At 38.3% G+C, this 144,179-nt stretch overlaps 2 protein-coding genes and 1 pseudogene across 4 annotated transcripts; 2 read left to right on the top strand and 1 right to left on the bottom strand.

Moving 5' to 3' along the window:
* Nucleotides 1–2,956: 2,956 nt before the first annotated feature.
* On the top strand, nt 2,957–10,998 carry LOC306854251 (T-box transcription factor TBX2b-like). 2 transcript variants are annotated; one of them, XM_079392109.1, is made up of 7 exons: nt 2,957–3,753; nt 4,546–4,813; nt 6,228–6,374; nt 7,412–7,488; nt 7,652–7,809; nt 8,371–8,978; nt 9,541–10,998. In XM_079392109.1, the coding sequence occupies exons 1-7, from the start codon at nt 3,392–3,394 to the stop codon at nt 9,973–9,975; spliced, it is 2,055 nt and encodes a 684-aa protein (XP_079248235.1). In that variant the 5' UTR covers nt 2,957–3,391; the 3' UTR covers nt 9,976–10,998. The 2 variants fall into 2 exon arrangements, with proteins under 2 accessions (XP_079248235.1, XP_079248236.1); XM_079392110.1 differs by lacking the exon at nt 2,957–3,753 and adding an exon at nt 4,314–4,429.
* Nucleotides 10,999–30,378: 19,380 nt separating this feature from the next.
* Nucleotides 30,379–50,208, top strand: LOC306854037 (T-box transcription factor TBX4-like). The gene is made up of 9 exons (XM_079391822.1): nt 30,379–30,718; nt 33,955–34,100; nt 34,296–34,390; nt 38,991–39,110; nt 40,940–41,087; nt 46,148–46,300; nt 46,405–46,493; nt 46,594–46,829; nt 47,622–50,208. The coding sequence occupies exons 2-9, from the start codon at nt 33,957–33,959 to the stop codon at nt 48,266–48,268; spliced, it is 1,632 nt and encodes a 543-aa protein (XP_079247948.1). The 5' UTR covers nt 30,379–30,718; nt 33,955–33,956; the 3' UTR covers nt 48,269–50,208.
* Nucleotides 50,209–72,546: 22,338 nt separating this feature from the next.
* On the bottom strand, nt 72,547–112,739 carry LOC306853810 (Fanconi anemia group J protein homolog; annotated as a pseudogene). Its single transcript has 18 exons — nt 112,360–112,739; nt 105,352–105,654; nt 99,075–99,291; nt 98,756–98,784; nt 98,472–98,604; nt 98,222–98,376; nt 97,473–97,641; nt 97,193–97,366; nt 96,970–97,055; nt 88,478–88,637; nt 88,273–88,394; nt 77,945–78,056; nt 77,078–77,149; nt 76,547–76,787; nt 75,344–75,350; nt 74,955–75,055; nt 74,663–74,857; nt 72,547–72,636 (listed from the first exon to the last, which is right to left on the bottom strand). The product of its transcript is annotated as a Fanconi anemia group J protein homolog (transcript).
* Nucleotides 112,740–144,179: the final 31,440 nt, after the last annotated feature.

Below are 144,179 nucleotides of genomic sequence, written 5' to 3'. Positions count from 1 at the left end.
TTAGATGTGTACTGCAGGAAAAATAAATCTGGAGTAATTGCAGAGACTTTGTTGATGTGATTACTTCCTTAAGTATATACATAGAAAACCATTACCATTCCCATGTGTGGTTAATCTCTTCCCAATCCAAATCACTCTATGTCGAAGTTTTAGCCCAGAGATCAAACGAGACTATTGATTAGTCCTGTTTCTACAACGTGCTGCAGGTAACACTTTACATACAAAAGTGTGTATATTTTTCATAAAAGATCTTTAATATTTACACCAAATGCACTATAGGCCTGTTGAATAAAGGTGAAAACGGTATTTTCAGTGTCAGGAAAAAAGTTGAATCACTAAACCAGGAAGTACACTGATCATAAATGGGCAGTTTCTCCTCTAGAATGTGATTTTAGGTTAAACTAACATATTACCAAGCTTTTCTTTTCTTTTTTTTTTTTGGTTTGTCAAAATTATGTTCGTATAATTAATTAGTCTTAATTTAAAGTTAACATTTTATATTCTAAATGACTATAAAACTCTGTATAGGAGAGTTATGTGCTTATTTTACTCTCATCAGACATTTTAGATAATGTATTTTAGCATGCTCTTAATTTTAGCTTTAAATAATGAAGATTTTATATCAGGAGACACTACTTACTTTCTTGTTTGCCATTTCGTTTGGCTATAATTAAATATTCTTCATCATAAAAGCAAAAAAACGTTTTATTGTTATATTATCATACAATGCATTTTGAACATATTTCATTCGTAATAGCATTGATTTATTTTAATTCTGTATTGTGTTTATTTGGTATTATTTTAACGACTTTTAAAATAAAATCGTATCCTATTTAAATAATTAGCATACCTGTCTGGTAAAGGCGTGCATATCCGCATATCCCATATTTTAGTGTCAGTTTCAGTCCCGCTTTAGCTCTGTGTCTGTTCACTCGTGGCTTCGGCAACAAGTGTCTGCCTACTTTGTCTCTGCTTTCTCCGTTCACTGCGCGGATTTAGATATTCTTATGTAGTGTTATGGTGTGAATGTGTAATTTAACTTGTCAACAGACAGTCATGAATTTGCTAAACAAGTTATCATGTTATCCTTGATTAATATTTAATGTTGTTCAATTCGAAAACGCGCAATAAAATGATTTTTACAAAGGCTGTTTTAATGACATTATGACTTGAGCGGCAATCCGTAATGCTCTCAAATGAATATGCTCTCGAAACCATTTTATGTCCAATTCAGTACATATCACAAATCGTGTAACTAAATACAAAAAGCCTATAGACTATTAAACGTCTTCATTGCCGTTTTAAAGAACAGCAGCAAAGTAATCATGCTTCTGGCCAGCTGTTGACATAAAATAAATACACTCATTTTTTACTTTGTAAATTTTCAAGGTTTTATAAGCAATATTTAATCACTCTATCAGGTCCTCTCTGGCACAGTAAGGGTTAAACATAGAGCCTGTCATCATGTTCTGCTGATTTGTATCGAAGTGTAAAAGTGACAACATTCCGCAACCGGTTGAATTCGTCCGCGCAAAAACATTGATGCGTTTTGGAAATATTGGAACTATTCAGTGCGACATCTGATCGAAAAGTATACACTGAAATACTAACTTATAAAGATCACACAAGTCATTTGGAGACAAAGAATGCAAGCGTAAATGCTAAAGGGATTGGAGTGCACTGTTAGAGGATTTTGGAGTAAATATGAACTGACAAGAGACGGTTCTTACTGCTGAACTTCAGCCGACTGGCGCCAAGCGGCTATCTAACAAACCCAATCCAAGTAAATCTAGAGTCCACGAGTGGATTTCTTAAAGGTATAGACTACACTTATGGCTCGACCCACTGCTAAAACTACAGATCAAAAATAGATGGTGAACAATTAGTGGCGTGGCACTTAAACCTAAATGCATTGAGATGTAGCCTATGTTATTTTTTGAGAATAGAACGGAGCGTTTACTTTTATGCGCTCACCTGAACATTCAGCGTTAGGATCAATACAATACATGTAAATTCATGAATGCAATACGTTTACATTCCCTAAACAGTTGTCTTTGTATATTGCGACATAAATGGAGTAAATAAAAAAGTAACATTAAAAGTTAACCGCAGATGCCTGTTAAGAGTTAACAGTTATAGTAATGCAGCACTCACCAAATATTTCTTTACATTGGTCTTTAGATTCCATCAACTCTCTTCCTCTTTCTTCAGTAGGTATAGAGCATGGCTGTGCGCTTTGAATGACCCGGGGCAGAATTTAAAGTACCAATGTCCCATTATTAGCTGCTGTTCCTCACATGAAGTCTGTCGCGACACACGCAGGAAGCACGGAAATAGTTGTTCACAGAGTGAAAGGTTGAATTCAATTCATACGCACAACAAGGTCCTTTAGCTGTGAGTATACAGTGCTATATTATGAACAAAATACTCGTACGCGTCACTTTGACATGTACAGCGAAAAAATAAAACGTCATTTGGTGTGTTCCTTATATTTTTATTGACTATTGCGAATAGTTATTCTCAATGTATAATGTTTTAAAATGTGCTACCAATAATATCTTGCGCTAATTAATCATAACAATATGCACTTTTTGTTAATTTACACGTCAGTAATCTTAATTCCTAGTTTTCAATGTATCGGAGAGTGAGTTTGTTCCTCGAATAAGGAGGCATCGTAATTATAAAGCGTAAGTCGACCGAGGTGCAGTCACCACCGGCTAAGCACTGAGGGCTGACCCGGTGCTTGGCTTGGAGACGGGGGTGGGATTTCCCGATCTTTTCTGTCATTGGTTAATATTTTATTCTGTTGACATGTTTTCTTACTGCTAATGCTTCCGACACCTTCTTGTCCACCCCCTCTCCTTGAGCCTGGCCGGAGCTGTCAAAACCACGCCTATGGAGGCCCACAATTGGTCCAGAAAGCGTAAAATCAGCAATCAAGGGGGCTTGGTTCATTAGTGCTGGGATCAGAGCAGGAAGGGCATGTGAGATAGTTACAGTTGTACAGTGGACAGGGTAAGATCTAACCATTTCAACTCCGTGTCTGCGTAGAATGACTGCGCTTGAATGGACATCCGCATCGAAAGAGTAATCTTTTTATGAGAGCAACTGTTGGAGAACAGGAATCCCCAAATCTGCCTTCAAAGCGTCGTTGCGCTCACTTTGACTGATATTATTACGGGGACTTCGTGGAAACTAGCAGCTACGGGAGTTAAAGTGGAAGATCCTTAGCACTGTCTTTGCTCGCCTTTTCGCGATTCACATTTTGCCAAAATTACCTTACTGCGCTTTTCCTCCTCGTAGTGAGACAATCTATCGTCTGGATACGCGCTGTTTTTGCCAGAGAACACCACTAAACATATTTTTTCCACTACGATTGTTGGATGCACCGATGAGAGATCCAGTTTTTACAGGGACTGCGATGGCTTACCACCCTTTCCACGCTCACCGGGCAACCGACTTTCCCATGTCAGCTTTTCTCGCGGCTGCGCAACCCTCCTTCTTCCCGGCGCTGACCTTGCCTCCCGGGGCTCTCACAAAGCCGATCCCGGACCATACCCTCTCCGGAGCCGCGGAGGCTGGGCTCCATTCGGCTCTGAGTCACCATCATCATGCAGCTCATCTTCGCAGTCTTAAGAGCCTGGAGCCAGAGGAAGAGGTTGAAGACGATCCAAAAGTCACACTGGAAGCGAAGGATCTATGGGACCAGTTCCACAAAATAGGAACAGAAATGGTTATTACGAAATCTGGCAGGTGAGTTCACGGTTGCTCTATTTTTAGTCTTTTGTTTCAGTGTTTATACGAGGGATTGCTATGATGCACTCAGCTTGTCACATATATTCCACAATAAATTCGCCGTCTGTTGCACGGACGTTTCGGTCGACGGCTGTGTAGTACAGCAGGCCCAGTAAATTCATTACTAAATCTCTGTCTTTTGCACGTCGCTATCGTAAGCCATTTCCCCTTTATTTCCCTATTAATGTCTTGCGCCCTGAACTGGCTGACCTAATTATTGTCAAAGAGACTGTAGAAATGAATGTCTTACTGTCAGAGCATGTGTACCGAACGATTCATCTGCTCATTTGACTTATGAAAACGAAATGGGGAAAGTACAAGCTATGCGTATTCTGTGGCTAGCAAAAGGAAAATAGCTGAGGCTTTTTGTTGCTTATATCAATACCAACAAATATTGACTTTCAAGGCACGGTGTGGCACAGTTAAATCGTGCTTTCATTTATTTCGCAAAGAGCAATGTTTCTCTCGGTCTGCTTATGCACTGAGGTGACAATAAACTATTTTATGTAAATAACCTGCCACATTCATGGATGATATGTCTTGCGGCGAGCTAAATTATCTGCAGCCAAGTGAAATGTTAAAATTGGTTGAACGTATTTTTAGTGCGGTTGTTTTTTTAATAAATCTAGCTAAGGTAAACAAAACGTTTAAATATTATTTGGTTATGTTGTTAAAACGTTAAGCTTGCATCTGCCCACATTTGCAAAGAAAAAATATTTTGATTTATGTACATATTTCCTTTTTCTTCAGGAGAATGTTTCCACCTTTTAAAGTCCGCATCAATGGACTCGATAAAAAAGCCAAGTATATTCTATTAATGGATATTGTGGCTGCCGACGACTGCCGCTACAAGTTCCATAACTCTCGCTGGATGGTCGCAGGGAAGGCCGACCCGGAGATGCCAAAGCGAATGTATATACATCCGGATAGCCCAGCTACTGGGGAACAATGGATGGCTAAGCCTGTTGCTTTTCATAAACTGAAGCTAACCAACAACATTTCGGACAAACACGGATTTGTAAGTAACCCATTTAAAATATATATATATATACATGTTTTGTGTGTTGCATGTAGGCCTGTTGTAATTGTGTGTTGCTGTGTAATATATAAATATAAACTTACTGCCATCTGTGGGCTGTAATGCTTACGCTCGCAATGATTGGGCATGCTTACAATTTCGCTGTTTATTCCTGGGCGAAGAGAATTATAGATGTTCTGAAATATATTTTAGCTTAATTAATTTCTTCAGCCAATATACAATTCTTTACTGTCGCTACATTCATTTCTTTCTTTGTTTCGGCAAGCTTATAAACCAGATATGACGTATTAACTAAATTATATTCGTTATGAATAATGATGACATTGACAGCTTGGTTATGTAATGTAAATACATTCTTAAAAATAAAAGCTCTTCACAGCGATGCCACAGAAGAACCATTTTTGGTTCCACAAAGAACCATTCAGTCAAAGGTTCTTTAAATAACCATCTCTTCCTTACCTTTTTATAATCTGAAGAACCTTCTTTCACCATAAATAACCTTTTGTGAAACAGAAAGGTTCTTCAGATGTTCAAGGTTCTTTATGGAACCTTTTAGACAAAAAGGTTCTTCTATGGCATCGTGAAGTACCTTTATTTTTAAGAGTGTACTTCATCGTGAGTTTTTTCTTGGCCACTGTTACTTCTATTGTTTATGATAACAATATAACTTGCTATAACTTTTATGAGGGGGTGGGTGGAAGTGACAAAAAATGAGGTCAAAGGAACCGGAGAGACATTGAATCACGCTACAGTAAATGAGTTTACAAATAGCAACAGTGAAAGTGTAATTTGGGCTGTTTTGAGTAAGCGCAGCAACACATTGCACAGGTAGAGCGACCTGTGCAGTCTCTAATAATTCAGTGAATAATGTTGAGACGGATGCAACGATGCTGACCAATACTCTGTACATGAGCATGCAGTCAAATATAGTGTGTGACCTGCTCCCTTACGCGACTTGCAAACAAATCGACTGGAAACAAATGAAACATTTACATGCATGGCACAACCATTTTATATTTGTACAGTCAAACAGAAAACCTATGCATATATTTTTTTGTGTGTGTGTTGATCATCGCATATTGTTGTCGTAAGGCTCCCTTAAACTGTACAATTAATAAACTATTATTTTTGATGTACCTATTTCAGATTTCATTTGTGTTATAATGATAGCATCACCAAATAACTCATGTTGCATGTTCGCGTGACTGTTTTCTGTCTACCTGCCACTGGCACAGGCCTGTTGTTATGCGATATAACCCAAGAACAATATTTCTACTATAACTACATATATTATGCGGTATTTATTGTCTAAAACGATTTTAAAGACTAATGACTTGAATGGATAATTATTTTGACAAGCACTAATGTTTTCCATTCCTCTCCTTCTCATTAGACCATCCTGAATTCAATGCACAAATACCAGCCCAGGTTCCATATTGTGAGAGCCAACGATATTCTGAAGCTTCCGTACAGCACTTTCAGGACATATGTTTTTCCTGAGACCGATTTTATTGCTGTCACAGCTTATCAAAACGACAAGGTATGTAGGCTACTCATATGTTAATGAATTAAAGCAACCGTGCTGTGGACCTTATAGATGTGCACTATACAATATATGTTCGCATTTTTGCTTTTGTTCTGTGATGCGTTTTGCATGCTCTGCATTTGATCAGATTTATAGTTTATGCTCACTTAACAAGAGGAGTATTTATAAAAGTAGTAGGCCTATTTTAAATATGTGGATCCAAAAGTGTATCTTTAGAGCATTTCAAATTCCTCGTGTCCAGTGCTACTTCAAGCTACTGCTCATGTTAATTGTAGTCTGTGTCCGAGGGGCCTAGTGAGCTTGTCGGTATCGTAAAGTTTATGACATAGAGTCACAATCGATTAGCAGGCACTTAAGCTCGCCGGTTTGTCCGGGAGCTACACACTCTAAGGCTCAGCAATCAAAGCGTGTCAGTTGCTAAACGCAAAAAGCAGAGGCCATCTAGCTTAGCTATCTATGAACTTTAAGGCCTTGGTTTTTCCTGAATTTATAGCCCACAGCGTCCAAATCACTTGGGCACAACGAAAATCGTTCTGTTACATCGCTCTGTATTTTCATGGAACTTGTAAAAACTGGCTATGATTCAAACCACACTATTAATTATTGATAGCAGGTCGGCGTCACTCCTCTAGTTCGCCTCTCTTGTTCTGTAGAGAATACCAATTTGACAAATGGAAAATGTTTACTCGTGGAATATTCTCAGAGGGGTCGTGATTTGATCTTTTTCATTAAACATTTTTAATAATTAAATTATCACTCTAAAGTAGTCTGTGTAGCGTGTTTAACGGTGTTGGGATAATAACTGATTATCACACTACTTATAAGGGTTTGCTTTTTATGCATTTAAATCTGAATATTTTACTTGTAAATTATGCATTCGTGCAGCATAACATTGATAACAATACCACTACTACGATTAATAATATTTTAATACTAATACACTGCTGCTAATTGTTTTAACAATGTACAAACAAATTACGAATAATATAATATACGCATCCTTTTCTTTTTCTTTTTTGCTTTGCATTCAGATAACACAGTTGAAGATTGACAATAACCCCTTTGCCAAAGGCTTCAGAGACACAGGGAATGGAAGAAGGGAAAAAAGGTAGGTTTTGAAAGCTTTATAGTTCACATGCATTACGCAATGTAAAATGGCCGAAGAAACCGGATTCAAAGTCTAGCAAAATGTTTAGATTTCAACAGGTTTATTTATTATTTATTTTACTGTGTGATATTTCCTTTTTTCACTTTTTTTTTTTTTTTTAAAGGAAACAACTGACCCTTCCATCATTACGCATGTATGAGGATCAATGTAAAGTGGACCGTGATGGCGCGGACTCTGATGCTTCCTCAAGCGAACCCACAACCGGCAGAGATGCTGGTCATTCACCTGGACCGGTTTCCAGCCCACTTAGGAGCAGCAGAGGTAGGTCTAAATCTATGAATAAATAATATTGCTATGCTTCACGATCACTGAGAGGAAACATGCCTAAGTGTCATATCATTTACAAGCCGCTGTATTATGCCTTAGCGTTTTAAAGACTACTTTAATAATTGACAAAGTCATTTTAATAAAGCATTTATCATGAAACAAATGTGCTGATAAAACAGTTTCTCAAACAAGGTATAAGATGAATCAGACTGTAGCAACACATAAGGCCTAGATTATAGCCCTGAATTACGATTTCGTTAGATTCACATTACTGGATGTAGAAAACCGAACATTTTTAAATTGGATAATTATTTCTATTTTATCGCAATAATTTTCAGTTTTCTCATAGTTAGCATTTTTTTTTTTGCAATACATATTATTATAAAGTAGCCTATTATAAAGTGTACAAAAATGTCGTCGGCTTGTCAAACGTTATGAAATTTACGATTGGAATTAGGCGACTCTAAAATGGTTAGATCTATGTAATAGGCCACTGTATAATTTTTTTTGTTTGTTTTGAACATGTGGATAAAAAAGTATTTTGTCCCACCACAGACGAGAAAACATGCACTGACAGTGAGCACGAATTGGACCACCAAGATGAGCAGTGTGGTGGCTCCAGCAGTCCTGGACCTGAGCCTCCATCTCCATTCAGATCGAGATGTGAGGACAGGGGGCGGGAGAGGCCTCTTCTGGAGAAGAAAGACGATTATCCGGACTCCCGAAAATCAAGCGATTCCACATTTAGCATAAGAAACTTGCAGAAAGACAAACTAGAGAACAGGCCAAGGAAAGACACAGACTTGTCAAAGAAGTACACGGAAAACGGTGGTCTTAGCGGCAGTAAAGACAGCTTCTCTCCTCTAATGGTACAGACAGAGAGTCCTTCACATTTTGGGGCAGGGCACCTTCAGAGTTTGGCGCTTTCTGGCCTACACAGTCAACAATTCTTTAACCCACTAAACACCGGACAACCTCTATTATTCCACCCCGGACAATTTGCAATGGCACCTGGAGCGTTTTCAGCCATGGGCATGGGACATCTATTGGCTTCAGTATCAGGAGCTGGTGGTCTGGATAATGGAAGCCTGTCGGCCCAGGGAACTGGGAGCACCCCGAGTCCTTTTCCCTTTCATCTATCTCAACACATGCTTGCCTCTCAGGTAAGGGAACTCTCGCCATTAATATTTTAATCTAGGCCTATGCCATCATACGCCCTGCTATGCTATGGGTTACGTTGATATGGTTTTTGCAGAGATGCTTTTGATTTTGCTTGCAAGTAAATCGCAATAATGGCTGTCGAACTTTTTTTTGCATTACTTACACAGAACTATAAATCTATAAACTGATTACAAAACTTTAGCTATTGAATAAAGTCAGATAGATTTTAAAATATCTCAAAGTGCTCTTGCAAACGCGTAGCCTATATTTCTTGAAAAAAATTATTCGCGATAAAGGTGACGTAGATTGATTAGCACGTATTTTCGTTACATCTTTGTGTTTTTCAGTTTCACAATCATCAATCATTTCTTGTTCTCTATGTATGCGACCTAAAAGTCCATAAATACGCCCGCCAATGAAATCAGATAGACTGCGAACAGGTGGCACTAGTTAATCTACGCAAATACTGGCTCTTTGAAAATTCGCCATGTAGCAGATCCTCACCTTTCAAACTGTTGCATGTTCGGTGTGCTAAAAGTCGCTAACTAATGTCTCTTATTACAGGGCATTCCGATGGCAACCTTCGGTGGACTTTTTCCGTACCCCTACACCTACATGGCCGCGGCAGCTGCAGCGGCTTCCGCCCTTCCCGCGAACAGCAACACGGCCTCCTCGCTCTCAAGGAACCCGTTCTTGAGCAGCTCCAGTCGCCCTCGACTGCGATTCAACCCTTACCAGCTCCCCGTGTCGATCCCTCAAAGCACAAACCTGCTCACCACCGGATTGCCAAGCGGCCTAAACCCCTCATCCGAATCGTCTAAATGCGGTAGCAGGGAAGCGAGTCCTGCGCCTGATCACAAATCGGGGGCGAGTCAGAGAAACGGCTCACCGAAAACAACAATGAAGGAATCCATGAATGAACTTCAGAACATCCAGAGACTAGTGAGCGGCCTAGAGAGTCAGCGGGAGACTTCCTCACCTAGGGATTCGCCCAAGTGATCAAGCATCCCCAAACCTATCCAGGGCATGACTTGAATTGCCAGAGGATTTTATTTAGTGGTTCTCTGCGAAACATTTCATTACGTACTGTTGGATGCGCATGCATACTGCGCATGGATGACTGGAGTGGGAAAAAAGCAAACAGCAATCAACAAGTAAAAATTAGTAAAAGAAAACGTTGGACTTGCTCTTGGTGGTGGAGATCTGCGTAGGAAGCGCTGCGAAGACAATCTATGCCTAATTGACTCTATAGAACATGCTGACAAGACCACATCAATCAATTTGAAGAAAAAAAAAAGAAAAGAAAAGAAAGAAAAAAGGAATTTACAAATAAAATACTTTTTGCGTAATGTCAGTAGGATCACTGCTGGTTGCTATATCTAAATGGTGATTCACATAAACCTGTAGACTGAAAACATCCAAGCTACATCCAAAAAGGAAAATAAAAAAAGAAGAAAAAATAAAAAGGATATTTCAAAAGGGATTGCCATGACAGTTGTACCTGAACTATTTAATGTAATTATTAATAAAATAAACCTAATTCTGTAAATAAGCTACAAGGACCTAAGAATATGCAAATTGGTATTAATTTATTCAAAGCTGTACATTTGCGTGTACATAATATTTAGAGTTTAACTCGTTGCATTTTCCCCCTCCATTTTTTCACTATATGGCTGTTGTAAATGAAAGCTATAGCGTTTGTTGTTTGGAGACAGAAGGTGTTCCTATCTGTGATGCGTTGCTGTTTAATCTGCCTGTGACACGTAATGAACGCGTGTGCCATCATTGCATTGTAGCAGTCGCTGTAAAAACACTTATCATGCTGCGGGACTCACAAGGATTGAGAAGCCTCAGGTTAATGTACTCCAACAGAAGAGACCCACATTCCTCTTCTTGAGCTGAGTTTCTAAAGAAATATATGAACGTGTCCCGTTGTGCTGGCTGTCCGGATTTTTCTGTTGTTGTTGTTGGATTCTTTCACAATTTCAATTAAAAAAAATCAACGTGTTTAAATATTTTTACATTTATGGCACTGTGTTATCTCAATGATAAACTGCACACTTACTAATGACATCATACATGAATTAAGTAGGCTATAGTTTATGAGGAGTTATAACAGGTCACTGAAAATGTTTTTAGAACAACGACAAAATGATAAAAAAAATACAATTCCTATGAAGAAGAAAAAAATAGCAGTATTTGGAAAACTGCAACATACAAGCAGAAAACAAGTGCTGGCCAGTTTGTTTTAAATTGAGGCAAAATAGGTCACTATTTGTGATTACTGGTCACATGTAATAATAATAAACGTCATGCTTTGTAAGAAATAATATGTGGAAATTATTACGTAGAAATACTTACAAATTCATCGTGGTTTAAAGGGGTTTTCAAAAATGTAGCATAGCAGCCTAGCCAAAGCAAAAGCTACTGCGCCCTCTGTCGTAGACTCATGTCCCGGATTATTTCACCCCTCATCAACATCAGTGGGATTTTAAAATACCTACCGCTACAACAGTAGTTGTTTTATTAGGCCTTTATGGGCCCCTGCAAACGATTTTGTTTTAGGGTTTTGTTTATTATTATTATTATTAACATGAAAAATAGTATAGGCTACTAATAGGCCTACAACTGCAACACATAGGCTAGCCTACAGACCTAAAATATTACGATAGCATATTAAGAGCAATAGCAGCACAATGCTCTATAGTGTAGGCTACTATAATAATAATATTATTAATAATAAACTAAAAGTACATTTTAGGACAAAGTTGTGAAACCAGAGCTTTGCGCAGTTAGCCAAACTATTGTAAACAAAACGCAAACGCATTTTTTTGTGATATATTTATTATATGTAAATCCATAACCATGTTAAATAATGACATTGATAGGGTTTATTTATTTTCTGTCAGGTGATGACCCATAAAAAAAGTGCTGAAGTGGCTACTGTTGCTATGGTTATGGTAACTTATTACTCACAATCTCATTTATAAAGGCTAATTTAACTAATAGTAATAATAGACTAATCATAATAATAGATAATATTAATAAATACACTACATCATTGTACAAAGACCAGAGGTCTAAATTGGAACCTTTTATCGTTTCCAGCGTTTCCTGCGGAGTACAATGCAACCTATTGTGTTGTTTTAAGCCTATTTATAGTCGTATAACTGCGATGCACGAGCATTTATAGACAAAGCTTGACTCGGAAGCAGAACTACCCTCGACTCTCCCCACCTCCTTTCCTTCATTCTCTTTCAGCGACCCAGATTTGTTGTGCGCTTTTTTGGCACCGACCATTAACGGTTCGAGCGCGCCCAGAACGTCGTCTATGCTGTGGAGCCGTAATGAGTTGATAAGAAATATTAGGGGGAAACTACTCTCATGTTATAGTGAAAGGGTTAAGTGCTGCGGATAGGAGGTTAGGGAGGATGAGAGTTTGGACGCCCAGCCACTTTTGCAGCAGACAGCCCTTTGTCCAGCAACCGGCGCCTGTCGCCTGCCTGCCGGCCATGCAGCTTCCCCACACCCGCGTACAAAGGGACAGATCCCGAGAGTTACAGCTCCTAATTAGAGATCCCCCCTTGTTTCACTTCTTTTCTTTCTCGTGCTATAACCACAAGCCCTCGTTTCCATTAAGGGGCCATTGTTAAACGCTGTTATATCCAATTAACAGACCGAACAACGCAAGCTAACTCTTTGTCAAAACTAATCAGTCAATGACCAATCAATACACTGCGATGACAAGCAATTACTGTTCTGGTACTCGACAAAAACCAGCCAAGTGTTTACATATTTAGCTTTAAGTCACCCAAATCAGAAAGTGAGAAGGACCGAATCTTAAGCACACAGGCCGAAAGTGACATTAAAGCCTATTACTAGTTGTTTCTGTTATATTAAGGAAAAAACAGACAAAAGGACCATTGACAACGTCGGGTTTCTCGCAGTCGTCTGGGTGAGTTTTTATCTGATCTGCAGAAGCTGAAACTGAACACTGAGAAGCTTGAAAATCAATGAAGGCACTGAGGGGTTGAGGCGACTTGTTGCTGATATCATTCAATTCTATGGGCTCCAGAAATACCATGAGCATAAAAAAAGAGCAAGAAAGACCCTTCGGGCTTATTGCTATATAAAATAATAACAGTAGCCTACTGTATCAAAATTTTAGCTCACATGCACTTGATCAATCTCTATTGGTTTATATGAATGTTTTGAAGAACATGCAGTCTGTCACACTTGTGCACAGGTTTATGTTAGTGTAAATGCTAATATTTGACTGTTAAAACACCTTTCTACACCTAAAATGACAGTTTGAAATTAATCACATAATTAATATACAGTATGCCAATAATAAAGGTGAGCAAGCACGTCACCTAACATTGATTTTAAACACGAAAGGTCACACTGGGATACATTCAGGCAATGTTCAACTATATAATGAATGTGGATTTTAACTTAAAGGAAAAGTATTTTCATAAATGCCAGGCCAGGGCAAAATGTCACACATATTTTAAATATTTAAATTTGTACAGTTTATTAAGTACAACATTTGCTAGCCAAAACAATGGTTCAATATTTCTTTTACATTTGTTGCTGGATTGTTTCACTTTCAATGAAAAGCCTGCTGTTTAACGATGCCATCTTACCCCGTAGAGTGACAACACTATCTGTATGTTCAATGAAATTTACTTTTTTGTTTTCTAGGCAATAACAGTGAAAATGTAAACAAGCATTACTGTAGCCATGACGAGAAGTGGCTTTCAAAAAAAAAAAAATGACCCTGATAAAATATTGAATGCAGTAAAAATGTGACAGCTAGCACCGGTCCTGACAAGCTATAATGTTTTCTTCTTTCTCTGAACGTGGGTGGTGAGGAGCAGTTGGTTTCATAATGTATCAGGTAAGACAAAGTGATTTGATGGATTTTTTAAATATTAGTGTTCAAGACAAACATGTAATTCTCATCACACCTCCTTGTTGAAGCGTTCAAGCTTGAGTGAAGCTGTCAGAATGTGTGTAGATCCTGGGGAGGAGCCTCATTCTCACACAGGTTGTGTATTTAGAAAGGCTGATGCTGAGTTTCTCTGTTCTCATGTATTCTTTCAGTGCATTTCAAAGGCATTCACGCACAAATCACTTTTTGATCAATCAGAATAAATAAAATCTGAACAAGGGATCCATCGCCACCTTCTGGACATATTAATGAATATAAGCAATTGATAACATTAAATGTCTACGTTTATGTTATTGGTGCATGCAATTCATAATAAAAGTTAGAGATTATCACAAATTTAGTGGAAATTAAAAGGGCAGGTAGCTGAGAATACATTATGTACAACAAGAAACAATACACAAACACAAACCACAAAAGGCCTTCCTCTGTATCCAGTGGGTTGTCACAATGTAGAAAAAAAAATCAGCTCACCATTTATGCAGTACATGAAATCACCACGAGACGTCGCAATAACATTCTACCTTTTCCTTCATTTTTGTGCAAATCAAACAATTCTGCCTCATAATAATTTGATTTACCAACCCTAACCTGAAACGATTGTAAATACTTCCGAAAGCACTCAAAATTCACTCATCTAATGGTACAAAACCCAAGTTCATGACTGCTTAAAAGAAAAGATGCACACTAATGAGTGAACTCCACCTGAGAAGCATTCAAACATCAAAAAATAAGATTTTTAGAAGGAATCAACATCACATTTAGCTTCTTAGTTTAATTTATGCTATAACATATTCACCACAAGACAGAAATAGGACCAACTGATATTATTTAAAAAAAATACACACTGCAAAAAATAAAAATAAAGACTTTTCTGTTGAATATCTCAGTGCTGTTCCAGGTAACAGAAAGAGGTAAATGAATATCACCAGAGCAGCTCCGGCAACAGGCGTCTCCAGAATCCCACCACAATAGATGAAGTTAAAGAGGGATTTGTATGTCTGACCCATACTTGCCAGCTCAAGTCCTGCTACAGAGATGAACACAAGAGATTACTACCCAGCAAACACGTGAATGTGGGGCCCACATGGGTTTCAGGGGTACAGAGTGGGCATGGGCTCAAGATGGGCATTTTATCTGGGGCCCACTTGGGTGACACAGCTAGGACCCACATGGGTGAACCCAGGTGGGCTCCCCATGTGGTTCCCAGATGGGTAATTAATGGGAAATGTGTGCATGGGCTCAAAATGGGCTACACATATTTGTTTTATCAAATATACAAGTGCAAACATAATTAATCCCATATAGTGTTGAAGTTTCACGTTAATTTTTATTGTCACGACTGAAAAAAAAGTAGGAAGAAAACAGAACTGCAACTACACCCAATGTCGTCAGTACAACAGTGACACTTATTGGCAAATTACTATATTACAACACTCCCACTTCATTTTCCAATAGCATTAAGCAATGTTATGATAAACTATTTTACTTTTAACAAAAAAAAAAAAAAAAAAAAAAAAAACTTTTTATTTTTACCGTGTTAACAGATTTTGTATCATAACACATTTAACACTAAACACGGTCTAGTCTATTTACTGTTACACTAGACTGAATTAAATGAAACAAAGTCCAATCTTACTCCTAAGATACTCAAACTTCTGTTTTGCTAATGGCTTGGTCAAGATATCTGCCTTCATGTAATCTGTAGGGCAGTATTGCAGTTGGATTTGTCCATTCTGCACACACATGAATGTAATGATACCGAATGTCTATGTGCTTTGTTCGTGAATGGTCAGCTGGATTCTTTGCGATTGCAATAGCTCCTTGGTTGTCCTCCAGAATCATCACAGGTGTAACATCCATTCCAAGATCACTCAGTAGTCTTCTAAGCCAGGCACATTCCTGAGCTGCTTGACTAAGTGCAACGTACTCAGCTTCCGCTGTCGAAAGAGCAACAGTTGACTGTTTCTTGCTGAGCCAGCTCACCTCATCCAGCTCCTCCACCCAGTAAGAACAAATTGCCAGTTGTCGAGCGACGATCGTCCTGGTCACCAGCGTCTGAGTATCCGATCAAAGTCCCAGAATCCGACTGCTCATACTTAAGAGCAAGATTCAGGATACCCTTCAAGTACCACAGAATTCTCTTCACCGCCGTCAGATGTGCAGCACTTGGATTTGCGTTGAACTTTGATACAGCACTCACTGCTTGTGCTATGTCAGGTCGTGTGGCCATTGCAGCATACAGTAGGCTTCCTACCATGGACTTGTAAGTACTTGAGTTTACAGACTTGCTTACACCGTCATTCTTTTTTAGCTTCACATTTGCAACAGTTGGAGTTGCAACAGGATTGGCATCATGCATGCCATATTTTTGAAGAATGGCTTCGATGTAATGCTTCTGATGAAGAAACACACAGTTTTTCTCCTTCTCTTGGATAACAGAGATACCCAAGATATAGGACAGCTCTCCCATGTCCTTCATCTTGTAGCACTTCTTTAGAGCAAGTTTCAGCTCTTTCATGCTTTCCATCGACTCTTGTGATCAGGATCAGATCATCAACATATCCAGCCAATATCTCCAGCTCCTGCTGAGAACTCACGAACACACATGGGTCTGATGTACTCTGTTTGAAGCCAATGTTCTTCATGAACTCTGAAAGTTTTGCTCCAGCAGCGAGGGGACTGCTTCAGCCCGTATATTGACTTTTTCAGTTTGCATACCAAATGTTCCTCCCCTGGTTTGACAAATCCCTCTGGTTGCTCCATGTAGATGTATTCATCCAGGTGTCCATTTAGAAATGCAGTTACTACATCCATCTGATGCACATGTAGATTATTCTGGATGGCGAATGACAGCAACATACGAATTGAGCTAAATCTTACCACAGGTGAAAAAGTTTCATCGTAGTCAGCACCATCCTTCTGTGAGTATCCCTTAGCGACGAGTCTGCACTTGTATCTCTCCACTCGTCCGTCACTCTGACGCTTAACTTTGAACACCCATCTTGATCCTATGGCCTTCCGATCCTTTGGTAGTTCCACTAAATCCCATGTCTCCTTTTCCAGGAGTGACTCATATTCCAAGTCAACCGCATCCTGCCATTCCTTTGCATTGGGACTCATCATTGCCTCCTTCAGAGTGCCTGGTTCTGCAACATGACAGACTAGCATAATGATCAACAGTCACTAGGTCGCCAAACTCATCATATCCATACCTCTTGGGTGGTTTTCTGATTCTGCCGCCGTCTTTAGCAGTTTCATCGACAGTAACATCAACTGATGTTTTCTCATCTGTTTTCATGATAACTTCGTTCTCCGAGCAAGAAATGTCCACTTCTTGATTCAAGTCAAAGTCTGACTCATTGAAGATCACATCCCGACAAATTAGAATCCTTCTTTTTTCTTCATCAAACAAGTGGTAGCCCTTTGCATTATTGGCATATTCCACGAAACAGCGCTTCACAGCTTTCTTGTCCAGTTTTCTTCTTTCTGCATCTGGAACATGTGCATAAGCTATACAACCAAACACTTTCATGTGACTCACATTTGGCTGTTTGTCGCACCATTTCTGGTAGGGCGTCTCTTGTTTCAGAACAGACGTGGGCAGCCTGTTCTGTATGTAAACAGCTGTCGCTACAGCCTCCACCCAGTACGTCTTTGGCAATTTAGCATGAGAGAGCATGGTTCTTGCTGCTTCAATTAATGTCCTATTCTTTCTTTCTGCAACACCATTTTGCTGAGGTGTGTGAGGTACAGTTGTCTCATGATGGATACCTTGAGCCTTCAAGTATTCTTGAAATTCTTTGGAAGTGTATTCCCCACCATTGTCTGTTCTTAGTCTTGTCACTTTCTGTCCGCATTCATTGGAGAATGTTTTCTCAAACTCCTTGAATTTGCAAAGGACTTCACCCTTCTGCTTCATAAAGTATACTTTGCAACATCTAGAATAGTCATCAATAAACGTCACAAAATACTTGGATCCACCTATAGATTCAGTCTGCATGGGACCACAGACGTCACTATGGACCAACTGCAGTTTGCGCTTGGAACAGATTTCTCCCACTGGCTTATGAGACAACTTTCCTTCCACGCAGGCTTCACAGAAGGGAACTTCTTTCTCTGCAGGAAGGTCCACTCCATTCACCAGATTTTTAAGTTCCTTCAACTTGGTGGTGTGTCCCAGTCGTTGGTGCCTCCATTTCCTTGGAGATCTCCATTTTTGCTACAGATGTAACAGTGAGACTTTTTGAACTGCACCGTATTTCCTCTTCTGACAGCAGCTCCCACTGAGAAGAGATTCACGGATAACTTGGGAACATACAGAACATCATACATTCTGACATTTTTTTACATCACTGACCTCGAATGTCATTCTCAGTTTAACGTTACCAAAACCTAGGGCATCAACCACTCTGCCATCACAGAGCTTCGCAGACTGTGGTTTTGGAAATTGCTGGTAGTTTTGGAGGATTTCTTCATGACATGTCATATGCTTTGAGGCTCCAGAGTCGATCAACCACTTGTTTTGTTGCACCATTTTATCCTGGTTCGCCTCTTTAAAAGCGATAAAAGCACTCTCAAACGAGTCTTCTGCTCCTTCACATGTTACATTTTTGGTCTTGTGGGTTTTATTCCTTTTTTTACTTGGACAGTCACGCTTGATATGTCCCTCTTTCCCACACTTATAACATCTCCATGAGCTGCATCTGTCAGCTTTCACTGCCTTAGAGTTGGATTACATATCACCGCGAACTTGCGTTGACATCGCTGATGCGCCACCGGATGCAGTACTACTGGACATACCACTGCCATAGTTACCATCAGCAGACTCTAGCTTTTGTTCTTCATTTATTAATGCTTGCTGAACAAATTGCAGTGTTAAATTGTCCAACTTAGTTTCCAGTGCAGTGACAATTGTAGCATAGCTTGATGGCAAACTACCCAGCAGTGTTACAATTTGATCCTCCTCATCAATTACAGCACCTATTGCTCCTAGCTGGTCAGTTAGTTCTTTCATTCATTTCAAATGTTCAGTTAGGCTTTCTCCTTCCTTCATTTCACACCTGGAGTATTTTTTCCTCAGAAGTAACTTGTTTGCAAGAGTGTCTCTCTTTAAATGTCCTTTCAGCGTGTCCCACGCTTCTTTAGGGGTCTTACAGCTTGTTATCAGATACAATTGTCCTTTTGCTAAAATTCAGCCACTTGAATTGTGCTGACACGCAAGTTTCTCACGAGATCCCATCCCCCACGACATCAAACTACCGCGAGAGGCAGCCCTGCCTTTTTTGCTTCTTTTTTTACAGTCTATGGCCTCGAGCTGCACGCAGGGTGGATCCCGCGAGATCTCAATCAACATTTCCCATCCCACACGCGGCACACGCTGCATCGCGCCGGCGCCATTACTACTCACTAATTTTCTGGAGAAGACGTTTGCCTTCAGTGTATCCAAGGTAAGAATTTCAATTTTTAAAACTGAAAATGTAATGATATTGTTTACCAACCATAATGTTAACCGAGACATAGTTTGGATTTTTGTCTCGTTATATTTTAGACTCAGGTCGCGCCATATTTTTCCTCTTATTTCTGGCGCCAATGCCTAAACAATAATGCTGTATGTTTTGGTGTTTCCTACGCCCTCTAAAAGTAAAAGACACTAAAAAAGCTCATACTTAAACTGCAAAGTGTGTGCTCACGATACAGGAAGATTACAATGATGAGGTCAAATGGGTAAAATAACAGAGAAGCTGTAAATAAGGTATGCTAGCCTGGGACAGATCTCGATTTGAAGAGTAAACAATAAGACTGTTGTACGTTTAAAAATACATAAAATACAATATTACAACAATATTTAACATGTATCATGCAAACAGGAGTTTCTGCCTTATATAAATCTGCATTCGGGAGTTATTACAAATCATACAAATTGCCTAAATTAGAATTTAATGCTTTTTTTTTTTTAAGTAATAAGCATTTTTCTTACAGAAAGTAATTGGACTGTCTCGGATGTTGATGCAGTGGAGCAGAAATTGGCAGACCCCACCTTCCAGAAACAAGAGATATATTCTAACATGACCATTTAGCAGGTTCACAGGGCTGAACGGTAACGGTTTTGCACTTACAGTTCTGTGCAGAAGTCTAGGCCACCATTTTGTGTATTTCTGTTTTTTAATACTGCCTATAAATTTCCTGTATTTTTTGGTTGTATTCTAATAAAATGGTATAGTCATTATACCATTTATAAAACAACAAATATAATGGTGGCCTAAACATTTTCACAGGCCTGTAGCTTTTCTGCTACAGAGGCAGAATGTTTTTGTACCACAGGCAACACAATTGTAGTACAAGTGTAAAATATCTGTTACAGAGGCAACTGCATAGGAATTATAGGAGTGTTCCATATGAATTGTGAGTAATATGTATATATATATATATGTATGGACTCGTTGCACACAGTAGATTACAACTTCCAGTGTAAATTAGCAGTGCACCATCGATTAACCTATGGCTGCACGATTTGGGGGGAAATGTAATTGCAATTATTCGGGTTAATTATTTTGTGTTGTCTCCCATAATAATGATAATCTTGTTTTCCGTTAGGTTGCTGTGTTGGCAGAAATTGGAGGGAGTACTGTGGACGAAGCCACAAGAAATAGAATAATGATGGCCTTCCTTTTGGACCACCCCTTATCAAGAGAGTTCAATTTTGTTGGCCGGCATGGAAAGCGAGAGTTTCGGGGGCTCAAACTGCTTGAGGTTGTATAAGGTATGTTTACTTGCTGTTGGATTATTTATAAGATTCATGTGCAAACAGAGGTTATTTCGGTAGAGTTGAGTTTGTTCTTCATAAATCAGTGGAATCAAATGAGTTTGATTGTATGCAAATAATTATCCATACTTGGACTAACAATACCCCAAATTATGAGAATATGGACCAGCTGTACTGCTTATTTTAGTGATAAGTAACTGTTCATTTTTGGTGTAGTGATCACAAAACTCAGTTTATAATAAATAATAAAATTCAAACTTTATTAAAGACAAGTACACTCTTAAAAAATGCTGGGTTAAATACAACCCAGTGATTGGGTTTAGACCCAGCAGTTGGGTTACTGCTCAGAAGGTTGGGTTAAACAACCCAGCATGTGTTCTGTCCAATATTTACCCAGCACCTGGTTGTATTTAACCCAGCATTTGTTTTAGAGTGTACATTAATACAAGTGAAGTGATACTAAAATAAGAATAAATGAAGACATCAAATGCAAAAACCGTCTGACATTTTCTTCTAAAAACATCTTTAATCAGGCTCTTATGTTTGTTCAATTATTTCACTGTAATGGCAATGAAAACGACCTATATTTGCCTGATAAAAATTATAATTGTTTAAAAGAATTTCAGATGGACAGATTTTTACATTTGTGATTAAATGAGTCATTTAATGTTTATGTGAACTATGCCTTTAAATGTTGCCATGTGCCCTTGTTTACACAGAAATAATTTGTTTATGATAGAATATTATATCCGATACCATTATATTTCCTGAAAAAAAAGTGGCGATGACTAAAAATGGAGATGACTGCTTTATTTATTGCAAGGGCTTAAATATGGAATTTAATCTAACTTTGCTCTGTGTTTTACAGGAAGCTTGAAAAAAATCTCTTACCAAGCAAATTACCAGAAAAGAGGCAGAAAAGTCAGTGTCAGAGTGATTAATCGTCTTAAGATATTCTTGATTTTTAAATGGAAATATAATCTTTAAAAAGACAAGAAACATCTGTTTTAACTGAAAAAGTGGCACAGTGGTTGATTATTTGTTGTCTTTTCAAAGGGCCGTTGTGAGAGCGAGGAGTGAGGAGCTGCACTGTTGGTTTGTTTGTTTGTGAAATGCATTTTAGAGTTTTTTTCAGATATGAATATACAAACGATACAAGTTATGCCAAATGTTTGTCAGGAGCTTCACTTTAACTTTAAGATACTTATGTTTTGTAAAGTTGTAAATATACAAGTTTTAATGGTCCTGTTCAAATTATTCCAACGAAACCATGGTTAAAGCATTCAGAATAAAAGTTTTATCGTTTTTCAGCAAGCTTAAAAATAACTTTTTATTTATTTTTTAATAGATGCTTGTTTTATAAAGTTATAAATGTACAAGTTATGATAGTTTAAATTATTCTCAATAAACTTTGCTTAAAAGCATGAACTACTGTACTGGTTTCTGTTTATTGAATACCTTTAGCATTTTAGTGGATTTAATGTAATGTTTGTGTTTAGCGGTTTACTGTAAAATAAGGTAACCCAAGCAGACAAATGTTAGCCCGTGTGAATACCTGTTATGCCCCATAAGAGACCTACATAAGACCTAGCTGCGTCCCATCACTAACCCATGTAGGCAGACTCATGTAGGCACCAAATGGGAGCTACCTGGTTAACCCATATGGGCCCTATATGGAGCCCATCAAGGGCCCATCATCAGCGCATCTGGGATATCCCATGTAGGGCCACCATGGAAACTGAGGACAAAATTAGCTGGGTCCCAGTTGGTTAGCCCAGGTGGACCCCAGATATCGGCCCAGTTGCTATGGGCCCCACATGGATGTGTTGGCTGGGTAAAGACTAACAGTTGATCATGATGAACGAAGCGTCAGGCCAGGGAGGGTCTGAGACTAAACTAGTCAGCCCTTCTGAAAACATACAATTCTCTCACACTTAAGAGGGTACAGTGTATGCAGACATAGCCTAAAGCGATTGGGTAGTTTCTGGTGTGTTTTATTAGCTTGCTAATTTTTAAGTTTTGAACTGATTAAAAAACACCACAAACATTTAAACTTTTTTTTTTTTCTGGGTCAGAGCTGATAATGCCTTTGACATGTGCATAGAGAAAATCTGCCAGGTTCATTAGTGCTGGTGCAAAATCTGGGAGGTCAATGTCAAGGGTCATTTTAAGTTTTTTTTGTTTTTTTTAGGATTATATCCTCTGATATGACTGTTTGAAAATGATATTATGAACCTTAAGGGTAAGGCAGAGTCTATGCCAGCATGCCCTGACAGGATTCATCTGAAGAACAGAGATAGCAAATATATTAGCACACATCATAATAAATGTTATCATTTAAAGTGTCTAAAGTAAATTATTTAAGGCTAATAATCCTTATTACTACTAACTTGACTAAATTAAGCTGTCATGTTGGCTAAAACATGAATATATGAATATAGTATTTTTTGTAGTTAATTAATATTACTCAGTACTTAAATGTATAATTGCATCGTACAAGGACAGTTTAAAATAAAGTGTAACCATTTTAATTTTTTTCTCTCTTTGCTTTAAGGTCCTGCATTAATAATTTAAATGAAAATGACTTAACCTGCCTAGATTTTCACAAGCTTTGTCTTTTTTTACTTAATTACACCAGGAACCACAATAAAACATGTTTCTTTTAAATTATAACCTCTTTAATCAATCTTGTAAAGCTCCAGTGATGTTTGGGATACTGAAACACAATATAAAGACCACATATATCTATTAGCTAATGCAGCTGAAGTACCATTAAACTTAGTCCCGTGCCCTGTGTCACATGGTCAGAGGTCAGAGAGCAGTGGTGACCGGTGATTAGCATGAAGTATGAGTGCCCATGAGCCATGAGATGTCTAATAACCTAAGTGATAAAGACACTAAATAACTAAGCAACCGATTTGCAATGACAAACATAATAAACAGCTGAAATCAGACTGCTGAAGGCCACACTTTTGAACTGCAGCTTTTTATTGCAACACTAATACATGCATATATGCATGCATTTACATATCTGTTGAGTTTTTAATAAGATTTTTATATAAACTGTTCTTTGAGTTAAAAGTTTGTGTTTATTATAGATAATTAGCATTTGTGCAATACAATAAAATCATACATTTGAAAGAACTCTTGTTCATTTTATAAGGATGTTAATGCTGCAGTTTTAGTCATATTGTGAGGCTAACAGATGATTCAACTATTTTCAGTGAAACTACAGGAAACATATGACCCATGACGCCGCACATGTTGATTCTTTAGAATGATGCCCTTCCCAACTTTCCCTATTCATCATTTCCACTTTGCAAATCAATACTGCAGCAATACACAAATGTTTGTTGTTTGAAAGCAACGGTGCTTATGGGCCATGCGCAGGTTTTTCCTTGAGGCTGTATTCAAATTCTGAGGCAGAAGATAAATTACTCTGTCTGTAGCTGACAGGTGCTGAAACATTTGAGAACGACACCTGTGCAAGTCACACGAGGACTGTAAGGACTCTAAGCAGAAATGAGTTGGGAGTTGAAGGGAGAATGGAAAGTATATTTTATAAATTGATCTATTGTTGTGCGGTAACATGTTTGCATTTGGACAGCAGCTTCACAAAAACACTGAACAGAATGAATGGTTTTAAAATGTTTAAAGTGCTATAATTGTCTTCTAGATGAATGCAATGCTAACACAAAAAAGTGTAATTGTGAACTGTGGCCACGAAATGCAAGTTCATGCATTTGGTTTTCCTATAAAGTTGTACTGCTCTTCTCCCCGTAACCATCTGTGCTACATCATATTGCAAACATGAGATCATCGCACTGTGAGATCTATCAATGTACAGATAGGTAGTGCCTGTGACCACTGAGTTTGACATGGGTGTGAGGCTAAATAAACCAGTTTTTACAAAGATTTAGACTACAGCACCTTCACTCGATGACAGCCTTGGGTCAATGTTTTGCTAGCTTTCAACTCAAACAAATCCTGTGTATAAACGGTCCATTTTTGAGGATGAAATGCTGAAATGTGATTGTGTATGAGCACAGTTACAGTACATGGCCCAAAGTGGTCGTTTGGTCATTTCCCGCCTATTTTCTTATACTTCTCGGGTTAAAAAGTCACAAATAACACTACTTGTGTCATAGCGCAAAAGGTTTTTCTTACTTTAAAAAAACGTTTACTTGCATTTGGGGCAAAATTGATAAATTGAATGATAAAGTTAGTAACGGAACACGTGTCGTAAATTAAGCTTGACCATTTAGGCTATAAGACTTTCCTTCTTGTTCCTGCATGATAACTTTTACAGTTCTCGAGTTATAACTTTTAACAGCTTAATAAGATAAAAAAGAACTGTGACCTGAACATTTTCAAATGTTTTCAATCACATAAAATACCACAACCACACTGTGTTTTGAACCCTGTTTCTCCAGCTTAATCAGACACAGTCTCTTTTCCTTAATTGGACATTCAGTATTTCTTGGTGTGTTGAAAAAAAGACCTGTTCAAGAAATGTTCAGGACTATATAAATATATTTGTAGGCCATACTTTTGTGTCAAAGGCAAAACCAAACCATCTTAGATGGTTTATCCCACTGATCAGTGCTGCATTAGTCCAACGACAGAGAGGCAATTTATCTAGTCCTCTATAACCGAACAGCCTGAATAGAGCAAGCATAGGACGCACATGACTGCCATATTAATATTTCATGACAGTTGATGTCATGAATAGTAACAAGCTGTATACATAAAATACACTGAATTTAATTATCTTAATGATATAATCCTAATGTTTATTTTAAATCGAGTAAAAATCAGAAATGAAAATAAAGCGTAACGTTTTCAAGAGTCAACGCCATCCAAAACTACAGTGAAGTATTGTATATATTTACATACCAAAGGCTTATAACACTGAGTAATTCTACTATTGATATATCAGTGATATATCAAAGTTCAGATGGTTCACATCACTGTGCAGGCCATGAGAGAATTAATAAACATTTGATAATAGCGGGCAAAACTCATCGGCTTACATTAAATAATGATAAGATTAATCCTTCCCAGTTAAACAACCAAATTAGAACACTAGATATTTTTACTCATATTTAAATACGTAAGCTAATTAAATTAATTGTGATAAGATGGAAACTAGCCAAAGAAAGGATTTCAGATATAAAAATGCTAATTCAAAGCATATGCACTCTTAGAAAAAAAAGGTACAAAGTTGTCCCTATGGCTGTACCCTATAAGTGGCCCTAGATGGTAATTATCCTCAGAATTGTATCGTATAGGTACATATTACTACTTTAAATGTACATATTAGTACCGAAAATGTACATATAAGTACCTTTTGAAAAGGTACTACCCCAGTGACAGCTTTTGTACCTTTTTTTCTGAGAATGTGGCTATTAAATCTAAACATTGAAAAAAATTAAATCACTTACAAAAGCCTGTAAACATTTTTGTTTTCATATTACTTTTTGAAAGAAGCATGCCCTGACAAACAGCATAAAACAACAACAACAACAAAAAAACATGTTTTTGCATGCACCTAGCCTGCCAAACTGTGAAAATCTTCCTAAGCGTTCACTGTTCTACACACAGGAAGGGTGCTTATGGGAAGAGGGCTAATGGTGGAAGAAAAGACACAGCATACATGCTAAACATTCTGACTGCACACAGAAATCTGAGCTAATGACTATGGCAGTATGGGGTTATGCTGGTTCCAGGGTGGCGGGTCGGTCGGATGTTTTACTATGAAGCCAGTGTGATGTCACTGCTCTGTACTGACTATCTGCCGCCGGGCACAGACAATGTCCTAGTGTAAAGCCAACTGCACATAATGCTCTTCTGAGAAATACAGCAAGCCGAGAAGAGATGAGAGCATCCTCACCCGATAGGTTCATGCCAAAGACTGTTACCGCAGTATAAACCAGTTAAGTAGTGTGAAAAGACTGGATCTGTGCAGGATAAACAGAAATATTTGAGACCATAATGCACAGTATTGAATGAAGATTTCAGGTATGAGAAGGGAAAAGAGAGACAAATGTAGGACGAGGGGATTTTCTGGCCCCCCCATCAGTCTCTTTACTCTTTGTTGTTTATTAGCAGAGACCCCTCTTGCCCATGACCAATTATACAGGCAAATGTTTTTCTAAGGAAAAAGAGCCTGCACTCCCATACACATTAATCACTCACAGGGATACTGACTCAACTGACAGAAATACAGCAGGATTCTTAAAATCAGATTTAAAAATCTTTAGTCAAGCCACTTTTATATTAAGAGTTGTGTAAATAAAAAAAGAACAGGAAAAAAACAAGATTACAAATAAAACACCTTTTTACAGTAAAAATAGCTTTAATAGATATAATAGAATTATGCAATTTATTACTTACAATATCAACATTTAATTTAAAAACAAAATTGAATTCATATGTTTATAATATAAATGTAATATATATTTTACAATAATAATTTTATTTTAAGATATTATTAGGGGACCATCAAGGTTTAATACAGACTATAAATAAAAACAGTCCATTATAACCTCATGATAGTATTACTCTTCACTTCTTCTAAATGACAAAACCCAACAAGATAAATCACGGTATAGGTATTAATCATTTTTGCCAGTTTAAACCTGAAATTAATTAGTCACACAAAATTTCATAGCTTTTTATGGTGAATATTCAACCATCGACGCTAAATTCGATTAAACATGTTAACATTCTAATTTTTAAGAACTGTATTAGTAATCTGTAAAGCCCCAAAGAAAAAAAAATACATATATTGTAAAACGACGCCGAATTATTTACAATGTAGGCCTACTTCAATAATCAATATTTCAGCGTGACATTTTGAATGATCATAGCATTTGTATTATTAAATGAGATGACTGATTTATTATATAGGCTACTATCTATTTGATGTTTCTGTCCGTAATAGGTGTTGTTAACGGTAAACATTTTTCACGAGGCAGAGTAGCTAAACGAAAAACTAGCGGTCTGACGGTAAAGCTGTAAGTTTTGAGAGCATCGCTCAGTGTCCATTCGGTAACACCCTGCTCTCAGAACAGAAACTAACCCTACTGCTGTTCCTAATTTCAAGACCACGTGACGGTGGGAGTGAGTGAAGTTTAAATTCCCTTTCAGAAAGGCAGCTCAATTCATCCCCTATAAAAATCATCCCTTTTATAGCGACATCTTATATAGCACGCTAAGGTATAACTTGCCTACTTGAGGATCCCCAAGAAAGCGCCCATCTTGAGCGAGTCTCACCCTGAGGTTCACACACACACAGATCAGTGAGGTGGAGGTAAGACCAATTATTTTCAATCACGTGTGATATCGGTAGCTAATGCACTGGGGTTTAAACAAATAAATACTGCCAAAAATTACTATTCCTCATGAGAATATGTTTGTGCTTCCAGCATATAGGCCTATGACGTTTTAGATGGGTTTTATGTAGTTGTGAAATAAAACAAGTATTTATTTTCTTCTAATCTGTGGCAGGATGTCAGTAGAGTCATTAGACCAGCACAGTTACGAAACAATTTCAAGAATTAAATGTTTTGAGATTTAACTAAATAATTAATGACCTATATGCACCTATTGGCCATATTTAATTATTATTTCAAACAAACGTTACGCCTTTTAAACTGTAGACTATATATTCTACTTCAACATAGAAGTCTATTTATTGAAGTCTGATGGGACAAATAAAGCAGGCGGGCCTTCACGTGAATATAATCCGATATTTTGACATTTGGTAAACGTGATTTGTTGCGGATTACATTGCAAGATGGCTGGACAAAGATCGTTTTAGAGCAATATTTTATGAAAAAGTGATTGAAGAGACATTGTATTTGACAGCAAACACAAGTACAGTGGAAAAATAGCAAAAATATCGACAATAAATTAAAGTATAAATACCCTACATTATAGTCCGTTCTATTATAATTATGTTTTAATATTATTTTTATTTATACATTTATTATTTTATTATATGTCTGTTTTAAAGGATTAAATAAAAGGTTTAGAAATTAAGCGAACGTACAAACGAATCGACCGAACGTGTAACAACCTTATTTAAGTGTCAGTCAAGTTTTTATTTTTTAATTAAAAACGTAGGCCTATATACTTAATCACGCATGTAGCAAAAGTTTCAGCCTTTAAGAGGATAGACTGTAGGCTACAGATTAGTATTTTAAAAATCAAACCACATTATACAGACGAAAGAACATAATAATATTGTCCTGTGTCGTCCGGAATTGCTCTCAATAAGAGGGTAAAACAAATAAAACTAACCTATATCATTCCACCCATGCCTGAGGCCTGTCTCCTAACACAGAAACCCGTCTTGCATTATTCCTGCGTTTATTTCTGCATGACCTGTTTAAAATACATTGGCGAGATTGACAAACGGGTTTGAGAAGGACATATTCTGACTGTTGCCATTCATTTGGTCATGTCACCAGAAGGCTCCCACGGCCCTCGAACTTCTCCAGGTGATTTATTGATCTTTCAGCCTCTTGCTTCGACCCATTTACTCTAAAACCGCAACCATATTTCATTGGAAATGCTTGGACCTCAGTAGATTTTAAATTCGAACATGCGAGCGTATAAATGCGGAACAAATATGCAAAAATGATATCATTTTAAACTGTGAAAATGATAGAAAGCTCATAACATGCAAAAATGACAATGTTACACAGACATGGCTACCGTTCAAGCTGTTTGTGCCCTATGAATGGGTGATTCTTCAATTAGAGGCACTTTTGGCTAAAATAAAATCTTAAGTAACGAAACATCTTCAAACTCTTTCGTCTTTGTTAAAACATTTATCAGATCCTTTTTAAAGATCTGATGATAAGCTTGATCAGCCTTTGGGGGGATTTTAGTATAATGTGTGATCATTGGTATAATGGCATAATGTGTTATGTGTGATGGTAATGATGTGTGATAATGGCATTTTGACAGAAAAAGCCTTGGAATTGATAAATGACAAAAACAAAATGACAGAAAAAGTACTTGCTAAAACTCAATTAAAATGAACTCAGACTATTAAATAATGACTGGTATGTAATTGATAATGACAAAAATAAAGCTGCTTTTATCATGACCCGAAATCTTTAAATTAAAATCTTCAAATTGTCACTTTGTAGTTCTCTTTTGTAATTCTCATTTTCATTAAAAGGCAAATGTCACGGAAATTAGTTTTTTTTCACTCAAGTGTTGTCTAAAATGTTTGGCAATGAGAGCAGACATACTTTGATACATACTTTATATATGACTATATATTTAAAACAAGACAAATTCTATATTTGAAATATTTGTAATGGGGAGGTCTGGGTGGGGAACTAGTGGAAAAGACAGAAAAAAATAACAGTTCAACATTTAAAAATCAAAACAAACAAACAACAACAAAATATATTTTTCTTCAAAATCGTCTTAGGGGACAGGAAACAATTTCCCCTATGCCAAGCAAAAATCAACATTAATGTATTTTGAATATCTGCATTTTATACTATTGATGCGGGGGAGAGAATAAGGAGACGAGGCTACAAGTCATGTTTTACTATGAATAGACTTGCTTTCCTCATGAGAGGACCGTTCGTGAGTGAACCCTGCGCATCGGGATGTGTCGGGTTTGGTGTTATTGAGAGCAACGTCAGCGATGAGGCGCGGGGGGAAGGAGGGAAGGAGTGAATGAGCCAACATATTCACCCCAGTGCTTTAACAATTCAAGCTGTTCCGCGGATACTTTGTGTTTCCAAGAAAACATCACGTAGTGACCATTTGCCTCTGAGACGGGCACTCACCGGTGTTACCACGAGGCTCGCGGCAGACTCTGGGGAAGAGACAGCTCTGTCTGCTCATGATCAGAGACAGGGGATGCTGAGCTGCTACTAGTGCACTGGACTCAACGCCACACCGGGACGTAACTTCCTGCTGTAATGTCGCAGTGGACAAATTATTGCGGTTTGGAATGATATGGAGGATTTCAGAACATAATATTTTATGAGGTAATATTACATTTGTTCTCAGTAGGTCACATCATGCTGCTCTGAAATCCTTGTGCCGGACTGAACTCTCACTTATGTGTGCATGGAGGGCGGTAATGCGATTAGACGCAGTTGATCTATCCTTCTTTATCAAATTAAGTGACCAACGAGAAGGCGTCACTCTTTCATAAATAAAACCCTGGCTTGGGCTTTTCTTTAACAATATCCAAATATCGTCTTAGCATATGATGTAGTAAACAACGCTTACATAAAACAATAACTGTGTAGCCATTCTATTGTTTTTATTATGATTCCTAAAAAAAGACTATAGTCTTGTACAACCCTTACTTCTTTTGCAGTAGCCTATTTAATTCTGCGTAGAAATGTGATCGTTTACAACACCTTATGTTTTTGCATGCAATATTGCGTGTAAATGTGATACATAACAAAAGAAAGCATTGCGGCCTGTATGTGCGTTCTCGCTTAATATTTGAAATGAATTGTTGGGTGCACATTGTTTATATGCATAGCTACACATCAGATAATAATTTGATGATCTTGGTGTCAATCCCTGATCCATCCTTTTACCGCGTGAGATGGAGTAAACCTAAGGCCTCAAAGCATCAGTTTAATTCATTCGGATGGCACAGTGCTTGATAAACAATTGGCAATTATCGCTAGATTATTTAGACGCTAATAAAAAAATACACTGATTATAAATAAAGACTGGCGTGAATGCAAAAGAACAAATATATTCACATACGTATATCGCATAACTGCTCATTTTAAACTAGAATATTGTTCATTTATTTTTTAAATCAAACAAATAATAATGTTTTTCCTATTTAATTCTAGGTAGGTGAAATACTGAAATGTCGGAATAAATTAACCAAGAAACACACGTATTTGCACACAAACTAAATAATTAAATGAATAAACAACAACATCTATTAATAATAAATGTTACTATTAGTTGCACTCTTTTATATCAAAACGAAGACGCAATGCACAACTAAAACAGTTATACCACAGACAGATATCAAGATCTTAAACTGTTAATCTTTTCCCCCACACTAATTCTTGAACATAATCCAAAAACAATCAAAAGAAAGCTACAATATGTATTCAACTGAATAATTTGTGTTATAATAGAACCCAATTACAATATTGTATTTTTCAGAGTTCAAATTCAATTTAATTTACATGGTTAGAGGGCACCTGAAGGGGGCCGATCCATTTCCAACATTTTTCATGTTCTCACTGTGATTATGTCAAAATGGCAGTGACAAAATTTGTGCAGTCATAGGATAACAATATGTTAAAAATGAATGTTCTAATATAATACAAAAGGGTCTTATTCCTTATTTAAGTTCCAAAACAATTTTGGCTTCAGAAGAGCATTTATGGGTGCTTTATAGAACCCAAAAACCAATACACCAATCACAGAAGCCTATAATGAAACATATAGGCCTTTTTTTAAATCTACAAAAAAAAAAACCATATCTAACTCAATAACTGTTTACAGCCAAAAGGGTTCTCGATAAGAAACGTGTGCATTACTAAACCTATATGTGCTCTAAAATATCATTGAATAAATATTGCGGGAATATCACTATACTCACGTAGGAAGGAAATTGTGTTGTCTTACTGTGTTAGTAATGAACGGGCCTGTTCTCTAACACACATTGTATCCAGTCTAGTACAGAACCAAATTGGAAGGCCAAAGATACTAGGCCGCTATTAAAACATGCATCAAAACTATAAAAAAAAAAACAGAACTGGATTATGGCCTACCTGAAAACTCATAATGGTTCCAGACAAAAGATTATCGCACGTTTCCAAAAGGCATTTCAATGAACTGGGTGAATTCTGACCACTAAAGCATGGCCAATATAGTGCAGCCAATCCTTAAACAAATGTGTTTTATTTATTTTTTTAAAGTAGGGATAGTTGAAATTTGGTCAGCGTTGAACATTTTGGACAACAGGCTCTGGAAATATCCAGTGTGCACAGAGCAGTATCTGCCAGGAATAGTTTAACGGGTCTGGGGTGACAGAGATGTAAACAAAGCCCTCGCTCACTGGGCTTAGTTAAACAGTGAAAGGCACATTTTGGACTGGAAAAGTCCAGAGTTGACTAGCTGTAGCCTCATGGTGCCTGTCAGACTTTATCTTTATTAGCTTTGGCAAATGCCTGCCCGAGTTTACACGGAATCCCGCTCTTCTCCTTTTATCTGAAGGGCGCACACTCACATTGTTTACATGCGTGAGATTAGGAGTGGGTGGGAGGAGGTGGATTTCACCATGAGAATGGTTTGGTGTCCACCGTGCAGATAGGCAGCATTTATGGAGGCTGTTTGCTGTAGTACAGTAATGAGACATACCTCTGGTGTGATGTCTGAGTGTGAGCAGAGAAGGGGCGTGAGAGCGAGGCTAAGTTTGTGACCTCCCTTAATGGAATCAGCAGTGTTTAGCACGCTTCCATAAAACCGAGGTGCCCGAATGCTGGAAGTGTAAATATTTAATCTTGAGATACTTCAGAACAAACGGATCTCGACCCCTTTCCTTGAAATGAATCGGCCAGGCCATGTTATGAGGACAGACTTTCCCTCACAAAATGTAAATGTTAATGTACACTATTTCTCAAATTTTGAAGCCCATGTCTTGTCTGTGCGCGTGTATAATCAATTACAGCAGACTATGAGAGAACAAAGAGAAACTATGGCATCTGTGGTATTTTCATTATACGTATATCATTAGGTCGTTTTAGCTTGTGTTAAAACTACAGGATAAGTTTAGATTTTTTTTCTTAGGCTTGTTTTCTTTCTTTTTTACAGTTTTCAGTTAAGTATACACTATTTTATATTTACATTGTCTGAATTACTGGAAATAAATCAAGAAAAACAAAAAGTATGTGCTTGTATTAGGGTTGATTTATTTGTGAACAGAAATTCTAATTATGTAAAAAACAAAAATCATGTTTATTATTGAATGTATTAGTTTCTTAGATTCATAATTTTAAAGGATATATTATTTTCCCACATCATTATGCCAGGTTTTAGCAGAAGGAAAGCAAAATAAGCAACGAGATAACGCATGAGCATTCTCAGTTTTCTATTTTTTATTTTATACAAAATTTTTGTCAAAAAAGTGGAAAAACCCAGGTTTCAGTTTTCATATTAACCTGAAATAATTTTTCCTATTGTGAAAGTTAAATTGTGAAGTCATCATTTAACTAATATTTCTGTAATTTTACAGAAATGCTACAGGAGAAGGCCTCAGCTGTGGCTGATGAAGGTATGACCGTGGCCCAGTTGGGTGGGCGTCCTGAGCTTGCCAGTGATTCCTCAAATTTGGGCCTGCCTACAACTCCCAGCATTCCCCAGAACAATGAGTCTGACCAGGTAGCCAATCATTCGCATTCTTTTAATGACGCCTGACTTTTAGGTCTTTACATATGCAAAGAGATGTTATGTTAGATTACTAAAACACAATAAAAAGAATTACAGCGAAAAAACATTAATATATTAAGTACCATTTTTACGTTTTTCTATCGACAACAACTCATAATTTATCTTTTTTTGTGCATGAACCTTCAGAACATTGAAAACATCAAAGTGGTTCTTCACGACAGGGAACTATGGAAGAAGTTCCACGAGGCTGGAACAGAGATGATCATCACCAAAGCAGGCAGGTAAGAAGAGCGTCATTCCATTTTCCATTTCAATCCATAGATTCACAGATTCTAGATTTTCATAGATTTTAAACATTACAGAGAAAAGTGATGTTGTGACAGGGATACAAAAACATAACTAGGCCATCTCACTTCCAGTAAGAAATGCACATGTGAAACCTTATTGTACCAAGAGCCATGGTCGCATTGAAATGTGACAGCGCTTTTAATGGAGTGTTTATAAAATATCACACGAACAAGGTAAAGCAAGGCTGAATTCCTGTGCCTACAAATATCTAATTGAAAACACAAACGGCTGCCCCGTGTGTTAGATTTAATGTGCCCTGTGGATTAAGATCAGGACCCTGGATATTAAGCAGAGAATGAGTCAATGCTCTCTGCCAGTCTTAGCCAGCAGCTTCTCAGCGCTTCTCAGTGGAAAATGTAAAAGGTCACCACAATTTTTCTTTAATGCTGTAACATTGTGAGGGATGGGCTTCTCCCTGTCCAACTGATAAAGTGCTCCAAGAATCCTTAAACCCTTTGAAGAGCCAAAGCACTGTTCAGTCGGACAGCTGTGCACAGAACAGGAGACTGCACTTCCACATAGTTCAACAACAGATGGGCTCATTTCAGTTTACATACTTTAGTGTATAATGGACACCAGGCTCTGTTAAAGATGCTCAATATGTCAATCGAGCCATGAAGCAGGAAGAGCTTTTCACCGTTTCATTTTCGTTTTTTTGAGGGGATATGACTTGTAGGACATTAGACAGCCATTCACTGAACTGTAAATCTTGAGAAAACTCACCAGGTTTCTTCACGATGGCTCCCATTACACAAAATTGAGGCCAATTTCATGCAATGATTCTCATCGTGGTCTTGTGTTACATAGCAGGCTTGAGCCATGTCTGCACGGTATATGCTGTTAGACAGTATAGGTTTACGCTGAAGAAGAATACACTGTTGCATAAAATTCATCAGGTGTAATACAGTAACAAAAACTGCTTATGACAATATTTTGCTTCTGTGAATTCCACAAACAATGCGAAAATCCAAAGAATAATAAAAGTTTTGTGTTTTAGTTAATCAAAAAGTGATTTAGTTTAACATAAACAGTAAAACAATCCCTCAGTCATGCGACTAGCACTACTTTCTATGCAGAAAAACTGGGTCATAGTTTTAAAGACTATTCTGGGTTCAGTACAAGCTCAGTTAACAGCATTTGTGGCATAATGTTGATTATCACAAAAACTAATTTCCATTTGTCCCTTTTTCCTAGGTTACATTTATAAACATTAATATATTCACTTTCAATAGTTTAGCCACAAGACATAAACAATGTGTGTGTTAGCATAATTTTAATGTGACTAAACTGTTCTGTGCAAAGTTTTATCCAATTTGAGAATTCTTTTGACATGACAGCATAACAGCATGAAACCTAAAATGACAGCGAAAGTGATGATTTAAACTGCTTCACAGCTCAAGTCATACACACGTTTTAACAGAATAATTCAGTGCATTTTCGAATCCTCCAAAACTGGACCCATTTAATAAGTGCCTTATTGTAACCTTGATTTTTGCAAGTCCTTTTTTTTCGTGTGGTACTCAACATTATGCTGTCAATTGAACTTTGTGTTGAACTCAGAAAATCCCTTTGACGGAATGATGAAACTTAGCTGAACTCTGTTACAACATGCGCATACATGTCTTTTAAGCCCAGTACTAAGCATGACTATTGAAAGCAGCCGGCTGGTGTTACTTGTACACAGCCCGTCAAGAGTAAGCATCAGCGAGGCTGATGAGAGAAGCACGGTGCCCTGTTTGATCGCGTCTCCCAGGCCCTAAAGGACCTCTCTTGCTTCATCATCAAGCTCCTTTTGATCTAGACGTTCTGCCGACTCTTTTAGATAGCATGAATCACTGAAAGTGCAGGCGTACAAAAGTGCTAAAAGAAACAGCTGGCATAATGCAGATGCTGACACCGATATGATACACTTTCATACTTGCCATTTCTCAATGTCGTCCTCACACATATAAACTGAAGCGCAGGCCCACCCACAAACAGTGCTTTTACTGAGATAACTGAAAAAGTAATCATATCATTTGAAAGCATTTTCACTCCCTTGGATATCTACACACTTGACACATAATATATACCAAAAATTAAAAAAACGTGTCAACATTTACTCACCCTCATGGCTCACATATATGACTTTCTTCTGCAAGAATACAAAAAAGATCATTTGGAAGAATGCAGAGGTCCAAACAACACTGCAATATATATTCTTTTGTTCCACAGAAGAAAGTTAGTCATATGCAACAACATGACAATGAATAAATGATGACAGTATTTTAATTTTTGGGTGAACTATTCCTTTAAGCAACAAAAAAAGAAGGACATTTTGCACACAGCTGCTCCCATGCCAAGGACAGCTCTCCAACTTGACTACCTACAGCAACAGAATACTGTCACAGAGCCACTGTAAGGCCCCTTTAGACATGCCATGTGATCTCCTGTGGCAGTCATTATGTCAAAGTGTTGCATAAATGGAAAGAGCATTACATATCCCTCAGGTGTTTACATATGAGTCTTGAGTAAATGTGTTTTACTCTAGATTTATTACATCCTCACAGTTAGTAGTGTAAATACTGATGCTAATTTTTCCTAACTGTATTTTCTTAACATGAATAATTTATTTGAGATAGATTTGCATATTTTGAAAACGTCTACATGTTCAGTACATAAAAGTAGCCTACACAAGAACTCTTGTAATGTTTAATGTAACATTTTACAGTAGGTTTTATTTAGTTAATGCAACAGGTATCATCAAATGTTAACAGGTGACTATTAATAAACTATATTTTACAGCATTTCAGTTTATGTACATTTTTACATATACCAATGAGTTTTTTTTAAAGTTGTATAAATGTACGTATTACAAAAGAACATAATGAACAATAGCATGTTTTTAAACTGACTTTATAAATATAAATGCATAAATAACCAAGATTTTAAAACTAGTTTAAATAAAACTTATAATTCTATAAAAATGCTGTAAATGTTAATTTGTTAGTTCATCACACTAAATGCATTTACCAATGCTAACTGAACCATAATTGTAAAGTCTAGAAACAATGTTAGAACCAACAGTAAAATAAGACAATGGATGATAATTTTTTTAACTATTGACATAGAAGGACAAGGAAACACGGCATTATCAGAAGTAGCCTGGTGGACAGGTTTGTTTATGATGTTCCTGATGGCTTAAAGCACCTCTTTTGCAATCTCTTGCCCAGAGTGATTTACATTGATTGGATTTCAGGCCTGGGCCAGACATGGAGCTTTACTTTTCCCTGAGCTCTTCCTCTGGGTATTAGAGGTAGTGCTCTCAGGAACTTTTTACATTGTGCAGGCCTGAGAAGCTCTGCATTTGCAAATGCAATGAAATGATTCAGTTCAGGGCACATTTATTTGCTGTAATAAATGTGTGTCTGCTAGTGGAACGCTTTAGAAAGCCTCAAAAAGTAATGCAGTGAAGTGAAACTTTTGGAGGAGTGGGGTAGTTCAATAGAGCTGCCCACTGTTTAAAATACCTGCCATTAAAAAAGCACTCAGAATTTATAAGGGGACTCAATCTTTTTGCAACTTTGCAGAAGAGATGAAAAAAGATTATTTTGGATATTTCATGTGAAGAGGTCACCAAAGGTAGCACCATTGATTTGTTTTATGCACCTACTATATTAGCATATTCTGTCTGTCATCTCAGCTTTACCTGTATCTGAACAAAATAGAGATCCCACATTTTATAGAGTGGCTCCTTCAAAACAGAGTCAATCCCTAAAAATATATATCTGCCCAAAAGCAAATCAGTACCAGGCACAGATCATGACTCCTTATATGGGGTTGTCGAGGATAACAGTTAAATTTTATGCTTTACGTTTTATGATTTTTTTTTAAGTGTAGCCTTTTATAGTAGAGCATTTGTGTGAGATGATTTGCAGAGGATTGTCTGGAGATGCTTGAGCGTGCAGCCTTCTTTGAGATTGAAGCGACCCTTTGTGCTTCTTAAACAACTAATCTGTCCTAAAAACAGGTTAAGCAGTTATCTGATCACTAATCGTGTATTCATCCGCCCAAAAAAACACTTCCCGTGATTCTCTTGCACTTAAGGCTTGTTAAAACCCTCGAAAGAGCCGATAAGACAGACTCATCCATGCTTACTGTCAGTGCTCAGTTGTTGCACACGCACCCTAGGCGTAAGTCGTTCGAACAAAAAAGCTGTTCCTGTAACGAGCAATAAAGACAACATTGAGATATCTGAATGACACAAATGGGATAAGCCTGTTTAGATACGATTGAAAGAGAATGACCTCAGTGAGCACGAAAGCACATTAACAAGTTGCCAAGTTAGATCTAATGGCATTTAAGGACAAAACCATGGTATAAAAACAGAAATTAAATTATTAATCAAAATAAAATAAGTAATGAATTAATTCATAAAATTGTTTCTCATTGTTTAACAACACCTGAAGTAAGGGTCTATCTATTTTCAATCATCTTTCAATTGTAAGGCACTTTTTCTTTTAACCCTGATGGTATCATTTACACTCTTTTTAGGCGGATGTTTCCCAGCTACAAAGTTAAAGTCACAGGAATGAATCCCAAGACCAAATACATTCTTTTAACTGACATTGTTCCAGCTGATGACCATCGGTACAAGTTCTGTGACAACAAGTGGTGAGTTTAATATCCCTCTGTCTATATTTAATGTTTCTGCAGGGGAAGACATTCTTTAAAAAACAAAAACAAAAAGAAGCCAAGCTCACAACAGAGTAATTAGAATAACCAAATTCTGGAAAGTTGTTTAAGGATACTCTGGGTCTTTGGAAATTCTGCTTGAACATGCAAGTGCAAATGTGACTGGATCAGAAAAGTGACTGGTCCCTCGAGGCATCTGGACAAACACTTATCCACATTACATTGCAATGAGACAACAATTAGCATGTTTTATATTCTGCTGTCTCCTCCGGACAATGTGATTGTAAGTTTGTTGTCTCGAGTGGACAAATGGCACCATTCGCACTATCCACAAAATACAATTTTTAACAAACTTTATACTCTTTGGAGTACATGTGAACTGCCAATAAACAATATATAATAATATAATAATTATGCTATTTGTGTCAGGGAACTGTCGTGTGTGTGTGTCATGTGTTCCTGCCTCTTGTGCCCATATTTGGTTTGTTTCCTGCCCTTGTTAAGCGTAATCATTAGTTAATTCTTGTCTAGCCGTGTTCGTCTCGTTATCTATGAATTACCTGTGTATATTAGTCCTGTCTGTTCAGTTAAACTTTGTCTGGTCTACTCGTTAACCCCGGTGTGTGATGTCCTTGTCTGCCTTGCCTTGTCCTGCCCTGTCCTGATGTTAAGTAAAGACTATTATTTGAGTTTATATCCTCGTCTGCGTGTTCCTGGTTCCTCCCTCGTGTGTGCACCGTGACAATTTGTTTGATTTACAATATAGAGTAATGGTTATTATCAGTAGTTTTACTTTTACTAATACTTTGCATTCATGAATATAATGTTGGTAAATAATAAACAACAAAGAATGCTTTGGCTTTGTTTTCGATAGTCTTCTCATAAAAGGAGAATTTATCCAATAAAACACTTTTTGCAAAGGTCAACACTGAAAGAAACTCAAATTGCAGCGATATTTGTTAGCAAACCATATGCAGTCTGCATCAGTTTAACCATGCAATGCTAGCTAGTTCTGGCTGTGGATTGTCATTAGCACACAGTTAATTACTGTAGGCCAGAGCAGGCAGTCTGTCAAAACCAATGGGCTTAAAACAGCTGGGTTATGCATGCTGTCCTCTTTGTGACCCTGTGCCTCTGGCAATGCCACTAGATATGGGCACTATCCACCCATGCAACATTGTGACCCTGTGCCTCTGGCAATGCCACTAGATATGGGCACTATCCACCCATGCAACAATTGGCACCACAAATATGTCAGATCTGGTTCAATTCAGCATGGAAAAAATAAAATAATGATGGCACGCAAATCTCAATGAATTGCATGTTGTGTTACGAGAACAAGTATTTTATGACCATTTTTCAAAATCTGTGGGATAGACTGGAATTCAAGCATTTGCCAGCATCGGTTCTGGAGATCTTCAGCGACACCTTCGAGGCACACAATTAGCAGTGATGTTATGGTCAAAGCAGCCACCCCAAATCTTTGGGAATTACACCCATAATGTCACGGACATAACCACTCGTGCTCTGAATCTGTCATTAATGTACAGATGTTCTGCATAAAGCCCTTCTGTAGCCTGCTGCTATATACAGAATTTGTGCAACACTGAAAAACAGTTTTCCTTTTTAAACGCTATGGCATGATGTCAGAGGTACTGGAAAGCTGTGTCGTACTAGAAGAGAAAAACTGGGGGACAGAGCCTTAATCACTACACAAACAACTGTAAACTAGAGGTCTTTTGCAAATGTTGTGAGTGCCCTTTAGGGTTGTCAAAAAACTAAAGAATTTCTTATGTTCTTTTCCATAGGATGGTGGCAGGAAAAGCAGAGCCTGCAATGCCTGGAAGACTCTACGTCCACCCAGACTCTCCTGCAACAGGGGCCCATTGGATGAGACAGCTAGTCTCCTTTCAAAAGTTGAAGCTCACAAACAACCACCTTGATCCATTTGGGCACGTGAGTGGCTGTGAACAAATCATTTTCTAAAAATCTAAGCTTTGACATAAAAATTCTGGATTTGATGAGACAGTGAGCAAAGAAGAGAGAATTACTAGTTGGACTAGGTGGGACACCAAACGTGAACATAGCAACCAATCTTTTGTTCAGTATTGTGACACATCAAAGTGAAATGGATTATTGAAAAAAGAAAGAAGTGTAAGGTGGGGGGTTGGTTCTATCTGTCAGTTGTTGATTGTATGAAGGCAGATCTGAATTTAAGCTTAATTGTAAGAAAGAGGCAGAGTGTAAGTGGACAGAATGATTGGAGAAGACCAGTATATATCACCAGAGAGAAGTATGTAATTTCACCAGAAGATCAGGTTATGACACAACTGGACTAAGGTAGAAAAGCATTTCATTTCCCAGAATGTTTATTTCTTTGAATTTAAATTAAATTGGAATTAAACCTTCAAGCAAGGTTGTCAAGCGAACATGTTTAAGTCCATCTTTCAGTTCAATTAAATTAAATTAAATAAAAGTTTATTTGTATAGCGTTTTCACGATGCAAATCGTTGCAAAGCAGCTTTACAGAAAAATTAAGTTTCTACTTTATAGTTAGTAATGGCTTATCAGTGGACATCTCAAGCTGATGTCCATATGGCAGACATGTACAGTAAAAATCAAGCAGTTAGTTAATGTCATGTAATCAAACAGGCGGTGAACACTATTAACAGTAATGATTATATGTTGCGATTCAAAAATTGGTAGTTTTGACAAATCTTGAAAAAAACTTAAAAAATACAAAATTACATTTCAACTCCCTAAAAATTTAACTGGAATTGCAATTCTGTATACTGTTCAAATGAATTAATGAATGATGCATTTATATAGCGCTTTATTGTGCATTGCTGTACACCCATATGGTAAGGGTCATCTTGAGAAAGTAGGAGAAAGGAGAAGAGAGACAGTGAAGCAGAGGTGAGGAGTCTGACCATGCCCAAAGGAGCTTGAGGACCTAGCTTGTCTGATGCAATAACATCAGAAGCAAGCTCATTAGGTTCATAACCTGTCAGAACGGCACAAAGTTGGCCTGTCAGTATTAGTTGAATGCCTAGGATGTGATAAGGGCGAGTAATGAGCTCGGAAAGAGGTTGCTAAGCTCTACTGACGCCCACAACAGCAGGGACACTGCGGCTGGCAGAAAGCCCCAATACACGCCGCCACTGTAGCCATGCTAATGTTCACTACACAAGTCACAGTCAAAACATACGCTGACGCTAGGAGTCACAGATATAAAAAATATTGTGCTGATAATTATTTTCCTGCTATTCCTAAAAAAACATTACTGTTTCCTCAAATATATTAAGCTGTTAAAAAAAAAAACAGTTTTCACCATGGCTAATAAGAAGAAATATTTCTTGAGCAACAAATCAGCATATTAGCATGATTTCTGAAGGATCATGTGACACTGAGGACTAGTAATGGCTTCTGAAAATTCACTAAGGCCTTCACCGGAATAAATAACATTTTTAAAGTATACAAAAATAGCAAACAGTTATACAACATTTTAATAATATTTCACTATATTATTTTTTTTTTTAATAAATGGCAAAACAAAAATGTCCCCAATATTAATTGATAACCAATATTATATCGATATATTGGGCATTCCTGGCCAAAGCTGTTCCATAGCACACAGACATGAAATAAATACCTTAGTGCATCAAACAATGAAAAAGTATGTAAAGCGTCACATGACCAAATTCAAAAACTAGGTTGTTGCACTTTTACTTCATGTATGGAAGTTGTGATTTATTGGCATTTCCACTACACCGTGCTTTGATTTCCTTTGCTAGGCCACTGACCACACAGACACCCAACACACAAAGATATTTATAAGAGCTCTGTGGACTGAACATGCAACAGTTTTTTTCAGTGCAGGGCCATCTAGCTTTAATGTCAAATGACACAACTTCTATTCCCAAAACAGATCTTAGATTAGAAGAAAACATTGAGATGAAAGGCAAGGGAGCCACGGAGTCTGCATTGATCTGACAAAGGTGCTTGATTAATATACTTGGACAGCGCACATCCCTGTATCTGAATCATCAATGCAGCTTGTATCACATGGTATTACCTCAAGACGCCAGCCAACCAGGCAAAGGTCACATGTGTCTGCATTCACCCAATGAAGTGCTCAAACCATTAGTTTGGCTGGTGTACCGTCTGTGTCTGAGATGGGGGGGATTGACCTGAGGTTGCCCTCTGTGCACTGGTGCTCCTAACTCCTCTTAAAAAAGTGAAGCTATGAGGAGAGCTGCCTCACTCTTTGTCTAAGAGTCGACATAACAAAGGGTAAGGCCTTGATGCTTATTGGCCCTGACACAACTGTGTTGGGGATGACCCTAACTAAACGCTTCACTGAACACCAAACACATGGATGCACTGAGCAGACTGGTGCTAGAACACTATGATCAAACACACATACACAAAGGATCCAACTGGATTACTTGCATATAACACAGAACAATAACTCTTGACATATTTATTGATCCTGTCACGTTAACATATACTGTACATTAACAGCCTCATTAGTGTTCAACGTACAGTTTTTTACATTCCCTAAAACCAACAATATGTTGTAACAGGATCATACATACAGGCATTTATGTATTCACAGCTTTATACATTTTTAAATGTAAAATGTATAGTAGGAAAATCTATCTATCTATCTATCTATCTATCTATATGAAGAGTTAATTTAAAAAACTGAATTATCCGTTTTTGCAAATAAACTCTTCATATATATATATATATATATATATATATATATATATATATATATATTATACAGTGGTGTGAAAAAGTGTTGGCCCCCTTCCTGATTTTTTATTTTTTTGCATGCTTGTCACACTTTAATGTTTCAGATCAAACTAATTTAAATATTAATCAAAGATAACACAAGTAAACACAACATGCAGTTTTTAAATGAAGGGTTTTTTTATGAAGGGAAAACAAAATCCAAACCCACATGGCCCTGTGTGAAAAAGTGTTTGCCCCCTCCCCCCTGTTAAAACATAACTGTGGTTTATCACACCTAAGTTCAGTTTCTCTGTGCACACCCAGGCCTGATTACTGCCACACCTGTTCGCAATCAAGAAATCACTTAAATAGAACCTGCCTGACAAAGTGAAGTAGACCAAAAGATCCTCAAAAGCTACACATCATGTTAAGATCCAAAGAAATTCAGGAACAAATGAGAAAGAAAGTAATTGAGATCTATCAGTCTGGAAAAGGTTATAAAGCCATTTCTAAAGCTTTGGGACTCCAGCGAACCACAGTGAGAGCCATTATCCACAAATGGCGAAAACATGGAACAGTGGTGAACCTTCCCAGGAGTGGCCGGCCGACCAAAATTACCCCAAGAGCGCAGCAACGATTCATCCAAGAGGCCACAAAAGACCCCACAACAACATCTAAAGAACTGCAGGCCTCACTTGCCTCAGTTAAGGTCAGTGTTCATGACTCCACCATAAGAAAGAGACTGGGCAAAAATGGCCTGCATGTCAGAGTTCCAAGACGAAAACTGCTGCTGAGCAAAAAGAACATAAAGGCTCGTCTCAGTTTTGCCAGAAAACATCTTGATGATCCCCAAGACTTTTGGGAAAATACTCTGTGGACTGACGAGACAAAAATTTAACTTTTTGGAAGGTGTGTGTCCCATTACATCTGGCGTAAAAGTAACACAGCATTTCATAAAAAGAATATCATACCAGCAGTAAAATATGGTGGTGGTCGTGTGATGGTCTGGGGCTGTTTTGCTGCTTCAGGACCTGGAAGACTTGCTGTGATAAATGGAACCATGAATTCAGCTGTCTACCAAAAAATCCTGAAGGACAATGTCCGGCCATCTGTTCGTGACCTCAAGCTGAAGCGAACTTGGGTTCTGCAGCAGGACAATGATCCAAAACACACCAGCAAATCCACCTCTGAATGGCTGAAGAAAAACAAAATGAAGACTTTGGAGTGGCCTAGTCAAAGTCCTGACCTGAATCCTATTGAAATGCTGTGGCATGACCTTAAAAAGGCGGTTCATGCTCAAAAACCCTCCAATGTGGCTGAATTACAACAATTCTGCCAAGATGAGTGGGCCAAAATTCCTCCACAGTGCTGTAACAGACTAATTGCAAGTTATCGCAAACACTTGATTGCAGTTGTTGCTGCTAAGGGTGGCCCAACCAGTTATTAGGTTTAGGGGGCAAGCACTTTTTCACACAGGGCCATGTGGGTTTGGATTTTGTTTTCCCTTCATAATAAAAAATGTCATTCAAAAACTGCATGCTGTGTTTACTTGTTATCTTTGATTAATATTTAAATTTGTTTGATGATCTGAAACATTAAAGTGTGACAAACATGCAAAAACAAATAAAAAAATCATCTCTCTGTGCAGCAATGGCTATGTTCAGACAAAAAGAAATATATCTCTCACTGGATTATTACAATTAATGGCAAAGTAAATGTTTGGAAATGTAAACTGGTATTTCCTACTGACACGCTACAGCAAAAAATAGAATTTAGTTGGTGAAAATACTAGTGTTCTAATAATTTTGGTGTTCTACTAGTAACACTAACAATACTAGTGATCAAATAATTTTAAATATACATTCACACATACATATATATTTAATAAAGCCCTAACCCCAACCCATAAACCTAACCATTGGTATTTTATATAAATATATTGTTATTAATATATTTATATAAAAAATGATTGTAATAGGGAGATAAATGTACTGCAACTGTACTTTTAGTTACAATATACTATATAGACATGTATTTAAGTAATTGATTAAATACAATAAATTTAACCCAATAATTTAATATTCTGTCACCCTAAAAGGATTTGTTAACATATGTACATATTTAAAGTCCTTCATGCGTCAAGTGCTGTCAGTATGTTAATAATGTATGTTTCAACTGTATGAAAATATACATGCAATAGAATTAACTACAAAAAAGGAAAATGTCTCTTTTTGTTAATATACTTTCCTAATGTAGGCCTGCATTTCTATTCTCAGATCATCTTGAACTCAATGCACAAATACCAGCCCAGATTACACATCGTGAAGGCTGATGAAAACAATGCCTTTGGCTCTAAGAACACGGCCTACTGCACTCACATCTTCCATGAGACAACTTTCATCTCTGTTACATCCTATCAGAACCATAAGGTACCAACAGAACCTGCCCATAACACAATAGTGTCAACTATTGCACACACCTGCAGTTGTTTTTAATAAACATTACAAATACTAACTTGTTTGTTTTTTTATAGATCACGCAGTTAAAAATTGAGAACAATCCTTTTGCCAAAGGTTTCCGTGGCAGCGATGAGGGTGATTTGCGTGTGTCCAGACTTCAAGGGTAAGATTATCATATTATAAATATTATTATAAATAATATGCATACATTATGCATAATGTACCAAATAGATATCTTACTGATCAAGTGCCCCTTTTCCTAGGAAAGATTACCCTGTAATTTCTAAGAACATGGTCCGGCAGCGGCTTATCTCATCACATGGCCATCTGTCAGGAAAGCTGGGTGCAGGTGTGCTGAGTAGCCATCCGCAGGTGGTTTCTCACTATCAGTATGACTGTGGCGTCCATCTACCAAACTCTGATTCCCAGGAAGCTCTCTCTAACTCCTTCTCATCTAGCCGGGAATCCAGCCTTCTTTACCACTGCTTCAAGCACAGAGGTACAGGGCTATAGCAACCATCTTATTTGTCAAAAACACACGAATCCTAACTAGGGATGCACAATATTAGTACCATATTGGTTGATATGCATCTCTATTGGTCAGGTTTTATATATTCGATATCAGCTGTGTTCATTTCCTGTATTTTTACATTTAGATTTTCTTTGAAGTCATCTAAAGTTTACTTAAATTTATACTTAAAAATGCTAATAATTTAATAAATAGCAGTGTTAATTATTAATAATTAACTTAACGATTTAACACTGTTAAATGTAATGTCAATCTCATAATTAGTTTTCCATTTTTATGCTTTTCATTATTAAACTGTTGCCTAAAATCACTTGTAGAATTGACTGTATTTTTGATTAAATAAATGCATAAGAGACTTTCAAAAACATAAAATATACTACAACCCCAAATCTATAATAATTAAATTAATGATTTAACACTGTTACATGTAATGTCAATCTTGTCATTAATTTAAAATTTTCAGACTTTGCATTATAAAACTGTTGCCTAAATTCACTTGTAGAATTGACTGTATTTTGGATTAAAAAATTGATTAAAAATGATTAAAATCAATACAATTTTGAAAATTTAAAAGCTACAAAGTGAATTTAGGCATCATAAAATTATTTTTTCATATTAATATAATATGATTTAATATAATAACACTGATACGATTATTGGTACATCCCTAATCCTGACATAAATAATTTAAAATGCGTTTTTCAAAATTTTAATAAATTCCAAACTTTGTGTATTCAAATATTACTGTATATTTTCTTTTAGATAATACAAGGCATTTGGAGCTGGGATGCAAACGCCCCTATCTTGACACAACAGCCTCTGCAGTTTCAGATGAGCACTACTTCCGCTCCCCTACTTCCTACGATCCACCCCTGCTGTCCCATCCATACTGCAGCGATGCATTGGGCTCTAGAGAGGCATGCATGTATGGAGGAATGGAGGGAGAGGCAGGGGGCGCAGTAGGTGCCGATGACCTCCCGGCCCCCTCCCTGAACTGCAATATGTGGGCGTCAGTGCAGCCGTATCCTCGCTACGGCATGCAAACTGTGGAGGCTATGCCATACCAGCCCTTTCCCGCCCATTTCAACAGCACAGCCTCCGCTGCCTCTGTGGTTCCCCACCGCTCACCATCCATGCAGCGTCCACATCCAGCACCTCCCGACCTAGTCACCTTTACCACACAGCGGGTGTTGCCACCCACACCGTCTTCCGCATCCTCCTCCCCCTCCGGCCCTGCCCCCCGTGACAGAGCACATTCCTCACTGTTTCATAGGAAGCCTGGGTCGCCGGTTGGTTCACAAAGGGATGTCACAGGCTATCCGATCCATAGCCCCACTTCAACACGAGAACCAGCCTATCAATACCAAACGGGCCTCAGCAGTGTTGGGCCGCACTGGACTGACAGTTAAAGAGTTACCCACAACAATCTACAACTATATTTCTCTTCAGCTCTCTGAACAACAACTGCAATGAGATTATTTTTACATACAGCCATGATGCTAAATTGTAAAGCCAAGCCATAAATCTATTTAGCCTAATAGTACAGGACACCTAAAATTTGTGGCACTGTGTATTTATTTGAATTTGAGATATGACTAGAGTTGCGAAGGTGGTAAAGCCAAGCACAAACGGCATACCTAATGCACTGTTGTTGGCATTAAAGAGTTAAAAAATGAACTCAAAAATGAAAAATTCTTCAACAAATTCTTATACAACAGTCACATGAGAAAGTAAATAATGACAGGATTTTCATTTTTGGGTGAACTGTCCCTTTAAGATGAACCTTTTCGACTTTCTGTATGAAGCACACAATGTGTTTGTGCCAGTCAAAATTATGCTACGCTTGAGAGATTTTGTGTATTAGGAACATAATGAAAAAGGAGTCAATGGATTCTATTGAAAAGTTTAGTTGTAAGTTAACCGAAACAGACTTATTACTAAGGCTGCCATTTTCCTCTTCAAATGTTAGAGTGTGCAAAACCTGTGCCAAGCCCAAAGATTGTTTGGAGTAACTTACTGGGTGTTATTAAGAGATTCTTATTATTTCCTATTATTGCAATAAAGTTGAAAAAAAAATGTATTTTTTCCATTTTATATATATTACATTTAAATGGAATTTGCTAATGTACTGATGCTATGCAATCTTTGTAATCTTTTCAAGCTATTAAATATTAAAACACCCGACCCTCTACCATAATCAAATGATGAAAATGATATGTGTGGCAAAAAACAAAAATGCATAGCAGACAGCTCAGATTAAAGCTGGCTCAGAAAATACTCTACGAGTAGGTACTTCTAAAGTATTAAAGTTCCCTTCATCATAAGTAGTGCTAGATTCTTTTTTCATATTCTTGTACACAGTTTGTTTCCAAGCACCTTGTGAAGTGGTAAAGTTGCTCCGGATCCCATCTCATCAGAAAATAATCTTGAAATCTTCAGCTCAGTGGTCTTGACTTGGCTCCTTTGCTTTTCCTTCATTTTCATTGGACTGTGTCTGTCCGGTTAAACAATATATGCTAGAAGAAAAGTGTTTGACTTGTGAGTCTGGCACCAAATCATTGTCCAAATTTGTTCAATTAGCGCCATGTGACATCAGAGAATTCCTTGCAACCAGATGGAAGCTTAAAGAACGATCATTAAGAGAGAAACAAGAGAAGAACAGAGAACTCATCTGAAGTCCAAAACTCAACTGGCTGGGTTGGAAATCCTTGAAAGGTTGACAATGTAAAACAGCTTCTGCGGGCAGGCAGCCACAAGTCAAGCTCAAAGAGAATCACTATTAAGTACTGCGGTTCTAATGAATGAAAACAGGATGCAAGGGAGCATATAGTGAATTTACTCACACTACATCATTTAAAATGGGAAAACTGACAAAAGAAATGATAATTCAGCATGTGACTAATTATATCCATAGGTATCTCAGTTTTTTGCACACGTTGAATAAACTATACCTTTTTTAATTTCCCATGATGAGTTCATTATGCAGCATTGTTTCCAAGGCCTCCTGTTTTAACAGACTGCAGAAAGCAAATATAGGATGGTTAATTAACAAGACTAAATATAAGAAATCTAAAATCTAAAATAACGATCTATAGAAAACACTCAAAATTCAACCCACCTGAATGTGTTAGATGCTAAAATTCCAGATGTTTTTATGGACTGTTTGATTTTTGGTTGCGTTGTTGAGACATGTTTACTTTGTTGCCATGCTGTTACTCATAATAAGTTCTGACTAAAATTGTCTAATTAATTTCTAAGGATGTTTTTAAGAACAAATTTATTAGAAAATAATTGCTATTTTAATATCAGCTACCAGCCATAAGAAAAATAAAAAAAATGTGTGATTTGTGGAATATTGTTTTGGTCAAATCTTTTTTTTTTTTCTGTTAATAATGGTGCATCACAAGAAATATGATATAATATATGTTATAATGTTTTGTTTTCACATGAAAACTAAAGGAAATTTTTAAAGCCACATTGGATAAGAGTATCTGCTAAACTTTGATTAATTGATGAACAGAAGTGCTACGTTTGATTTTTGTGACTTTATTTAACTACAAACAAGTAAAAAATTAGCTGATTTGTATAAAGCAGGTTTCTTAGAACATAAGGGAAAAACACAGTCATAACAAAAAATATTACCTTGTTATGATAAAAATAAAAGGGACATTAAAAGGCAAATGGGAAATGCAGTTGATTCCTCTGAATGGGTCCCAGGGTATTGATTGTAGAGAAGAACTGGACTGCTGATGAAACCAAGCAGATCTAAGGGGAAGGGAGGAAATGAGAACATCAGATTCTGGCTCTTTGAAATGCTCCAAAAAACATTTTGATTTACATGAGTGATACACCATAAAGTATCCCATAAAGTACCAACAGAGTAATAGGACACATGAGCATGAAGTAAATAGCCATTGTATTATACATAACTTCAATGGAGTGCTGTTCTGTTTTTGACTGGGTTCAAGTACAGGAAGTGTCATGTGGTACTTTAATATGCTTTTAAAAACTGAAACACTCTCCCTTACCAAATCCCATCTGATAAATCTAGGATCACTTAAAAAGAGCCCTCATTGTCATCTGATCAAAACTTAGCCGGCCATTTTTTTTTTTTAAACCAAAGCTTTGGTAGCACATAAAAAGACAAACTGGACCCAGAAGATTCATGTGATTTAACTTTCCACATAAAACGTTGTCTATCTCCATTAAAACAGAGCCAGGTTGAAGCCTCTCATAGAATACTCCAGTTTGTAGTATCTATCTACATTGGGACTATGGGGCATCTGGAACTCATTGGAGGAAATCTCCCTTGCCCTCCGCTTGCAGCTTCCCACTGTCGTCCCTAAATCCCGTCTGAGAGCCGCCTTGGCAAGGCAACTCTCTGACCCAGCAGCTTAAGTCACTCCTCCTTGTAAAACGTTGGAATCGGCTCTTCGAAAGAGCACTCAGAAGCTCGCTTTAAATACTTTGAGGAGATTTAATATCAAGTCCATTATGGCCTTTCTGGAGCCCAGTAAATAGTCAATTAGTGGATAATTCTGATTCGATCCACATGCGACCAGATCCGCTGGGGCGACCGGACAGCTTTGCATTCAGAGGGCCCCGCCAACACTCTCGGGGAAAAAAAAAGGGGGCGACTGAAATGGGAGGGGTACCAAATGTAGCCCTTTTTGTGCCTCACCTGCCCACTGCAGCAAGCATAAGTGCTGTCAAGTCTAAGTTGCTTTTTGCACTTTCAGTGACTTTGGAATAAAAACAAAGTCATAATCCCTCAAGCTGGAGTTGTTTGTGGTCTTGCTGCATTGGAACTGAGGGGGGTTGACTGATCTTAGACGAGAGGGTGGGCTTCAGGAGGAAGGCCAAATTGGGAGATTCAGGGGTCTAACTCAAGGCGGTATCCCTTGATCAAAAGGTACATCTGGTTGACTCCAATAAAACAAACCCAACTGTAGAAAATTGGGGGTCCAACATTGCTGACTGGCTTTGGATAAAAGGACCAATAAAAATTAATAATTGTATAATATACATACGCGGATTAGAGTTTGGTGGATGGATTAATTTTTTATCCATCGGATTATATAAAGGTCTGTGAGGTTGATATATAGTGTGTTGCAATGGCAGAAGAACACAGGCAACAAACAAGCTTAAATTTGGGCCTAATTTTTATAAAAGGCTATTTAACCAATCACAACAAAGCTTCACAACGTGAACAATGTTGATCTGTATCCAACATACTTCACTGGAATACGAAGATTTTTAAAAAAACAGGATATGATTAAAAAAACTGCTGTGGTTGGATTTGAGGACTACACATGCATAGTCTTCACATTAACTCACTGTTGCATCACATATGCTGGCCAACAAATGGCTTAGCATGTGAACCTGTGCATGTGCAGTCAAGGAAAGAGCGGGTTCTGGATGGCAAAGTAGTGTTTGAAAGCATGATGCGCCTTTGTGCACTTCAATACTCCACCTCTGCGCTCTCAACAGAGTTTCTGTTAGGTCTAAAGAGCCAATCAGCTGTTAAAACGCCAAGGGCTGCCCCTTTCACAAGCCCCCAATCTTAACACGGCATCCTAGAGTGTGTGCACATGACCAAAACGAAATGCAGGAAGTGCTGCACCAAATAAACCAACCAGCGAGAAGGTTATTGCAGCATATCCATGACCTATCAAGCAACCAGTCAATGATTAAAGTAGCCGAGTCTGCTTACCTCTGTATTTTACCAGTGGTAGAGCTACTGTACAGGTCAAAGGAAAGAGATCAGATTCCTTAGTCACATGACCAGGCACACAATTAGGCATTGCTTGTTTTGAGAACATTTGGTCTTGAGGGGACCTCCTCGAGTACATAGCATCTTAGTGACAAAACTGAGTTTACAACAACGGATTCCTTCCTTCCACAGGTCCAACTCCCACATCAGCACTCCTTTAAAGGCATTAGTCATTTAAGGAAGTGGAAAACCAATTTGTTTAAGCTCGAGACACTGTTTATGCTTACCTCACTTGTACCAGTTCTGTTACTACAGCACATATTCCGTTTATTTGACCAAAATAACAAATGAATGAAGTCAAGACCTGACAGAAAAGACTCAACAGGGGCTGTCTGGAGTGCATAGTACTTTGCTTTAATGAATAGGGACAGGTCTATTCAAATAGACAAGGTATTGTGTGTAAGAAAAGGAGAATGCCTGCCAGTTTTCAACCATCTGGAGTGCCAATCCCCTCTACTGGCTGAACACGGTTACTGCAGAGCGATGGAGGTGTTGGACAAAGAAGGTTGTAATTTAATGACACTATTTCTGTGACAAGTTATTGGTTATCCATATTAAACAAAACAAGGAAGAACAACATTGGAAGTGCAAATGTAATGTTAAGTTTAAATGGATAGTAAGTAATTGGTGACAGAACCTGAGGCCTGTGTCTTCCAGAGTCACCTGGATGTCACTTATAATGTTTCTCCCAGGAAGGGCTGGCAATCCCATAAACTATGAGAGAAGATCTTGGGATTAGCCTGGAAAAAGAAACTGCAAAGCCCCTGGCTAATTCATTTGTCCTCTTTAAAATCCCAATTGAGATTCTCTGCCTCCCGAGACCTCACCTCCAGCTGATGCCTGTGCACAGATCAAGTGTTTAGTTTGACAAATACAGCTTATGGAAGATCAGGCCACTAGTGACAGACAGAGCAGGCAGAGGGGATAAGACCATTGAAAAGTGATTACCTGGCAAAAGGAGGAGCACAATACAACCTTGTTTGTCATTTTGCACGCTTTGCCAAGCAAAGCCTGTAATGCTAATTAGCCAGATCCACCAGGCAAATAAAAATAAAACTAAAGCAGATTGGATTCGTGAGTCACCTGCCACGTCCACCTGTGGGCTTACGGGAAAACTCACAGGTTCAGGATAGCAGCATACGCAATCAGTTTTATCACCGAATATGACACGTTAAAGGAATGAGGGCGATGTTCTGGAATCTAAGTAGACGCAAATAAAATAAAATCATTAGAACATTGAGATGGACCAAAAGAAAATCAAGCACTTTTCTTACACTAAACTAGCTTGTTTTGTTTAGACAAACTGCTTTAGCACAAAATTCAGCAGAAAACTGCATGTTAGATACATAAGACAAAACTCCATGGAAAACAGATTTCTCCATGTACAAAAGAATCTCCAAAACATGTATATAAGCAATTGGGAGACAGACCTGCAGACAGAATTAAGAGTGTGAGTTTAGCACAAACAAAATTTGAATTTGACAAAAGGACAAATGCACTTTCCAGGGGCCTTTAGCCAAACGCAATGCCAATTTGTGGCGCTGTAAGTGCCTTAAGCCTGCAATGGAAGGCAAACTAGAGGATTAAGGTCCTCAGTTAATGCTCAGAGTTTTTACAGGTGATTTGAAGCTCATCCTTGCTGGCTTATGTAAAGCTGTCCTGAGCTGATATGGCACCTTGGTGAGAACAGGTGTCTACTGCTTCATGTTGACAAGCTGCACGAAAAAGTCGGTCTGTTTAGTGGCTATACAAAAAAACGCTTTAAAGGTCTATTTGCTATATCAATAAAACTTTCTAAAGTGAAGCTAATAAAGTTAAAGCAGTAATATTTCTCAAAGCCATTGGTTTCTGAGCATTCAATGACATTAAAGTTCAACAAACCCGAATCTCAGCTGGGGATTTTCTGCTCAGTCTTGTGTAGCTGATGTTCGTGCCCTCAAGTTTGTTTTGACTCCCTCCAGAGGTAATGAGAGTAAACAAGTTAAGATTACATATACCAGTAAGATTCAAAAGATAAACCGGAGCACATTGTATTACATCTAAATCAATGTTTCTACCTTTGACGAGCAGCCAAGCAAAACAGATAAAGTGGCAACTCACATAGGCGTCTGCATACTGGCTCAGAATGAGGGGCGATATACCTTTTACCTGTCGTGCTTGGACACCACTGAGACACTGCAGCAATGACGAGTATGCGAAGAACGCTTGAAAGGTCACAAGAATAGTGACAGGTCGAGCTGTCATTGTCATGATCAGTGCCAGTGAACACATTATCTTTCTCATACCCTTGTGTTTCAATAGGCCTTGTTTTTAGTACTGTGGGTGGTTGTATATTAGCAAAAGGGCTACGCAAACAAAGATGCCGAGGTTAGACCACTCTAAATGAGTTTGAAAAGCCCTAAGAGAGCAAAATAATGTTTTTTTTCTAATCACAGGCGTGTGTTTACTTCAAGTGCTATTCAGGTCATTATTTGTGTGTTTGGTATGGCTTAAAGACAAACAACAAAAGAAACAGCAACTGAAGCAAGAAGGGCTTTCTTATATAATCTGCTGCTGTTGCCCAGACCTCACATAAAATTCTACACATCAAATGAGCAAAATTATAGTTTAATGTATGAATCCAGGTTTCTCACTGACTGATATTTTCAGCTTCAGGGAGTTTCTTAGTAATTTTTTTTTAACATATCAACATAGCAACGATAGAATGGAAATAAGTTTGTCTAAGATATATATATATTTTTTTTTTACCAAAGTTTGATTCTAATCTTTAAACCTCGCAGACAGAACCAGCAAAACAATTTTTCCATCACCATCCTGTCACACGGAATGCAAATCATCAAATGGTAAAAACAGCAAAATACGGTAACTCTGAGAACTCTTTAGAAGTGTAAAACATATCAGATGGCTGTATGAAAAGGCAAATATGCTGCAGGCAGTGGAATCAGCGCTGAGAATGAGATGCCAGTTTACAGACTGTTCTCTGATGGCACAGATAACTGTCTGCCACCCGAGACAGCAAATTTGATTACTTTGTAGCAAACACAAAAAGACAAAAACAATGAAACAAAAATCAAAAATGTATTTGTGCTGAAGCAGTAGAGATTTAGCAGAGATTTCTAAGTCAGCGAGTCATTCTAAATTAAAATGTGGAGAGAAATTTGGACTCATATACAAGCTCAATTTATTTAAAAAAATCTATTCTATATTCAAAATATAAAAATGGAGTGTAAAACTGAAACTAAAATAAAATGAATAAAAATAAATAAAATGTAGAATTATGTACATACGGTAAGGTATCATACCACCTCGAGTCAACTAAGACTGATCAAAACAATGAAACTTCCACTGGAGGTTGATATGTCCACACATTTGGCACGTTGTACCAACTTGCTTCAATATCTTATAGAAAATCTAACCTTTTGACAGGCTGAACAAAGCATGAAAACACATTCCTTTCTACAGAAAAATGCTACTTTAATAGCGAAATCAACCATGAAACTTTCTGCTGAAACTGAACTTCAACGTGTCCATACATTTTGTCATTGACATGGCACACAAATTTAGCTAAATAAACAGCACTATGTCAATCACTTGCATAAACCAATGACAAAGAAATCCAATTACACAACCTCTTCACCAGTGATTAACAAAAAAACGCAAGAACAAAGGAAACGAGACCCACTCAGGTCAGGCTAAAAACACTACAGAGTGAAAGTGACAGCGAGCAAACAGGGAAACATACAGTATAATACCGCTCTACTTGTCTTTTAACATGGGCTTTTGTTTTCCACTTCACCTGTTAATCTTCCTTATGGTTTAGACAAAGTATTCAGATATTTTTTTTTACTCTTTTAGACATGCTAAGTTTTAGGCACAGTTTCCCGACTAACATGGATAACACTGTCAATTCTGAAAGAGGTCATATTCTCAGTGACTTTTGTATATGGTTCAGGTCTTTATCTTGTCATCTACCACACCAAATGCGAGGCATGTCAGGTCAGGTGCAGCGTGGTTTGGAATCTGACACTGATGGATATCGAGAACGACTGAGAATGTGACCTCAAAATCTCAACACCTGATATTAAACCAGAATGGGGCGGAGCGGACTGTGATTGACTTGGCCATCAATGAGAAAATATCTTTGGTTCATTAAAATATAACTGATACACAATTAATGGTGATGAATATTTCACAATTGTGGCACATTGGCCCATAACACAGGACATTACATTTGGCTAGTTTATTCCTTACCTCTTTCAACAGCATTGCTAACTGAATGCACAGTGGTTGGTTGACACATTTTGTTTATTTGCATAGGCATGGCTGTTTCCATCTGTCTAAAAAAAAAGGGAAAATAGCACCCATAAACCACAGGGAGAATCAGTCAGTCAGAGTTCCAAAACAAGAATCAATGTAGGTTCACTAAAAGTTAAGGGTATCAAAGGAGCATATACAGCATTTTAATAATTAAACCATGATTAACCATGATAATTAATGCCACAAATGGCATCCCAGTTACTATGAAACACTATGAACATTTCGTGCTACAAAAAGACATCTGACCGGCCATGATCAAACTTTATCAAGTAAACCGCAAAGTTTAAAACACTTATGTTTAAAGCTCCAGTGCAAAGGTGCAAAAGAAAATAAATGCATCACTTGCTCTTACAGGTCACGTTCTCTAGGCCAGTGTGATTCGTTTATAAATTAGCCAAAGGGCAGTACGAGTCGGGTAAGTTGCTCTATCCCCCAACTGACGCAACAGCTTGTCTCCTTCAATTCTTCATTCTCATCCGGATTGAACCAGCAAACATCCTTGTGTCACAAGAGTGGACAAGCGCCGGGTGTCTAAAGTGCAGGCTTTGTTGACATCCTGTCAGTGTACAAAACATGCATGACAAACAATCTGTTTGTGCACTAAGATGATTGAAAAAGCATGTTGTGAACTCAAAACACACAAATCTTTAAATAATAAATCCATTAATGGTCAGCTTTAGCTTGTTGAAGCTTTTAGCTCAAGAACAAGGTGTATGCAGGTTAGTTTTTACCAAAATACGTGAATGAACCAGAAATACTGCAGCAAAAACAATAATTTCTAAGTGACAGCATCATGTAAGCTGTTGAAAATGGATGAATGATCCTAAGATAATATAAACACTCTTAGTCCCTCTTCGTGAGAGAAAATTATTAATAGTACTGTTAGTGACAGGATGCAGTCTCTGTGATGAATCACTTATTCATATTTATCTTGTGCTTAACAGCGAGAAGAAAATATTGACAAAAAATTAACTATTTATTAATGGTGTTAATCTAAATCAATCAAACGCTGACCTGGAAAAAACTTTTGGCGAAGCCTGACTAGATGTAAGCTTGGTGAAGCCTGTAGAAACATACATCTCTAGCCTCTCCCCAATCTCATGGCTTCGCTTACTTCTCCCTGCTCCCCACCCTTGTTTGCTCTTTGGATTACTCTCATAGCTTCTGCCCCTATTGGTCTTTGTGTTGTGTGTTTGTGTATACACTATGAGCACAAGAGTGAGAGAGCACACAACTCTTTTGTTCAAGTGACAGCATGTGTGAGAAGGGGAATCCTTAGGCTTTCTCTGTTCTTTAGCAGTAACACCCTTGCTGCCATTAGCAATCTGATTGCTAATATCATAAAAACATCACTCTAAACTTTGCATTTTAAAGAGGCTCAACTGTTAGTCGGGAAAATATTGACTGTTAGCAATTACATTTTTGTTCATGAGCAAGATTAAGCGGAGCTATCAAGCCAGAGGCTATTGTGTAAAGGAGGAGACATACATGACATAGAATTGCGTGACTCAAAATCATTTTTATTCCTTTGTCATCAGAAAAACAGTAACTGTTTGCTGTTGAAAATCAAAGATGAGCAAACATGCCTTACCGTGTGAAGGAAGCATTGCTTCTGATCTCACCTATGCCGTCACTAATAGACATACTGGGATGTTGAGGCTCAATTTTATTCCTTGGTTAAAAATATCTGCACTTTTATAGAAAAAAGATGCAACAGTAAAAGTGCTATAATAACAGCTACAGCTAAAACTGTACCCTTGCCATACACAGTGAATTTTCTTTTTTTTTTTTACTGTGAAGTAACATTCTTTATAGAATTTTATCTGAAACCTTTGGATTTTTAAGTAAAAGGTATGAATTACCATATAATCTAGTCACCTTTATTTTTATATAGCGCTTTTAACAATGCAAATTGTGTCAAAGCAACTGCACAATATCAAAAATCGATCTATAATAATCTAATTATAATATTTTACAGAAAAACACAAGTACAGTGCCTATAGAAAGTATTCATACCCCTTTGTTTTTTTCACATTTTGTTATGTTGTGTTATGTTAAACAGCTTTAAATGACTTTTTTTTCTCACATAAATCTACACCCCACTCACCATAATGACAAAGCAAAAACCGGATTTATCACAACTTTGCAAATTTATTAAAAAGGAAACAATGACATAGCACAAGTCTTCGTACCCTTAACTCAAAACTTAAAGCACTTTGGCAACAATTACAGCCTCGGGTCTTTTGGAGTATGAGCTGAGTTCGTAGTCGTCTTTGACGTATTTTTCGTTTAATGATGCACCAAATGTTCTCTATAGGTGAAAGATCTGGACTGCAGGCAGGCCAATTCAGCACCCAGACTCTTCTACTACGAAGCCATGCTGTTGTAATAGCTGCAGTATGTGGTTTTGCATTGTCCTGCTGAAATACACATCGTCTGGAGAGGAGCATATGTTGCTCTAAAACCTTTATATACTTTTCAGCATTCATAGTGCCTTCCAAAACATGCAAGCTGCCCATATCATATACACATACGCACCCCATACCATCAGAGATGCTGGCTTTTGAATTGAATGCTGATAACACGTTGGAAGGTCGCCCTCCTTTTTAGCCAGGAGGACACGGTGTCCATGATTTCCAACAAGAATGTAAAATCTGGACTTGTCTGACCATAGAACACTTCTCCACTTTGAAATATTCCATATTAATTAAGCCTTGGCCCACAGGACACGACGGCGCTTCTGGACCATGTTCACATATGGCTTTCTTTTTGCATGATAGAGCTTTAGTTGGCATCTACAGATGGCACGGCGGATTGTGTTTACCGACAGTACTTCTGGAAGTATTCCTGGGCCCATTTAGTAATGTCAATGACAGAATCATGCCGATGAGTGATGCAGTGTCGTCTGAGGGCCCGAAGACCACGGGCATCCAACAAAGGTCTTCGGCCTTGTCCCTTACGCACAGAGATTTCTCCAGTTTCTTTGAATCTTTTGATGATGTTATGCATAGCAGATGATGAGATTTGCAAAGCCATTGCATTTTTATGTTGAGGAACGTTGTTTTTAAAATATTCCACAATCTTTTTACGCACTCTTTCACAGATTGGAGAGCCTCTGCCTATCTTTACTTCTGAGAGACTCTGCCTCTCTAAGACATCCCTTTAATCATGTTACAGACCCGATGCCAACTTAATTAGTTGCTAGATATTCTCCCTGCTGAATCTTTTCAAAATTTCTTTGCTTTTTCAGCCCTTTGTTGCCCCCATGCCAACTTTTTTGAGACCCGTAGCAGGCATCAAATCTGAAATGAGCTCATTTATTGGATAAAAGTGTAAAATTTATCAGTTTAAACATTTGTTATGTTCTCTATGTTCTATTGTGAATAAAATATTGGCTCATGTGATTTAAAAGTCTTTTAGTTTTCATTTTATTCAAACATAAATATGTACGAAAATTTCCGGAATTTATTTATTTATTTTTTCTGTACAAATAAACAAAATGTAAAAAATAAAATAAAATAAAATAAAACATTACAGTGAGGAACAGGAGAAGTTATTTTATTATATTATAATCTATTTAAATTGTTTTATTCCTAATATTTTTGAATATCAACTATGCATATTTAGGTGTTTTGGGTGTAAAATGTGAAATAACACCCAAATTTACATAAATGATAAAAAAATAAAAATAAAAAGGCTTTTACCAAGTTGCAGAAAAAAATAAGTTTGATACACTGTTAAAATGATCAGTTAAATTCAATGCAAAAAAACCTTACTATCACATTACAATATAACATTTCTATAATTTATAAGTTATGTAAAGTAGAAGTTATAAACAAGAAGTTATAATGAACTTATTATTTTTAATATAATTTTTTTTGCATTGTACGAAACTTTTCAGCACTGGAAATCAGGATTAAAACACCCGGAGATTAATTGGGCCTAAAAAGTTGTGCTGGTCTAGACATGAGCATTGAAGGATCAGTGTTTGCGTGCTGTCAAGATGATGTTAGCAAACACTTATGAAACAACAAGTCCCCCTGGGAAACCTTGTTGTTTTAGACACTCAATTAGTTTTGGGGGGCCAGCAATGTGTACTTTTTCTTTTATTTTCTTTGCCTCTCCAGCAAGACGTCCTCATAATCTTCCCTTACACACTTTAAACTCCAAAATCCTCCCAAGTATGCCAGAACACAATAGCTTGCCTCGGTACACAAAACATTTTTGGTGAAAACTGCTAGGACAGACAAATGATTTGCCTTATACAAAGGAGATAAATTTGCTTGTGTTTGCATTGCTGATTGGTGGAGGCTTCCAGAAGTTTGAACAGCCGGTACTCTATGAGACGAGTTTCAGAAGCAGATGTCCTCGCACCATTTGCGAACTTACATATCATCCACTTAGCGATAAGTAAATCTTCGCGCGACTCTTCCAAATCGTAAAGAGGATAGTCCATCCATTTGAACAAATATAAAGAGGTGCCCAGAAGTGTAAGCGCACAGCGCCTCCTGTCTGCAAATGAGATGTAAAATAATGGGGTGGGAAGGCGTTTACTGATGGGGAAAAAAATGACAGGGTGAAGTGAGCATGTCGGTGACACCTTGGCGCTCTTAAAGAGGAGGGTAATTAGAAGTGGTGCAACAATCCAATCGGCAAACTCAGAGACGCACCATCTCTCCTCCATGACTGGAGACGCACAACGGGGAGCTGAAGCCTCACGGGCAAAAAGTGGGTCACGAATGAAAGCCAATTAACAGACAATGATGGCGCATTCAAAGAAAGCACCCTAAAAATGAGGTTAATGGTTATATCTAGGTCATATGATTCCATAAAGATACTAATATAGCTCTAAAGCTAAGAATCCGTCTGAACGTGACCGGGTTAACAGCTTCAGCCATATCTGTGTTGATATTACGTACCTCCCAGTGCACTGGGAGTATGTGCTACGTTCACACAGCTGGTGGAAATACCTCTAAAGCTCTCTTTGTGTCTCTGTCAATAATCCTGTTTGCCTTCTCATTATCCCAAGCTTTAACGCCTCCAACTCACCCCTAATTCTGAAAACGGCATCTACAAAGATAAAGCTCAGCGGTGCTGCAGGATATATGTATGGCAATTATCAACATGTTTTTGTTTCTAATGGCAATTCATTGTCTCTCCAGGTCTGGGCGCAAACATTAGCTCATAGGAAAGCAGAAGAGAGGATTGCGAGGGCTTCATCACACGATGACAGAATTGCTGTCACATGACCCCTCTTGGGGCTTTAGGAGAACGCGTTCTCCAACCAGTCCTAGAATGTGCCCTCTGAGGTGACGCACACAGCAAAGATGTCCTGCTTTTCATAACACACCAGCAGCACACAGCCAGTGAGCTGCTATGGAGTTCAAGGGTGTACGGTTGACATTGCAGCTTAAATCATTGACCATGTTTGAAATGATTGAGCAGAAAAGGAGGCAATATATGCCAGTTGCACAGAAACATATTTTTACGTATTTATGTCAAGCAGAGACAGCTGTGCATCTTTGTTGTGACATGTACATAGTTCAAATCCTGCTGCAGTCAAGGATGTCATCGGCTTTCCAAATGACTATGAAAGGCAGGATGTAGATATTGTAAGACAATGCGCGTAAGCCAGTCCATGCTGGCAAAACAGCAATGCAGTGGAGCATACTGCCATCTACAGGCCTTCAATGAACGAATGAATAAATGTCCTAATTTACAAATAGATAATGAATGAATGTATATAACTATTTAAAATAGTTTCACAAAATGAGATACATACACATTTATACATATAAACACACATACACATATATAAACACTACTGTTCAAACAGGCCAAGTTGTTTGAACGATTTTTTAAAATAAATTAATACTTTTATTCAGAAAAGATGTATTAAATCGATTAAAAGTGATAAAGATATTTATTATTTTACAAAAGATTTATATTTCAATTTCAAATCTATTTATCAAATGATCTGAATAAAAGTATTATGTTTATACATATTATTATTTAAAAATAGCATTAGTTAAAATGATTTGATGGATCACATGATGCTGAAGCCTGGAGAAATGGCTGCTGAACACTCTTTGACAGCTTTGCTGTCACAGGAGTAAATTACTTAACAGTTATTAACGGTTTACTGTTGTTTTACTGTAATTTTAATTAATGCAAATAAATGCAACCATGGTGAGCATTCAAAAATATTAAAAATATCTTACCGACCCCTATTTACAATATAATTGTAAATATAAATGTATACAATGGCTGTAAATCTGACTATATATTCTAAATGTCTTTCATATAAACGCTATCATTTAAAAAAAAAAAGGCAAACAGAAACTGAGTGGCTTGGTTTTCAGCAAACAAAAAAAGAAGAGGGAGATGCCGAGTATGAGAGCACCTCAATCTCTATAAACATAATTGAAAACAAAGCTTATCACTGCACTTTCCTGTGCTCTCAAAAACAATGCTTTGTTGGGTGTGATCGTAAAGTCAAAGAGAAAGCAAATACAAGTCGTAGTGCGAATAGCTCGGCCACAATACATCAGAGCAGTGCTTTAATGTAACACCTGCTGTCCAGGCCTACAAGTCATTGTGCCCCTAACAAGGCACTCAGGGGCATGAAAGTGCAGTGTTCCCTGGTCGCTTTTGTGGCCAGCTATGACCGTGTTTGCTTTCGAGGTGTTCTCCTGGTGCGACAGCGATGCTCTCATTGTCAGAAAGCCCATGGGCTTTGTGCGCTGACACGCAGAGGAAGGGAGGGGAGCTGCAGATGCGTGAGTGTGTCTGGACCTTGGCCAGTGGAGCTTCTCAACAGCAAGAGGCACCTGTGCTGACACCTCCCCTTGTTATTTTACATAAGTAATCCCTTGCTTACTAAAGCATACAAACTTCCGAGCATGGATCCTTTCACCGCAAAAGTGCCTTTCATCCTTTTGGAAAATGACAACACTGACTTGTTTTCAGTTTCTAAGGTATCACCTCTCTTGTTGCGAAGATTCTGGCTTGGGGCTGTTCTGACACCATTTTGTTTTTTGGGTGCGATTCCTGGTACTAAGCCGGGAGATATTGTATTAAAAGTGATGGTATTTTATCTCTTTGACTGTGGAGTCACACCTGCTTCTGGTCAACTTTTATTTCACTGTGAGGAAATAAAACCTGTTACCTTCTGTAACTCTTCACAATAAGGTTCAATTTGTGACATTAGTTAATGCAAGTATCATGAACTAACAATAAACAAAATGTATAAATCACTGTTAATGGTAATCTATATATATTGTGACGAGTCGGCTGCCTTTGTACTTTAGAATTATGAACTGATCAAATCCTGCAATATTGATAACCCCCCCCCCCCCCCCCCCCCAAAAAAAAACATTAGCCTAGATTAATAAATACTATAAAAAGATAAATACCCCCACACTAAAGAATTACTGCAAAATGTTATTCAGACTAAGATAATGCTGACATTTATTGCAGCAGAAACTTGAAGCAGCATGAAAAAAAAACACAAGACATGATTCAATAAAGTTGTAAGGATAAAAGTCAACTACTCAGCAAAAAAAAAAGCGCTTCAAATTTGTGCTGAAAGCCATTCTTTACACAGCCGCGCTTCCTATGACAATTAATTAGTTCTTCATAACTCATTCGACCTTTGTTGTACTGAATCTTTTGAAACCCTTGAGACATTTGGCACCATTGGCTTGTGTCCACATGCTAAACTTCCACCTCTGAAAGGCCTTAAACCGGTTTCATCAATTTGAACACGAACACCACTGATCTTGGATCGCACTGAGCCGGATTAAAGGCAACAGGAATAAAAGTGCTGAAAAGAGGCTAAATAAACAGTTGCCTTTCTCATGAAGCTTATGCACTGTGTAATAATGAGTCAGGGCAAGCGTTGAGTGTTGGGAAAGTGTGCATGCATAATTCACCCACCCTCTGTCTCTTACACACTCTGTCTGTCAGCACATAGAGTGCCTCTGCTGTTCGGCTGCCACTTTGAAAGGCCTCTGAAGTCGCCTATCGACACAGAGGCACGAAGGGGAAGGGTGCGTCTTAGTATGTGTCTGTGTATAAATCCTGCATCGGAGCTGTCTCTGCCAGCACATTAGGGCAGATGTCTGTCAGCAGAGTTCATTTGCTTAAACAAACCGCCATTGCACTCCACATGTGGCCCCCATTCATTAGCGTGGCACTTGAAGCCGTGCGTGTTTTGACACACTGTGTCTCAGAGCTTCCAATATTTACACAACCACAGACCACCTACATTCTAGAGAGGCACACAAATGCGCTCATGGGTGCGCGTACACACTTCTAAAGCATTCAATTTTCACTTAGGTTTCCTTCACTCATTTGCAAGCTCTGACACTTAACCAGAGAGAGGAGGAGCTGGGCATTCTCTCACAGCCTGGAGATTTTTTTTTTCCACACAAACCTTTACAAACAGATGTAGCATCCATCATTCTGGGGGCTGGCAGCTGGATTTAACAGTAGACGATTGATTGGCTTCTCTGATGAAATCGCTATCGACTTGTTAAGAACATGCTTACTGTTTACTTAGTAATGGTGCTCTGGCAGATTGCATATTTAAGAATAAAAAAAAGCCTTGCATATGTGGGCACCATTAGGGAGCGACTCTGGCAATGTAATTAAGATTTTTATGGAACAACATTTTTTTATCTGGTAACTGAGTATAATTTATTAATACAACATTTATTAGTTTAAAGATAACTTATAAACATACAGGTGTTCTTTGCAAATCCATGCTCATAATACACCACTTGAAACGTCAAAAATGCATTAATACAGAAATTAACATTAACAAAGATTAGTAAAAATCTGTAAAATACTGTTCATTGTCATTTCACATTATGGCATTAACTAATGCTAATGTTTAAAATATTATTGTAGAGTGTGATCGAGTAGTAATTATAAGTCGGAAAAGATGTGTGTGTCTAACTGCACTCTAGAAACTAACAGAACAGTACATATCTAACTTACACTAAAAAATGCCAGCAAAAAAGCACTGTCATACGAATAAGACAAACCATAGGATCAGTATCTTTTTTGAACAAAGTCCAAACAAAGATAAACATGTACACATATGCAGGGCAATATAAGAAATAAATGGGCCGTGTATTAAATTTATGATCTGTATTGATATCAGACAAAATAGCTTGTCTGCAGCATTTAGATGGCAGCAAATCACTAACAGCATGGAACGTCTACCAACAAGGCCCATAGTCGCTGATTTACATTTAACCTTACATTTAGCCCCTTGACATTCTTTGGTGAGCAGGAGACAGACCCTCAAGACCATGGTTATTTAGCACCATGGGCAGGAAGGAGTGCTCTCTCCTCCAATAGGAGCCAGCGCTGGAGCTTATAGCATGGCATGAAGACCGCCAAGGCACATAGCTCAAGTAATCCTCGCTATGATCAGCATCGAGGAGACAGTTCTCCCAGAGAAGTGAACTTTACAAGCCTTTCACCCAGCCTACAGTGAAATCAAAAACACATGGTGGAATCAGACAACTTTATAGGCATCTAGCTCACAAAACAAGGGGAATGTAAGGTAATATTTAAGCAGTGCAGCAATACCACAGAAGAACAAGACAATGAGAGGCTGTTATCCATTGTCTGGCTGATTTGCTGTTGTCTGTGGCTCTATACCAGACAATGCTCTTACCTGAATCACACAGAAAGAATTCAAATAAGACTCTGATCAATCTAAGCCATGGTGTGTCTGACTATTGGAAGCAGCTAGATCCAAAAGTGTTGAAAACATGGTAACTGGAGATGAAATAAAAGTAAAAGTTTAAAAACATAACTCTGAAACACTGACAGGCTGCAGTCCAGATCGAGGTGGGATAAAGTCCCCCCCAAAGACAGAAGTACGCTGCCTGGTTCAATATAAGGTCCATCAGCATCTCTATTAAAAAGTCAATTTTATTGATTCACTGATGTGTGTCAACTGCAATGTTTAACTGTATTAATTAACAAATAACACATGATTTCTCTCTTATAATTAAGAAATCAATTTCCTACCAAATGGAAATGACAGTAGGGAGTTACCAAATAAGAGTTTAATTGATTGAACTGATGGCCACTTAAGTACTTAAAACTACATGAAAGTGCCATTTGTTAGTGGCTAAATCTTCAGATACAGCAAATACATGTATAAGTTTTGTAAATATGTGCTGGAAATAATTTCTTGGGGAATAAAAATTTACACGTGCCACAATTTTTTTTTAAATCACCTTTTAGCAAGAAATTATGACTTTATAATTAAGATATAACACAAAAGGTTAAATTTAATCATCTAAATGACAAGTGGCCTCTATGATTTAACAGATTTCAGATCCGAAAAAAAAAAAAAAATGTATTAAAGGCTCAAAGTAAACAACAGAGGATGAACCACAACCAAGAATGTCTATACTCAGATCAATCTACTTATCAAATTGTTAAGTCAGATTAAGCGTCTAATTCTGAATAAACCTCTGAAAGAAATCCGGGTTTATTGTTCAAGGGCCTCCAAAACTATAACCCAAGCCAAGATTTGACAGCTGTCTGCAGACAGATTGAGGGGGAGATGTTTAGGAACTAAGATGATCAAAATCAGCCAACAGCGCCTTCATACTCCCAGACTCGAAAATTACATAAACTGTTATACAATATATGTCTTGCTTACACTTAAACCAACCATTTACAATAATTTAAACTGTTATAGTTTTAAAGACCAAACACAAGTGGCATATCAGACTTATTCTTTGTGTGTTCCTTAATGCTGTTGTCTGCTCCTGAGCCAATTATTGCCAGAGATTATAGGTCTAAACCTCTAACAGACACTCTTCAGCCCATAAGGGTTTTTATTCGGATTCTAGGCTGTAAAAACTGGCATCCAAGCCAGCACAAGACGGTAACATGACAGACAGATTAACCAAAATGAGGATTAGCTATCCATTACATTATAGATTACGCCTCACCTGCCTAGTCGCATACCCCTTTGAAAAAAAAAAAAAAAAAAGAAGGATTTATCAAGACTGGTGCAGACTGTTGCTGCAGCAACAAACATTCAGTGACTAGGCAACCACCTGTCCACAAACCACTCCTAGTTAAAGCACCCAAACCCAAAACACAAGCAGTTACAACATCACCCCACCCACCGGCCCTAACAATGCTATGACAGCTTCTGGCCAACAGCTTCCTTTGTCATGCAACGTGATGCCTCCGGGACATGTGTCCTCAGATATAGTGTAAAACCTGAGTACATGTCCTGTTCGTTGTGTTTACCTTTTCATATCCAAGTCAACGGGTCAAGGTGGGAGTCAAAGATGTATGGTTAAAAACAAATCTTGTACAGATAACTTGGATTCTGTAACTTAACATACAAAAGGTGCTGTGACATACAAAACATCCCCATAAATCTAAATACATGAACTTAAGGTCAATAACAAATTCCTAAAGCCCCACCAAGATATTCAAAAGTGATTAAAAAATTATTAAAATACAGAATATGAAAAAGGCTTAGTTATTTGACAAATAAATGAAGCAATTTTTTCTTTTGTTTCATCTAAAAAAGCAGTGAAGTGAAAAGCTCTGCTCTGAATGATCACATTTTATACTCAGTGAAGCGTGATAATTTCCTCTCATGAGACAAAACAATCCAGTTTAATTACAAATATAACGTTAACCTCCGTAATGGGGTCAGAGTCTTTCAACCTTCTTTCTCCACATTAACAACCACCAAACTACACCATGTGCGCCAAGCTCCCTACAGGCTGGGAATAATGGCCAATTATTTAATGTTCCCTCAACATCCTCACCCATTATGAATTGAAGTTTGGACAGCGTTGAGAGGTAACGGCTGAGGCTAACACTTTTTAGAGCTGTCGAGCTCTGCTCCGAGGCAAAGACAAAAGGCCAAGAAGGGGGGCCATCGGTATCACAAAAGCAGGGATTGCAGGGCTGGACAGCAGATGAAACCTCCATTCCACACCAATGGGAGATGTGATTAACATGGTGCTATGGTGGCCGTGCGAATGATGAGATGACACCTCTGGGGAGCGTGTCGGCCCCATGCTACACACCCAAATGGAGGTCAGGCCGGAGGGGTGGAGGATTTGTCAGGGTCAGCCTAGGACTGGAGGGTGACGAGAGCCGACTGCAGCAAAAGTTTAAAGCAGGTGATGGGCTGTAATAAAGATGGCTACAGGACATTATCCACGTGTAGCATCTTTTCCTTATATTAAACAAGCAAAATTAGCATTTTAAAACATATTTTTACAGTTTAACAGAAACAGCATCAACAATATATTTGGCGACACAAATTTATTTCAGTTTGGAATAATAAAAAAAAAAAAGTTATATCAAGCAGGAATTGTGCGCGCTCAAAACAAACAAAAAGTTCTCAGGTGTGTAGAACAAAAAGAAGAACGTTTTTAGTCCAATAGGTAGCTGAATTAGTCCATACACTGAAAAATTCAAACAGACCAAAAAAGGTCAACCGAAAATTTTGTTTTTTATTTTTCATATGCAAAAGTGCAAAGTGTATTAAAAACAGAGCAGAGAGCAGACGTTTCAGCCCATGCTTTCTTTGGTGCTCATCAAATTGTTTTTTTGTTGTGATGGCTAAATTGACGTAGTATTTAAACATTTTTGTTGACAAAATAGAACAGAATTTTAATATTAGCCTTTTATAATCATCTATAAAATTTCAATAATTGGCTGAAGAGTATCGACATGAATTCTAATGAATTGTTCTACTTAAAAAACAAACAAACAAAAAAACCCACTACTGTTCAAAAGTTTGGTGCCTTTATGATTAAGCCTCTTATGCTCGCTAAGGCTGTATTTAGTTGCTCAAAAAACCCAGTAAAAACAGTTTACAATTACAATTTTTTCTATTGTATTTTTCTTCCCCCCCCCTAAATTTTTAAACATTCTTCCTGAGATGGCAAATCTGAATTTTCAGCAGCCATTATTCAGTCTTCAGTGTCACATGATCCTTGAAAAATCATTCTAATATGCTGATTTGGTTCTCAAGAAACATTTCTTATTATCAATGTTGAAAATAAAAATTTTGTAGAAACTGTAATATATATTTTTCAGGGACGTTCAGAGGAACATTTAGTAAAATATCTTTACACTTTTGATCAATTTAATTTGGATCTTAACAACAACAAAAACCTTACTAACCCTAAACTACCTACACTGTAAAAAAAAAAAAAATGAGCCAACTTAGAATTTTAAGGTAACCAGCTTCAGCAGATTTTTGAGTTTTCTCAACTTGTCATTTTAAGTTTATACAACAAAAAGTTGAGAATCTCCTACAAAATAAGTTGAGAGAACTCAAAAATCTGCTGAAGCTGGTTGCCTTAAAATTCTAAGTTGGCTCAATTTTTTTTTTTACAGTGTAACTGTCAGTCCTGTGTCTTGTTTTCCCCTCCTCTCGTGTCTCTATTTTGCCTTCCTGTTCCTGTCCTCGCTCCCTATGATCATTAGTTAATTAGTCCCAAGCCCCGTTTGATTTAGTCCGTACCTGTTCCTGTTCTTCCTCTGTGATTTCCCCATGTTCATAAGCCCTGTGTTTCCCTGCCTCTGTGTCCGGTCTGAACGTCATTTATGTTTGTCTCTCCCCAAGCTCCTCGTCTTGATTTCAATAAAGGATTACTTTGAATCTCTGCGTCTCCTCGCTCCTTGTGCCCCGAGAGGGATCTGAGAGAAACACGGTAGTGCAAATAAAAGTGTTTTGACATAAGACGTTGTCCTCAGTTAATGGGTCATCTGAGTCCAGACACACCAGATGCACTGAAAAGTTATGATGACTACTCAACCACTGCAGACTTTGTGGATCAATAAACTTCTGTTCATTCAGGTAGGGGTGCAGCCTATAATAGCCTAATACAAACAAACCAATAAGCCCTTCTTGTATGATTTTGATCAATATTTCATGGAATGATAAACTGATTTATACAATATTGGATATGGATCTCTAATAGACTGGACATTACAGCGTTTTTAATTTGTGAAATATAAACAAACAACAACAACAAAAAACCCATTTTATTACACCTTCATTGTGTTTTTCAAGTTCCTTATGGCTTCTTTCTCTTGTCTAAGTACCTGTCTGGTTCTTATTGATTTAATTAAAGCTCAAGGACTTCCAATCAATAAAGATTGTTTTCCCCCCAGTTTGAAGAATTCGTTCCATATGGTGTCGTACACGAACATGGCAGATATTTGTGTACAGGGTGCCCAAAAACATGAGAAACAAAGAAACGGACTGTGCGCATTCATCGATGCGCTCTCACCTAATATAACCACAGAAGTAAGTGCTGGCCTAACATTGACTGGGTGTCAGCAGACCAGCACAAACAGCAAAAAGACAAGCTAATGTTTCAGAGGTCATGTTTGTTCAGGCTTTTCCCTTAGTGACATAGAACCTCATCACAAAGAATTTAATCTTACAAGGGTAAATAAAACTGGTATATTGTTCTACCACAAATATGAAGTTAATACAATACAAACCGCAATTTCTTAATTTGGAAATAAAATAATTAAATAACTGTTAATTAATTATGTGACGCATAGAAATATTCAACAGGCCTAAATACTGTAAGTTTGCCAAAAAAGTCTGAAAGACCTTGAAGGGTCAAAATGCATCATCATGGCCCGTTTGCCTTTCTGTCAGGTGAATACGACTGCACTGATCTACACCGGATACAGCGGATAGTGACGGTTTGCATAGGCAGGAGCAAAGACCACACCCCAATGTCACATTAAGGGTGTAACGCACTTGAATGTGGTCTTGTCAGACTAAAGCAAACAGTTTACAAGATGTAGCCTACTTTTCAAAAATTATTTTTAAATATATATAAAAAAAGTCAAAGGCAAATAAATGCCTTGGTGAGTATAAGAGAAAAAAAAATGCTCTGAACAAACTTTGATCATGTTAAAAATTGATCAAATACTGTTTTGGTGAGCACAGAGCATTAGGGAACTGTGGAGTGGTATGTTTTGACAATAGCCAAACCCTAGTCTCACTTACCTTGGTTAAGGACTCAGTTCAAATTCAATCACAAAAGGCAGATTGACTGGACAACCGCTGGAAGAGAAAGGCTCCATGTCACAAAAGGAAAATTCAACCTCTGAGCATCCACTGCATACTGACAACACTTGGCTAACCTCTGCGTTTGGGAATGTCTGCCCTCAGATGCCATTTTAAGCCTCTTTGGGAGTCTGTTCTTCCTCGAATATGATCTGTGAACTTTGATACCTGTTTATTGGATCATAAAAATAAATACTAAATACTAAGATGTCTTAGTACATTGATTTTAAGGATATTTAAGGAGATATTCCTACCTGTTTGAGTCTCTAATCTGTCTTTTAGTACCGGTGCGAAGGTTCAAATGTTATACAAGTGCCAGTTCCACTAGTTCTTCTCTCCCTTTTTAACCTCTCTGCAGATGGCGCCTCCGCTTCCCAAATTTTTGCTGGTTACCTCTTTGTGTCTGCTCTCTTTCCTTTCTATTCAGGATATGGCCTTTCACTTTCTGGTTTAGGTCTAATTTTAGCAAAGTTGGAGGCCTTGAACTAGATTTGAGTGGAGCTTGGGACTTCTCTGGCACTCTCTCCCTGATGCTTGCGTCTGAACTTTGACCTGCTGAATTCAAGCACATGCACCTTCAGAATGAGCATTGAGAAAATCATAATGCCTGAATAGAATAATGCTTAAAACTGTGGAAAGAGCTTTCTTGTACAGCTCTGCTCTTATTTTTTATTTTTTTAAAAACCTTTAACTGAATGTGGAGAGACAAGGGGTGAATTAGACTAATTCAATTAAATGTATTAGTTTAATAAATGGCTAGCTGGGGCAGGGTCCAACTGTTTTGCAGTTATGCATGGCTGCAGACAGCTTATTATGATGTCTTGAACTACACATATTCTCAAGCCTTAGCCTTTAGCATCCTCATTCAGATTGATACTAATGGTCCGGTCTCAGCCCGCCATGCAATTACAATTACGAACTGGCTGCCTTTGCACAGGGCAGATGAAGAGGGATGAGCTTTAATAAAATTTCTTCCTTTGCTCCCACATTAACGGTGTTGCCGTTTAAGCCCCTCTAACGAGACAAATCTTGTCAGGCTAATGGCGGTTAATTTGCTAGAGCTTCCCCCCTCTGCAAAGTCTCAGGAAAGGAAAAAAAAAAGGTAATTTAATATGATCCTTGGAACGTAATGTGAGTAATAACATAATTTATAGTCCTTTTTTATTCTTATCGCAGTCAGCCTATTCGAATATTGCTGCCAGTAACAACACCTTACAAAAATATTATCTAAAAAACATTATCCTTTAGATGTGGAACAAACACTGTAACCTCATACTGTCATATTTATGAATTCAAATACTAAGATGCCTTTTTCTAGTTTCTAGTAATAGACATAGTAATAGACATTCTTGTACAATTGGTTACTGACAAATTTTCTAAATGTTTAATAAATTTTTTATTTTATTTTAAGGCCATGGACACAAAGAGAGAGGGGAAAAAAATAAAAAAACATTCTGTTAGATTTTTCAAACACAAGAGTGGTCAAAATGACTAAGTATAAAGACCTGAACATGCCTTAAAATGAAATAATAAAATAAGCCATTTATTTCATTAAACAGAATAATTCTAATTTTAATAATAATAATAATAGCTTTGTTGTTCTTTGTTGCAGTAATGTAAACAAAAGGAGAGAGGAAAGCGTAACAATACCGAAGCCCTGAACACGCATTAAAAACACCAAAAATAAAACAATAATAGTATTAACATTTTAATGAAACACTATTTAATTAATTAAAATAAACAATTAATTATGTATTTTTACATTATATTTTTATAAGTCATAATATTACTAATAATAGCTGTTATTACAATTAACATCATTAACATTTTAATTACCACTTTATTAAAAATACTTTACTATAGAATTAGCCTGGTTGGATGCACTGCTATTTAATTTCTTAGAGCTTTTAGTGAGAGCGAGACAGAAAGAAGCAGCCCTGTCCCCCAGCACTACACAGCTGCCCCCCGTTTACATTCAGAGTTCACACAAATAAAACTTTACTGGGCTGTAATTTCTGAATAAAAACGCAGAACCTCTCAGCCGAGTGCAATCAGCCATGTAAACCCCTACCCACACCTCCTTCCAGTTTTTAGCCCCCACAGTACAGCGCATCTCATTAAAATCAACCCGGTCAAGACGTCGCAGAAAGGAGGATGTGCTTGTCACTTATTTTAATAATTCTTATAAACACATTCTCAGAAGCATATTAAAGACAGATCAGCGGCCGTATGTTGATTTTTGGGGGTATGATTAAAATGTTCATTATTACACTAAATAAGACACAATAGACTTACATTCGCTCTTTTCTTTCCTCATCAAACACAAAGCTAAACATCATCAGTCATCAATTGTAATGATGCACGGTGAGCCCACTGTGCATCATTACAATTGATGACTGATGTTGGGGGCACGTGTTTAAAATAGTTGATGAGTTTACCTGATTCTGCTGATGTGCTGGGCCTTTTCTGCCTACATCTGGAGAGTCTACGTAACCGACTACTGTTGGCGCCATTTTGTGAACCAATATCTGTCCTGCAGTTTAAATCTGTCTGCTCTGTACTACCCTGTAACAATGTGTTGTCTGGGACAGCGCTGCTCACAAGGTCTTCAGACAATGTTCTCTTTCCTTCCTCTGAACCAAAGAGGTCCTCTAAAAGAACACTGGCTGTGCTATTAGCGAGAGGATGGCTGACTTTAGAAGATTTCTCCACCTCAGTAGTCTCTTCCTTCTCCTCCTCGTCAAGTTGAGGTTCAACTGTACTGTTATTTAGGTCAGGAACACCATTTATTTGGTGCTTTGGTGCCACAGGAATACTTCATGCTGAACTTGCTTGTTGATCACTGAACTCGCATCTGGCTCAGATTGAAAAACAGGAGTCTTGAATTGGTTACTGACTGGAGTGGAGGTGAAGAGGTGGCTTGTAGGCCATGGTGTTCTTTGGACATTGCGTTCTCTGGTTGGTTCAGATGGATGCTGGATATTCTTTGGTCACCTGTTCAAACAGACAGACACAAAGACATCTGAGTGACAATTATACAAAACTCTTGGGTGTGTACACCAGCTCAAATGTACACCTCAAAGCAGAATCTTTGGTTAAAACAATACAGCCTGCATTGTCCGTCAGACAAAACATGTTTGAGTGTTAGCTTTGATTAAGTGGTGGAGCACAGGGTCTCTATGATAATTGTGTATGGGGCTTTAGGTTTGGGTCTACAATATGGTTTTTATGTCTGAATGAGTGGAGTCCCTGATTTGTTCTCAAGTGTATGCAAATACTCACGCTCAATCTACCACAAACAAAGGTCAAAGAGATTTCATTAAAAGCAACAGTCAGACATCTGCTCATCCCAATGCTGTTCAGTCAGTCAGGGGCAATGAGAAGTGAAGAGCGTGTACAGCACACACGCATACATGTACATGCCACATAAACACACGCTCACTTACCACACGGTTTTTACATAAAGGCGCCTACAATGTTAAAGAAATAGCTGACCCAAAAATACATTTTGTCATTGCTTACTCACCCTCACATTGGTTTAAAACTATTTGACTAACTTAGTTTTCTTTAGTAAAGGAGAAATCTTGACGAATGTACTGGTCACTTGTTAACACAAAGTAGAGTAGTTATTAAAAGTTTAGGGTTGGTAAAATCTTATCTCTTATCCTCATTAAAGCTGCATTTATTTGATGACAAAACTGATCATCAGCTACAACTCCAATCTTAAATGTCACATCACATTTTAATTTGGTGTGTAAGAAACATTTCTTATTAGTAATGTTGAAAACAGCTGTGCAGCTTAATATGCTTGTGGAAACAACAAATTTTCAAGATTATCAGTAATCTTTCATGAATATAATGTTCAAAAGACTAGCATACATTTGAAATCGAAAGTTATTGAAATGTATTATTTATGTAATATTATAAATGTCCTTTCTTTCTCTTTTGATTAATATAATGCATCCTTGCTAAATAAAAATAGCAATGTCTTAAAAAATCTTACTGACCCCAAACGTGAAGAGCACTGTTTGGGCTGTCAAGCTCCAAAATTAAAAAAAAATAAATGAATAAATAATAATATTAATATCATAATAATAAGATACTGAAATAAAAAATAAAAAATGACTGCAGTTATAATCAAAGTCATTCTTGTCAAACAATACAGTCTTGTTTCTCCTTTTTGGTTCAACATCAATAAAATGATAAATGATTTTTAAATTTTTCTGTGAACTTTTCCTTTAAACAACATGAAGAGTAAGATGTAAGTAATCCAAAAAGGATTCATTTTAAAAGACAGAAATAAAAGAACTGCATGGAAGTTACAGGCCTTTAATGGAGTGAAGCAGGAAACCGTTGGCCCAACAGTTATCCATCATCACCAAATACACTTCCTTCAGGACGCAAATGAGAATGTTAAACAAATACAATTATTTTTTTCCCATATACCTGATTCAGAAGACCTGCTCTCAGAGTTGGCCGACGTACCTCGGTATGTAGGTTCGGCGGTGCAGGCTGAGGGTCAAATGGCTTGAGGGGGGGGCGATTATCTCAGGAGGAGGTGAGGTAACAGTGGAGGGGCTGGGGTGTTGAGGGGCAGCCTGAGATTGTGTCTCTTTGAAGGTCTCTACTGCCCCCCGCTGGCCTTGAGAAAGGGACTCCAGGGACTGCATGGCGCCAGTGAAGGTGTCATGGTGCCTCACTAGCTGACGCACCCACTTAGACAGGCCTGAGAGAAGAGGACAGCAGCGTTTGACAAACATTTAACCACTCTACTTGACCACTATTTTCATAACACTCTACCACAGTACTGTCAATACGTGTAGATTTTCAAGTAATGAATGTTTTCAACCTATCACTGTTACATGTAAAAGAGCAAGACCTTATGTACACATTATCTGGCCGCAGCCCACAGTCAAAACCCCTGCGGTGGGTCATTATCTCCATCTAGTGATACAGAAATGGAACTACAGCTGGGTGACAATCGTTTTTCGCACTTTTAGACCATTAGTAATTTACCTATGATGCATTTGTTCGGGTTCGTCATCAACCAGTATAAGTGCCCCCCAGTCATTTCTACGTCGTATGCACCTATGAGCACAGCAAACATATCATTAAACCAAATTGGTCTTAAAGGGATAGTTCACCCAAAAATGAAAATTCTGTCATTAATTACTCTCATTACCCTCATGTTGTTCCAAACTCATAAGGCCTCCGTTCATCTTCGGAACACAAATTAAGATATTTTTGATGGAATCTGAGAGCACTCAGACCCTCCATAGACAACAAGGGTCCTTACAAGATCAAGTTCCAGAAACGTAGCAAGGATATCGGTAAAATAATCCATGTGACATCAGGGGTTCAAACGTAATTTTACGAAGCTACGAGAATACTTTTTGTGTGCAAAAAAAAAAAAAAACAACGTTTCCGTGTGGCGCAGCTGACACAGAAGAGCATATGCTGTTTGTGTTCAGTGGATATTCCCCAAAATGGCGCTAGGGTGACGCGGAGGAGATGTATTTGAATAAAGTCTTTTTTCTTTACAAATACAAAAAGTATTCTCGTAGCTTCGTAAAGTTACGGTTGAACCCCTGATGTCACATGGATTACTTTACCGATCTCCTTGCTACGTTTCTGGAACTTGATCTTGTAAGGACCCTTGTTGTCTATGGAGGGTCTGAGAGCTCTCAGATTCCATCAAAAATATCTTAATTTGTGTACCGAAGATGACCGGAGGTCTTACAGGTTTGGAACAACATGAGGGTGAGTAATTAATGACAGTTTTAATTTTTGGGTGAACTAACCCTTTAAAATTTTTTTAAATATTACCATGTCAGAGTAATACATATGCATAAATACCAGGTGTACAATTCATATGGCTCTGACCTTCCGAGTGCTGGTTTAGTGCCCGATATGCTTGAATCTCGTACCAGCGCCCACCAGGCAGAAGCCCTCGTGACTTGGCATGCTTGTCATTGTATTTCATCTTCAGTTCAACCTGCAATGCAAAAGAAACTATGACTTGGACCAAAATAGCCCCTATAAAAACATTAAACATAGAATTTCAGGAGATGGTAGGAGTAAAATAAAAATGTTCTCACACCTTTTGGAAAAAATAAATAAATAAATAATATATATATATATATATATATTTTTTACATTTGTGATCACTGGAAGAGCATAAGCTGCATGATTATATAGACTACTGTTCAAAAATTGTAGATTAATTTCTGAAGGATCATGTGACACTGAGGAGACTGGAGTAATGTCTGCTGAAAACAGCTTTGCCATCACAGGAATAAATTACATCATAAAATAAATTAAAATAAAAAACTGTTATTATAATATCTCACAATATTGATTTTACTACATTTTTGATCAAATAAATTAAGTCTTGGCATGCATAAGAGAATCCTTTTAAAAACAAAATCTTACGAACTCAAATCTTTTAATGGTACTCTATGCATGCACAGTAATTATGCTGACTTTTGTAAGACTTTCTCTATTCTGTTCATTTATAGGCCTGGAGAACACCATTTTAAACTTTTGATGAACAGATTCCATGCCTGAGCAAAATAAAAAAAAACAGTATATCATTGGTTAAGCACTGTATTGTGGTAAATTTACAGGTCTTCTAACTGGAAAGTTGCTGGTTTAGGCAATTTATGAGCCAATCCTAAGCCATTCTGCTCAACTTGGACCTACTTTCTTCTGTGAAACACAAAAGGCTTACAAGTCTAAAATGACAGTAAACTGACAGAATTTTGCTCGTTCAAATAAAGATTCCATTCTAAATGGTCAAAGAAGACACCAACTCATTCTTAATTCTTCAGAAGACCCAATAGGAAACACCTGGGAGTGGGGCAGCTGCACCACCATCGTTCCGCTCACATAGAACTAATTAGATTAACACTGGCATGAGGTAGGACTGGCGAGCGTTGATCTGCAGAGGGCAAAGCTCCCCTGAAGATGACACCCTGGGCCTGAAGTGCTTTCATACTCGCCTGCCCACACCCGCTGATCCCTTGCAAAGAGGCGGAAGAAAGAGGCCACCAGACAATAGGCATCTGCTTTGCCATAAAAATGCCAGGGAGGTATCCATCAATTTTCACCCACTGCCCTCACGCTTTTAACGCTAACCTTTTTGAATTGACAAGTGAAAAGTTCAAATCCCATCAGATGGGACAGGACGGCGAAAGCCTTAACTATTTGTGACAGGTACTGTGTTTTCAGAAGCCACAACCTGTATGAGGGCATGACCGTCGCAGGTAAGGCTTGTCTCTTGTACACATCAACTCTGCATCATCCCCGATGTTGTCACACACCTTAATCAGGAATATTTTAGAAACACATGGACACGTTGACATACACATGGGGCTGAATTGAAGAGCGAACACTTCAGCATGACCGTATCCGCCATCTCAATCTGTAACCCAGTGGTAGGGTTAAAAGAATCTGGATAGAAATCCTGTCGTCAACTAAAGGCCGCTACCCTGAGGCGGACTGTCATATAAATCCAATCAGAGTCTATTTCACTATCAAGGCCCTTCACCTCCCGGTACCACATCAACACTCAATCCGACATGACAGCTTGCATATGTGAAAAAGCCAATTCTCGCTGCTAGCCAAATCTCCTCAATGTGCAAGAAACCGCAAGCTTGAAGGGATTACGTAAAATGTCAGGAGATAACCCACTCTCACATCAGCTTCAACCTCTTTACCTGTTCATCCTTAAAAACAGACATTTGACCAAGAGGCATGCATTGCAGCAGAGCGGAACACTAGCCTGCTGTAGCCTGCTGTCTGTCTGTGTTAGGAAACAGCAGAGCGGGTCACACTAAGAGACCTTGGCTCCGTAATTAAAAGGAAAATCAAAGAGAAACGAGATACAACATTCCACACAAACCTTTACAATTTAACACACTTTCCACCGATTCGCACAAGCTGTTCATTAGGCATCGAGACACGGCATCAACTGGAATAGGCCTTTTACTGCCTTTTAAATCAGATTATTTTTCTTAGCAAAACAAAACATGTTCCCTCCAGTTTTTATGTTCACCAGAGGCTATTTTTATGTGTGCACCATCAGCTTACAATGCCTTAGACTGTTTAAAGTTCACCTTTGATCTTGCTCCCAATAACAGACTAATAAAAGCGATACTCTCATTTCAGAGGCACTTTAATAGCTTTTCTGTCTATCTGGGAAGACTGTACAGGCATCCACACAACAGGACCTCTACTTTGACTAGAGTAGAAAGTTAAGCCACAAGTCACAATGAATTCAAGCATGTGTTCTGAAAGCTTGAAACAAACAATAATAAAACTAAATTTATATTTTTACACTTTCAGAAAAAATCTGGATGGCTCCCTTTGCGTGCCGATGCAAACATTAATGTGCTTGTCAGACTGGCTTTTTATAGAGTAACCACTTCACTCTGACAGTAAATAGTGTCAGTGTTCTCTCTTTCCTTTGCATTAATAGGGTCATATCCTAGATATCCCAAGGGGTCATCTCCACCTCCCATGCACTCAGCCAAAAGCTTACATGCAGGCTATCAGTATATATATACATTGTGTTGTTAATTGCTAATTGTTGAATGAAGTGTTGTTTCCTAGTATGAACCATGAAGAGATGGACTTGCATAAAACACTTGCATAAAACAGAGTTTGTACTCTTTTTCAACAATGGATTTTCATGACCTTGCCAGTCATTTGTGATTACAGAATAAAAATGTTAAACAATTATTTAGATTCAGACTTATTATTAAACTGATTTGACCAATTCCAGTTTTGCTCAAAAGAACAATTCAATGACAAATTGAACATCAGTAAGGCTTGCAAACCACTTTTATTTTAACAGAAATGTAAAAAAATGTATACTACTATTCAGAATTTTGGGTTCAAGATTTTTTTTTTTAAGTAGCTAATACTTTTATTCAGGATGCCTTTAACTGACCAAAAACGACAGTAAAGAATTTTATACTGTTACAAAAACACCAGTGACACTGAAGACTGGAGTAACGGCTGCTGAAAATTAAGCTTTGTCAAAGGAATAAATTACACTGTAAAATAGATCAAAATAGAAAAAGTTATTTTAAACTGTAATAATATTTTTCAATATGAGAGTTTATTGTATATTTAAACAAATAAATGCAGCCTTAAGCATATTTTCATTTTCACTTATTTTCACATTTCAGTGGCATTCATCACTGTGGGAATCCTGGAAAAAAAGTACTGAAACTGAAAAAGATGTGTTGAAGATTATTTACAGATAGACTTATTCCCCAACAGCAAAAATAATTCTCATTTCACAAGTAGCAAAGGTTTCAGCAAACTCTCTAGGATAAGAAAGAGACAAAACTCCTTCACCATCCTTTATCTTTTAACCTGCACTAGGCAAACGAGTCAAAGCAACACCTGTGACGATGGGGGATGTATTGAGAGGAAATCGAGGGCAGAAAACAAACACATTTGAGTGCTGTCAACCACTTCATGTGGCATTTGAGACAAGGAGAAGCATTACGGTTGGCCAGGTGCACTAGAAACCCCTGCCTCCTTGCTCCTCACCCCCTCTGGCACATCAACTCATCACTTGTCCGCAACAAGCCACATGATTAAAACCTACCTCAGAACCCTCCAAAAACTCATCCAAAATGGCAAACTCAATCGGCCTCCACTGGAGCAGAAGTGAAAAAAAATCAAAGGCCTTCCCCAGAGGTAAGGGTACAACCACGCCAACAGCTTCCGCTAAGGTGAAGAGCTTGGAAGTGTCAATCATCTGTACATATCCCCACGGTGACAGACCCAGTTAGGAGAGCTTCAACATACTCTGACAGCAAGGTAGACAGAGGGGGAAGCTTAAAGGTCAGGTCTATCTGCTAAGGACAGGCAGAACACAGAACAATCACTATTGAATTCGTTTACGGATCACAGCAAGGGGGGAACTGATGTTCTGCCTACAAAGTAACTTTTTTAAAACATGAACACATATGAGAGGACAAATGATACTTCAGGGTTGAAATGAGGATGAAGAAAAGTGAAAAAGTTTTCAATCAGTTTATAAAAAGATTAGGTGAGCCAAGCAAAGCTACTCTCTAATAGGAATCTCCAGTGTTGGGCAAGCTACTTGGAAAATGTAGTGAGCTAAACTAACAGTTACTCCTCATTAAATGAAGCTTCACTACACTAAAGCTACAGCCCTGGGAAATGTAGCAAGCTAAGCTACAGCAACATGGCAAAAGTAGTTTACTACAGCTAATTATATAATTAAAATTAAATTATATAATTAAAGCAAATAATTTTTTAAAGTGCATAATGCAGGTAAAAAAAATTAATCCAAATGAATATATAAACTTGTATGAAAATACCTAGTGAACCGTTAATGCAGGATTAGAAAATGTTGTTTCCTTGACAGGTCTCAAAAACCGCTTTTTTTTTTTCAACATCGCGTCACATTACGTCACATAAGGGCTGCCGGGCTCTGCTTTGAGCAGTCGTGAGTCAGTGTGGTTACTTTTATTTTAATTTATCATCATCATGGTAAATTATTGTGTTTGTGGAGGTTGCACTAACTCCAGCCTGTCAGGACAACAGGTCCACAGGTTTCCTAACAAGAAATAGGACGGTCTCTTACGGGCCTCGGTGCATTTGTGTGGGTGAAGAGACGGGACTTCGCTAATGCATCTGCTTCGAGAAACGCGGTGGTGTGTAACTTAGCGATCACTTTACACCGGAGGATTATCTTCCCGGCGATAAGAGTTCCACATGGGATGCTGAAGCAAGAACCTAGTGAGACTTGGTGTGGTTTCTTCAGTAACATTTGCTAACTACTAAATCAGTGAACATAATTATTTCAATAATGAGACACAACAAGATGTGTATAAGTTGTTGTAAAGCACCGCAGCTAGCTTGTAAGCATTAGCAAAATATTTTTAAAAACCGTGTAAAAACGTTACCGTATGAGAAGGTATAACTGGTAGGTTAACCTCAGTTTGCTAATATTATAACCATTAAGTCTAGTTACAGCTTAGTGACATTGTTTGCACAACTAATTGGCAATTTGTTTTTGTCCTGTGGTGTGTTATAAGGTTTTGGGAGACAGTGCAAGTAATGAGGGAGTGTGAGCATCTGAAGCAGTGGAGGCCACCTCCGTGAAGTTGGCACCCCATAAAAATAAATAATCACCAAAACTATGCCATTCGTTTGTGCCGCAAAAACGAGCGTTTGTGCTGGTTCGGTGTTCGAGATATTAAACATTCTTTTTTTGACTGTGTGACGTCACTCTCCACTCCATGCCGTCCAAATCGCTCCAAACCAGCGCAGTTCGTTTGTGCTGGGTTTGTGCCGTTAAAACAAACACTGTACCTCTTTTCCTTCCTTAGATATAACAAAATATTTTTGGGAACTGTGACGTCACTCTCCACCCCAGTTCGTCTATAATCGCACAAAACTGGTGTCATTCGTTTGTGCTCAATTTGTGCTGGTTTGTGCCGTTCAAATTTACATTGTATCTATTTCCCGTCCTCAGAAATAACAAATACAAAACGGGCCAGTGACGTCACTATCCACCCCATGCAGTCCAAATCTCTCCAAAACGGTGCCGTTCGTTTGTGCTCGTTTGTGCTGCTGAAACAAACCTGGTATCTCCGAGCCCTTCTTAAATATAATGGAAAAAAAAAACTTCTTAGGGACTATTATGTAAAACTCCACCCACCCCATATCGTCTAAATCGCTCCAAAAAGGTGTCATTCGTTTGTGCCGTGGAAAGAAACACAATAACTTATTCATTTCTTGAGAAATTAGAAAATCTCTGGAGGTGAAGTGACGTCACGCAAGCCGTTCTCCATCCATCTCATCTTCATACCTGTCGCGCTCTTTAGTTGCTCACGTGGTGCTGGTTTCTGTCATTGGACAAAGCTCGTCAGTGACTTAATCAAGCTTAAAATCAAACGAAGGTGGTCAGTACTTGTTTACGTTTATCACATTTATTCACATTGTGCGTCACAATGTTTAAACTAGTCCTACTTACTATAACGCCCTTCGTTTGTTTGTGATGAGGTTTATCGTTGAAACAAATATTTAATCTCCTTTGTTATCATTATTCACCTTTTTCTTTCTTTCTTTCTTGGTCTAACTTTATCTAACGGACTAGTCTAGTTTAATTGACTGTATTAACATCTGTTGTCAGCTAGGTTTGTTTTAAATGTTTGCCTATTGCTTTACTAAAATGATAAAATAACAGAAACAAACATTCTGCAAGATACAAAGACAGCTACAACATGAAGAAGATGCATAACCAGTGAAGCAAGCAAGGACAGGTGAGGTGTGTTTCTTTTTGTTCAAAATATTTTTAAAGCAATACCTGGAAGAATTGTTTAATTACCTGTCGACTTGATAGTGTCCTGGTTTGTTGTCAGCATGATTAACCTTGCCAACATAACATTGTACAGACAAACCAGTTAAAGGAAGAGATATACCCAACAATGAGAATTCTGTAATTGTGTACTTGCCCTCATGTCATCCTAAAATGTCTGTGCATTTCTTTGTTCCCAGCAACACAAAACAAGATATTTTGAAGAATGTCCATACAGTAGAAAAGAGCTCCAAAAATCAAGCTATGTTTTGGCATCTATTTACTTTAATTATGGGGACAAAATCATTCTTTAAAATAACTCCTTTTGATTTTTTTTTTTCCTCAGCAGGGTAACAATCTGAATAATTAAGTCGTTTCAACATTTACTAATGCATTATTACAGTTTTTCTCAGTTGGTTTGGTGCATTTCTCAGATCATAAATTAAATTCTCAGAACTACTTGCTCAACTTCCACATCATCTAGTCACTTGTGCATAACTTGTGCATGATAAAAGCAGTTTCTCATTCTTTTGAACAAGTTGCAATTGCTTTGGTACATTCATGCAATGATTATGTACATTTGTCTGCGTTTTCCTACATTATCAGTCAGTTCACAGCAGTGATAGAAATTAGTCTTTTCCAACAAGTTTTATGGGCATTTTTACCTTTAAGCCATTTTTTCTAAAAGGCAGTGTTCCCTCTAAGCTGAGCGTGCGTGCGACCGTGCTCTTCTTCCGCCGCGACCGCGCAGAAGAAATAATGTGCCTCGCACACACAAAAATTAGTTGGGAAGCCATTTGATTGAATGCCACCAGTAAAAGGGAAAGAATAGCAATCCTCGAACAAACCGCTACAGAGCTGATGTCACGACAGAGTTAGAACCGGTGAATGCGGTTTACAGGTTTCATAGAAAGAGAAGGATATGCAACAAATGAGTCGCTGTAGAAACTGAATACTTCAATGGTTGCGGTGCGCTCAACACGAGAGACAACGCAAACGCAATGACATGAAATAAAACGTCCTCATGTATTAAAAAAGAGTGGCTTGATTAAGTGCTTGAAGTAGCGGAGGATGTGCAAAAAACGGTAACAAAACTCTGAAACATGTAAAGTCACACACAAGAGTATTGTACAAACTGTACTTCATAACGATGTTTAGACAGCTATAGAAGAATTCATATGTTCACGTTTCTTTTTTTATATTTAACTTACAGATCTCAGCTTAAGTTTTGCTTCAGTTTATATTCTATTCTATCAGTTTAAATAGTTTGTTATATAATATATTATGTTATTATATTATATTATAGACTCAAAAACGAGGTCAATTATTTATCAGGTTTTTGACTTTGAGTCTCTTGCTCATCAAGGCCGTATTCATTTAAAAAATACAGAAAAAAACAGTGATATAGTGAAATATTATTGCAATTTCTAATATTTGTTTACTCAAAATATAAATATTTTCTAACAATAGAAGTCTTTACTATCAATTTTATCCATTTAACACATCCTTTCTGAATAAAGTTTAACTTTCTTTAAACTTTTTTTAAAAGTATCTTTAAAAAAGAAAGAAAATAATTTCTGACCCCAAACTTTTGAATAGTTTATATTGTAACACAAAATCTCCATTTTGTGTTACAATATATAATATATTGTGTTACAATATATTTTGACTAAACACTGTTCTTTTTAACTTTTTATTTTTTTTAAATATCACAGGTCCCAAAAAATACAGTATAAAAAATAAATAAAAAAGCAGTACAACTGTTTCCAACATTGATTAAAAATCAGCATATTAGAATGACTTCTAAAGGATCATGTGACTCTGAAAATACTGCTTTGCTTCACAGGAATTAATTAAATTTTAAAGTATATTAAAATAGAAAACATTTATTTTAAATTGCAATAATATTTCACAATATTATTTTGTGAAATAATACTCAGTATTTTTTTATCAAATAGATACAGCCTTGATGAGCATAAGAAGCTTATTTAAAAAAAATGTATTGATCCAAACTTCTGAACTGCAGTGTAACCTCAGGTAACCTAAAATGTACATCATTTATTTACATCAAGGGTCAAATCAAATATAAATAGCACATTAAAGTTAAAAGTTACACACTTTTTTGTGTGTGTGCTGTACAGGTCTGGTATAAAGAATGCTTTGAAGAGTACCTGCCCTAAGGGCTACCAGGGATTTAGAAATTTAGCGAACCCTGGTTTGGAATTATTTTTGTTGTAGAAATAGAGTAAAACAGGAAATATGGTGTCTAAAACGCAAGTCTCTTAATATTAACTTCTTGTTTATTGAACTGTTGCATAAAATCAATGTCACATTTGTAATCATGCAGATTTTTGGAGAAAAAAAAAAAAAAAAGGCATTCTTCGTGTGATATTAACTATATGAAATTATATAAATATAGGCTATACATTTTCTGCCCCTATATTTTAAATTATGCGATGATTCTAAATGTATTTTAATAGACTCAATCATGCAGTGAAACTCGTACGTGCACTAGTTTAACCTATGTTAACTGGTTCATTCTCTGCCAGCAGGTGTCGCGTTGAGAGACCTGCACTCCCAGGGGATCCGCAGGACCCAACGCAACAGGGTGAGGCGTGGGACAACTCTTGATGTGCGAGTGCGGGCACGGACGGGAAGAGACTTGTGTGTGTGCAGGATGCGGGACAATGAAATTATTCGCGGGACTTCCGCAAAATAGAAATGATCTAAACATAAAATGTCTAAAACATATAAATTCGTATTTATCTGTTGCACAAAAGCAAAAGGAGCAACTAATATTAACATTAAAATGATTAACATGCGTAAGCTAGGCAGGGTTTCTATTTACTGTTTAGCCAATCACAGACTCAGCTGTTGATTTCTGGAATGCAATGGCCAGTCAGAGGGGACTCACCACAGTGCTGAAATTGCGTGCTCACGAATCGTCTCATTTTAATACACGAAGTGTAGACTTTGAGAAAGCTTCATTGTGTATATGTTCATTGTGTTATAACAGAGCTTTATGAGATCGCGATGAACTGAGATGTCAGCTGATAATAAAGGAAGCGCTGCTCACATTTTGCCATGCCTAACCATGCTGGCAGCAGCCCATGCTTGCTTTTCTGTTAAAAATAACAGTGGTTTGTGAATGTTGATGCTTAGCCTAAATAACAAATATTTTATTGGGAGCGCTGGGATGTTGTGGAGCTTAGGAGATGTTACAGAACCATTTCATGTAAATTTCTTCGATGTAAAGAAAAAAAATCTATATAGATTACTTTTATGCGGGCGGGAGCGGGACAAAATATGAATGTTGCGGGCGGGAGCGGGACCAGATATGATATATTTCTGCGGGAGCAGGCGGGCACGGGACAGAAGCTTGCGGGAGCGGGACTGAAAAATCCATCCAGGTCTCTAGTCGCGTTTGGCTGAAATATATCGGTTTTCCCGGTAAAGACAGTACACAAAACAGCGCAACACCGGACTATGAACTTGTAGCGCTCATGTTTATTTAATGAAATCATAGCCTTTTGAAGTTTAATCGTCACATTCAGCCATATCGCAATTCTTGTCTTTCCGTCTCCAAATTGAAGACCTCTTGAAATCACAATTAAGACCATCTTGTAAAATTTAAGACTTTTTAAGGCCTTAAATTTGATACAACTAAATTTAAGACTTTTTAAGACCCCACGGAAACCCTGAATAATGCAAATATGATGCCATGTTATTACAGAATTCCATTAATTAAATCAAAATTTTTTAAATATATTTGAACATGGCTCATGAGATCGAGAAACTTCATAGACATGCCAAATACAGTATATGCAATTATAATTGTCATATGATTTTTGCAGACCGTTACCTGCAAGTCTTTGATATTGGGGAACGGAATACCAATAGTGACCACTGCTCTGGCATTATCATCAGTGAAGTCTAAGCCGTCGCTAACCTTCCCTCTGCAAACCGCAACCAGCAGGGCTCCATCTGGGAAAATAAATCTTAATCAACACACAGCCAACACATTTAATCATGGTATTTGGAATGAATCAACACTAACCTGTTTTCACTGTTGGCTGCTGTTCCTCTGATGGCCTCGTAGTATGTCTGCAGCAACTCATCAAAATCACCCTTGCCACCACCATGTGGCTCGGTAATGACAGTCTTCCGCTCCTCAAGCTTGTCCCACAGACCTGTGTTCATCCAGCGGTCCCTCAGTTTATCTAACATCTTATAAAAAACAAAAATTGACCATAAATAATTAAATTAATTTTTTATTTGCAACGGACCCCCAAGACAATCTGATATTTTTAGTATGTAATATACAAGTAATAATAATTAGTAGTTATTATTAGGAAATAATATTCAGTCTATAATAATATGCAAGTTCAATGGGTCACCATAATTTTTATTCCTGTTCTGACGCAACACATTAGTAATTAGTGTAGAGTAATAATAGCAGTAAGAAGGGTAAACAGGGATGCTTTTAATAACAAACATAATGAACACCATTCTGGAACGCAAATGTCTGATTCAAAACTGCATCATTCATCCCATTAAAATAAAAAGCAAGACTCAGTTGAAGAGTAATGTCTGAACCCTGGGTTGCCCAGTAATTCATAGTTTAATAAATACAGACCTCCTGTTTGAACTGTAAACAATTTGCTGGTTTGGAACTTTTTAGTATTTTAACGAATAATGGAATACGCTGCTCAGGCAGATTACATTGCACTCTAAAAGCCTGAGGAAGAAACATCACAGCAAGACACAGGATGTTTTCTCTTCTGTCTTCTCTCTAGTTCCCATTACTGAGACAGATAAACTGCAAGTTTAAACTCAGTTCAGAATAAAAATGACTGTTAAGGTGCTATTGTTAGTGCAAAAGTCAGTGACTCCCAAAGGGGGAACACTGATCTAAAAGCTCTTGCACACAGGGAGCAACTCTTGTCTCTGCTGTAAGCATTTTCCTCTTCAATAAGCATGCCTTTACAATCCAAGCAAATCTTCACTGGCTTGGAAATGTGTTAGATGGGTCAAGCAAAAGTTCTGCTTGTGATCAGCAAAAAACTTCACATGACTACAGGAATTTGTGGCTTCATTCAGATAAACAATAACATAAGGACAGGAGGAGTGCCTCAGGGCTCAGTATTAGGATCATTGCACTTTTGTTGTTTAGAAGACACAAAACCTAAGCATGTCCACACTTCAAGGAAGACATCTCACCTATTACATCTCACCTGAGGTGGCTGAGACTTCTGCACCATGAAAACAATTTTACACACTGATGTGGCTGTGAAGTGAAGCAAGCACCAATTTCATCAGGTCTGTGTTTGCTTATAGGAACAAACAAGCCACTTGTCTTAAATAAAACATGACACTTGTGCTGAAGATGCAACAGTTCATAAACGTCACTGTTTCAAACACAGTAAACCAATTGTCCCGTATTTGCTTCAAATCCAATATGAATAAAAGGTGAATTATTAATGCTCTCTCTCAGTAGAACGCCCAAAGAATAAAACAGCACATTACACACCCTGTACTTGGTGGAAATTCAGATTTCTGAGGAAGAGTTCATAAGAGGAGAAAGAGGAAAAATGGATACATGGATGGCCTTGCTTCGATGGATACAACTGATGGGTTTGGAAGGTGTATTCGGCATTTTGAATTTACCTTAAGGGTCAACGTTATTAATTTCTGCTTGGTCTGAAGTGTAACCCGAAGATGACCTGAGCGTAACCTAATAATAAAATGCTGGCCCTTAAAAGACAGGGACACATGCAAGCACAAAGACTCCTTGTATAAGCTTGTTGTTTATATTCCCAGAGCTGTAATTTGTAAGGCCTTATAAAAGCGGGCGAAATACAATACAGTGCCACTCCAGGAGTCCCTTGGCTGAAAGGGTAATGGTCCTAATGCTTTTATCTCACAGACACTGTGAGTAAACATCACTCTATGTCTGCTTCTATGCAGTCATTTCATTACAGGCACATTTTCCACATCCCTCATCTTGACAGACTAGAGCCGTAGTTTGAAAAACCAGAAGACGAGCCAGTCAGCAGTGAGCTAGAAACTCAAGATTATCACCAGCTGTTCAATTCTACAGACTCATTACAGACTTCATATTTTTCAAGTTTCAAGAATTAGCTCCTTTTTAATTTGTGAGATGGAATTTGAATTGAATTGGCCACAGGAAGATGGATATAAAATTAATGTGAACTAATTTGTTTTTTATATCTATAGTGTATATTATCTTATCTATCGTATCACTTGCATCTATTGTATCACCAGTGTCTATCCTATATACAGTAACTATCCATCCATCTTATCATCAGCATACCCGTAACACCTCACATTTGATCTATCAAACAAAATGGAATAAATGGACAACATCCAATGTTGCCAAATGAAATTAGCCACTGCAAGTGTGCACTTGTGTTTTAAGATGTTTGGACAAGGAAAAGGAATGGGAGTTTGTGGGGGTGGTGGTGATGGGATGAGCACATGGCCTTCATGCCTAATTCATAGGCATTATCTGACAAGAGCAGCGCTGTTTCCACAGGGCCTAGACCAGGACACAGTAGAATGAAAATGTCAATCTGCACACTTGGCTGAGGCTCAGGTGCACAAACATAGCAGAAGTGACCCTACACCATCCCTCTCTGAGGTCAATGACAGTGCCATCAGACAGATGGCATGCTCAAAAACGACATGACTAGTACCAAACAAGCTCCGACAAATGATAAGAGGCATTTAACCTCATGTTGTCATTTCATTGTATACATCTGGAGAATGACTGCTTAGTCTCAGATTAAAAAAAAGTTTAAAGTGCTAATATAATGATTTACAAATTATAATATTACAGTGACGTGTGAGAATGCTTGACAACAAAATACTAGGCAACATTTAACCATCAGTATGAGTGTATGAGGTGTATGCAGCCCCATTTCTGACACTTTGTCTCTCACACTGCTCCCAAGGGCTGGGACCAAACATCAGTGACCCACTCTCATGTCTTATTCAAGGCCCCGTTACAGCAGACCAGAATCTCATATCTGCAGAACTCGGTGGCAGACTAGTATTATCTGCAACAGATCAACAACAGACACATTGTTCACATAGTCAATTATATTTACTAAGAGGTGACCTTCAGATGTTCCATCTTCCCTTGTATTCGCCATCTAATCACCCAATAGAAGTGTTGTCTGTGTCAACACACAAAATACCCTTATTTTTTGCCATTTTTCATAAAATGGGAGTCCTAACATCAGTGATCAAAAGCACAAAAAAAGATAATCAAACAAACAAATAAAATCCTAGGATGCATAAACGTCTCATGTTAAACAGAATGCTAAGATTTAAACACTTTGATTTAAAAATCTACAAATGACCGTAACCATCTTAATCTCAGTAAATCCTTACTCAAACTATTGGGAATAATCAAACTGTTGGTGTACATGTGAATGATCCTGCCCTTGACAGTAAAGAAACAAGGGTCACATCTCAGCGATGTCTGCAGAAGAATGGGTTAACATTTAGAGAAGCTGTTGATAAAACAAAGTGGAGTGAAGACTATCTAGTGAACATCCACAGGCACAACAAAAGGTGAATAATTAATTGTGGTTAGTTGACTAAATATATGCATCACTCAGCTTGTGTCACCATGCTAGATTAAGTCGACCGGATGCAGTTCTCCGAGGGGACATTGTGGGGAGGTGGCACTGGGAGGCACAACTCTGTGCATTCTCTCTCTCTAATTTCCTCTGCCTCTTACACTGCTCTTTATCTATTTTCCTCCAACCTTGACGCCATTCTGTCATGTGGCAACACATTGCTGTTTTTTTTCTTTGCAAAAGGCCTCTAAATAATGGACAAACTTGGTTGTAGGGTGGCATAAATGAAACATAGGGCCCTGGTGGCAGCAGCAGAAGACGTGTAGCTGCTGTAAATAATTCAGCTGTCAAATATCACAGTGACGATCACGCCAAGGACGAAGCAGAGTGGCGCCCCTGCCACCAGCCTGCAAGAACCCACACTCTTCAGCGCTGACGCAGAGCAGGCCATTAGTGTGGGGCAAACAGTGAGAACTGAACTCCACAGATAAAGAGCAAGATCTGCTGAAGTATGAATCTGTTGTTATCTAGTCAAGAGCTATAGCTATAGAATAAGGGCTTGCCTCACTAATGGACAGCTTAAAGAAAGAGAGTTACACATTTTACAGTGGCATGACAGCATAGCGCATAAGCATTTACTTCGATACACATCTGAAATGGATGGAGTTTGAGCAGGGCAATCTTACTTCCTCAAGCTAATAAGTAAACATGTGAATTGTCTGAGAAAAGAGAAGTTAGTGGTGGGATTCAGCACTGCTGCTAATATATCGTCAAAACTTTAAATTATATTCACCTTTCTCCTACACAAATAATGGGAGTAACTTCCGTTTACACTTAGGGATGCAACGATACCATTTTTTCAGATCCGATCCGATCCAGAAAATTCTGAGTATTGGCCAATTCCGATCCGATCTGATCCCAGCGCAGTTTTTTTTTTTTTTTTTTAAATCAATGTAGAATTTCTATACTTCTGTGTCACTCTTTTTTATGTTAAACACAATCTATTAGACAACTTAATTTTAATGAAAAATAACATGAAAAAATATATAGGGGCTGTTTACACCTGGTCACTTCAAGCGTTTTGTAATATAAATCTGATCGCTCAAACCACTTCAGGAGGTGGTCTGGGCCGCATTCCAGACGAAACTGGACATGTGTAAACGCATCTGGTTGTTGAAACCACATATGTAAATTTGACTTGTCCCAAAATGTAAAAAATAAAAATAAACGTGTGAGACCGTGTTATAGGCTATATGACATTATAGTCAGATATGACTGCGCTAATGCAATACGCATCGCCGCAGACGAGTAGCTGAGTCTCTTCAGAAGACACGCAAACTGCCGCGAATGAAACTGAAAGACGCAGACGATCAACACAATACTCTTCATTAAAAGTATAAGACAAACTTTTCTTTCCAGTGCTGATGCCACGTGCTCTCCTATTGCGGTCTTTGATCTTGAAATGAGCTGATAATTAATAAAATGCAGCGCTTATCTTTTGATTTTGTTGAAGTGAATTTCGTTACATTTAAATATAGCGCAGGAATTGAAGATCGGATTTATATCTATTTTGCGACTTTGTGGCCATGTGTAAATTGAAACGTTTTAACAAATCAGATAGATGTCCGATCAGTGAAAACGCGTGAAATTTATTCTAGAAAAATCACGAGTGCACAATTTTATAAAATCTAAACATTTAGTGATAACATTATTTACTGGGGAACAAATAAAAGTGAATATGCGAAGGACTATATCTGGTAAAACGTTAAACATTGCTCTATGTATTGTTGTAAAATACATTAATGTAAACAAGTATATGTATTTATTTATAGATATAAACTACAAAATTAAAAGACATTTCTTTTAAATGTATAGCACAATGAAGACAGCGACATATGATAGAGGAGTCCCATCTATCATATATATCATAAATGTTGCTGCCTCCATTACTGTGCTATACATTAGATTATTAATAGCCTTGATAGGACAGAACAAAAAACGCTATAAATAATCTTTCATTGCGCAAAAGCACTATAATAGGAAAAGCTCCAATAGAGAGCAGCACAAAGTGCTTTTGGCTTCCCGTGCGCAGAATGATGCGCTTGAAGCAGCACGGAGTCACAGCGCACAGCTCCCCATAGAGAAGTTCAAAGCACAAAGGAAAGAGATATTGGTGCGTAGCTTATTAAATCTTTATTGATCCTTTTCGTTTAACAGTTTTAACTCTCAGTTATTGAGCGCTCTTGGAGAGAGTTTGACTGTCTTGACTGTCTTAACCGAACATGACAGTTTGAATGCTGAACGGAGGATGACAGACAGAAGCAATTTACGTGAACTTGAATTTAACGACTTAAATGTTCATCTGTACCTCACATTAAACTATGGAACGGCTTCAGAACACTTGGACTTTGACTTTATGGTGCTTTCTAATGTTTTTGTGCTTTCGTGGGGCTTAACAATAACACAGAATAATATACACACAATATCGGATTTGGATCGGTCTCGTCTGACCGATACCTGATCCGGCAGAAATTCCAGTATCGGAGCCGATACCGATCCTGAGTATCGGATCGATGCATCCCTATTTACACTGTAAACAATCAGCAAAAGGTTCGATTTATGAACGCAATAAGCGTTTTCAAAAACTGGGTACAATGAGGTGACATTATTTTACTCACCCTTTAACCATCGATCATTAAAAGGACATTTAAAAGTGTAAAAGCAAGCATTAACAAATTTCTTTCAACATACCATGAATAACTCCTAAAGACCCTCATCCTATCTGCAGCAACGGACGAGTTAAATACATTATAGAAATGTGTGTCTATATTTTGTAACAATTACATTTTACAGCATCCGTGTAAAATCAAACCTGGAAAGAGACATGAGGATTTGGGGAGTGAAAAGATGATGAAAAGATAAATGAAAGATTCTTAGTGCATTTCAGGGAATTATTCATGGTTTATATCATAAATTAAATTGGGAGAGCAGACCAAAAAAGCACAGTATTTTCAAGTACTTTTTTCATTTACTTACAGTGGAATAAAAAGGAAACATGAAAATAATTAGGACGAATATAATGCAGCAGGCTGAAAAGAGCTATTTCTATAGATGTTGTTATATCATGTCACATTAATATCTAACTTAACATTATTCTCCGGACTTCTGAAAACAGAAAATGAATGAAAATGCACAGCCCACTCAGTGAAAATGACGAATAAAATTTTTTTGTAGCGCAATCTTGAAATGATTTGATTTTGAAAAATTTGAAATGATTTGTTGCAGTCTTTTTGAGTGGAACTTCCCCAAACCAGAAATGCCTTCTATAATTTAAAACGTTATGAAAAAGGTGGATATATATGTGTGTGTAAATACACACACAATTTACAATAAAAATAAAAAACATAAGATTGTTATATAAATAAATACAGTATCTCTGTAATAGAAATTCTTTGAATCACATGTGTTCTAGTACCTTTACTGATACTGCTGAGACTGCAGACAATATGCTGAGAGGCCTTGGGGGCAGATAGCCTATGCTCAGACCCCCTGTAGAGCACTTTGACTTTGAGAGGATGCAAGTTGTACAGATACATCCACCAACCCCTCCTTTTCACCCCACCTCAGGCACCAGGCGCCAGTTTAGATGCATCTTCACACAGACAGCTTGGCGACGTTAGTTCTAATGGCCCTTATCTTAATCTGCTTTAAAAGCATCCTGCGATTCCAAAAGATCTTTTCACCTTTCCTAGCCCACATTTAATAAGTAGGCACTCTTAGCTGTTTAGCCCTTCTTGTCATGAGGTCATACCAGACAACATGGGGCAATGTGGTTAACAGGGTCCAACTGAGACGGGTTGGAAGCTGCAAAACCGCACCTTGAGACCCGTAAAGCGCTTGCATTTCTATTTGTGAGCTCTGAATTATATTGTTGAGGGGCCTGAGGGTGGTACAGCAAAATTGGTGTCATGTGGACAAATAGCCAGAACAGGCACACATCGACATGGTCCCTTGAAGTGGAGAGATTGGGTTCAAGCAGGAGTGTTGAGAGGTGTTTGGAGACTACACATGGTCTGCTCCTCCTCAGACGGGACTCTCAGGCTCCAGAACCTCTACAGTCTCCAATGAGTCCCTAAACTGTTCAGTTTCCAGATTAAATATTAATCCACATGGAACATTCATACATGGACATGATATACAATAGGGAATTTATGTGGTCAATATGTAAAGAAACTGATTCTTGTGTTAATGTTGGGGAAGCATACTACGATCCTGGTAGGCTAAATATTTTGGATGAAATATATTGGAATTGTATACTAAATGTACATTAACCATTAAAATGTACACACACAAACACAGATATTTAAGAAAGGTATTCATCCCCTCTGAGGATGCATCATGACAGGCAGCTTGAATAGGGCTGAATTATTCATGAGCTAAATGTAACAAACAATGAGGAACAAAGTATTTCTCAATGGCTTTCAATAATTGAACCGGTTACTTGAAAAGGGATACAGAAAAACCATGAGCCAGCACTCAAAGGTTTTGTTCATTATCCATAATACATTACGGCTACATATTAGCGCATATGGTCATCATCTGACCACTGCTATTGGATTTTGTAACAGTTACGTTTTGAGTTATGGCTTAGTGGATCCTCTACCGGAATGTCAGACAGAAACCAGTCTTACACAGCACGCAGATTATATTTTTTTATAGCATTTTATGGAAAACATCAGCATGTTTACAGGAATGCAAAGTTGTGGTCTCTAAGGCCTCCCAGTGGCAGCTTTATAGAGCTGCAGTAGCAAACTGACATGACTTACGTAAAAAACAACAACTAGTGGTTCAGAATCTTACATTTTGCACACATTATTTATAAGCAAAGAAATAGAAAGTTGCCACTGTATTGCTATGCAGTTGCTAAGTATGAGCAATAGTGATGTACGTACCTTGTAGGATGGCAGGAAGCAGAGAACCCCTCGGCTCACTGTGTGACAGACTTTCAACAGCAGGGCCCCAGCAAGGACACATTGAACTGATGAAAAGTGACAGAAGGGACATTTAAAATTGTATAAAAGATTTCCATAAAAAAAAAAAAAAAAAAAACAGCATTTATTTGAACTTTATGTTAATCAAAGAATCCTGAATAAAAAAAAGTGTAACTGTTTCCACAAAAATATTAATATTAAAATATTTAATGGTGACCTGTGACTTGCTGATTACATGATTCGCCTCCAGCTGGATGGAGAATTTGATGCCCAGTTCAGAGGAAAAGGAGCCCATGGGAGAGAGGGTGCCCGAGGTCAGCACAATACTCCACACTGAGCCGCTCATATATGAAAATGCCTGTTGTGACACACATCACCAGCCATAACAGCTTATCATTCATACTCATACAGACAACATCCAAATGAGATTTTAAAAGTACTACAGAAAAAACAGTTGCTCTTACCACAGCATGGTTGAGGCAACAAAAGCTCAGGGTGTGCACCAGAGTTTTGGTGCGGGTGCTCTGTCGGCGACGCTGGGGTCGTGCAAAAAAGGCCTGAGCGTCAGGCAGGTCCTGCTGGGTGGTCCACATGTAGCTCTGCTGGAGGGCCACACGGTAATCATCTGCAAACCTGTACATTTTCACGATAAAAAAAATAGCAAGTAAAAAATCAAGTAAAACTAAGATGAATGTAGAATAACTAAAGTGGCTTACTAGAGAATGTAGATTTAATCAAAGCTTTTACAAAGACAAGGATTATCAAGTACACTACAATACCTTGGAAGTTATTTTCATTCATTAAACTAGGGCTGGATGACATGTCAATAATTGAACATACATTTGTGTTGATTTTGCTTCCAATATTATAGTTTATTTTAGTTTCCTGAAGACTGTGTCATTTAAATAAATTCACCAACCCTCACTATCCTGCGACTTGCAAGTATGATAGTATTAGGACAGCAATATTTTAATAGCATCTCTGATTTAAACATCAGTAGCAAAAAAATTCATTGTTTTACTTCTTGCAGTTTATTTTGAATTTATGGTTCCTCTGTAAATTTCACACTTAAATCTGGTCAACTTTTAGGAGTACACCAGCATAAAGACAGCCTTACAGCTAAAAGACATAAAACTCCAATTAAAAATCACGGCCAAAAACCTTTTTAGAGATAGTAAGGTAAGAAGAATGATGGGTAGTTTATGATAATGACCTGCAATTTTGTCTGAAAAGAAATTTCAGCACCATAAAGAGGCTTTTGAGCATTGACTGAGTGTTGGAGCTGATGGTGGGAACCTGCACCACGTCTTCTCTCCCGTTCACTAGTCCAATCCGCTCCTCCTTCTCCAGCACCGCTGCCAGGTTTTTCTACACAAAGCAGAGACAAGTCAGATAAAAAAAAGAGGATAGACTGTTAGTATACTCCTGGTCAAAGGTGAGGAAGATACATGGAGGAAGGATACCTGTAGCAAAGAGAAGGTGTCTGCTGTGATGCCAAGGCCATGGAAGATGCCAAGAATCTCGGTCTCCGTCCAGACCATACAGGAAAATTCATATTCACGCTCCTCCAAGCTATTGCAGCTTTCCTGCACCCAACTATAGAATTTTAAGGAAACAAACATAATGAATTTAACTTCATTTCTTTCAAAGAGCAATATTAAGCTTCCAAGTTAACACAAATTACAGATTTGTCCAAATAAAGAAATATCAAGAATCTTCAGAAAGCAGATCTCTGACATATTATTACATCTCATGATAAAGCAGAACATGGATATCCTACTAAGATGATAAACTGTGGATGATAAACAGGCCTGTGCTGATCGCGCCGAATGTTGTGTGTCAACATTCCATCCATCTAATCATTTTAATTTATTAGTGTATATATTACTCTAATAAATGTAGTGTTTTTATACACACATCAAAAACAGAAATTAATCATCTCATTTGTTTTTTTCTGAAACACAGCAAAAAAGTCTTAAATTTATGTAAAGCAAAAAAGCCCTACATTTTACATTATATTATATAAATTATATAGATTACATAGTAGCTTATGCATTGATGCTCACACTTTCACGAATGAGGGGGTCCAGCAGGTAGTTGTAAGGACAGAACACGATGCAGGCATCTTGCATGAGCTCCCGAGCTGCGTAGTAAGCACAGGACCGTAGCTTACCCCCAAGACGGACCAGATCCTCAATGTCCCAGGCCTGATGTAGCCCATGAACCCAAAGTGCTCTGATCACGCATTTTATGCACATTGTGGTAGTACCTACATGACAGACCCTGAAAAACATGGAAATATATAAACACACCCAAATAATAATATTTATGAACAATGTTTGAGATGCTTAGCAAGCACCAGCAAGACCAAGATTGTGAGTTTGAATCCCAGGGAATGCATGAACTGATTCAAACTGTTCTTGTATTAAAACAAATTTGGATATTTGATGAAATTAAACCACATTTATGGGACACAGTTCCCTGAGTTTTTGTACAATTATTTAGGCAGGTGTCTTCCTGCAGAAAAGGGAAGCATCTGTGCATTGTTTCGTGATTCACTGGAACCTGTAACATGCTGCTGAAAGGCTGATGGCAGCTTCCAGTATACATACTCAAAGAGGGATTAGCCGTCAATGAGAGCACAGGATAAATGTCAACCCGATCATGCCGTTTTTATCCCCCTGTCCTCCAACTCTTATGAAGGTGATGATGGCATTGCTGAGGGGTGTGCGACCTAACGACAAGTGTCTGAAAGGCCTATGCTCTTCAGCCATTCAGTAAGACCAGGAGAGCGGAATAAAGACTCGGAGTGGGGCTCATATAAAGACACAAGAGATGGGGCCCCAGGGAGGATGAGGAAAATGACAGCTCATTCTCTCCTCTCTCTGAGCGGGGTTGTCAGCACGGTCTTCCCCGCTTTCATGTGCAGGGGCACGACACAGTTGAGAGGTGAGTGGACACCTGTGGTGACAGCATAATAAGTATTATTACGCAGGCTGTCCGATGGTCAGAGACTAAGCAACACGGACAATACCGAAGCTCCCACTGGAACAGTGCGTTTGAAGCCTTTGACAAGGCTGCACAACAAAAAAGGTCTGTATGACTGATTGGGGATATTATTGCCTGCAACTGTTCTCCACAGCTTTGGTGACGGAGATTAAGTTTGTGAAACCTTAAATCAAGGGTTTGCGTTTCAGGGTCGCCAGCTCGTCTTCTTTTCTTACGACAGTGTTACAAGTGAAAGGAGAAGAGGGTTCACAGAATAAGTGGCCACACTTGCTGTTTGGCCTGCAGGCTCCTGTGAAGATCAGGAAACAAGGTGTTTGGTTCCACAGAAAAGAGTGGGTCAATCTCCGTTCACAAGATCCAATTCAAGACTTTCAGTGGCTAACAAATTCATGATGAGTTGATCACTACTTGGGCCCAACACTTAAGGATGAATAGGGCACAAGCCATGACCTGTACACTTAGGAGGGCAGAGGAAATAGTGGGTGAAGGGGTTATGTTTTGCTATACACACACAAAACACAATTATCACGAAAAAAAATCTAAAAATGAGACCATTCTAATAATGTACCACCAATTTGGACCACCAAAACTGACAATCTTCAGTCAAATGCTCTTTGCAGCCAAAGAAAACAGGCCAACAATGCAGACAGAAACTGTTAGGGTGCGGCCACATTTACTGCTGTTCAGTGAATTTTGTGGGCAATAGGCATCAGGAATTCCATGTGAAAGATTTCCCATGCAGATTTCACAACGGGTTCAAGTTAGTCACATGGATTTACCGCATTGACGAAGATCTTTGGTTTGAAAGTGGCTTCTGCTGAAATTATGTTAATGTAATCCTTTCCAAATACTATGTAACACTACACTTTCTGTTTGAATAAAGTCATCATTGCACTGAACAACGCAAGCACAATTGCAATGTTTTGACATCTATACTGCTATACAAACAGTAAGAAGAAATAAATATTATAAAGTTAAACTTTACTTATTTCTATGATAAAATATTCTAATATTCATAGAATATCTAGAATATGAAAAATTATAAAAATATTAAATCAAATTTAAATGATTCCAAAAATAGGCTAATTTCAGTTTTTAAAGGTTTATTTTTGGCATTTTCACCTTTATTACGATAGGACAGATCAGAACTGACGTAGTGCAACGGCGCTGTATGTTGGAGCACTGTCCACAAGGCTATTGGTGCTGACAACTCATGCTAAATTTAAAATAAGTACTTTTAGTAATACATTAAGGCCCGGTTTCACAGACAGGGCTTACAGTGCGTTCACACCAGTTGGACACACTAGTTGGACGCTTGAACATTTTGAGTTTACTCGCTTCATGAAATTCGCTTCACAACAGACGCAAATTTGCGTCATGGGAGGGGCTTCTTGCCAGGCGGCTCCAGTCTCGTTGCGAAATGGCTGACATGGATTTTGTTGAGAGGGTAGTTGAACTTTATGTGCTATGGAAACACTGGACGCGTGTATTTCAGCCGAGAATGTAGTTGTTTAAAACTCAAATCTGCGGTTTATTTATAAAAACAGCGCCTATTTGAAAATGTGCTTTGCCGATTTCGGAGCCGTGAGCTCCAGGCGATCACCGGGCGCTTGTGCTCATGTATCCCGAAGAGAGGAGCATAACCTCGGCTAGTCCTTCTGACATTTGCCGCTGCTCTGATGTCTCTGTAGTAGATAAGCATAAGATATCATTCATTTTGGGTAAATCTAACAGGTAATCTTTGGTCTATGGTACAGCTCCAGGTATCCACATACAGCGACAATGATTTTGTCCTCTATTGTTGTTTCGGATTTCTGCCTCTGCTCGTAATCACGTCACTACTAGAGCAAGCTCCTGATTGGATAGCGCGGTGCGAATATCCGCCAAAGTTCAGATTTTTCTAATTTTTCAACGCACGTCAAACGCCCAAAACGCTCAATTCGCGCCGCAGGATGCCTATTCGTGTCTTTGCATTGACTTAACATGTAAATCACTCGCGCTTAACGCTTCATTCGCGTCTGGTGTGAACGCACCATTAGACTAAGCCAGGATTAGGCCATAGTTCAATTAGGACATTTAAGTGATTTTTATAAATATGCTTTGAAAAAAAAAAAAAACATTACCGGTGTGCATCTTGAGACAAAACAAAGGCACTGATATATTTTACGATCAGTCAGTGCAAGTTTCTTTCAATTAAAACAGCTCAGACTTACATTTTAGTCTAGTACTAGGCTTAAGCCTTGTCTGTGAAACCGGGGGTAAGCTTTTTTCGCCTAATGTATCCAGAATTTGCGTTTCTTAGAATTACTTTTACTCTAAATATAAGTGGAGATTTTAGGACAATCGAGATAAAGAGATTAGGGATGTTCATTTCGGTTATTTCTCCTAACCGACAACCGCCGCTCGTTAACCGACAAGATTATTTTAAATTAGAATTGAATTAAATTAGAATGTATAAATGTCTGTGACCCTTTAAAAATACTAACATTTGTTTTCCGGGGATTCATTTTACATGTGCAAAAAGCAGCAAACAACAGAACATGAGGATTCACATGGTCATATATCATATCACATCACACACCTGCAGCACTTCTGCGAGTGGAGAATACACACATACATATATATATATACACATTAGGGTGGGGCGATGTCTACAAAACTGGCATTGGACGATGTCTAAAGTGAAACATCGCGATGGACGATGACATTGGGGGGTAGGGGGGAGTTAGGGGGTGTGCCCGAAGTGTGAATCCGTATTCAGAAAGACACGGAAAACACATAACGATTGCCTGTTATAGTTACTTTACAGTATATAAGATTTCACTTACCACATAAACAGAGTAAGGAGAGATGACTGAGGATGATGGCGAATGATTTACAGATCCTGAGCACCACTGACAAGTGCTCTCTCTCTCTCTCGCATGCGCCCAAATATGATCTCAGGTATGGAAATTTGGTACCGAATGATTTAATGTGAATCGGTACTCTGTAGTACCGACGCAATTCGGACGGTACCCTTAAAAGTACCGAGTTCGGCGCCCAACCCTAAATGCAGCCTGTTCATTATCATAATAAAATACAGTCAGTCAAACATATGGAAAAAACACACAGCTCAGTTTAAATATGTAATAAAATCTGTGGCGTTAAGCGTTATCACCGTATCGCCGTTGTAGGATATCAGAGACTGAATCAGACAATTTAAGATGCACCAGAACATTGAAACCTGAGGAGCTGGAATTCAGAGAGGCCCCAAGAAAACAGGATAACGTCGTAAATCAGATTCCTAGCTCCAACTAGTCTGAAGCAAGCAAACTAACCAGCAAGCCTCTTTCACAGAACAACTTACAACCGTGAGACAAAGGAACACTTATTGATAATTCCAATTCAGGAAGGATACCGTCAAATTTGGGGCAAGTATTCAAGACTGATGGTCAAAGAGATTGCAGTCACATGTAAACTTGTAATAGAAAATCACGAGCTACAGACTCTCTTGGGGGGTCTTCCCCCATACAAGACAAAGACTGTCTGCTTCCATATGCACCTAAAATCATCTTAAAAGACTTTCATTTTCAATTTTTAATGAAACTAATAATTTCTATGCATAACTGCATATTATGTATGTAACCCACACATTTGACTATCCTTGTTTTAATCACTTATTGTGTATGTCTTGCTTTTAATAAGTATTGAATAGCTTAAGCCCTAAAGAGTAATATTCATGTTTGGTATGTATGAGTTTGAAAATTCAATTAATTCTTCAATTAATTCTTTGTAAAATGTATCATATTCTGGTTATAGAAATCGCATTCAAAAGTATGTTTTGCAAGAGCTTGTAAAGTTCGGACATGTGACTGACCATTTAACATGTTGATTTATTGATTGGGTGGAGAAACAAAACAATACCCCGAGCAAGGACAGCATCTAATTGGTCAAGACGTCCAGATAGGACGGTCTGAAAGCAGAGTTTAAAAACTCAGGACACCATCAAACTCTCTCTTGGTCCTCTCCCTTCTCCTCTTCTTCACTTTTGCCACCGCGTTTTGACGCTGCTCTTTGAGCATGCTCTGGCCCACGTGCCAGCTGCTACCACAATGAGAAGAAAACCACCTAGTCTCGTTACATCCTTTTATTCTTATTCTTTTACTTTAGTTTCTTTTCTTTCAGTGGAGTTTCGTGTTCTAATGTAAGTTTGCTGCAAAGTCCAGTTCCAACTGCACTCGCTTCAAACTTCAACCAGACCAACTCCGCATCTTCAGCCAACGCCCAAGACTTCACTTTAAAGACTACGGAACTCTCAACCAATCAGACACTTCGGGGAACCCCCCGATCTGCAAGGACAACGAGACACAAAGGAAACCCCTTAACACAGGCAAAGCAAGCAAGCAACACCTCCAGTTTCTAACTGAATCGGTGTATTTAATATAATTTTTTGCCTCATTGAGAAACTCAAAGCGAGGGTTAAATAAGTGATTGATGGTTGTTCAGGTCTATGCAATTGAACATATTGCTGTAAACTTGGGATTTCACATTTTCATTCTCTTAAACTCATCCTTTCCTTACTTTCTCTCTTTCTGCAACGTGTAAATGCGTAAAATTTTACATAATAAATAATATTTTGGCGATATACAGAAACATTTGATTTTATCGAATGAAAGACCCAACGTTGGTTTCCGTTTTGTTTAAGCATAAATTAATTTGTTTTGGCTTGTTGTTTATATAGCTATAGCTTCTTATATTTTTAATTCTTGTTCTTTTCTAAATCCTGTTAAATTGAAAGGATTTGTTGTGGAGTGAGGGGAACTAAAATAGCCTAGCTATGTTTACAGTGTTTATTATAATGTTTGTAAACATTTCACGTCGGCATTAGGCCTATTTCTGAATGAAATAATATAATGCGACTTATACCCTATTTATATATTTTTTTCTCTAAAAAACGCATAGCGTTTTTTATATGCGTAGCATATTTTAACCATGCAGCAAACCTTTTAAAATATTTTGATTGATTGGCCTACTGAAAAAATAAATAAATGAATTACTTTTTAAACCATTTAACTGATTGTAATAATCAGTCAAAATTCGTCTGGTGGGTCAAGGGTTAACCGGTTAAAATGAGCATCCCTAAAAGAGATTCATTGATGATCTTTAGGTTTCTCTCAAAAGACTAATATTGGCAGAGTTCAGGGTTCAGGCCTTGAACTCAGTGAACCAGGAGATGTCTAAGTCTACTCTCTTTTATCCCTCTGAGAGGCTCTAATGATGACAGATGAATGAAGAACCTGTGCTCAAAGGTGGTTGCAATGTCACATGGTGTAACATGGGAAGGGGCTGACTCACGTTCTTGGCCTCCAGCAGCTCCTTGCAGCGCTCGTTGCGGTTGGCATGAGGCACCACTTCGGGATGGACACAGGTGTGGTCTCGGCTGGACAGTATCATCATGGGCACGGTGGAGTAAAGCGTCCGTTTTAGCTCCCGTGCGATCTGTGTGATCTGCTTATGAGTACGAGTGCCGAAGAAGATCTTTGGGATCTTTTTCCTTCCACTTCCCTCTTTGTCTTTATCACTGTCCTTGGACTTTTCAACCGTTTTCTGTCCTGCTTTGAGGTCGACGCAAGAACAGAGTGAACAAGACACAGGAGACTGTGGAATACAAAGAGAGAAAAACAAGTCAAGCATAAACATTACAAAGAGAAACAACCTACTTCAAGCAATGCTACAGCCCTTGTTTGTCCAGATCATGAAAAGCCTTTTGTATAAGCGGTCATATAGATAATCATTCACATAACAGGAAAATGCTATAAGTCAAGACGGAATGACCCCAAGCAAGACTGTAATTTTAGACCGTGCCATTGTTCATGCTACTGGCCCCTCTGATTGGATCTCTTTAATTGCAGCTTTCACACAAAGGGCTATGCTTGCCTGCAGCCAGCTCTAGTTGGTGAAACTGATCTTGAGGATGGTATGAGCATTTTAAGTGTCCCACTTTCCCTTCCATTCATAGGAATGACACACAACTCATGTGTAACATAGCTGGTGTCAAGCAGAGAGTCCCTGCTTCATTTTGTGGGAAACGGTAGTATTGTCTGAGTACTGAAATACTGCATGCATAAAACAAGAAAAGTTTGTGAAGTGTTTAAATCTGCAGTATATGTGAACTGCTATGCCTGCAATATTTAATATAGGAACTGTTATAAAGGAACTGGACAGAGTGAATATTTCTTCGCATTGAGGATTAGTGAGCTTAATCTTTCACTGTATGTTAATGAATCAGGTTGATAATTGTTGCTGATAGGTACGCGCAGATGGCGTAAGCAGTTTTTATAAATAGATTTTTAATTGACTTTACAACTGTATTGTTTTAACATTTTACCATGCTTAAATCCATTCAGCAGAATTCTGCACTGATTTTAGTGAGAAAAATCTGCAGAATTCTGCCGAATGGATTTAAGCATGATAAAATGTTAAAACAATTCAGTTCAAAAGTTTGGGATCAGTAAGATTTTTCCAACAAATTAAATTGATCAAAAGTGACAAAGACATATTTCTGTTACAAAACATTTCTATTTCAAATAAATTATGTTCTTTTGAACTTTTTAGTCATTAAAGAATACTGAAATATCTAAGTTTTCACAAAACTATTCAGAAGCACAACTGTTTTCAACATTGATAATGAAAACTGGAGTAATTGTTGCTGACAATTCAGTTTTGCTATGACAGGAATACATAATACAACTTTAAATTGTAATAATATTTCACAATATTAATCGTTTACTGTATGTTTGATAAAATAAATGCAGACGTGGTGAGCACAAGAGATTAAAAAAATTTACAACTACCACTAACTTATGAACGGCAATATACATATGCTTACAAAACATGTTTAAATAAAATCAATCAATCAATCAATCAATCAATCAATCAAGGTCAAAGAAACTGTAAATGGCAAACTGGTCTAGATCATTATTTAATTTCTATTAAAAAAACTATTCAAAGTTTTGACTGTACTAATAATGCAGAGCTTATTTATAGCATTAGTTAATGTATTAATTAACTTTAACAATGAACACTACATTTATTACACTCTTTATTAATATTTGTTAATGTTAGTAAATAAAAATAGTCGTTCATTGTTTGTTCACAGTGCATTAATGTTACCAAACAGAACTTGTGATTTTAATAATGCATTAGTAAATGCTGAAATGAACATTAAATAAGATTAATAAATGCTCTAGAAGTATTGTTAACTAATGAACCTTATTGTAAAGTGTTACGTCAATAATTGTAAATATTCCAAGTTAATTTAACCATCACAACATTATGCATATGAAAAATTCTTGTTAATTTTTAAATTTACTAAAGATTACATTTACTTCTGTTATTAATTTTTTATTGTATTTACATTAAAATTAGTTTTGAACTTGAAGTGAGCATCAGATGGTGGCAAAGGTAATCTAAATGAGCATGTACAATTAAATATCCAATATTGATTGATACCAATAAATGAAATCTCCTCTATCCGTCTTGCTTCAGTCCTTCAAAATAACAGTAGGTTTTTGTCTTTTCCTAAGAGTGACAGCAAGATTATCCCTCATAAGCAAATGCTAAGTCATGGCGTGTGTTACACCTTCACATCAGGGATCAAGCTGTCCTTTAGCCTGCACTCCACTGAAGAGGTCCAGCTCTGGTTACCCGAGCTGCTTCTCAAACCTTGTTTGTCATTAAATATTGCAGTAAGTGATAGAATGGAACCGAAAGTGAGCCGTATTGCAAACTGTCCCCTGATGAGACAAAGACCCAGGCCGACGTGCTAAATAAACAGAGAGCTGGCAGCAGCTAAGGTTACGGCTTCGCAGGAAGAGTTACGGCCCTGCCGATCACCTTACCTGCTGCTGCCATATTCAATAGGCTAGTCCAAGTATTCTAGTAGCCTCCTATACCGAATAATTACTTATTCATCGCAGGGGGGAGAGAAAGGGCTGATTGTGAATGGGAGGCCTTGTCAGCAGCCGTGCAGGAAACAGCTGACACAAGGGTATCCGTTACACGCAGCCTGCCAGTTTCGGCCCATCTCGCTACCGCACAGCAAATAAGACACCCCTGGAATGCAGATAACAGCTTCCATTGGCCAAACCTGCGGCCACAGACACATTCAGGCAGAGTGGCGCATTCTTTCATGACGAGGCACTGATATCAGTGGAGCAGAGAGCTACACCTCAGGCCACTCCAGGCCTCAACAGCGGCTCCTAATAAAACAGTGCGTGGCATTGTGTGGGAGCGTTAACCCAAGCATGCTGTTCCAGTCAGGGCAGACACCTGTAGATGCATCTAGCAGCTCAATGCTCGGCTAAGAAAATGTGGCCATTGTTCTGGCACAAAAAATGAGCAAGGATATTGGGAAAGTGTCTTTGGGGGTTTGTAGAAGCACTGGTGTACAATGAAAGCGTTTCACAGCTCTTGTGGGGCCTAACAACTAGTTACAGTTCAGGGCCAGCACACATACTACAAATACATAAAATAAACTGCTGGTCACTATATGGTGTATTTTAGGGATATTTTTTTTCCAAACCAGAATCGAATGATCTTCATGACATTAAGTGCATTAACAGTTTCAGCACGTGCAAAATGAAAGTGAGTTGGAAAGTATTTTCTATTCATCATAAAACATACAGCACGACCGGTGTCGAGCAGATTACCCCAATAAGTTGACTTCTTTTTGGATAAAAAAAAAAATACAGTGCAACCTATGAAGCCAAAAGACTTTTAGGACCTGGTTCTCTTTAATGAATCAAAAACATACAGCACTAAGTGTAGTCCATTGCCCATGCTAATGACTCTTAGGAGCCAGCTGTTTTTAGTAAATCAAATACATTGAGCAGGACCAATAAAGCCAGTTTACCAAATGACGTTTATGAACCGGCCCTTTTAAATTATTTAAAAACATACAGCATAACTAGTAAAGTCAGATTCTCTTACGAGCCAGTTGCTTTTAATTAATCAAACACAGAGAGTGTGATCAACAAATTCAAAAGCTTCCCAAGTGAACAACTTTCATGATTGGGTTATTTTTTAATCAGAAACATACAGCATAACTAGTAATGTCTGATTCCTGAAATAATGAGTCTGATTTAATAAAAACAAGTAGCTTGTAAAAAACATACAGCAAGAACAACACAGTTAAAACATTTCCAGGTGAATGATTTTTATAAAACACTTTTTAATTAATCAAAATCATACATGTGAAGTTAGATTCCCAAGCAAATAAACTTATGAGGCAGGTGTTTTTAGTGATTTAAACACAGACTGCGATTAATGAAGTCAGAAGACTCCCTATAGTGAACAACGGTTGAGCCGTTTCTTTTTTTAAGAATCAAAAACACAACCAGTGAAGTACGATTCTTAAGCTGATGATTCTGATTCACTAAAACCAACTGGCTCATAAACAAAAAGTCAAAAGACTCCCAAGTAAACAACTTTAATGAACCGTTTCTTTTTAATGAATTTAAAAACACAGCAACTAATAAAGTTCAATCATTGTGCTAAAGTTGTTTTATCTAATCGCAGGAGGGAGAGGAGGGGAGGTAATTTACATCATTGTAAATTTTGAGAGTTTGGGAAAGTAAGGCGTTTGACACCATTATTGTAAACCTTTTGGTCTCTGTTTTTTGGCTAGGAAGTTAGGTTAATATATTGTTTTATTTTGGCAAGGGTTTGGTTTAGGTAAGAGGTTTTAAAAGTAAGAAAGTTTTGTTTGTTATTTTGGCCATGTCAACTCCCGAAGAAAATGCCCTTATTTATTTGACTGTTGTATTTTGTTTGGTTTCATTAAAACCCAAGATTCCCTGCTTCCACTCTTTCATTTCATGTTGCGTCCTTTACCCCTAGATGGGACGTAACATGAAATTGGGGGCTCGTCATATTAATTTTATGGCACGTTTAGTGACAAGGTATGAAATTGTGTATTTGCGTACTCGCTGCTTTTGCAGAGTTTTTTTTTTCTCGTGTTTGCCTGGTGGTTTTCATCAAGTGAGGGAGGAAGTATAGGGTTTACTATGACGTCGAAATCTGAACCTGAAAAATGTATGATCGCTCCTACAGAAGAACAATTTGAAAAGTGTCAGAAGGATGATTTATTGTTAATTGCAGATTTTTTTTTTCCTCGAAATGTGCTGAAGAGAGAGATTAAGGAGGCCTTGCACAAGAAGTTGGTAAAACAAAGGATCTTACCTGGTGAAACTGAATAACAAACTCAAATTCAAAATAATCTTTAGTGAAACCATTAAGAAAGTAGAATTAAGACGAATCAGTATCAGAACAGGAATTGTTAAATTCCTGTGTGAAGAGGTGGAGGATTCTACCAAGTACTTATCAGTTACTGGTGAAAAACATTATAAAAGCTGGGTTTGTTCTGTCAGACAGTGGCATTTCTGTTTGCCAGGTGAGGTGTGGAGAGAGCAGCTCCTGTGTTTGAGATGGTGAGGCTAGATTGTCTGCGCTCTACAATGGCCCTGTGGTGGAAGATGCAGGTCTGAGTGTGAGCACGAACAATGGAGACTGCATTTCAACAGGCTGGTTCTGAGAGCCTGACACCTGAGAGACTGAAATCTCACACTGTCCGCCTGCCTGGGCCACTGCACCCTCACCATACAGATGGACAGAGAGAGAAAGAGATAGTGGGCGAGAGACAGAGACAGCGAGCGAAGCATTTCAGTGAGGTCTTTACTCCCTATAGCCCTCCTGATAGCTGCCCCGGAGCGCCCCCACCCTGCAAATCCCCAATCTCACAAAGCACCTGTTTATCCCCGGAGCGCCGTAACCAGCGGGTGAACCCCATTCAATATTTATCCCAGGCTTTCACAGATCACTGCCAAGCAAGGCAAACCTCTTAATTAAACTGGAGCTCACTTCAAAGGGCCCATTGAATATGTCAGTCAGTGCTGGCAGGGGTCGAGAACGGTGTCAGGTGAGAGAGTGAAACCTAAGGCCTGCTTTCTCTTCTCCCCCTTACCCAACACACTCATCGGACCGCCCATCAGGCCAGGGCCGTCCTCTTCGGTGACAGTCCACCAATCTTGAGGAACGCATAGCACAAGTCACTCCTTTTCCGTTGTGCCAGTTGTAAGCAATATGTCCTACGGTGTGACAGGACGATCACACTGACACAGATTCTTTTCACCAATGGCCATGTGAATACCTGTGGTGTTTGTTACATTGCATCAGATTTTCTAAGAGGCTTTTACTGCATTTTATAGCCCTACATGTCAGCATCTCTCACCAAAACAAATAAACTATCTTCATAATACCACTTCATAAACCCAGATTAGGAGAATTTCTGCTTGATGGAAAATGATGAGTTGCCAATTGTTTGTTTAAGGTTATCAAAATTATGAACAAAGGTCAGGCAGATTTCCAAAGTGAAATCCAAAAGGCCTTCCCACAATGTCTACAGGCTAAAACTAAACAAATCTAGCATCCTCAAACATCTATAATAACCCTGTTTTGCATTGACGCAGACATTGCTTTGGTGCCATCCATTCTACTGTATGTAGGATGAAAGCAACTATGTATGCATACATTTAACGTGGAGTCATATGGCTTGTTGTGGCACAGTACAAGTCAAATTACAATAATTTAACAGAGATAATTCATGCTTACAGACACATAATTAAGTGTCCAACAGAAGTGTGAGAAAACCCAGCAATAAATCCAATAATATTCCAAAGCACCTTTGAAATCTGTTTTGAGCCATCCTCTGCTGCCACCAAGTGGTCAACAATAAAATAACACAACATATGCAATATTACATTTATACAATTACAGAATTTATTTAATAATTATAAGTTGCAAATTAATGATTAATTATAAAATTGTTTATTATAATATTATATTTCTTTAATAACACACTACTCTAGTGGCATCCTTGGTAAAAATAAATAAATAAAAAAAGTAGGGATAGTGCACCTAAAAATGTCAATTCTGTCATCATTTACTCACCCTCATGTTGTTTCCATGGAACAAAAAAGAAGATATTTTGAAACAAATGCTTAGTATATTTCCATACAATGGAAGTCAATGATAACCAAAACTGTTTGGATACCATCATTTTTCAAAATATCTTCTTTTGTGTTCAGAATAACTTCTTTTGTGGTCATACAGGTTTGGGAATCATGATGTGAGTAAATCATGACAGAATTTTCATTTTTGGGCAAACTATCCCTTTAATGGTATTGGATGATGAAATGAGGAGAAATATCAAACAGTGCTCTCCATGGCTATTATTAACACTTTATTACATCATAGTCTCCCAATTAGAGATAAGAGCAGAAAATGTGTTTGAGGTGCACTCACACAACACTGTGGCTGCGACTGGCCGCTGTCAGATCTGGCACCACTGTTCAATTCCATGGTCCAACTCTGAGCCCTGGGCACCGGTCTCTGCTCCTCCTCTTCATCATCAATGTAAATCACTCCTCGCTCGAGACATCTTCGCTTGCTGCTCTGTGGAAAGGAAAAAAAAACTGAGTGTGACAAGACTCAACAAGCCAATCAACAATGTCACAGGAATAGAAGCTATTTGCCGAGGTAACCATCTGCTCTGTGTTTGGTGTACGAATACACTTCCTGTCAATCTTAAAATCATCATCTTGTCCTCCATTGGAGAGAGAGGCCTGAAGTTTCTGAGAGACGGGAAGACAAAGTGGACTTCCTAGACTGGTCACTTTTGACTGCTGAAACAAGAAAACATACACTATGAGAACAGACAACATTTAAGTAATTTATCATGGTGTTTCACGTTTTTTGATTGCAAATATGTTTACTTGAGCAGAAGTACCTTCACAAGGAAGATCAATCAGAGGTGGTTTAGATGCTATGCTGCTGGAAGTGAGGTGTGCATTTCGGTTATGGCACACACACTGACATGGAGTAGCCACTGCTGGTTTCTTACAGTCAGCAAAAATAGGAGCCATTATAATGCATTGTCTTATAGAGTGAAGAGAGTTTATCATCACAGAAGTCAAAGACAGATTAGCTTGTCTCTGTGAAGCATAACAGAATAGTTCATTTGGGGTCTTGGATATTTCACATGAAATGGAAGTTGTTATCAATTTGACACATGGAAATTTTTGCAAACAATTAATACTTTTTCAGCAAGGATGCATTAAATTCGTTAAAAATTACAAGTTTTTGATATCGATATACAATGAATATTGATACACAAAGAATATAATATATTATGCTCTTTTGAACTTCCTTATCAAAAAATCCTGAACAATTCCTGATTTCTGAAGGATCATGTGATACTGAAGACAGGAGAAATGCCTGCTGAAAATTCAGCTTTGCCATCAAAGGAATAAATTAAATGTTTAAATATATTCAAATAGAAAACAGTCATTTTAAATTTCAAATGATCATTTTACAATGTCACTGTTTTTGCAGTATTTTTGATCAAATAAACGCAGACTCGGTGAGCATTAAATGTTTTACTGACCCCAAAGTTTTGAACAGAAGTGTAAGTCTGGTTTTTATGCATTATTTATCATAAACAGAGCTTGTTTTGTCTGTGGCAAGACAAACAATAAGATGCCATACAGCACCTTTGTTTCCTCTCTATACCTTAGTAAGTGTAAATGCCAGAACTATGAACCTTTTTCACATTTCCGGGTTTCTCAGCAGAAGTCATCATAGGTGGATAAACTTCTATAGCAGTGAATGGGAGACTACCACAAATATATTTTTTGCATTCCCATTTGCTCAAATAGCAAAAGAAAAACTCCACGACAGTGGCTTTCAAAAAAAAAAAAAAAAATAGAGAAAGACTGATAAAAGGCAGCCAGAAGAGTGAGCGATGTCAAATTTACCATCACTCCCATAGATGCTGTATTAGAAACACCCTCCCAATAGCGTTAACAATGTTTTTGTAATTTAATGCAAAGGTAATACAATACAAAATATAGTGATATAAATGTGCATACATTTTTCTAAAAATGAAAACTGTCCATTGACAGAACAGTTTAAAGCTTGTCGAAAAGATTTCAAGACATACCAAACTGTGCTTGCTGCCATGCGACGGCTGAACAAAGCAAAGCAAGACTCTTTCCACTGCCAGTTGGGCTCTCCAACAGACAGTGCTGCCCATTGTTAAATCCACGAATGATCTAAGAGAGATCAAAACATGAATGACAGCAATCAATCAAAACTAAAGGAGCTGTTTTAAAAGCTTTGTATGAAGATGTTAGGATCATACTGAAGATAAATGATTGCAAATATGTTTACTGACAGTAAAACACAAGAACAACTCTGTCAGTACAACAGATCATACTGAGTTCATCATGGCCAGCTGAGAGGGATAAGCTTGGCAGGGGAAGTTTATTTTCACCCCTCCTATGGTGTACTCCACTGGAGCAGCAGCCATTCTGTGTCCAATGGAGGATGTCACTGTCTGTGGATACACTCAGTGGAGCAGCATAAGACTGGAAAACTGGCTTCATCTGACAGCTCTGCTCCACCCAAGTGAATTGTGGGTAAACACCAAATTTATACCAAGTCTGGCTAACCATCTAAACTGACTGATTATTTCGGAATGTAACGTTAGCAAAACAGAGAACAGAACTGAAAAATATTTGTTTACTAATCAATTTTTTGGGATTTGAATCTGCTCTAAATTCATCTATCTATATGGATAATAAGTAAACACTTAACATGACGGTAAGAGGACTAACGTTACTAAACACAATTCAACCGGCTACAGGAAGGATAAAGGAGTGTTTTAACGTTATCATAAGCATATACGACAAAACTGACTACTTAGCAAGATATTTTCTGCTATTACTGCATTTACCTCAGGTGTAATGTGTTTAAGAGGAATATCAGATGGACAAAGAAAAAATGCATTTTGACGGTTAAAAGTAGCTGTGTATGTAAACTAAATAAGGCACAAAAATGAAACTCCCGCGCGCAGCAGCACAAGACAAGACGTCGGTACGTCAACGTCACGTCCGCTGTAAAAATAAAAGACACTTTACTTCACTTGATTGTTTTTTCTCAGAAACATGAACATTATCACATATTCCAGTGATTTTTCCTTCCCTAAATATTTGGAGTTTTGAATTGGTTTGAAATTTAGAGAACAGTTATTATATATACATTTTGTAGCAATAAATCTAAAAATATAAAAGAATATTTATTTTAAATAATCCAAGTAAGTTAGTGTCTGTCCTGTAAACATTCTGTGAGGATTTATGATTCAAACGCATAGACATTTTTATCATTAATATTATTAATTTATCATTAATATGCAAAGATGTTTGGATAAAGAATATTTCTTAAATGGTAAACCTCGTTCAGTTTTGCAACTTGTTGGAAGTGATAAGACAGCATTATTATTAAAATATAAATATAACTAGAGAAGTCCCATAAATAAATAAAATGGTCTAGCGTCAACTCGTTTTTTTTCAAAATAAAAGTAGCTCTCTCAGTGAAGTCCAATAAAGGAAATAACATTTACAAGTTAAGATCCGCGTGTTTATTCTAAAAAAATGACAGATTCACTTAATTTTCTACATGTCTGACTGGATTTGGGTGAAAGTAAATAATTCAGTGCACTTAAAACGAACTGAATTTAGCGTGAAGTTTCTGGACTAATAATTTACTAAAATATTTCGTGAATCCAGCAAGTGGCCCGGAGATACACACATAAGTTACAGGTGAGAGATTTTTTGAGAGAGTTTTTACAGGCACCACAGAGTTTGAGATACCACAAACATATCTCGTTCTTGTAAAAAAAAAAAAAAAAAAGAGCTAAATTTGTTACGATTAAATAAAGTAAAAATAAACAAAAGCAAAGTCAAACAGAGTTGACATATGGTGGTGACAGAAAAAGTAAGTACTGTTACTTACTATTTCTAAATAAATAACAAAAAATAACACTCATGGGCCATTGTTGGAAAGTGAACCTTCAGGATGAAGACTAGTTTTGATTTTGCCTCATTTATAAGATGTTTGACCGAGTTGATGCCATTTTCTTCAGGTGGAATTAGGAAAACAAAGTCTTTTAAAACTGTCTGGATGTCTGGTTGGCGCCAACTAGTTAATAAGGATGAGGCAGGATTATTCTGAAGCGTCATGCACAATCTGTGATTATGGTGATCCCAAGATGCTTGGTGATGTAATTGCACCTTGAAAATGTGCCCGTAATCCCAGGTTTAGCATTATTAACATGATCAGAGTGCCGTAAACCTCATTTCCATATCACTCAGCATTTCAGACGTGATATTTCTGCAGGTTTGGTGTTCAGAAATGCTCAAAGAAGTGAGAGGATTAATTCTCAAGATTTATTTTGTGCATGTTTGATAGTATGCAGCTGCATGTGGCTCCAGTGCTCCAAATTAAACCAAAACAGTAGCACATGTGGGGTGATGTTAAAAATGAAAAGCATTCCTGTGCAAATCCCAGCAGTTCGAGCTAGAGGCACAATAAGTTCCTACTCCAGATATAATACCATAATTGATATATCAAACATAACCGTCAGAGTCATTTGTATATGCAGGTGTGTAACTGAGAGAAGAGGCTGATGGGAATCTAGTGATTTTATCTCCACCCCAGGTGGACCGATGGGACCTTATGACCTACATTCATGGCCAACTGTCAAACCAACAACATCACCTACACCCTCTGGCAATTTCCCAGCCAGCAGGTACATGGCTAAAGGCTTCATCACCCAGCCTGGGTGTTAGAGTTGATGTTGTGGTATCACCTAAGATGCATATTAATGATGCAGATCATTTCCTTAATTTTTTAAGTTTCAGCCAAGGAGTGCAGTAGTGCTGATGTCACTGTCAAAGGTAATTGTGGCTCAATATTGCATTTACAAGTGTGTGTGTGTGTGTGTGTTTGCTTACATTTGCTATGGCATTTTTTTTTTTTTTTTTACTGGTGATTTTGAAAAGATAACAGTAAAACAGAAAGAGCTGCTTCGTTTATTCAGAGTTAGTGACAAAACCAGTAGAGCAGAAATAGATTACACATGACTTAATGACCAGATTCAATCAAACAAGTAACCGTCATCATCAAACGTCCAAGGTCTAGATTTATGCGCAGTTGTCTTGTTGCTTCTCTTCTATTTTTGTCAGATGTTGTGATTTTTAATTTATATTCAGTTGCAAACTGGAACTTTGCATTAGTGTCCTGTGGAATAAATGATTGAATTAATAGTTGCAAGATGATCACAGTTGATTTGAAATTTTATTTGGATAGAGAAGTTCAGTCAGCTAAAGCTAAATCTAAATATGAAGGTACTGTTTACAGCATTTACACTGAATTCAAAATATACATATTATTGGTTCAAGAATTCCCTGGGAAATGAACCAATGACCTTGACGTTGCTAATGCCATGCTCATGCTTTATTTATTTTTTTGTCTTTGAAACCATTTACTTATTACAGCTAAGTTGCAATCACAATTGTTCCCAGCAAGGTTCATAAAGCAGCTCATAAAAGTCATTTTTGATAAAAGCATCTGCTAAATGCACAAATGTAATAATTTAATAGCAATCTAATCATTTATAAGTGATATATACTTGTCCATGAAGGCTGGAAGTGAAAAAACGCCTTATATTCAGGTATGCAGAACTATTAGGCATGTTTTCTTTTATTGATAAAATGAGCCAAAAAAGAGGTATAACCCATTTTTACCTCACTGAAGTTGAGTGACATACACAAAAATAATGACTCATAACTTGAACACTGTAGCAAGGAGAGTCAAAAGGTTGGTATCGTTTGATAGAAAACTTTCTGTACTTTCAGTGGAAAATTATTTCATGTGGACATTCTTCTGCTGAAAAATAGCTTTTAAAATGTAATTTATTCCTGTGATGGCAAAGCTGAATTATCAGCAGTCATTACTCATTTCTTGAGTTCTTTCTGTCATTGCTTCACATGATCTTTCAGAAATCATTTTAATATGTTGAGTTGGTGATCAAGAAATGTTAAAAAGAGTTGTACACTTAATGAATTTGTAGAAACTGATACATTTGTTTTTTGATTAATAGTTCAAAAGAACAGTATTTATTTGATCAATTTAATATGTGTCCTTGCTGAATAAAAGTACTAATTTCTTGTTTCTTGTTTCTTGTTTTCAGTATACCTGCAGATACTGGTATGGTGCTGCAAAGGTGCCTGTCTTGTCCATTTCTTAAGCAAAAACAGCTAAACTGCTCTCTGACCACAGGATGGCAGTATGATGCCAGGACTAGTCTTAGAGCTTCTTTCTTTGTTCTCTTGCCAACACATGTTGTGCTGTTTTTCTATAATTACAAAGAACAGAAAAAATGTATCCTCGGGTTAAAATAAATAGCCTTTCACAGTTAATTTAATTGACTTTTTGCACATAATCGAGGTAATTCAGCCTCTGCCTCCGTCACAAACAAGAATAACAGCATTTGTGCGAACGTTTGCCATCAGACATCTACACTGTCACTGAGTTTGTCAGACAAACTGCAGTTTTGTGGCCTAACTGTGGCACTTGTTTTGTCACAATGATATCGTTTTGCAAGTAAATGTATTTCATAGAGAAATAGGAAGTAGGTTGTCGGCGATCATGCACACACATTTTCCTGTGACCCTGTCAGGCTGCAAATAAGAATGGCGTATTCGAGCCGTACAGCAAGACTTTCTCTGCTCGCTCGCTCACCCTCTCTGAATATCCACATTGAGTGTCACTACGGCGGCATGGTGTAAATTGAGGTCACAGTCACGCTTTGTTTTGTATGCTGCTCAAACTAACTTCTTAATCATCTGCCCCCCTCTCACACACATATTCACGTCCGTCTGGTGGCAGTGTGTGGAGGCGCTGCTTTTGGTGATAGTGAGTGCTGTGTCCCTGCCGGCCCAGGGCAGGTACCCCATGCTGACGTGTTTAATTGTGTGCGTTCCCAGTCCGCTATGACAAGTATGCATTCGCATTGTGCCAAGAGAACAAGGGCAGCCTTGTCAACACATGCCACTATGCTCTGTCATATGAGTAGGTGGTCAGAAAGAAGCGGCCACAACTGTGTCCAGACCAAAGGAATGTTTGCGTCATAGTGTTATTTGTGGAAAATATCCAATTAAATAAGCCTCAGGTAGATCCGTAATATCATATATCAGTCATTCTTTTTCCAGTCCTGAGCCCCTGAGTGAGGACTTGGATGAGGATTTTGTTGGTTCTTGCAGCCCGTAGAACCACTTAAAATAAATTTATGAAATTTGGCACATAGATAATAGAGGACTGTCTGAATTTGAACATTTGGCAATTGGAGTCTCTATCTCAAACCCTTTAGTGCCAGCCCAAAGTTGCACTCGTGTATGCTAATAACTTTTGAATCATAAGGGCTAGAAACAAAATTAGATTGGCCATGAATCTCACCTCTTCCTATTCCCTGGGTCATACAAAATACAATTTTATATGTAGAATATATGTTATTATTATTTCAGCAGTCGGTCATTTTAATTCAAACTCATCCTGGACTGTTTGTCCAATCATCACCAATTTTTACACAGACCACCATTATGCTGGGAAAAAAGTTATTAAAGCTTTTTGATATGTCAAACCGTTTTTGTGTAACTCATCCACAAATATGAAGGCATGATGCCAAAATGGATATGAGACTACATTGCCAAGCTTTGCGTTTTGTCACCACACTACATAATGTAGGAACAGCGCATCCTATTGGTCAAACATAATAAGAAATCCAATCATATAACAAATTATTATGTTTTTTGCTTTTCATTTTTTTGGGCCATTTTGCCTAAAATCATGTACAAATGTCTACAGTTGCTCATTTTTGTAGTTTGATGTTGCCTGCCATGCTCACTTAGCTCCTCATTTTGTCTCTGTTCTGCTTGACCCCTAAATTGCTGCTTGCAGCTATGTTTTTATTTTAATTTCAATATATAATTTAAATGAATTTGATAAATTTTAAGCAAATATTAGCTATCTACCTGCAACACCTGACTTGGGTATTGTTTTAGACTTATGATGACACCTAGTGGAGTGGATGCAGGGACTTGCAACCATATCTAGAAAACAAAACAACTATGTAATGGATATGAACAGTCTTCATCATTTCAAATACATATATACTACTGTTCAGAGGTTTGAGATTTTAAGTTTTGACTTAAATTGATCAAAAAGGTCAGTAAAGAACAAAACAATCTATTTTGAATAAATGCTGTTCTTTTAAATGTTCCATTCATCAAAGATGCCGGAAAATGTATCATGTTTTCCACAAAAAGTATTAAGCCGCACATCTGTTTTCAACATATAAAATAAGAAATATTTCGTGAGCACCAAATCAGCATAATCGAATGACTAAAGGAATGGCTTGAGTCGTACTGTTATTTGTGGAAAATGTCCAATTAAATATGATTCAGCTGGATATGTAACCATATATCTGTCGTTCTTTTTCCAGTCCCGAGCACCTGAGCCTGAGCCTCAGACCTGTTTGGATGAGGACGTCTGTAGATGAGAGAAAGTTGGGTTGTGTTTGGGTTCCTCTCCTCTCATCTGCTCTCCTCTCCTTCTGTGTCTGGGATGGTAAATAAGGTTGGGTGTGTGAGAATCTCATTACCAGGACACAAAGCGGCATTTCCTCTGAGGATTGAGTGAGGGAGTGAAGGAGGGAGGAAGGGAGGGGGCGAACGGCCAGGCTCAATCACGACCACGCTGATGGGGAGGGAGAAGGAGGCAGCTGGGTCCCTGCTCAGGCCTTCAATTTCCTCCACAGTCCAGCCACTCAAGTGTGTAATTACTATGGGGTGTCATGAAGGTGCGATTCCTTCTCCTTGTAACACTCACCCCTTCTTGCCTGCATCCCCCAACGGCTCTCAGCTCCCCACGTCCCCTGCACTCACCCCCAGTAAACACCCCCATCTCATTTTTGCCCCAGGTGAGGGCACTAGATCCAAATATGTCCAATGCTTAGACATCCCAAAGCACACCCTCTCCATATGCATTGGCGACGTGGTGCCCCTACAGCTGGTTAGCAGTCCACTTTCACTTAAACTTTGTTTATTTATCATGATTTGCCAGTATTCTGTGTGACCGTGTCAAAACTTTGCATTAAGAAATAAGTGCTTTACCATCTCCACGCCGAACGGCTACTTTTTGTCCTGATCTGAGCTTGTTGACACACATACATTTTCCTTTTTTTTCATATTCAGTATTTTATCTTATTATTAGTATATAATATACAATTCAAATAATTTGATTGGTTTCAAATTAATTCTCTAACTGCCAGCAACACCTATTGTCTTGGACTTATAGTGACTCCTAGAGGTGTGGATGTAGCAACTCACTATATGTAAAATAAAACAATGTAAATATGTTTTTATAGGCTACTATAAACACATATAATAAATATAACTGAAGTCCTCATCTAGTATTGTTTTAAGCGCACTACTGTTTAAAAGTTTAGGGTCAGTAAATTTAAAAAAAAAATGTATTCAGCAAGGATGCATTTAAATTGATCAAAAGTAACGTTACAACAGACTTTTGCATTGTTACAATTTTTTTTTTTTATTTAAAATGAATGCTGTTCTTTTGAACTTTTTATTCATAAAAAAATTAATAAAATTGTGTTATGATTTATATATTTGTTTGTGTAATGCCTTTTTATTAACAAAAATACTGAATGCATCTTTAATTATTGTGAATGGTTTTGTCTGTGGGGGAAATAAAATGACAGCCTAATAATAAACAAGCTGATTGGACTGACACCAACTGCCCATATTGGAATGGTTCTCACCAGGTTGTTCCCTCAAGTCCTCTGACCCACTACACTTGCTCCCAAAAATCATCAAGCCAGGTTGGCATGCTCAGGCAGGCATAGAAACACATAGTGTCTCATTGACTGGCACTGGCGTGCATATGTGTGTGTGTGAGAGAAAGAGCTTGTTTGAGTTTCTTTGTGCATTGCGGCTGGCTCTGGTGCTTTGAAGCTGCTCAATGACCGGATAAGGCCCTCTCTCAGTGGGAGGCGGTGAGCGATGCACGCTTGTCATTTGTATACAGCTGTTTCTTTCATCTGGTCCTCCTCTGTCTCTCTTGTAGCCCTCCCCATCCCAACCTGTGCCATCCTATTCCCCCCCTGCCTCCACCTAGCCGTCTGCCCTTTCGCAACTGCAGCGGCATTTACTGACAAAGACCAGAGTGATCATCAGCTTACTGCTAAACACATAAACACGGCTAGCCTCTGCTCCCTGGCTGCCTTATACCCAGCATGCAACACATGGACAGATATGAGGATTTGAGGTGGGGGTTGTTTGAGGAGCTTTCTCACCATCAGCCCCAAATGCTCTGGCCCAGCTCTCTGTGAGAAACAGGATGCAGGTGCTCTGTAGCTGGTGTCAATTGCTGTTAATTGGTGCAGCAGTGCATAGATGGTAAATAAGAGGACCAGATTCTGTCTGGGTGTTTTTGTGCTATTTTTGGTATTGATTGTATATTGACAGGTATAGTCATACCTGTCTTTGCCTTGGTGCTTGGTGCTTTTAGCTATTTTTGTCACTTTTAAGAACAGTTATTAGATTCTTGAGAGATGACGGGGGTAACACTCCAAGAATGGTTACTCGCAGTGCACCAGTTTTTTAAACCTTTTGTCACAGCTTTGTTTCATTGCATCCAATACATTTAGCTTTGTGAAGTTTAAGTTTGCTTTTTTCCATTTGCATTGGGACTGCATGCATAATTTCCTTTGTCATTGTAGAATTTCTAAAAAACCAGTTAGGGGATTTTCGATTTCCCAGCATATTTTATGTGGAACTTGTAGATGTTGAAATTAATTTTATGCATTTTTGAGCAAAATTATTAAGGTGGAGACTTGTTGGTGTTTAATGGTCTTCTGTTGTGATGAAAACTTGAACTTTGGTTTGGTTGAGGTTCGTGTGCATAATAGGCGTACAGTTCTGTAGGAAGTTAAAAAACCTGGAATCAGGTTGGCCTTTTTGGCACTTCTGGTTCCATTGTCCTCAAGTCAGTGTTTTTTTTTTTTAATGGGTTTTTGGTTAAATGCCTGAAAAAAGGTCTGTGGTTTTACTTTTTATTTTCTTGTATTTTTGCCATAAAACACATCAGCAATACCCCACTCTTTTTTAAGTTTTTATGTGTCTTGAAAAAGATGGCTACTAACTGGGATTGGAGCCTCCGTCCACAACTGAATTTTGGTCAAGTTAATATTGATCTCATATTGCCAACATGATCTTCACCATGGCTCTGTGCTTTCGCAAAATTAAAAAAAAACTGTGAGTAATCTTATCTTCAAAAAAACAAAACAAAAAATCCATGACCTTAGTAGTGAACATGTAAAATGGAAATCTGCTGTTGGTAGCCTTTGAGTCCCTTCCTACTACTTTATGTAGGAATTGAGGCTTTAAAAAAAAAAAAAATAATTCAACAAATTTCATGCCTAAATTCAATCAATACTGACCTATTTCCATTTGATTACTGTGATGGATGTGTGTAATATTTCTGTGGTATTTGCTGTTTAGTCAAACCAGAGTGATGACTTAAATTTGTATCGGCCAGAGGTGATTTAGCACAACAAATAAGATGTTCATCTAAGGTTTTGATTAAAAGTGGACTGCTGGGAATGACTATTCCATTATGATTATGCATAATCTGTCTATGGTTATGTCTTTGTCTGATTCTGATACATAAACTGCAAAAATCAACAGCAATTCTGTGTTAATCATGTACTGTATGTTCAAATGATACATATGTGGAAAATGGAAAGTAATTTAGAGAAGTTTGAGAAATTTGCTCTGACACATGAGGGAGAGTGTTATTGACAGATAATGGCTTTCGTCTCCCTTGATTTGTTCGTTCAGAGGCTTTATTTTTATTATCCTCCAATATCCATTGTCATCTATGCAGTAAACACTGTTTTATGAAATAATTGCTTTATTTTGTGTAATTGCTTTTCCATTATCCACGATTTGCTGATTTATTGTTCATGAAGATGTTTATATAAACCTTTTATCACTAAATAATTTTTCCAGTCTGTCCTTTCTTCATGCCAGCATTAGTCTGTCCGTGTGTCCTTCAATGAGAGGAAAATGGGAGTTCTGGGAAAGTGTCACTGCACCAGATCTTCATCTCTAGTTCCTCCACTCCCACATGTGCACAGGTCACTGGTTACTGTTATTTACACCCTTTCACACTTCCTTTACCTCCCCACATCCTTCCCTTCACTCTCTGTCCGTCACTATGATGGAAAGGACACAGGCTTTTAAGTATATTTGATTTTATTTGTCTACTTGCCCATCACCTAGACCAAACTCAGAGTTTGGGTTGACTGTCTAAAGGCATAAATGATTTTGATTATAGCATACGTCAGTTGCTCTGGCTCTAACCCATCCCACCCCCTTCACTCTGACTCTGTGGTTTGGCCCATTTTGGTATTCCAATATTGCAGTGATTTAGTGCCCAGATGCTCTCCTCACTCTCAGTTTGGCAGAATGCTAGGACCATACTGACAAGTCTGAAGGTAAAGAGAGTGGTGTCCTTTTTTCTGACAATAACAAGGCAAGGTACCAATCAGAACTTATTTGAGAAGTCACTTTTGAGAAGATAGCAGATGCCATGGTGCTTCTGTTGGTCAGAAGGTGACATCAATTTATTTGACCTAAAATATTTCTTGAGTACAACCTGAGATTTTAAGTCAACATGAAGTGAAAGATGCGTTGTTGTATATCCATATTTACAGTATGACGTATGTTTGAAAGAAAACACTTCTCAACCAAGAACAAAATTGGACGGGACTTGATTTTGTCCATCAGAAATTGTCTGGATTGTTGGAGTTGCTGCAATCTCAGATGAGTGACAGGTTATCCTGCTTTTGCATTAGAAAATGGAGAAGAGAAACCAAGAGGGAGGCAAGGTTATTTTGATTATAAATCGCAAAGGCACATGATAAAAAAATGATAATAATAACAACAAAAATCAAATAAGAATTGGCCATTTTGATTTCATTTCATTCACATGTTTAGGGTTCAAATATATTCATTAATGGTCACTTGACATGCAGGTAAACAAACAAAATATTTCACCTTTTTGGAAAGTGTGATTTTATTTATTGCAATTTTATGATTTTTAGATTTCAACAACTCACAAACTGCCTGTAGTTCCCTCATCAACCCACAGAGGTTTGTGAAATTCAATTTAGGAAACCCTGCTTTAGAGGGAACAGTTATGGGATTTTGTCTGTGTTCTGCCTGATTCCCCACCACCTTTCTTGGAATACAGGGGGTTAAAGAAGTATTTTCTGCCGCCTAACCTCATTCTATCTCCTTATTTTCTGAAGTCCTCTTGATTGCCCCTGACCAGCATGGATAAAACCCCATTATTTTCAAGAATGTCAAGATGTATGTGTATAGTTTTGATGTAATTTCTGCGGCCCACCCATTTCCCATTCTGAAACGAATTTGAGATGGAAATGGAACCAAATTTTGGTCTTGAACGCTGAAGGAAATTAAATATTTAACAATGGTTATTTTCTTTACTCAAATTTGCTAAATTGTAGAGGAGCTGGAGCAGCAATTTAATGGGGAGGCAGAGTACAGGAGCCCTCCCAATCAGACATGCTGAGATTTAGTCTTAAGTTGGCCTTTTTCCACTTTCGAGTGGAGGCAGATAGGCGCTGAAATGGTTTTGAGAGGAAAAGAATGACACAAGCCGAACATGGTCAAGTGAACGTGTCTTACAATCACCAAGCCCTTCAGTCATAGCCCACACACTCTGCATCTTTTCATTTGAATGCCTTTATGGCTTTGCATCAGAGTATATGTATGTTTTGCTGTATATATGTGCTTTGTCTTTTATGTCTGAGAATAAGGTTCAACAAGAAGCTTTTTTGTTTATTCTTTCAGTAGATAGGTTTCCATGTTTCTTGAAGTCATTATGTCCAGCATTATTGTCCATGTGTTTGCTGAGTCTGCACTTGCTTGGCCGTGTGGCCCTTCTTTGACCCTGCAGGAGGCAGAGAAGGATGATTCGGCTCTCAGAGTTTATGCGTCTTCCTGCGAGGAGCTGAAACTGCACATGGCAAAGGGTAGGCTCTATGTTAAGAGGATTACTAACATGAAAAAGGTAGCCGTCATTTAATTGAAGGCTTACCAGCAGCTGAAAAAGGAAAACAGTCAAATTGAAGGTATATCCCTGCCCGGAACATCCTGAAGGGACCACATTTGACAAAGTCTGCGTGTTTCTTCCCTTCCGCGTCTCCTCTAGAAGCGTACATCATGCTTTATCATGGAGTCTCAGCCTCTTTAAAACGTTTACACATTTGGGAATTTTAATCGTGCCTTCAGCTTGTATTTTTCAAAAGCTGTGATCTTACTGCCTTGGCCGAATCTTCTGCATGCAAGGCTGTGTCAGGGTTTGCTGCACACAATTTTGAATATGATAATGGTCTTTTTTTAATATACACTTAAGACCCCAAGTTTGGGGTCAGTAAAACAAAACTTAAAAAAAGAAAAGAAAAAGAAATTAATACTTTTATTGAACAAGGACATAATAAATTGATAAAAATTGACAGTACAGACATTTATATTACTATATATCTATTCCGTTTCAAATAAATGATGCTGTTTTGAACTTTCTATTCGTCAAACAATCCTTAAAAATAAATGTATCACGGGTTTCCACTAAATATTAAGCATAAAAAACAGTTTTCAACATTGATAAGAAAAAATGTTTCTTGAGCACCAAATCATCATATTACAATGATTTCTGAAGGATCATGTGACACTGAAGACTGTAATGACTTCTGAAAATTAAATTTAATTATCATATAAATAAATGGCTTTTTAAAATATATTAAAATAAGTTATTTTAAATTGCAAAAATATTTCACAATATTGCTTATTTTACTGTATATTTGATTAAATAAAAACAGCCTTGATGAGCAAAAAAGTTTCTTACAAAAAAGGCAATCTTGTGACCCCACTAATGTAGCACTATACACAAAAGAGCTAAATAAATGTGATGTAGCCTGCGAAGTAGCCAGTTTATTGTATTGCCATTGATTTGTGTTGATCTTGTGAGCAGTGTTTGCTTTCAAAGTGATATTTTTTTTATTATTATTTGCAAGTATAGTTACATTTTGAGTTTAAAGACTTTCTAAAGCACTTTTTAAAATGCACAGACAAATTCATTTAAAATAGTTTACACAACTGTAGTTAGCATATAGACAAGACACTAAATAACAGGCTTACTATATAACAATAACAGTGCATTCATCTATGTTTCAATGCATTCATCAGAAACACACATGCACAGTTGGATATACAGATGTTTCAAAGGCTTCTTTGTAACCAGCTCATGGAAGTCCAATCAGGGCATGAGTGTCAGATAATAAAGGGTGTGTGGTTGTCTTCTGTGTCTGATTCAGAACTCAGAGCCTGCAGTTCTGAGGGCCAGATTAGGTCATCAGCTACCTGCAGTGTCGCCATCCCATCCTACTACTGCTACGACACTAAAGAGTCACTCACAGTGATATGAACCATATTATCTCTAGAAGAACACAGCAGGCCATGTCACTGCTCACAGTGCATTTGTCTTCGTATGTGGTCCACTTTGCAGCACTGCTCTACACACCGTGTTGAAGCACTTTTATGGCTAATTCATTTTAGCTTTTATGTTTCTCTTACACATCCACTTTTCATGCTGACACCTCTCAGATGTTTTCTAAAGACTGGGTGCTGTCCTACCACAGTGCACAACATGAAAGTTGAAAAAGCAAAGGTTTAAAGGAATAGTCACTCAAAAATGAAGATCCTGCCATCACTTACTCATCCTCATGAAATGAAACCACATGTGCAACCCACTGTTAACTTAACCAGAATAAAAACAAACTCCTCGCCTGAAACACCACCATCACCCACTTTTAGGGTGGATTATTGCCTGGGACATGGAGGCTGAAGGTCAAGTTTGCCCTCGAGAGCATCTTATCCCAGTGCTTTCTTTTCAAATTTGTATTTGTATTAACGTTAGTACTGAATTACTGAAACCGTATTGAACAGTTTTTTTTTTTTCTTTTTTCCTCCCTATTGTTTAACATGATCTACTAGCCGATGCGGCCTATGACATCACCCAAAAATAAAGTTATAAAGTTAATTGTTTCAGAAGCATTTTGCGAAATATAAGGATTTTGTTAGATAATAAATAACATGCTATGAATATTCACAGCAGGAATATTTTTTTTGTGTGCTTGTATGTATATATATATATATATATATATATATAGAGCTGGGTAGTAACTTTACAAATCACATTAAAAAATCAGATTCCAAAAAAAGATGTACTGTACTTGTAAATATATTAAATTACATTTTAAAATACTCATAATCAGACTAGTTACTTTTTGATTGATTACATATTACATTTTTTTGAGTAATGTAATGTGAGTATATGATCGTTTTAATGGTAATTATCTTTATTTTTGAGGTCAAGAAATGTAATATAATACATTAACTTTACTTTCTGTCCATTTTTTTCAGTTTGTTCTTTTCCAAGACATTAGACGAAACAACCGCAAAAGATGATTGTAAGCTACAGCCAGCGTGTACATCTGTAGGTATTTGTGTCTGTGTCTGTGTGTGTGTGTTGGAGGGCTATTGAGTTCAGCTGGCATCACTGCTCTGCGTTACATGTGCTACTCATGCTCTCCTGTGTGGAGCTGGATGGATGACAACACTGGCTCATTTTCCCTCTTTAATGGTAGGATTACTGCCTTTCGCCTTCATTTGATTAGAAAACCCAGGGCCTTGATTGCGAAAAGGCCGATTTGTTTTGTGGCCCTCAAAGGTAATCACCAGCATCATTGTGTCCCTCCTTCTGCAATTGTAAGGTCTTCCTGCCACACACAGAAAAGGTGCTGTCTTCAATTGCCCCTCGCCTCCCTCCCCTCACCACCCCTATCTCTGAATTAAATCCTATTAAATTAGCCTTCACTCTCCCATGCAGTTGTTTTTATTTGGCTTGTGTATAGCTGTGTGTGCCTCCTCCATGAGTGAAAAGTGGATTATGTTTTCCTCCCCTCCTCCACATTTTTGTTGCCAGTCAGAAGTAAAAGGGTTCGTACACCTCGCACATTTGGCTGGATTTTAAACGTTGATTGGCTGTCGTCCACATGCGGAGTTTGTTACAGAGAATTTGGCATGCTAATGAAAATTGCAGTGTGTTATTGCTGTAGTGCTGTCAAATCAAGCTAAGAGCCACAGACCCTAAAGTGCAAGGGATACCGCACATATTTAAGCTCAATTGCTGCTGTTCCGACAAGAAACACGGATCTCACCTGTTAGTCGGCACAGTTCATCTGGTATCACTGCAGAAAATGGGGGGAGTTGTGCTTCCAGTTACTAAGAAATGTTCCCCATCACTTGTAATCATGCATCACTGTTCCAACAGTTTTCTTTTTGCCATAATCAAGTAAATATGCATGCCTTAAAAAATAAAGCACAAAAGTTATGGAACAATGTTTAGCTAAATGTTTAGTTAGGATTCACAACTTCAGTGTAGTCATTTGTCAAATAAAATGTTAAAATAAATAAATTAATAAAATTGAATAAAAAAAGGGAAAAACATTTTATTTTAAAATGACTAGCAACATTTATTTTACCTATTTTATTTTAGGCATTTTTAATTGTTGAATAATTGTTGTTGTTATTAATAATCATCATATTTATATTATTATGTAGTACAATGTATTATTTATTAATACATTTTTTATTATTAACTAATTTAGTCAAATCTATTTATTTTAATTATTTGTTGTTAATCATGTGTTATTTATTCATTTTATAGTTTAACTAATTTATTTCTAAAGTCAAATACTTGATGCATTATTAATTATAGAATTGTTTGCTTAATAATGTTTATATTATTATTTTGTTATCATGTATTATTTATGTATTATTATTTATTTTATTGTTTATTTTAAAGTCAATTATTTTGTTATTTATTATTGTTATTATTAAAAATAATGTTAATATTATTATTTATTATGTTATTTATTATTCATTTTATTGTTAATCTAGTTTTATTTGAACATCAATTGCTTTATGTATTTTTTAATTATTAGCATTATTATTTAATAATAATAATAATAATAATAATTATAATAATTTATATTGTTAATAAATAATGTTTATTATTATTATTATTATTATTATTGTGTTACTATATTTATTTGATTTTTTAAAACTAATTTATTATCTAAAATAATTTAGCTAAATTTAAGAACTTGAAAAGCTTTGTTGCAATTTTCTGAAATTTCTTTTTTTTTATTTATCCTTTATTTAACCAGGAGAAGCCCATTGAGATTAAAAATCTCTTTTACAAGGGAGACCTGGCCAAGATAGGCAGCTGAATTACATCACATCATTACATACATACAGAAACACACAAAAACATGAAAATAAAGACTAATAAATTAATAGAAATAGTTTGAAAGCCAATTATGCACTTACAATGAAATCTCAATTAAAAACATTGACATGTGAGGGAGTCCAACTCAAAACATCTCATTCGTAACTTAAAAACACTCAAAGGAATCAATTTACTAAGTTTTAAGTTGTTCTGCAGCAAATTCCATGTAAAGGGTGCAGAATAAACAAAGGCCCTTTTACCCAGCTCAGTACTGACATGTGGGACAGAAAACAAGACAACAGCCTGAGAACGGAGAGAGTAACGGCCAGCACTTTTTTTCATAAGAAGTGAATATAAATAGGATGGAAGCACACCAAGAATAGCCTTATATATAAATGTATACTAATGACAGAGCCTCCGTGTGGCCAGAGCAGACCACCCTACACGAGAGTACAGCTCACAGTGGTGGCTGCGAGCTTTACAATTAGTAATAAATCTCAGCGATGCATGATAGGCTGCGTCAATCATATGAAGGCATTGAACAGATGAATGCATATATAATATATCACCATAGTCCAGCACAGATAAAAAAGTAGATGCCACTAACCGTTTTTTAACATTAAAAGAAAAGCACAGCTTATTTCGAAAGTAAAAACCCAATTTTAGCCTCAACTTTCTCACTAGACAGTGAACATGAGGCTTAAATGATAGGCAATCATCAATAACAATACCAAGATACTTATAAGTTGTAACAGTCTGTATTTCACGTCCGTCAAGAGTAATCACTGAGGGAACATTCAGTGGTCTATTCCGAGGGTCCGTGAAGAGCATAAGTTTGGTTTTGTCTGCATTGAGCACAAGTTTCAGCTGTAGCAAAGTGTTTTGGACCACAGTGAAAGCATTCTGTAAATGTGCAATGGCTTGTTTAAGAGAGGGTGCACAGCAGTAAATAACTGTGTCATCTGCATAAAAATGAAAGTTTGCATCAGACACATGCCGATCAAGGTTATTTATATAAATAGTAAATAAAAGAGGGCCTAACACAGAGCCTTGTGGAACCCCTTTAAAGATTGGTAAAATACCAGATTGAACACCATCATGCTTAATGCACTGGGTTCTGTCACTAAGATAGTTTGAGAACCAAGAGACAGTATTCTCTGAAAACCCAGAGTTAAGAAGCCTAATCTTTAAAACATCATGATCAACCGTGTCAAAAGCTTTTGACAAATCAATAAAAAGTGATGCACAGTGCTGCTTCTTATCACAAGCAACAGAGATGTCATTTATCACCTTCATTGCAGCTGTAATGGTACTATGTTTTTTTCTAAAACCTGACTGAACTGGGGATAAAATGTCCTGTACATGCAGGAAGTCTTTCATCTGATCACTCACCAGGGATTCAAGCGCTTTGGCCAAAACAGACAAATTAGAAATTGGCCTGTAATTATTTAAATTTGACGGGTCACCCCCTTTCAATAATGGACAAACAAATGCAGATTTCCATATTTTGGGAATAGTGTTGCTCTCTAAAGTAAGATTAAAAAGGTACGTTAGAGGCTGTGCTACACAATCAGCAGCTATTTTTAAGAAATAGGGCTCTATAAGATCAGGTTCTGGAGGTTTTTCAGGAGCCAGACCTTTTAGGGCTTTTTGAACGTCAGCCACTAAGAATGGAGTGAGATTGAAGACACTTGTAGAGACTGGTACATCTCTACAAGGTGTCACAGTATAAGGACAAGCAGTGTCAAACAAAGAACCAGACTGAATAAAATGCTCATTAAAATGGTTCAATATCTCCAGCTTGTCATGAACTACTGCAGACTCTTTCATAATAAAAGAAGGAACATTAATACTATCTTTGTTTAGAGAAAGTAATTTTATAGTCTTCCAGAATTTTCTGGGATCATTTAAGGTGTCAGTAGTGGCTGACAAATAAAAGTCAGATTTTGCTTTCTTAATAAAAGAAGAACATTTATTTCTTAACTGCCTAAAAACAAGCCAATCAGACGAAGAGCCCGTTTTTCTTGCTTTGGCCCAAGCTAAATTGCGGTCATGGAGAATATCTCCAAGCTCAGAGGAAAACCAGGGATTGTCCCGCCCCTTAACTCTAAATCTCTTTAGTGGGGCGTGTCTATTTATTACTTGCAAAAAACTATCCCGGAAAAAGATCCAGGCTGACTCCACATCGGGAATCAGCTCTATTCTACTCCAATCACAATTAAACAAATCATGGCAAAAACCCTGTTCATTAAATTTTTTGAGATTCCTCTTACATATTACGCGAGGTTTACATTTAGGCATCTTAGTATTCCTTACAGCAGCAACAACACAATTGTCAGAGAACGACCAGGCTTTCCTCTCAACCAATTGCCACGATCCACGTCACCAGAGTTCTAATCACCCGCACCTGCACCTCATCAGCGAACAATCACCACACACTTAAAAGCACTCTCCTCAATCACAACAGTGTCCGATCTTGTTGTAACATACAAGGACCGACGCTCTCAAGACTCATAGCTGAGTATACTACCTGACGATACTTACCTGTTGAAACTTACCTCTTGTTCTGCTCCTCTTCATCTTCCCCATCCGCAGATCCAGACGCTCGACGACGGACACTGTTGTGGTTACCACTCACTGGTCACGTTTCACGGCACACAGAGCACTCCCCTGCACGCTGGAGGTTCCCGCTGTCATCATCCCTGTCAAAGACACAGTGACTGAGTTTATCCCGGCTCACGGGTCTCCTGTAACTCCATTGACTTCTACTCATCTCAAGAATACCAACCCCTCAGTTCTTCCGATTCCAGATTCACTATTAAACACCTTTGTTCTTTCACTAACCTGCTGTGTCTGACAAGTTCATTACAGAAGATCGGACCAGGACAGCAACATCATGAGTACAGCTGATCCCTTCCAGGAACTTGTCGACACACTCAAGAGGATCCTCACTCATTCCACCTCTCCTCCCGCACCAGCTCCAGTACCTTCTCCAGCCACTTCCGCATACAGCTCTTCTTCGCCGATCATGTTCGCCAGTCCCATGGCCCGACCAGCGCCGTTCTCAGGTGATCCCGAGGAGTGCAATGGCTTTTTGTTACAATGCTCACTAACTATTGATCTGCATCCTCAGATGTTCACCTCCGATCAAGCAAAGATTGCCTTTGTGGTCACCTCGCTCCGGGGACCAGCCCTCAGTTGGGCCGAGTCGATCCTGAGCCAAGCCGGTCCCGCAACACATTCCTATGTCCAATTTCTCGCCCACTTCAAAGAAGTGTTTAGCAGCTCACCGGGGGACTCATCGGTAGGCGAACAATTATTTAAGTTACGTCAAGGCTCATCGACTATCCATCAACACGCTCTGAAGTTCCGCACCCTGGCAGCCACGAGCGGTTGGAATGAGCCTGCACTACTTACTGCCTTCCGACAAGGCTTAAACCCCCGGTTGAAGTTACATCTCGCTGCTTATGATGATACTTATGGGCTCGAGAAGTTTATACAGCTCGCCATCCGCTGCTCGAACCGTATGAAGGCATGTCTTTCTGATACTCCCTCACCATCTGCCATTGCTACTCCTCCAACTTCCCAGCCAGAGGCCAGACCCTCACCGGAACCCATGCAGACAGACATGTTTCGCTTGTCCCCCTCAGAACGACAAAGAAGAATCGCTAACAACCTGTGTCTGTACTGTGGTGACCCAAACCACCGAATCTCATCATGCCCACAACGTCCTACTCGACTTGCGGTGAGTGGCATCCAACCTACCTTTCCCAAGATGAACCCTTTAACTTCCAATGCACATCTGATAATAGACTCTACTCCACTCCCAGTTACCATCCTCCTCGACTCCGGCTCGGCCGGGAACTTCATCTCCGGCGATCTCTGTCGAAGGCTCGACCTCCCGATCGCCGCGACAAAGACCACTTACCAGATCCAGTCCATAACCGGTATGCCACTCACTCCCAATCTTGTTGAGAATTGTGTTGGACCGTTGCAGCTTCGCGTAGGGCAACTCCATCAAGAATTCATTCACCTGTTGGTACTGGAAGAGGCAACTGTTGATGTCATCTTGGGTCTGCCCTGGCTGGTGAAACACAATCCAATATTATCCTGGAAGTCTGGCGAGGTGCTAAAGTGGGGTTCGTCCTGTTTCCCTCAATGTTTCCCGTACTTACCTCGACCTACTCATTGGGCAACCGTTTCACTTCCCCTACATGCCACCACTATCGAGAGTCCTGTGGATCAAAGATCCGTGGATATCCCTTCTGAGTATTCTTCTTACAGTGACGTTTTCTGCCCCCAGCGAGCTGCCAGACTTCCACCGCATCGGCCATGGGACTGTGCAATTGACCTGGTTCCGGGTGAGCTTGTACCACGAGGAAAGATCTATCCCCTCTCACTACCTGAACAGAAGGCCATGGAGGAGTACATCGAGGAAGCCCTCCATCAAGGCTATATTGTACCGTCCACGTCCCCTGCTGCTTCCAGCTTTTTCTTTGTGGCAAAGAAGGATGGAGGTCTACGTCCGTGTATCGATTACCGTAAGCTCAACCAGATAACTGTCAAATTTCGCTATCCCCTTCCTCTTGTCCCAGCAGCCTTGGAACAACTCCGCGGTGCCACCATCTTCACCAAACTGGACCTCCGCAGCGCGTATAACCTCATTCGCATCAGGGAAGGGGATGAATGGAAAACCGCTTTTGTGACCCCTACTGGCCACTACGAATATCGGGTCATGCCCTATGGCCTCGTCAACGCCCCTTCCGTTTTCCAGGGGTTCATGCATGAGGTGCTCCGGGAGTTCCTTCCCCGGTTTGTGTTGGTCTACATTGATGACATCTTAATCTACTCCCGGAGCCTGGCCGAACATCGCCAACACGTTGCGGAGGTCCTCCAGCAATTACGAAAGTTCCAGTTATATCTGAAGGCCGAAAAATGTCAATTCCATCAAACAACCGTTCATTTCCTGGGGTACATCATCAGTCATGGTGGCATTCGCATGGACAAGGGGAAGGTGGAAGCCATCACCTCTTGGCCCCAACCCACTACCATCAAGGAACTACAGAGATTTTTAGGATTTTCTAACTTTTATCGTCGCTTTATTAGTAACTACAGCACCATAACCAGTCCCCTCACTGACCTCCTGAAGGGAGGAAAGAAATCTCTCCATTGGGGCCAAGATGCGACCGACGCCTTCAACCGCCTTAAGGAAGCCTTTACGACCGCACCACTCCTAGTCCATCCCGAACCCAATTTACCCTTCACCGTAGAGGTGGATGCCTCTACTACCGGAGTGGGTGCGGTTCTCTCACAGCAGCAGGGGACCCCTCCGAAACTCCATCCATGTGCCTTCTTTTCTAAAAAACTCAGCCCGGCGGAGAGGAACTACGACATCGGAAACCGTGAGTTGCTAGCTATCAAGCTAGCGTTAGAAGAATGGAGACACTGGTTGGAGGGAGCCAACCACCCCTTCCTAGTCTTAACAGATCACAAAAATCTAGAGTACTTACGAGACGCCAAGAGGCTCAATCCTCGTCAAGCGCGGTGGGCGCTGTTCTTCACTAGATTTGATTTCAAAATTTCATACCGTCCAGGTCCTCGTAACATCAAGGCTGATGCCCTGTCCCGGGTTCACTCTCAAGAAGAGGTCTCCGATGAGCCCGAGGGGATCCTCCCTACCAACATTATTGCCAGCCCCATTGTATGGACCTCTCCTCCAGTTGTCTCCGATCCTCCTCCGGCCAATCCGCCGGGCTGTCCCCCGAATCGCCAGTATGTACCCCAGACTCAACGCACGCCTCTCATCCACTCCTCGCATACATCCATTGGTACAGGCCACCCAGGGGCCAACGCTACTCTCTCGCTGCTAAGCGATCGCTTCTGGTGGCCAAACATGGCAAGGGATGTGAGGAGGTTCGTTCAGGGCTGTCCCGACTGCGCGATATCCAAGAGCTCACGTCATCTCCCTGCTGGCAAACTGGTACCACTACCCATTCCCAATCGTCCATGGTCACACCTAGGAGTAGACTTCATTACTGATTTACCACTCTCAGATAAGAATACCTGCATTTTCGTCATCATTGATCGCTTCTCCAAATTCTGTAGACTCCTTCCTCTCCCTGGACTACCCACCGCTATACAAACTGCCGAGTTACTCTTCAACCACGTCTTCCGCTACTTTGGAATCCCGGAGGACATCGTCTCCGACAGAGGACCACAGTTCATATCACGGGTATGGAAAGCATTCTTCTCTCTCCTAGGTGTGACCGTCAGTTTGACCTCTGGATACCATCCTCAATCCAACGGGCAGACTGAACGCAAAATCCAGGAAATAGGGAGATTCCTGAGAACCTTCTGTCACGGCCGCCAGAACTCCTGGAGCCAGTTCCTAGGCTGGGCCGAGTACGCTCAAAACTCCCTTCGGCAAGGCGCCACTGGTCTCACTCCCTTCCAGTGCGTACTCGGTTACCAGCCTCCCCTATTCCCATGGTCAGGAGAACCATCTGACGTACCCTCGGTAGATCACTGGTTCCGGGAGAGCGAGGGAGTCTGGGACTCGGCTCATCACCATCTTCAGCAGGCAGTGCGCAGGCAAAAGATCTCCGCCGATGCTCGTCGCTCGACCCCACCTGATTATCATCCAGGACAAAAGGTTTGGCTCTCCACACGGGACGTCAGGCTGCGCCTGCCTTGCCGCAAGCTTAGTCCCAGATTTGTTGGCCCCTTTACCATTCTGGAACAGGTCAATCCGGTAACCTTCAAACTACAACTACCTGCACACTACAAGATCCACCCCACATTCCACGTCTCACTCCTCAAGCCGTATTTTCCTTCTGTCTCCCCAGAGCCTGGTCCGGTCGAGGAACCCCCTCTCCCTCTCATCATTGACGACGGTGCTATCTATAAAGTCCAGGAGATTTTGGATTCCCGGCGTCGGGGTGGTCAACTCGAATATCTAGTCGACTGGGAGGGGTACGGCCCAGAGGAACGCGCTTGGGTTCCCAGGGATGATATACTTGACCCGGATCTATTAAGTGAATTTCATTCCAACCATCCTGATCGCCCTGCTCCTCGAGGACGAGGTAGACCACCACGACGCCGGGGTCGGCCCTCAGGAGCGGGCCGTGGAGAGGGGGGTACTGTCAGAGAACGACCAGGCTTTCCTCTCAACCAATTGCCACGATCCACGTCACCAGAGTTCTAATCACCCGCACCTGCACCTCATCAGCGAACAATCACCACACACTTAAAAGCACTCTCCTCAATCACAACAGTGTCCGATCTTGTTGTAACATACAAGGACCGACGCTCTCAAGACTCATAGCTGAGTATACTACCTGACGATACTTACCTGTTGAAACTTACCTCTTGTTCTGCTCCTCTTCATCTTCCCCATCCGCAGATCCAGACGCTCGACGACGGACACTGTTGTGGTTACCACTCACTGGTCACGTTTCACGGCACACAGAGCACTCCCCTGCACGCTGGAGGTTCCCGCTGTCATCATCCCTGTCAAAGACACAGTGACTGAGTTTATCCCGGCTCACGGGTCTCCTGTAACTCCATTGACTTCTACTCATCTCAAGAATACCAACCCCTCAGTTCTTCCGATTCCAGATTCACTATTAAACACCTTTGTTCTTTCACTAACCTGCTGTGTCTGACAAGTTCATTACAACAATGGTCACTTAGGTCATTGCAAAAAACACCAACAGCAGAAAATTTGTGCGGGACATTAGTCAAAATTAAATCAATTAAGGTGGATTTCTCAAAGCACTTAAGATTTGGACGAGTGGGAGAATTGATTAGTTGTGTAAAATTGACAATCACAAAATGACTTAAATTCATCTGAACAAGGTTTCAGCCAGTCCCAGTTTAGATCACCTGCTAAAATAATTTCAGAGTAGTCCAGTCTGGATAAAAGTTGAATAAGAGTCTGCAATGCAGTACTCAGGGCAGAAGGAGGCCTATAGCACCCAACAACAGTAGCATAAAGGCCCTTGGCCAATTCCACCTTCACTGCCAGAAATTCCAGCTGCTTACTGATTGATTCTGAGTAGACTAACTTCACATTAAATTTAGATTTAACATAAATAGCAACCCCACCACCCTTCCTTGGTCTTTCAGCACGAAAAACGTTATAACCACCCATTCCAATATCCATATCAGTGATTGATTTTGTCAGCCAGGTTTCAGATAACAACAATATCTGCATCTGTTAAATTCACCCAAATTCTAAGCAGATCCATTTTGGGTAACAAACTGCGAACATTAAGGTGAATTACACTCAAACCAGACATGGATTTCACATCAGATGGCAATGGAATACACTGCAACTCAGGGCCTGGATTTGGCTGCACATTGCCAGACAAAAGCAGCAATAAAAATATTAACCATCTCTGTTTACCATCAGTATAAGAGGAATCTATAGAGTTTTTAAAATGAGAGTCCCAATAATGTCTGCCATCAAATGCAAAATAGTCATTTAAAATCAAAAGATTTTGAAGCTGAAGTATATCTCTGGGTAGAAACCAGGCTAAATTTAAGTCCTCTGCCAACTCTTTTGGCATTTGAGGGGAATGCACAAAGACTGAACAGTTTAATCCATAGGCTATGTCCAAAGAGCCACAATTGTTGTAAGATGTACTCACCCAGTATAAATCACTTGATCTTAGATTCTGCAAAAACAATGAACAAAGCAGCATTAAGAAAAGAGCCATGTTAGCAGTAGATGTTAGCAAAACCAGGAGGAGCTGACAGGGCCTCAGGATCCACGCAGAGCCTGGAGATGTTAGCTGGGCTGCTAGGGCCTAGAGAAGCAAGCAGAACCTCAAGATCCAAGTAAAACCTGGAAAGGCTAGCAGGGTGTCAGGATCCAAACAGAGCCTAGAGATGGTAACTGGGCTGCTTGGGCCTGGAGCCTAGTGATGGTAGCTGGGCTACTAGGGCCTGCAGAGGCTAACAGGGCCTCAGGATCCAAATAAAGCCTGAAGATGGAAACCGGGCTGCTAGGGCCTGGAGCCTAGAGATGATAGCTGGGCTGGAACTGGGCTAGAGATGGAAGATGGTAACTAGGCTGCTAGGGCCTGGAGCCTAGAGATGGTAGCTGGGCTGCTAAGGCCTGGAGAGGCTAGCAGGGCCTCAAGATCCAAGTAGAGCCTGAAGATGGAAGCTGGGCTGCTAAGGCCTGGAGAGGCTAGGAGGGCCTCAGTATCCAAGCAGAGCCTGGAGATGGTAGCTGGGCTGCTAGAGCCTGGAGCCTGGAGATGGAAGCTGGGCTGCTAGAGCCTGGAGCCTGGAGATGGAAGCTGGGCTGCTAGAGCCTGGAGATGGTAGCTGGGCTGCTGGAGCCTGTAGATGGTAGCTGGGCTGCTAGAGCCTGGAGCCTGGAGATGGAAGCTGGGCTGCTAGGGCCTAGAGAGGCTAGGAGAGCCTCAGGATCCAAGCAGAGCCTGGAGATAGTAGCTGGGCTGCTAGGGCCTAGAGGGCGAGCAGGGCCTGCGGATTCTTGCTGGCTATTAGCGCCTATAGTTAAGCTGGGTGAATTACTGATGTAAACACCTAGCCTTAAATTTAACCATTTTTCTACAGCAAAGTAGTCCATAATCCAATAAAAATTATTTCATTTAAAAAAACAAAAGAGCTCAATCATAGAATCTACTAAAAATGTACTCCAAATATGAGCATAAAAGCAAACAAAATGAGTATAGATAAAGGGACAAACACACATCAGACCACACATGCCGCCATCTTGGATTCCTTAATAGACTGCTATGTCTTACGTCCAATAGGCGAGTTGTAATTTTCTTGTCATGGGTAATGAATTAGCATGAGTAATGAATGAAAAGTGTCACATTATATCAAATAATCTTCACTGCAATGCATATTAGGCCAAATAAGACACAAAAAATGTGATGAATCACACAGACATTTCGGGGGTCTCCGCTAGATCACCTCTTGTATTTACAGTGCTTTATTTGTGCACCGTGTGTTTGCCAATTAGGAACTCACCACTGTTAGACACCCAATTTTCTGCCCTAGCTGGGTAGTTAGCGCTCGTATTAGGATGAGTCTCTCTGCGATCACTTTCCAATCTCCTGGTTGGCGGGGTGCCGCATCGGGCTAATTTAAGGGAATTATTGTGATTGTTTCCATAACGCTGATCAGATTATTGCCCAGCGGGGCCCACTTGCCCTGGTACACTCATTCCTTCTCTCACTCTGTCTTTCTCCCCTACTTTCTTTTTTAAAGTGACTATTAGTAATGAGGATGAAATTAGTGTTGAAAAAATAAATAGAAGAGAGAAAGTGTGTCAGTTATTTTCAAATTTGTATTCATTTCTTTGTTCCAATATCACCGGCTTAGTTTTCTGAATTTGTTCTTTCCGGAAGATTATAGATATGTGTTACTAGAGCGACCAGAAATGAATACAATATACATCATCTACATTTCAAGTAGATATAAATATAAAATCAAATGAAAGCAGTGCTTTGAAACTTACCGTATATGCAACAAGGTTCAATTTGAGGGCATACTGTAAGTAGCTCTCTCGATTCTGGTGTTAAAATGCTAATATAATCATAGATGATGTCATTCCCTTCCTAATATCATTCTTTCAACTATCCTGCCCAAGGCCTTTCCTCGGCCTCAATGAGTTTGACTGGCCTCATGTTTTGATCAATGATGGCTTTTCTCTCCTTCTTGGCCTTCGTTTGCTCCTCCAGAATAGCCTAACTCATTACTGTAATGAACTTTATAATTACTTTGCCTCGCTAAGAGGAATGAGTCCCATTTAATAAGATGTGATTGGCCTTTATTTCATTTACTTGGCCTGGGCGCTCCACTTGTGGCCATTTTCCATCTCAATAAACTCCTTATCCTTCAAACAGTCAATACCCTTATTGTATCAGAAGGAAGACACTCTCCTGGAGTGACAGTTTTGGTCTCTCTTTTTATGGGCTGTTATATATCCTGTGGTGAGTCAAGCCTTCACCAGAACGTCCTTTGTAAATGGTGCTAATGATGCTCTGTGACTCAAGGCAGTTCATGCAAGTTTTATGACAAAGACACTCATAGATATCAAAATGTATTTTTTAGATTTTTTGTGCTTTTCTCTTGTAATAAAATTGCCTTTGGATTTCTTAGTATAGTTATCACACGTAATTTCAGACAGCCATCGCATTTACAAAATAACACATTTGCATTTAGAATAAGTAATGTGATTTTGCAATTCTGGTTCTATAAACAGAAAAGTGGCTGTAGCGGGAAGTGGGGAGGAGAGGGAGGATTTCATTTTCTTCCTATTTAGAGTTGCCAGACAGCATTAAATAAGGATGCAGTTGCAGCGCACTGTATTCACCCTCCTTAATTAACACTTACCACAGTAGATATAAGGCAAGCTCATTCTTGCCTCTGGATAATAGAACCATTACGAATGCAGGATTTCTGGACAATGATGCCTTTTCCCGGTCAAAAAGTCTTTTTTACGCTTTCTTTTCACGCAACTTGTGCAAGTTATAATACTTCTGTCTTGGGTTTTGGGTGAGAACGCACAAGGATTTATCTCAGATGTATATGTGTATGTTTCAAAAACTTAAAATAAAGCAAGAAATAAGATAAATGTCTATTTTATAGATTATTAAATATGTTTATTTATTTAAATACATTTATTTTATTTGTTTTATTTGAATAAAATACAGTTAAATGCAATTCAATATTTTATTTTATTTATTGGTTAATAAAGTAGTTTACTGTTTATCAGAAGCCCCTTCAGCTGGTAATGGAGGTTTTGGTGATGAAACGTTTGTCATTTTTCTGATTTTTGGTTTCACTCAACTGACCATGTGTGTGTCTTTAGCATGGCATGCTAAAAAAACTAACTAAATAAAAAGAATTGTAACTGTGTTAAGGATGCACATTAAATTTATTTAAAACAAATTGGCTGTTTAAATGAAGTGTAAACTTTTACCTGCAGATCCAAACATGAAAGTGAATGCTTTTGAGATTTAATTGTGTATTCCATAGTTTCCATCCTTCACCTAAGGAACGCTGAGACTGATGAAACCTTTCTTCATGCAGTGCTGTAGACTGACCCACAGGTGTCTCTCTTTTTCTTCCCTAGTGCTGCACTGTATCTGTCCTCTCATTCCAGACCACACTTTTCCTCTGAAAATAGAAAAGCTGTATCTTACAAAACACTGAGCCCATCTCAATAGTCATTCGGTGCACAGACCCTTTGGACTACGAGATCTGGCGGCGTGAGCCACAAAAAAAATACAGGCGGCCATAATAATGTCCCTTGTGCATGAGAGCAATCTTGCACATTCTCGTTCACGTCTGTCCACTGATGCGAGCGGCTCTCATTTTCTGGTAAATTGCAAGGCTGTACAGGTGTAATACAACGTCTGGGCGGAGAGCTGAAATTTGGAGGATGTTACAAGCGTATGTTAATGTTTAGCAGTGCATCTTCTCTCTCTGATGGTGATTGCTGTTGCCACTATGTCTGGACACACACAGCTGTATTTACTGTAATGTATTCTGCAGACCCAGAGCAAAGTAATGTAGAATTGAACAGGAGGCGTCTCTTTATGGCCATCATTAACATTACCCCCAGAAAGCGACAGGGGAAGGCAGAAGGTTAATCCTGTGCACTTTAATGGATCGAGACAGTTATAATAAATAACAGCTTACCTCTGTATCTCAGTTGATTGATGCCTAGTTGGCACGAAATGTTATTTTTATTATTTGTTTGTGTTTCAGCATTAAGTCATGCACATGCTGTATTTGCATTAATACATGCTGTATTTGTCTGTATTTTTGCATTAGATTTATCATATAATGTGATTTTATCAAACCCATAGTCTTGGCGCTAAGCCTTGGTGCTCTTGCAGTCAATTCAAGTTCGAATCTGGCTTGCAACATTATCTAATTCCACTCTCCTCTGCTTCATCATTCTCCACGATGTGCTGATTGCCAAGCCAGTTTAGCTCGTCAAAAGCAAAATAAATGAATAAAACTGGATAAAATATACATATTATTTAATAGACAAAAGTAAATGTTATATGTAAGAGAGAAACCATTTCTGACTTGTTTTTTGAGCAGACTTTCATCTTCCCTTTCTTCTGTGGAACACTAAAGATCAACTACATACTATGAACGTCATTGGGGTCCAAAACAACACTGGTCCCCATTGACTTTCATTGTATGAAGAAAATACAATTTTGAAGATATCTTCTTTTGTGTTCCATTTAGAAATGAGAAGATTTGGTGATTAAATGATGATGATTTAATTTTTATTTTTTGCATGAAAAATCCCTTTAAGCCTGTAGAGAGACTCAATAAGAAATCTGTTAGAAGTGTTTCTGGACTTCCTGAGGTAAGGACAAATTATTTCAGCCTTCTCTTTTCCTGCAATAGTACATAGCACTGCTTTTGCTCAGTTTTTAAATTACACAGGTGGACGGGGTGGCAGATTCTGTCCTGCAGCCAGTCAGCTGCTTTACTCCTGGAAGCTGCCCAGATGGCCTCTGAACCCTGGTAAGGTGGCAAAGCCTTCTCATAAGGTGGGAGGAGAGCAGCAGGTTGCCCAGGCTTATCTCAGAAGAGTGGATTTATGCAGGGGGAAGACTTTGAGTGCTCCTGATGCATTGCTTTGGCAAGAAGCTCCTCGTCTGTCCTATTATGCTTGCCCCCTCCTGCCGTCTCTCCTTCAGAATTCAAGTACCCCTGTCTCCTTTTAGTGAATGTCAGCACCAAACTCAGTGTAG

Source organism: Barbus barbus (genome assembly GCF_936440315.1).
Source record: "Barbus barbus genome assembly, chromosome: 34".
Lineage (NCBI taxonomy): Eukaryota > Metazoa > Chordata > Actinopteri > Cypriniformes > Cyprinidae > Barbus > Barbus barbus.
Note: the sequence above shows the minus strand (reverse complement) of the source record. Positions and strands in the feature narration are given on the sequence as shown.

What these genes read in the sequence shown, in the direction of transcription:
- LOC306854251 (XM_079392109.1), top strand. Translation starts at nt 3,392, where the DNA reads ATGAGAGATCCAGTTTTTACAGGGACTGCGATGGCTTACCACCCTTTC. An exon ending in CAGCTTATCAAAACGACAAG is followed by an intron (nt 6,375 to 7,411) that starts GTATGTAGGCTA and finishes CTTTGCATTCAG; the next exon opens with ATAACACAGTTGAAGATTGA. An exon ending in AACACATGCTTGCCTCTCAG is followed by an intron (nt 8,979 to 9,540) that starts GTAAGGGAACTC and finishes CTCTTATTACAG; the next exon opens with GGCATTCCGATGGCAACCTT.
- LOC306854037 (XM_079391822.1), top strand. Translation starts at nt 33,957, where the DNA reads ATGCTACAGGAGAAGGCCTCAGCTGTGGCTGATGAAGGTATGACCGTG. An exon ending in ACCTTGATCCATTTGGGCAC is followed by an intron (nt 41,088 to 46,147) that starts GTGAGTGGCTGT and finishes TTCTATTCTCAG; the next exon opens with ATCATCTTGAACTCAATGCA. An exon ending in CATCCTATCAGAACCATAAG is followed by an intron (nt 46,301 to 46,404) that starts GTACCAACAGAA and finishes GTTTTTTTATAG; the next exon opens with ATCACGCAGTTAAAAATTGA.